Here is a 112,962-nt window from a genome sequence, read left to right on the forward strand (position 1 = left end):
ACCTAATCAGAAAGCTACTGTGATGCCCAGTTACCCCACAGGTGTTATTTACCTTTTAGAAACTTACTAACAGTTATATAAAATAACTGCAGAAAAGCTCTATCAAGGACTTGTGTGAATCACTATTGATCCTTCGCTGCAGTTGCAAAACCACTGACAAATTCAAAGCAAAGCTCATTGCACAGTCTTGGTTCACAGCACCAAACACTGGAATGGTGTTGCTATGAAGAAGTTACATCAGTAAAGGCAAAAAGAAGCAATTTAACCCTTCAGCTGAGACTACCTACTCCAGATATTCGGCCAAATTTGAAAAGTTACATTTGAAAGAGAATATAAAGGTTAATATGCAATTTCTTCACAAATACTCATCTTCTTTCCTTCAATCTTGGTAAATAATATAGTGGAAAAATAACATGAATGTTTCAGGAGTCAATATAAATGAAATGAACTGTCACCATGGAAAGTATTAATATCCTTAATCATAAAATCAGGTTGTCTCATTTGCAATTTTGACTGAAGTGATGGTTAAAAAAAAATATATTTAAAAATCTCCTCAGCATTTCACAAGAGAACTATCAGCAGCTCCAGGCTGGTTGCTTTCCAAGCAGCAGTGTGTGCACATAGCCTGAAGTTCAGCATTTATGTCATGGGCACTCTTAGAGAACAGCCCTTGCACACTAAACAGAAGTGTCTACTTACCACAGCTCTCATGTTTTCTTTTGCTTATTTTCTTTGCCAGAGAGCAGATGCTGGGGCTGCAAACTGGCCCTATACTGTCACCAGCCCTCTGGATGGCACAATTTGGAGTCCTGACCTTGAGGCTCTTTGGCCACCAGCCTGCACTTCCCCAGTGTATTGGCACCTCAGAAAGCAAATGAATATATGACAATGGGAACAATGGTGAAATATTCTGAGATTTTGCCAACTGCTCCTTTCTTCAGTACTATACTCTACTTCAGAAAATACCTCAGAACAAATTAACATACATGTATTTTTAAATCAGTCATATTGTTGTGGGGAAAAAAAAAGTGCTAAGAAACAAGTCAGATTCATAAATGAAAATGTATTTCACCTTTATACATGCTATACAGGTCATGCAAATACAGAAATCTACAGGTTATACAATGACACCATAATAAAATATAATATGACATTTGTCAAACACAGTGTATTACAGCAAAACAAACTGTTTCTGTTTGTTTATTATTTAGGAAATAGATGAAGGACTAATTTGGAAGACACAGTACCATGCTACAGCTTACTGCACAGTCAAAAGAAAGTATTTCTTGAAGTACACTAACATAAATAGAGCTGGGTTGTTGTAGGTATGATTTTTTTAGGAATTGCACATCATGTCACTGGTTACTTTCCCATTGCTGACTTTTAAGAGCACAAGAATGGTGCTACAACTGAGGTCAATCTATGCTGTGAACTCTTACATGTGGAAAAAAAAAAGGAAAAAAAAGCCAAACACCCCCTCCTCACCCCAAGTTTTCACATTTTTGGTGTTAGTGTCCAAAGAGAGTTGTATTTATAATTTATTCTTATAAGGGACTGGACAAAATATCCTCAAAGCAGCACCTAATCTAGCATAAAGGTTCACCAAGAGAAATAAAGTTGACACTGTGCAGCACATGACGTCCTGACCTTGCACATCGTGGTGTGGACTGTTCCACACAGATGTTTACAGAACGTCAAGGGCGCCCAGTGTTCCCAGCGCGCATTTTGCCCTTTGTGTTTCTGACACTCACATATTGTTTTGCTGCTGACCAAATCCCATTTTGTTGAGCCTACAGGAAGACAAAATACTTCTCTGTGTGATAGAAAGCCTGCTGGTATCAATCAAGTGTCTGCATATTCAAAGGTTAATGTGTCACCCTCCTGATCACTCACTTGGATCTACTACAGCTATACTACACACATATTCAGGGGTTATACTTGGCATTTGGCATACTTTGCTTACAAGTGCTACACAAATATGATTTCAAACACAGTTGATAGTTGCTCCCAGACTAATTAATATTAACTGGTAAGTGCCACTAGTGACTAAAAGTGTCAACATAATCATAAAGGGATAGCTCCCATACTCCACAGTCAATAAGAAGGCTCTTTTGATTCCAGCAGCTATATGTTTTTCAAGCCTCTTCAGCTACAGTTTTGAATTACACACCTCATAAAAGTTGCCATTAACTCCTTTTAAAGACAAAAAAAGATAGGCACAAAACTAAAGTACAGTATATTTTGTTTCAATGCACTGTGGGCAAACCCCATCATTATTTACAAGAAAAAGATGTCTAAATGGAAATAGATGAAGGACATGATCAAGCTTAGGAAAGAATTATTTAAAAATAAAATGCACAGGTAAAAATCACAGTGAAGTGTTGAGATGAATTTTAAATTAAAGAAGATATAAGTGCTTTATTAGCAGCTAAAGCTCAAATTCTAATGCACACTGTCTTCCCTGAAACATCAAGGCTCTAGATCATTGGTTTCTACCAAAAGCAGCCAGTTATTCAACATACTCCCTGGGAAGACAAGTTATATTCAGCTCTGATTATTTGAAATCCAGTGTTCAAGGACTGCAGAAGCTTTTTCAAGTGACAAGCTCATATTTTACTGCCAGTAGCATCACAGGGATATATATCCTCCAGAAATTGTTATCTCTGTCAATCAAAAAGAGAGAGAAGACTATCAAGTCAGCTACACAAGTTAGATGACCTCAGTTTTGCTATTTAGAGAATATACTCTTCCAAAAAAGCTAACTATAGTTTTGTACTTTGAAACTGTCACTGAAGCCTACTATGGATTTTTACTACGCTGGCTTTTCAGGGTGTGTGATTCTACACTGCAAGTTTTACAGCAGCAAAGAGAAAGCAGCAGCAATAACTACTATGACTAGACTGGCCCCACTTTTAACTGTTTTCTTCATGCAAATAGGCTCCAATGATATGCAGGAAAGGTATGGTATTAATGAAGAAATTCTGGATGCCTAAAGGAAATGTTTCCATTTACCAGATACTTGTGGTTGCTATGATACAGTCAGTTTGCATATGATGCCAATTTACAGGCAGCTGCAAATCTCAAAGATTATGTTGAATTTTAATACCTAGGAGAACAGCTTTCATTCTTTCTTTCTTTCTTTCCCCACACTGCCATGTGTGGAGAGAGATATTCTGGGAAACTAGGAAGTAATCACAGCAATTTATCATAAGATGTTTATCACAATACTGTACCTGTATCAGTTCTGCTGAAAAGCAAGGCTGTCAACAGATAGAATTAAGTGTATTTTCTTGTCCTGGGCTGTTAAATCCCTCAATCAAGTTTTTGTTACAGTCATCTAGGCTAAGGGTATCACTGGACATCTTGGAGTAGGTAGCTTGGCCTGTGAAATCCAAGAGGTCTTCAAGAGCCTTGGCATTACTTGTCCCATTTTGGTCCAAAGAAACACCTGGCATGAGTTCATTCATGGGTGAATATTCAGGGATAGAGATAAGTTCTTCTTTTGAAACCGGGCTATGCAAAAGATAAAGGAAGAAAGACACAGAATAAGAGGTCTATAACTTTTCATTAAGCAAAAATCAAGTTAAACCTCTGACTGTTCAGAAACTACCATGCATCTTAGGGCAGCTGCATCAAGATTTTACCTAGAGAATGTCCTAATTCAAAAAAAAAAAAAAAATTTGACCTGTTCAGGACAGAAGGTCAAGCCTAACCTATTCCTTAATGATGAAGGTTTGTGGTAGCTGTGTGACATGAGCACTCATCTCCTAAACCCACGTCTGACAGTTTACTGAGTTTACTGATCATTATTTCAGTCCCTCCACCATTCCTTTACCTAAATGTTTGTTGCATCTTTCACATTACTGTCCTGATCCTGCAAACACTTACTTAAAGCACATACATTTCAAAACTTAAATAAAAAGTTATTTCTTAAAACCTAATTATATACTTCAGACATAGAAATCCCATAATTAAACTTAAGAAATGCTGCAACCAGCTGCTTTACTGAGACTAGCAAGGCTACTGAGACTAGTGCATTTTAGCTTGGAGAAGAGAAGGCAGAGGAAGGCTTTCACAGACATTTCTTAAACTATGATGTGGTGGTGGATGAGTTAAGAGCAAAACTATCATACATGGAATCCTACAACACAAAATGTCAGGGGTGTCCAATGCCACCAGTAAGAAACTGGGTTTAAAAGGGATCAAAGAACATAATCTACCAGTGAGACTGTACTGTACAGACTGCTTCCAGGTGAGGTCCTAGACACAAAGAGCTGCTAAAAAAAAAGAATTGGATAAACTCATGGGCAACGTGTCAACCAGTGGCCACTTAAAAGGCCAAGGCAGACTTGTGCCCTCAATATCCCTAAGGCTACACTTCAGTGATCTTGGATTGCAGGAAGTGCTAGGCTCATGTGCTCTCCCTCACTAGTTTTCTTATTGATACTCTCTGAAACCAAATATTGGGCTGCACAGTCTTCTGGCTGGTCCCAGCAGGGCATTTCCTATATATTAATGCATATTTGCTGGAAATACAATTGCTGGAAATACAATTTGCTGGAGACAGTATAAGAGGTTCAACTGGCTTACTGATTAATGAAGAACAGCACTAAAATTCCATGTTTAAAATTCAGATCTAGCTTTGAATTAGCAGCCTTAAATTAACTGCCTATATGTATATGTGTGTAAATAAAAAATTAAATTAAAAATCCTTCAAATTAAAAATCCTTCATTTTTGCATGTCCTTCCATCAAAATGTGAGAGTATTTAAAATCACAAAGTTATTTACTGATTTTCATACATTTCTACTTGTTAAGTATTTAAAATTCTAAATCCATTATTTTCTTTATTCTGTTTGTATGGAGGCAGAAATGCTAATGAATCACAGCTAAGCAGCCAAATTAAAAAATAGTGACATCAGAACAGTATCTACAGTAGCTGCTTTCACAAAAGGTCTGAAAGGTTTGGGCAAACTTGCATGGAATCCATAAGTAAGGACTGTGGAAGGATTTCAGAGTTCCCTGTCCCAAATATGTGAGAGTGAGATGAGGTTTTGTGGCTCCTGTGCCAAACACCCAGGAGAATCCTGGCAGGAGCAGAACGCAGCCAGTGCACACCCAGCTGCCACCATGGGGGGATGTGAGAAGGAGGGTAGTAAAGTGTTAACAAACAAAACCCAAAATCCTGTGTCTCACATGAATCCCACAACCCTGTAGGTAGATCCAGTGTGTACCTCACATCCATGGACTGAACCTCATCTGTTGAATCTTCCATGCTGTTAGATTTCCCATCAACAGCTTCCAGCTGAATAAGTCCTGAAACTGACTTCAGTCCATTAGCAACTACATCTTGGGAAGGGATTACAGAAGCAGCACTTTCTAAGCTTTTATTTTTCAGGCAGGTTGCCAATCCATTGATCTCTGTAAAAAAAAGTTAGAATTATGACAGTAGAAACTTTGTTATTTAAATAGTTTTAAGTTACAGACTGAGTAGAAAGGAAGACTGACAATGCAGTAGACTCAGCTTAATCCATGACTCATCATACTGTACTGTCATTCCTTTATTCCACTCCAAAACTGCTCTTTATGCTACATATTTTAAATTTGAGGAAACAGGAAGAGAATGTTCTGTCTTTTATGTCATGTAGTAAAAACCTTAGCCTGGAGAAGTAAACAAAATATAGATAATGTCAGACATATTTTATTTAATAATCCTTTAAATGCATATGAGGTTTTTTTATGAAGTGAAATTAAATGTAAGATTTAGAGTCATACTATAAAAAGCTGGGTTGTGTGGAAAAATTTTCTACCTACAAAATTTGAAGGTAGGTTGCAGCAATAAAACCAAAAACCAACACTGGCAGACTAGAACTTTTCATTTACAAAAAATGCTACATCAGGTACTAAAATGGAGGAGAAACTTTATTCTGGTTTTGCTTAAGTGGCAAAGCAAAGCTGTCTCCAGTTTCTAACATTTGTCACTGATGCAAATGCAGCTGTTCTTTTTGAGATGAAAGCAAAAAACTTATGATAATACACAGTGCTCTGCCTCAGATAAAAAAAAAATCTGAAGAGATTTAACTGGGAAAATAGGTCAGAAAAACATGGCAATTTTTACCTGGCTGGTTGAGAACAAGGGCCTTTGGTTGCTTTTCCACATTCAAAGTTGATGGGATCTCCAGTTTTGGCTCTTCCTTCTGAAATGAAGTAATGACTCAGCTGTATTAGAGGGAGGACTGTAACCTTTATGAAACCAATTGGACTCAAAACTTGTGAGATTGGTCAGGGCCACAGGGTGACAAAGACCAGCAACAGCAAGACAGGACTTTTTTCCCCTTTTTAGTTAGGCATAGCATTTTTTCGAAATTAAAAAAGAAAACATTCTCTGAAAGGAACTGAACAGTTTCCTAATTAGATTATGTGGTAATCACATATCCTCTGAACAGAGAGAGACACAGCTCTCCCAGGATTTTCCTGGGAAGCTGTGAGAAAGCTCAGAGAAAGAATGAAAACAATTATCTCAATCTCTGCACCTGGCAGGCAATCTCTGTTTGTCAAAGATGTTTACAAGAAGGAGTTGTCCCTTCTTGATCAACAGATGAGAGAAGATTCCAATCAGGTCTTAGGTCCACCACTGTTTCTATAAGAACTGTGAATTTCTAATAATAAAGTGCTTTTAGATGCCCTCTGATGATGGAGTCTCTGTATCACCTTTGTCTGTCCCTGATACCACTTTGGTGATAGATTAGAAATGAAAACCCGACAGTCACTCCTTAGCTGGACACAAATGCCTTCTCTTCACTCCCACATTCCTGACAGGGGTAACAGAGAGCTCAGTAACTAAATCACTGCCTAGTACAAAGCAGGAAGACACATCAACAGCAGCAAACATTACAGCTCCAACATGCAGGAATGAGCTTCTGCCCCTTGCTAGGTAGTGAGGGGGACAATTATCCTACCTGCAAAGGCTGCATAAAAGCTGTGTCTCTGTAGCAGTGGCTGTGACACAGCAACAGTCATTCTCAGTTTGAAATGCATCTAAAATTTGGGTCTGGAGTGTACACTTAGTACACTAAGTGTACTAGACTAGATTTACTAACACTATCCTAGAATTTCATTTCCACATATGATAATAAACCAAAAAACATTTACTACTACTACACATATAATAATAAAACAAAAGACATTTACTACTATCTAGTGTACTAGACTAGATTTACTAACATGGAACTACCCTAGAATTTGATTTCCACATATGATAATAAAACAAAAAAATGTGCAACCACATACTGTTTCATACCTTTATTTCTGGGGTTTCACTCTTCCTTGTTCTCTTCATAATTTCATCTATTCTCTATAAATGAAAATAAATTTCAGGATGAGACAGCAGACAGAATATGCAACACAATACAAACAGGAAAAAACGACAAAGAACCTTTTCTTTACTGTCAGGACATCCTCTCTGCCTGTCTTGGCAAAGGGAGAACAAATAAGAAAAATACAGAAAATTAAAGGGAGAAAACATCTTGCAGCTGGCTTTAACCTATCAGATCTAACTTACCAGATCAAACATGAGTTTCTCAGCAGGTGCACTTTAGAAACAAGTATTTTAATACCAGGTGTTTGCAGCTATGAGTTATGCTCAGTTCTGGAACAAGATATTGGTTTAAAACCAACAGTGGTGATTTTAATCTAGTTGCTTTTCCAATTGTTTCCAAACAGTGACTTTAAAAATAGTTAGCCTTTTTGGAATAGAAGAGCAAAATATCTGAAGCTATTTTTGCTAGAAATGTGTAAGGCATTATCCTAAAATACTTTTGTTTTCCTTCTTTCTTCATTAAAAAGGAAACGTTATTTGAGATGTAAAATACTTTGGTTTCATATTCTAATCTGCAACTGCAATATGCCTCCAGTTCAGTGGTGAACAGTTTAAAACATATTGGAATAACATGTATGGAGAGATGACTGTTTGTAACCAGACAGGGGTTCTGCAGCTGTTCTCTTTCTGCCACACAGCTGTAAACAAAGCTAATTTATGCAGCTTCAGCCATTTCCCTGTGCAGCAGTGGCCAGACAATCCTGTTCCTCTGCATAAGGCAACCACAGACAGCCAGGTGGGGGAAAAGCTGTTTGTTAATCACAAACTTTCTCAATTAATGACACAGAGCTTTTGCTAAGCAAGTTTTAAACAAAGTCACTCATGTTTCTCAGTAGTTAGTGATGTCCTGGGTTGGACAGCAATTGAAATTTGCCTTGGCATGCCATTCCTTGTTTGTGTCAGGCATTTAACTTTCAGGTGGAGGCGGGCTCTGTGTTTGCTCAGTGCCTTGGAGAAAGTCATTTGCCTCAGACAATTCACTTTGTTACAAATGTTGATGTCCATGTTCCCCTAACAGGCAAATAACAAATACTACATTTGGCATAATCATTCACCTTTAATCTCTCCAGATTATTGTTATTAGATACTACTGGGTGCTTCCTGAGTTATGTATTTAAACAAGAAATGAAATAATTATTCTGAGATGCAAATACTCACCTTCTTCCGCTCCAGCCTTTCTTGCTCAATTTGCTGCATGATTTGTTCCCTTTCAAGACGAAGCTGTTCAGCTGCCTCACGGGCTTTGATTTCTGCTTCTTCCCTCTAATTAAAATGTGTCAAATATGTTAGGGCCATTATTTATTTCAGGCAGACTACCAAATATTAATAAGTATTTTTTTACATGTATAAAAATTTCACATTTCTGTTTGAGATGATACCTGTTTCTCAAGTTTGGCTTGGAGCTCTTTTTCTTGCTTTTCCTTTAGCATTTGTTCTTCCTCAGCTCTTCTCCTGGCTTCCTCTTCTGCCTTTTTTCTAGCTGCCTCTTCTTCACGTTTTCTTTCCTCCTCCTTCTTACGAGCTTCTTCTTCCAGACGAAGTCTTTCTTCTTCTGCCTTTCTCTTCTGCTCTTCTCTTTCAAGCCTGCAGAAAACATAACAGAAGGTTTAAAAGGCTTCATTTTGTTTAGCATGAATCCTATTGAATGTACATCAGTAACTGGTAACACATGCAACAGCACATATTTTCATGAAAGATGCCAGGATACAAGTGAAGTGAAGACATTGAGCACATACTCAGAATTCAGGTTGCTATCAAGGTTTTACTCCAATCTTACTTTAAATGCCTAAAATATTTCATAGAAGTTATAATTTCCATTGAAAAAAATATGTGTGATCAAAGAAAACATTCCTGTTCTAATTTCAATTAGAGTGTCAATAATAAGTTTCAAGAACAAAGACAACCTTTCTTTTCCTATACTTGATAACCAGAATGTTGGTATCTCTAAGCAAGCAAGTTCTTTTATCCTTTGCTTCTTCTGAAGATTAGCAGATGGGATGACTAGCAGCAAATTCCACAAAACACAGTGGAATACTGGAAGGAGTGGGTCTAAATCCCACCTGTGCTGTTCTCTGGCCCACTGAGGGACATCGTGCTCCTTAAGAATTGTTTTGTAAGTGATCATTCTTATCATTCTATCAGGGCCAAATGGCAGAAACTGGTCATTCCACTCCCACCCTGAATCAAGGGTTTAAAGAAACTGAAAGAGTTAAAAGTTTAACTAAATTTAGTTAGTGGGGATAGAAACAATTAAGAGTATAGCACAAAGAGTAGAAATAATAAGGGAGAGTTAATTATTAGCAGATAAAGTAGTTAAGGCTAGAGTGATAGACCTGCCTGTCTTTACTATGTTTAAAGAAGAAGGATGGGATGCAGATTTAATTGTGAAAAAGAAGAGGACCATAGCCTGCACCTGGGCCCCAAAACCTGAGCTATAGCCAAGAGGTTTTGGGTTTATAGCCAAAACTTGCCAACAAGGCAAAAGTAAAAGGTCACTTTGACCTCAGAAGACCACGACCCATTTCAGAACCCACCGACCCATTTGAGGTGAAGACTGCACAAGCATGAAGGAACCTTGGACTCAGTTATAAATACATTTTAATACCAAGGGGTGTGGGTGGGTTAGGTAATGAATATGTATTAGGCATTTTGGGAATTATATGAATACGTAAGACTTTTTAGATAAATAGAGAGCTGGAGTCTGTGATTCTTTGGGAATCTCCCACATCTCTGGGAGATGACTCCCGATGTGTCTGGCACTGTCAATAAACATACCCATTTCTAACTTTAACTAGCTGGAGAGTTCTATTCCACACTTCAACCCTGCCCACTGTGTCTGTAGTAAGAAAACCCAAAGCTGGGTTTTCTAGACAAGCAGAATTAGTGATTTACTATTAGAGGGTTGAAGGAAGTGCATGGTTTGCTGACACTTGCAACCAGCATCCCATATGGAAAACCACCAAAAAGCCTGTTCCCAGAACAGAGCCAGAACTGCACTGCTCAGACAGCAACCTTCATCCTGCCCACACTCAGCCCTCAATGCCTGCAGCAGAGTTGGGCAGGAAGAGGAGCTTCAGGTTAATAATGAATGATTCAAGCTGTGCCATTTAAAGCATATCCTGCTGCTGCAAGACCATTTCAGCAACGTGATCTAGCTCATTTAAAGCCACCTAAAATATTTTTTACAATGTAAAATACTTCAGGTATCACCATACTGCAGTGTGCAGTACACTTCAGCATGGACATGCCTGAAGTATTTGAAAAAGGAATAATTTATTCAGGGTTCTTGAAGAGGCCAAATTATTATTTTTTAACTTCACTCATATTGGAGACTGCAAAAGACACTAATGAAATGAGTCTGAAATTAAAGAAATTAACAGATAATATAAACTCCTGCTTGATTCCAAAACTACCACAGTTTCAAGCATCTTCATTGATACAGGTTAAATTATTAGGTTCTAACTTTCACAAAGCAATAGAGAGACCTTTCTCGTTCTTCTCTTTCCTGTTTCTCCCTTTCCTCTTGTTCTTTCTGCAGGCGGGCCTGTCGTCTTTTCTCAGCTAGAATTTTTGCAGCTTCTTCTGCATCACTTGTTCCTGCTGTGATCTTCCCTAGGAGAAGACAACCAAGGATGGAAGTCAGGCAGGGAAAAAAGAGAGGGCCCAGCAATTCCAGGTTCATTCACCAGGCTGAAATGGGCCTGGTGAAATGGTGGCGAGACACATTTTTTAAAAAGCATATTTTATAATTTCCAGCAGAAAGAAGATGGAATAGATAAGGGCATCCCTGGATGCCAGCACTTTCACATCTTCATTAACAATTGGTACATTTGGCTTTTGGTACATTAGTGAAAACTGTGTATTCACAGGTTCCAGTATGTATCTTTACACATTCTCATAAGCCTGTGGCTGAGCAGCCTCATGAAAAGAACAGCTCATCATCACTTAAAACTCTCAGGGACCCATCAAACCTTGCACTGACATCTTGCAGCAAGGCTCACCTTCAGTGTTCTCAGCCTTTCCAGCAGAAGGCACGTGCTTCTCAGGAGCCACGTCATCAGTGCGTGCTCCTGGGGACTTCAGGTGACTGACATTCTCTTTCTCCTTGTCTGCTTTCTTTTTAGGTGTTTCCTGGCTGCTGTTGCAAATGGCACGATGCTTCACAGGAGAAGCTGGATATTGTTTGGTGTTTTTAGGAGACTGAGGATAAGTCTTTGCAACTGTCCTAAGAGGGAAAATAAAAATCAAACAAGGCCAGATGTTACACAGCTTGGAATCAAACTCCATCTTCACATTTCTCATTCTTTCTTGTCTCTGGCTGCAGAGGAGTATCAGCTGTTTTGCACAATACTGAAAAGAACCACCTGGATGCAATCAGAACTTGAAATGCATGAAACTGACACAGAACTGCACATGATTACAGAAAATTCTCATTAAAATAAACCAGTAACACTGTCTAAGGTCTAGGTGAGAGATAGGAACTTGTGGACTGCCTAAACCAGTGGTTTTAGTAACGATCATTTCAAAAGAATTCTGTCAACTTCACTGTTTGTACAGTCCTTTTCAACATGTAAACCAAAGCTATGTCTGCTCTCTGTCTGTACAAATCATGAGCTACAGTGTGCTGCTTTCATCTGAACACCACCTTGCCAACCATAGTCTTTTTCTAATTGTATCTGATTTTCAGAAAAAACACCAAATACCAGTATATACAAAGGAATGGCTGGGTACTACTAAAAGAGACAGAACTGATCAAACCATTATATTGTCAGCAACGTTGTATGAGTTAGTGCTTTTTTCAGCACCAACACAACAGACTCCAGACTCCAAACTCAGCCCCTGCAGCTTTTCAGAAGCTGCACTTGTGGTGATGGTGAGGCACCAATACACCCCATTGCAGCAATGCACCCCATTGCTTATCTGGCTGTTGCACACTTCAGGGGAAGTGATAACACTGAAGTCAGTTCTGGGAAAGTGGAAGGGTAAAGATACCTGATATTCACTGAAAATAGGTGCACAGAGAGAGAACAGATTACCAGGAAACACAAAACTACACATGAAAGCCATTCATTATTTATGTAACACCAGTAACTAGCACTTGTAACATTAAGAAAGGCTGGGATGTGTGACTAAGTAGTATAAGAATAAAGAGATTACAATCTTAAAATAACAATTTATGTGAGTCTCATTAGAATAAATTATCTGACATTAAAGTGAACATTACACATGTATTTCTAACCTTCTTCCTGGATATGCAATTATGATATAAATGTATTATGCCTTATCACTTTTTCATCTACACTGTATAGATTCATATACCATAATATGCTTACTGGACTATACACTCATTCTGGCAGACCACAAGCATGAAAAACATGAACAGCAGCTGAAAATCATTGGACTGGAGTGGCAAGTTTTGTACAGATCTAGCTATAGTATTGTGTGGTCAGAGAGTATTATAACTAGAACAGCATTTGCATTACAATAGCAGAGCAGACAATAAAAACAAGACATCTTTCAACTCCTTCCCAAACTCATGAATTTTGTAGAAAAAAGGGTTCTTTTCTACCATATTAGACTGCTGTTGAAAGAGGTTGAGACATTAGACTACAAGGAGCTCACTCAGAGGTGCCTGGTTTGTGGGGAGGAAAACACTGCAGAATATTGCACCATCCCTACTTTCTTAGTCCCACTGAAGAGCCACCAGAGTCCAAAAGCCTTCAGGCTGCAGGAACAGTAGCACTCAACTAAATTTGAAGTTCAACTCAGGCTCCCCCCCTGCCTGCAGGCCCAGGAGCTCCCTGTCAGCTCAGTCCTTGGCTGAGCTCAGCTGAAGGTAAGCCTGTTCTTCTTGGCTTCCCAACCTGCTGATCCTGCCATGATGTCCTGGCTTGTCCTTGGACTTGCCTCAGTCAGGCCTTTGTTGGCTCTCACTGGGCTCTTGGTTGACCCTGGTCACTTCTTTTGCCTGCCATGGGACGGGGAGCTATGGGCAAGGTCCCTGTCCTTGTCTGTCCTGCTGCCACCCATGACTCCTGCTGTTCCATGACAGAAACAGGTTTGGAAGATGTAAACTGGCAAGCCTGATTCCAATTCTTGAAAAAAACAGCAATGGGAGAAGCCAATGAGTTTGGTTGTGTTGACCCAATCTGGTTTTAGCATTGTCTTTAGATTCCTCTTTAGGTTATAGATGCATTTCCAGGTCCTTCTGACAGTAAAGGCAGATTTCAAGGCCCCACCTACAAGTGTGTCTCTCACATGTGCCTCATCAGTGCAGTCATTTCTAACTGCATTTCATAAAAATATAATTTGCAAATAGAAAATATTTTCCTCATGTTTTTCTGCAGCACAGAGGCTGCTTCTTGTTAATTAGACAATTCTTCAAAGCAGAGTCCCTCATTGCTGTCTTTGGTTCACATTTCCAACTTTACCACACATTCCTTGCAATACTTTTGATTTAACTGTTGTGACAGAAGGAGCAAAACAGGCTAATAACTGAGGCTGAGTCATTCTCAGTATTAGCACAGATGTAATTGTTCTCTAATAAAGACATGACAATCAAAGAGGTTGGTAGGAAGGAGTCTAGTCATGAGAGCCACATATCTTGCACTGCATAGGCATTAGAGCAGACTGGCTGTACAACTCAGCTGGGGGATTAGAAACATGTGCTGAATCTATTATTTAGCTACTGCATCTTTGAACTTTTACACCTACAGTATTTTTTAACGGAAGTGCTACAGGCTCTTAGACCAGAACAACAAGAAAATAGTAGAGTTTCATATAAAGTAGCTAAAAGTGAGAAAAACAGAAGACTGATGACTGCAAGGATGAGAATAATGCAGTGTGTGTAGTGCAAAGCTGAGAAAGTCCATCAGGAATAAGAATCTTTTATCAGAATTTTTTTATATCACTTACTGGATGCCAGCAGAAAGTATTAAATTAACATTGTTTTCCTCCTTGTATTTAAAACATACTTGCAACTTAGCATCTTTAACATTCCTTGACACAAGCAGAATTGTTATTGGAAAAAACACTCCTTCTAAATAGCATTTGAGTTATGCTGCTTTACACCAAAAAGAGCCAAACTTGATTTGAAAAGGTAGAAAAATGGAATTATTAAGAAAAAAATTTATAATCACTTGTATAGGAGCCTGTTTAGGTTTAAACCATGGTAAGAAAGTGGGAAACACAGAATTATGCCTGATAAGGATTAGAGAATTAAGATAAGAAATCACTGAAGTCCAAGAAGTGGCAGCATGTCAGTTGTCAGACATCTCACTCATTCTCAGTAACTAGATTTTACAGGGGAATACAGAAGCACCTTCCTCTCTCCAAGAAGACATTCATTTTCTCACCTAACTGCCCTGAGGGCAGCAGCATGAAAGAAGCTGCCCCCTACATGCTCTGCTAGAACATCTATCAGGTGTGAGGATCCACTGATTGTTAATTACCATGGCTCCTATTTAATTACAAAAGAGATAGTCCATTCTGCAGAACAAAGTCTCAGGAAGAGTATATGAGGAGTTCTGAGCTTACTTTTGCTAAGCACAGAAAATAAAGGTAGCACACAAATCAGAGGTCACACCCAGCTCTGGCCATAAAGAGCAGGGCAGAGAAGAGCAAGCTCTCCTGAAAAATCAGCTCTGTGGCAAGTCACTGGTTACAGCTGTCCATGGGGCTGACTGTAAATCAGAAACCTTCAGCAATGCCAGAGCTGCATTATTTTCCTCCTTTCTCCCCATTAATTCAACAAAAACTCTGCTGAAACCACACCACAGACCTGCATGTTCTCAAGCCTGCTTTCTGACACTGCTCTGATCACAGCTATTTCTGGGTTCTGACATTTTTGCTCTATCAGTGACATTTTCTCAAAAGCAGTTTTCTTTCACTCTTAGTTTTGATCTTTTGTAACCAAAGACAGATTAATTTCTCTTTTACATTTCTTAAAAGAGAAAAAACTCAGCATAGGTCTGTAGAATAGTTTTTTGAATAGCTGCATTATTACAGATGTTTCAAAATGGTGAACTGGCCTGTTATCTAGCTAACTGCTGAAAAATCCCTCCAAATACTCCTGAACAAACATTCTACCCATTGTTTTTATCTTTCCAAGTCAACACAAAAACTAAGAGTAGCAAATGTAGCACATACAAAATAAAATCTAAAATGGGTCACTGCAGGACATAGAAGCTACTTCTGTGGGGAATTCACCACATGCAGACACCTTTCCAATAACTCATTTTTAAACATTTTACAAGTCTGAGTGCACTTTTTTGTACTATACTATGTGCACATTCCATCACTATTCTGCAATTTGAGCATGCACATTTGTGACATCAAAAGTGTTTCCCCCAGACTACAGGGAGCTGTCACCCAACAAAACCACCAGGTAAGGGGTCCAGTTAGAAACCATGAGCAAAGGAAATGATCTGGAAAGGAAACATGAACCACCACCCATCAGCAGCACCATCCATCAGTCACCTTTCTCTTCCCCATTTCTCCTTCCCTCATGAGGTTATGCTTTGGCAAAAGAGCGTGACACAGGCTTGTGAGAGCTTTGGATTTCATTCACTGGCTTACACTATGGCTCATCTGAAGACATTTAAAATTAAATCCTACTTCCTTGATTCAGTCAGGTGCCATTGGTTTATTTAGGGACTATTTACCCAAAGACATGTGAAGGACACAGGCTTTATTGCCTCCCTGATCTATAAGAAAGCACACTTACCTATTCTCTGAGGGATACTGCAGGAATAAACTGATTAATGTACAGATCTTTGAAGATAAAGCATAAAACAAAAAATGACCCAAACCCCTCATCCTGTTGTTATTGATCCTGTGAGAGATCTGAAGAAAATGAGCACTTTACACCATCAGTATCCAACCGCAATTGAAAAAAATTAAAGACAATTTCTCAATTGTTCAAACACCTAATCCATTAACTTTCATCTTATCCACATTAAGATTCAAAATAATAGTTTTGGATTTCTTTCTGTGACATTTCTTGACATATTTACTTTCCCAAATAACATAATGTTTTGAATTCCTTCCCCGCTTTTAATTGTTGCTCAGCATATTTTGATTTTTTTTTCCCTTTTCTTCTTTTTATATTTGTATCTGTTCACTTGTCTCAGATGTTATGTTTATGGGCTGACCTATTTTGCTTTCTCAGTAAAATTTGCTCATCCAAAACATTAGTATTTTATTTATGTAATTACTGCAACTCTCTTCTGCCATTTATCATGGGGCCTCTTTAGGCTGAGGTTTTATTGTCTTGTTTGATCCTGTTTCAGTTACTTTACCATGATTAAAAGAGCTTTTTATTTAATAAATAATGAAATAACATATTTAGAAGACAAGTTACTGCCACTCAGAAACCAAGATGACAACTATGAAAAACTGGTAACTAGAACAATACCAAGGAAAAAATATGTGACGTGGCGTTCAATTTAAGAAAAGAAATGTATACAGCTAATTGCCATGTAAATCATTGGCCATACTTGATGCTTTCCTCAACAGCTTTAAAGGTTAAGGTGCTATGCAGGATCACTAACTACTAATGCTGCACAATATGTGTTCTTATTTCTTCCAGAGTATTTTTTCAGTCATATAGTGTGCTAGAAGGAGAAAGATTAAACATGTAAAAGATTGTTAGGTTTGCAAGGAGAATGAGTATTTGTATACATATTTAGACTAAAATTATACTTGAATATCAGATAATGATCTTGCTGGTCAGTGGATTTAAATACAGGCAGTAAGGCTTTTGGAACCTTCCTTTAGATTGTATAATCTTATCTCCTCAATGAAAATTAACAGTGGAAATTCAATTGTATGAAAAAATACCTATTTTATCACTAATATAATCTATATATAATAATACAATATGGTCATTAGCACACTTCTAATTTTAGAATTATGAGGGGAAGTTTTGAAAGTGCTGAAGCAGAACTCTCTGCAATCAGTAATAAACATGGATTGAAACTCTATTTACTGTATCTCTCATAAGGTCAAGAAGGGTGTCCTAATTGGGCCACGTTAAGATTAAATGCTCAGTAATACATTCCTGGACATGGTCAGAATCAGATTCCCTTGAGAAACAGAAGGAGGGGGGAAAAATAAAAAGAGATCACTACTGTGGCTCACAGTCACAGAGAAACCCACCAGTAGGTTTCTTAATTCCTCCATGCAGCATCTGTTTCTTCTTCTAAAAACAGTACTCCTTATAGGCATGAAAATATTTTCCTGTACAAAGGTTATTATAATTTGCACCTCTGGGAAAAAAATTCTTCATAATTTCCTAATCTTTTATCAAAATTAGTGCTTCAAATTAAGACTGGGCATACATTTTCCATAAAGCACTAAAGAGCTGTCTCCAAATAACTTTTTCTTTTAATCACTGGACATTCTCTGATGATCTGCACTAACCTTTGCCTGCCCAACAAGCAGCACTTGACTCCAAGCGAATTCATTTCCTGCCAATCATTTTGTTTAACTAAATGTGTCTCTTGGTGGGTCTATTTTTTTTTTTCTCTTATACTTTACTGTTATACTGAACAAACTGAAAAATGCATTCTGAGCAGGGAGTATTGGTACTTGCAGAATAATATACAGTCTTACAGCTCAAACTTTTTTTTTACTTTAAATTGCAGAGTGCCACTAGACAATGATCTGCTCAAAACTGTGATAAGAAAGCTGTCATTACCATTGTATTTCATTAAATTTTCCTAAAATGGATGTAGTTCATACCACAGAATCTGATGACATTACATATATAATATTGGAAGTTTGAGAATTTGTAGCTTTATAAGAAAAACCAAGAAATGCAGTGTCCCAGTTACATGCAAGGGGATGTCTAAACCAGAAAGAATGCTGAGAGTCAGATGGTTTCCTTATGTTGTCTAACATCAGATTCATACACAAAATCATCCCCCACTAAAGGGCTGTGCCCTCAGAGCTGAAAGAGAAAAGGAACACCAGCTGGTTTTTCAGGCAGAAGAAATCTGTCAGAAAGGGGATCATCAAGTCTGGTTCAAAATATGGCCAGCTTCATATTAAAAAAGATAAAAAAGAATTTTCAAGACAGAAGTGGCACTCATAAACAAGGTCTAAGGGAAAAAGTCCAAACCCATCAACCAGCCAAATAAATTAGGCAAGTACTGTAGACCAGGACTACTTTAGCATACTCCTACATTAGAGCCAGACTTAATATTCTGTTCTAAGAAACCCATTTGCTTAGATTTGAGTTTCAAGCTGTGGTACACATAAAACAGTTTTAAGCAAAAGACAATCAAGAAAAGCAAGTCAGTTGTCAGTAAGCCCAGATATGCTATAGAACCACAGCTCTGCATTAAAAAAAAAGGAGCAAAAGGCACAACAAAACCAGAGGTCTGCAAATAAGCAAAGGTTAAAACCAATGGCTTAGATGACACACAGTTAAGTGTATTTATGGCACCAGATGGTCATGCCAACAATACGAAATGCATATATTAAATGCTGGAATTTCTAGTTAGTATTCATGATGAGTGCATTTCATCACATTAGGAAGTTTCTTCAAAATCAAACAACAAAAAAAGCATATTTTAAAAAAATGTGAAATAAAGTTTCATATGAATAATGAAATGCACTGTAATCTCAAGACTGAGGAAAGGTAGAGAGAACTGTCTCTAGTGGGTACTACCACAATATTACAGATATCAGATTTGTCATCTACACCTCTCTTCTCACCCATCTGTATATGTGTTTACGTATTAATAAAATTAACTAGATTTTATACAACACTTCAAAGGAAGTTCCTCAAGAATCTGTGCCTTATTTACAGGTAATGAGAAATTCACAGGATATTTTTCCACTAAGAAAAGCATACTTAGGTGTTGCAGGTGATGCAGATCTTCTGGAGATAGCAGCAGGAGAATCAGACCTTCTCAGAGGAGATCCCATACCAGATGAGGAACCAGGTGTTGCAGATCGCTTCTCCTTCTTTATCTTCTCAGTCTAGAAGCACAGTTCATTTTCATTTCCATAATTAGGATAAATAAATCAAAAATGCATTTGATTGTTTTATTTGCAAGCTGGCATATAAAGAGATTTGTGTGGCACACTTGTAAAAGCTTTTTAAACAGGCAGCTCACAAGTGAGGTGCTATTAATAGTTTTTTATTTTACATAGACATAGCACACACCCACCCCTGTCTTGCATGGGTAGAGCATGCAAATTTCAGATAAGTAATACACATCACAGCCTCTGCAAGAGCTTTTGGATGGGGTGGTGGCACTGGGTGGAATCTTCAAAATCATCCACATGCCTCTGCTTAGACATGATCAGCAGTGCAAACAGGCATCTCACAGAAATGTTGCTGCATGTAGCACTGTATCACACCTAAGAATGACATTACCCAAATCTTTATTGCCAGCTTTGGTTCTCTCACTTGCAGATGGCATGATTCCCCCTAACATTAAGTATTTCAAGATACAGGACCTTACATGAATATTATAGCCCTAACACAGATTTTTTTAAAGCATGCCTTCAGCTGTGTAGACTCCGTGAAGGTGAGTGACTTGTCTTTTCTTTTCTGGAAACAACAGTGGATCGATAAGGCATCTTTTAAGCAAATAGCATTAAAAATGTCCACAGAAAGAGTTAAAGCAATTGGTATAAAACAGAGGCATTATCAATACACTTGGGGAATTGCTGAAATATATGAAGCTTGCTCATTAACCAGCAAGCCTGGATAATCATACTCAGGAGGGAATTCTATTTGTCATCCCCATTCCCAGAAGTTATAAACAAGTCCAAAAACATACACTTCAGTGCCTCAGTTCTCTGAAAATAGGGGTGCTGGTGTTCCAATACCAGCACTCAGCACTGATTCCCAGCAGGAAGAAGATATTGAAATGCACCTTAACAGGAGCACAAAGACAACAGGTGTTGGCACAGCTCACTTTTCTACTGCTGTTTCCTATAGCAGGGGAAGCACTTCATTTGTATTCATGTAAAGTGAAAGATAACAAGCAGAAGCTGCATCAGTTTACCCAGCAGTGAAATCAAAACCATTACAAACTCACCTGAGTAACTTCAGCTGCAGGTGCCCCTTTCATGGCATTGGCAGTGGAGGGTGAAGTTGCCTTCTTCCTGTCGGTGCTTCGGGTGGGGGAAGGCTTGTAGGGAGATTTAAGAGGACTAGCTGGTGCTACACGAGGACAGATATGGAATACTAAAGAGTTATAGCACAATAGCAAGAGCAAAAAGGAGCACGGATAGAGGAAGTAAAGGAGGGGAGAAAACAGCATACTTTTATGTTATAATGTTCAAAGGTAGTTTTAAAGTGGTTTTTAGTGTCTTAAAATATCACATATAATGCATTCAACATGATCCCATGTTTATTAAAAATGTCTTGACTAAAACATTTTATAGGAAAAAATTATCTCTAAAATATAATACTCTTTTCCTCATACACCTTTTGAATCACCAAATGACTAATACTATGACTTTTTTCTTCTAAGAAGTCCAACCTTCTTGGCATATGATAAAAAGAGTAAGCAGATAATGCTAACTGGGTGACTTTTGAACCCATACTGCAAAACAGGAAAGGTGACAGAAGCATAGGGAGTTTTGTCTTTTTTAAACCCTAAACATGCAAAGGCTCCTAAATATGTTAATTACTTTCCAAATAAGATTTAATAAAAAAATAAAAAAGCCCCCAAACCTAAACTAAATGCTGCTGTAGGTATTTCAGTTATTGTTATTTGAGGGAGACATCAATTTGAGTGTGACACATGCATTACAGCTTATAAGGCAGCTTTTTTTATTTGCAATATGAACAGGATTTTTTAAAATGGGATATTTTACTCCTGATTTTGCTCATATTGCCTTCTAAGATGAAACTTTCACATTCATACAGAACAATCAACAGAGTACATGTTTTATCAATAAGACAGACACTAATTGCAATCAAGTGATAGAATGTTTCCAGTTTTAGTCAACTAAAGTCAGGAGGGATATTGACTTAGAAAAAGCAGCAATTATGCACTAATGTAAAGAAAGTCACGTTCCCAATTTTTTTACTGGAGACAGCCCTAATAAAATTTTTATGAAGACTTTTTGAATACTTTGAAGTTTAACCGGACCTTTGTACTCTTTGACCCACTTTCCAGCCAACTGGCATAAGGTCACTTTATATTAACAAAAACATTCAGAAACTTCAAAGCTGCCTAAGAGAAATATTTTTACTTCAACTGTTAAAAGAATTAATTATGCATCCAGTAACAATGGTGTGCCTGAATATCTTGACTTTGAGTGACATTAACAATGTGTTGCTGTAGAGTCTGAAATCGAGGCTCCTCATTTCTAAGCTTACAGAAAATTCAGTAGCAGAGCAATTTTGACCCCAGCATAATGACAGGAGGCACAGCATGAGCTCCTGGAAAGGAAGATCCCTCTTCCTTATTCAGAAGCTATTTCTATGGTGAGAATTACATGACAAATGGGAGATGTCCTTCAACTATTTTGCTGGCAATTACTGACAAAATGTCAATGGCCCCTGAGATTGTTGTTTGCAACCTGTGCTACAGCCTGATTGACTTGTGGGGAAATGACAAGAGAATGCTTTTTCAAAAAGCTGTTCCCAAAATCAGCTGCCCTGTTTCAGCTCAATGAAAAAGCAGTTTTCAGAACAAATTGTACCCTTGTCAGACATGCCAGTGTATTACTTTAAAGATCCTGTGATGAAGAGAGATAAACCTGAGAGTTTACAAACAAAATGAGTGAGGAAGGACAAAAGTCATCCTTATTGATTTCTTGGAAATCAAATACAAAACAGAAAAAAATCAACCACAGGGGGCCTCAGCAATTCAGCTCAAAATCTTAAGCAGAATGTACTGATCTAATTTTGACTTGGGTTTTGCTCACTCTTGACAGTAGCTGGTCCCTGAGCAGTAATCAAATCAGGCACTTTCTCAAGTGCTATATGAAAACATTTCTGCTTCCAGTAGGGGCTGTTTTTAATGTAGAAACATGGGAAGCAATTTTAGAGGCATTCAGTATCAATGTCCCTATGCACTGAACAGATAAGAAATGGACAAGGGAAAGTAGGTTTACTTAGCAATTCATTTCTAAACAGCTTTATATGAAAAACACAGCTACAGAACTTCAGCCTAGTTTAACCAAGAATGTGTGAAAACACTCATCATAAAGATGATCTGTCTTTATCATCTAAATAGTTTAATCTTGGAAAAGTGTCTTTATCATCTAAATAGTTTAATCTTTTGCAGACAGGCATTTGGGTGCATGCTTTGGGGGGCTTTTTTTGTTTGTTTGTTCTAATAAAAGTAAAAAGGGCTGTTAAGCTTTTGTCTTGTTTCAGCCAGTGCTATAACCAGGTATGGCTTTATAAACAGAAACTACTCAAAGTCAGGCACTTGCCCAAGTACTAGCAGGACTGGAAACATTATTTTTATAGCTGTTTGCAAAATACTGGTTTTATTAGTCTACCCTTTGCACATAGGAATGGTAACTATCATCCCTTAAAGATCAATAATTTCTGTAACTGACACCTCCCTATCAATAGTCTGGTTTTCTGTATGTGCATTTACACCTATACATACATATAGGTGTCACATACACACAGTCACACAGTTAAAGGCAAAAAGACACTTAATAGATAGAAACTGGAACCCTGGTAAAAATAATTAAGTCTCAGTGGTGCACTGGGATTTTTGTTCTACATAGTATTCAGGTATGACAGGGCTGACGTTAATAAATCAATCAAAGCCTCCGAGAGTTGTCACATCCTTGTCTAAAAACCTGTTTCTTAAATGAATATATTATTTTTTTGATAGTCTGCAGTATTAATGATTTTTTTTCTAAAATAGGTATTCAGAATAGCACAGACAAGATAATGTGCTTTTCAAAGATTTTAAATACACTGCTATATTAAACAACTTAGTTCATCATTGATTTTATAGTATCCTGTAAATTGCCAATTGTTTCATAGTATTCTGTTTCTTCCAGCAGCTACATAAATGCAGCTAAAACATACTTCAGTGGTTTCAAAGTGATGAAGTCACACTTTTACCTGGAGTATTGTACTGCTCAGAAAGCATTAATGTACTTCTGCTTCTGGCTAAAGATGACTGTGTGGGAGTCAGCAGTCGAGAAACAATAAAGTTCTCCATTGGACTAAGATGCATGCGGTGAGCTGAAGGATGGGAGCAAATAAAATAAAATTTAAAATGCAAAGAAATAAAACAATGTTACATTGAAATAACTGAAAGAAAATTATGAAATGATGAAATGAAATGACAAAATATTCTAGAACTTTTTGAGATTTAAAATACTTGAAGATAATTTTCATTCCCTCTGAAAAAATCTTCTAATTTCTCCATTGTTTAAGTTTCTCACTTATACACTACACACAGTAAGGTTAAGCTCACGTTGTATGTTGATTTTACTCAAGAGGCATGTTACGTTCTGCAAAATGGTTGCTTTCATGACTCAGCATTAAAAAAGTTTGTCTTCTTCCCCAGCAGGAAAGGTAAAACACTTGGTAAACGGCTCAGCTGCTCACTGATGTGCCACCCGTGCTGGGACTGCATTTGAAATCTGCCATCTCACCATGTTACGTAAGTCTTATTTATACAATATGCCTGCATTACTTCCTGCTCCATAAATATAAGTGTCAACTATATAAGACATATATATATAGATGTTCCTATTACATGTATATATACCCATCTGTAGCCATAATAACCTCAAAGCTTCTGATGAGCTTAAGCAATTCAAAAATTAAAGTAAATTTACCTTCTCTTTTTCATTCTAGAAACAAACCTCCATAATTTATTTCAGGAAATATATTTTTTCCCATTAGACTTTAAAAAAAAGGGGTAGAAAGAAATAAAACCTAAATAAAACACAACATAAACCTAAAAAAATCCAAAGAGTTCACAGTGAGGTAAACTCTTCAGTCCTCTTTGTAGTGTTTAGCAACCACTAATCCTACAAGATGATCATCTTGATCATCTTTTGTGGAGTCACTTGAGGATCAGTTTCGTAAGAAATTAAGGGGCTCTACAACTCTGGTCACCAGATTGAAGTCTCCCAGGTGGCTCATCAGACATATCCCTGCATATGGAACATCCCATATCTACTGCCAGGCCACACCTTTGCTTTGCTTGTTTTTCCTTATTTTGATAGAAGGTCACAAGCAGTACAGTTAAAGGAAATTGCTGCAGTCGCAGCCTGTAGTTATAACCTGGTTTGCTGGAGTACCAAAATTTGGAAAAGAATCAGTAAAAGCCCATGGCATTTGTGCTGGACTATGATCTCCAGCAGGCAGCACAGCCTTGGGACAGGCTGCAGAACCATTTCTCAGAATGTTTGAATACAGAATGTCTCAGATGTTTGAATAACAGACATAAGCAAAGCCCAAAGCTCTATGGAGCAGAAGTGCTCTAAGCAGGAGGAGAGTTGATGCTGGCAGCAGACCAGCAGGTTCACTTGCCTCTGTCAGGGGAGTGCGTTATGGCCGCTGTGGAGGACGAGAGGCGTTTACTGATCGGCGACTCCATGTGCTTTGGCAGATTCATTGTAGAAGCTGAAAGTTTGTCACATGCTGCAGAGAAACGCATTGAAGATATTTGTATTCACACCACAGCGTTGATAAACTCCAAAAATTAACCTTGCATCTGTACTTGTGGCCTTGCACTGATCATAGCGCTGAACTGCCACGAGATTGTGGCCACAGCTCCCTTCACAGAGAGCAGCGGGCACGTGAGATGAGCTCTTTGTGACCACTGAGGACCAGCACCCTATGACACAAGCTTTGGCATGCAGCTTTTCTGCTTGTGAATTTCACATTCCAGTTTCACAAAAGCCTATTTTTTATACTGACACTGATAAATAATTATATATCAGCACAAGCATAAAGTTACCCAAAGAAAACAAACTGCATACATGGCAACTCTGAACTCATCTTCATTCCCCCTCCCCTCTACCTTCAGTCTGGAAGAGCTGAGGTTCACATCAGACCTTACTCTAATAAGAAAATGACATAACCAACATTTGTGCATCTATATGAGACCTCACTGTTTTAATGACTGAGCAGGCATCAGCCATTTGGCTTTATCTTTCTGTGCTTGAGAAGAACTAAAAAAACAAAAATACCAAAGGTTTTTTGGTATTTTTCTTCTGAAATACTATTTGATAAAGTCTGCTTGAGCATAATATAAATTTCCTACCTTGGGATTTATTCAAGTGAATGAAAGAGAAATCTTACTCAAGTGCTAGCAGAGTACTAGTACATGATCACTGTATGATACACAGAAGCTAAAAGCACAGACGCTTTGTCCCCTACATTTGAATTTTATTTCTTTCAAAATCAAAACTATTTTCAGCTAGAGACATGTATGTGACCCTAATTCTGCATCTTCTAGGTTACTGCATTTCTATTATGTCCATCAAATCATTGCCTTAGTGGGGTTTCCAAAATTTGGCTGCATCTGCTACAGTAAACAATGCAATTCACTACATTTCCTTTTTTAAAAAAGCAGATATAATGCTGGTATGCTGCAAAACATCAGTTGCACAGGCAAATACCTTTGCACATGAACAACAATCAGTAAAAAAATTGATTATGTTTGCACAGAAATATTAATTCTGTGAGATCATAGGCAGAACAGTATTTACTGTGAATTCTGCAGGAGTAATAGCCAAACAAGTCCTCCTTTGGGGGAGAGAACAAACCTACTTCTCAAAAGCACAGGCTGTGTTTTCCTTTCAAACTACCAAGTACATTTGCAATCATGAAGTCACATTTTCAATTTGAAATCCAACATGCAATCCATTTGTTAGTTTGGAGAACTCATACTTCAGAGTATTATTATTCCCTTTTATGGGAATAATAATAATAAAAAAACCACAAATAAAACACCACTATAAAAAAACAAACCACAAAAGCAAAAAACAAAAACAAACTAAACCTGAATAATAGAAAACATGATTGCTTAAACAAAGTCAACCACTTGAGTTGGTTATAATTTGTTCTAGGAAGCTGAAAACATAACATGGCTGTTTGTACCAAATTTGCTTGTTTTCAAAATATTGCAGAAGGCCCTTGAGATAGAAAAAGAGGGCTGTTTTCATGAAACGTGGTCTTCATAACACATTTTCTTACTGTGCAACTGAAATTTTTCTCAACAGCACCTGTACACATCCATTAGAACTGTCAAATATACATGTAATTACAGACACACACAGCACCCACAGAATTAAAAAAAATTAAAATCTGAGCATTAGAAGTGTACAGTTACTGAGAAGACCATGAAATGCCTCTATTGTGCTGGAATGTGATGCATGCACTGCTCCACCACGGCAAAATTAAAAGGAAATTAAAAGACACTGGTCTACATCACTAAGGGTAATGCTGTAGAGTAGCAGACTGAAATGATAAGAAAACAGTGGTTAAGAAGAACAAGAATCAGTGGATGGATTACAGTGATTAGAACAGTTATAAACAAGACACAATGGTACTGTGATTCTCTGAAATACCATTGAAGGAATCAGCAGGAGCAGTAGAGGTCACAGGGTCTGGAGGAAGGGTGTTGGCAGCTAAACCTAGAACAGGGGGTGGGGTATTTTCTGATTCACCTACACAGCAGAGAAATCAGAGCAAAAAGAGGTGAAAGAAATTACTGAATAAGTTGGGGGAGCTGGAATTAAGCACAAACTGTATCACAAAGAAAACTGGTTTCTTTCTCAAAGTATAAGAGACTTTTTTAATTATTATAATTTCCTGGCTTTTTTAATGACATATCATGAAAACTATGATATGAAACAGTTTGCCTTTTTAAAGTTAAGTACACTTACACACTGTTTAAAAGAGAGTAATTGTTATATTTCATCAACACCCAAACATGGATGTTTTTCTCTATCACATCAGTTTATACAAATGGATAAATTCAAATAAATTTTATGTTTTAAAAGAGAAAACATGCACCTTTCTGAAATATAAAAGCAGCACATGACTCATTATGTAATAAAAAGAATTTCCTCCGAAGTCAAAGCCAAAATAGCAGTAACAGAATGTACGTGGGGAAAAAACACAAACTATTTTAAACTGCACATGCTGCATAGTCATCTAGAAATTCCCATCAGGTTTTTAGAAGTACTAAACAAAAACAGAACATCTTTTGCAAGCCTTAGACAGCACTCAGTCCTTTGGTGAATATTAAATTTGCTAACTGTGTGCAGGAGAAGACAATGTGGAAGAAGCTATTAAGGGAGACAGTGCACCAATTTTAATTTTAGCATTTAGCATCCTCCAAACTGATTCTGCTTACTCTATTAAAATGATCTGCATTCCTAAAGTTAGAGGAACCTGTCTCCACAGAAGGTATTAAGGAGAGGAAGCCCGGCAAGCAATTACAAAGCACTTATTCACGCCCCAAGGCAGCGGTACCACCCTGACTCTAAACCCATCATACTTACTATCTCCACAATCTCATGCATTTTGTACTCGAAGATCTGCAATGCAGGCAGCCTGTTTCACTCACCATCTCTGCCTCCTGAGCCTGCAGCCAGTGCTCCTCCCCACGACCATCGCTTCTGCTTCTGTTCCAGCTGCTGGCTGCGTTCGAGGGACCGGCGCATCATGGCTTCTAAACGTTCCTGGGAATTTGGTACAAACCCCAGTCAGACACAAATCCCAGCCAGTTCTCTGGGGGCTTCCTTCCCCTGCCTGCTGAAACCACGCTAAAAATACACAGTCCCCCTGTTGCTCCACACAAGATGCTTACAGGAGCTTGCTCACAAGAAAAGAAAAAGAACTGAATAAAGAAGGGATCAGCATGCTACCTACCTCCAGATATGAGTATCCTTTGTCTGCAAGCCACTGAGGTCACTACAGAGGCCTAAGTAAATAACACAGGTTGCATCACTGCCTAGCATCTGCTCCTGCTGGTGAGGCTGCTGCTGTGCTCTGGACTTAATTTGTATAAGAATAATGCTCACCAAGCATTAACTCCTTCTTGTCTATGCAGACATCAGAATTTTTTCCCATCCCTTTCTCAGCACAGTTAAATTGCTGCAATGCCAGTGGCTCCACCTAGTCACTCAGATAAATGATCACTTCAAACTCAAAGTAGGTTACTTTGCAGGATGCCCTACTTATTTATTTATTTTTACAAAAACTCCCTCCTTTCTTCTTTTATGTTTCTTAAGTATAGGCATTTAAGACCTTCTGATTTTTTTTCTTCTCTGTGCATTTATTTTAGTGCGTGCCTACCTCATACTAATCCCACGATTTCCTTTTTTTCCCCCTGCCACTCCCATGTTCTTCTCCATGAGTTAGGATTTTCACAGGGGGAAGAACAGAATTAATTTTTTCTCTCCCCAAATCTTGCTCTACCTTTAACTTACAGCTAATTATGGTCGCTTTATTCCCTCTTCATCACCTCTTGACTCTCAAAAACCTCCACTGAGTTTCATTCCCACCTCCTCCCCCTGCTAGTTTCTCTGTGAATTATTGTTGTGGCAATGATCCCTGCACTTTTTCTTTTCCTCCTTTCAAGCAGATAAAATGTGGTTCTTCCCCACCCACAATTCCATCATCTAACAGCCTCTTCCCTTCCTCCTCCCAGCACCTCATTCGCATCTGGCAACCTCCTCACCCTCACATTTCAGTAGCCCAACCCCTACTGTGAAAGATAAGTCTACTCTTGCTGCCTCCAGCTCCTGCCCCAGCTAGTTTTAGCCCTTTGATCCTATTAGTATTTTTGGTGCTATTCCTTATTACCTTTGCTATGTCCCTTTGGTCTAGTTAAAACTCCCACTCTTATCCACTTCAAGCTGGATCCTGCAGGCTCCTGTGATTACATCATACCCATTTTGATTTTTATCTCCAATATCTTTTGGCAGCTCAGATAAATTGTGTGGAAAACCCTTCATACATCTCTTGGCCAGATTACTTTCTCTCACTGATTAATGCCTTTGGTCTGGCTTTCCTGAGCTATTTTACCAAAAAATTTCAGTCTTTGTTTAAGTGTGTTTCCTTCAGGCTCTGCACTGGTGCTGAGCCAGTTGTCTCTGATGGAGCTCCTTCAGCACATCAGACCCTAACATCAGGGACCTCCAGTAACCTCCATACTTTATACACGTACCTGTAAACTTTGTCTTACCCTCCTGGGCTTCTGACCCTGGTCACTGACTTTCTACATTGCCTGATGTCCCCTCATCTACTTCTGGTTATCTAAAATATATTTCTGCCTCTTCCACATCTTTGAAGACTCTTTTCTACTACCATGACTTGCAGGAATTTATTTCTGAGCTTATTTTTTCCACCTCACCCAACCCTGCTACCAGTTATCCATCAGTATCACTGAAAGCAAGCCACTACCTTTTAATCTTTAAGCTCTCTTCTAATTTTATTACAAATCACTTGCGCCATAAAATATTCTATTACCTTCTATACAAAGAGTGAAAAAAGGAAATTCTTGCACCCTCTATCATTCCCAGCTCTCCTGTCCCTGTTACCTTTTGGCCAGGTGACCCACCCTGCTGTTTCTGCTGCTGTGCCCAGGAAGAGGAGCTTTCAGTGGTGTTGTGAGCTCACGGTCTATCAGGTAACATCATTCAAAGGCCACTGAGAGCAGGCAGCTGCTCCCCTGCCCCCTCCCCCCCTTCATCCCCCTCCTCTGTCTACTCAGTGCCATCAGTGTCCAGGCAGGCATGAAAATGAGAGCTCTGCCTCTTTCCTTGTCCCTACAGAGCAAATGAAGGAAGCACCACAAGGCTCAAGCGCAGCCTCTTCTCCGAGAGCACAGAAACCCCCACAGCCTGAACACCCCATTCCCTTCTTACACACACCCTGCCTGTGAAAAGGAAACAACCTTTTTCCATTCTCTGGAATCTGAAGTCAGTCCTCTCTGCTTTAGTTTGTTACAGAATTTCTTTCTTCTCTTACTACTTGATGATACAAGTTTCACATTTAAATCCTGTGTGCGCAGCCTTTGCTTACACGTTTGTGCTTTTTCACCTTTAGCTCTCCACCCCTCTAACTTAATTCTGTTTGAGCCCCTTTTGTTAGTCTTTCCAAGCCTCACATATTTCATCACCAGCTCCTCTCTGCAGTGTGCCTCTTTTCACCACTTTCTTCTACTATGCAGCTTGCCCCAGTCTATCCTTCTACCCACCTTTTTTACCAAGGAAAATCACCCTCCCATTTCTTTCTCATTGAAGTATACTCTTACCCAGAACCTTTTTTTTCCAATTCTAATGAATATTGTTACTCATTAATCAAAAAAGATAAGACTAAAACAGCCATGTTTCAATTATTTGTGTTTGCTGTCTTGTTTGGGGGTTTTAAACAATGCTTGGAATAAACAATATTCTATAGTTTGCAAACCACGGAATACACTTATACCACCTACTATGAAAATATTGTTTCAAGAATAAAATTCATGCTGACATAGATTAAAGACATTAAATTACATTTCATACACATTTGAAAGCCCATGCTACCTACAATCTGAGGTTGAAATCTTCAGTTACATTATTTGGAAAGGATCATTCATTTTCATTTGCAAAGAACCTTTCATTAGACTACTATAGAATACAATTATTAAAACTCACAAAACCTCTGCAGATATAGGTTAGATAAAGAACAATATGAAGGCTGCTTTTCACAAAGAAAGGATAGTTATTAAAAGCATTTTAAGTTGGCACAGAACTAAAAAGCCAAAGAAAATAATAAGACATAAGCAAGCATAGCATAAACAACTCATACATTAATAATTTGTTCCATGATGAAAACTAAACCACAAGACAAAGCTTTCCTTCGTCAGCAAACAATGCGGAAAACCCTTCCAGTCTGTGTTATAGGTGAAGCACCTTCTTGAAATCATATCAGACTATGCATGTGATCTCATTTGGGAACTCTAACAGCTACAAATAGAGGAAACAATGTCTGCTCTCAAGATATACTGGATTTTCACAACAAACCTTATAATGCACAAGCACTGCATGTAGGTTAAACTAAGAACGAATAAAATCACAAGACAGAGCCATATACTGCTAAAATCTAAAATACACATTACTTTAGAAAATTCAGTTAGTCATGCAAGTTTTCCTCAGCCTGAGCAATAGAATAAGCACTTGCAGTGTCTGAACTAAAAACAAACAAAAACCCACCCCTCAAAACCTAGCCAAATGACTTGTTTTCTCACAAATAAGTTCTTTCCTTTTTTCTGTGTAAAATATAACACAGATGTGACAAGGAATAAAAAAGTTTCAAGTATTATGACTTAAAATAATTTGTGCAAATAATTCTAAACCAATCTCCTTATATCTACAAGACAAACATCTGAAAGAGCCCCAAACCATCTCTTCCTCCTCACTTTATTTACAGCACTGTATGTAAGTAGCTCACTGTTTCCTGAGATTATCAGTTGGCTTCATCTTTGGAGTGGAGTAAAGGAAGTAATTGAAGCTATAACATCTTGAGAGTGTTTCACTCTTTTGTGTCTAAGCTCATACTTTTTACAAATGTAACAAATAGTGCACATGCACCAAACAATCTCTTCTCAATAACTTGTGTACAGCTAGACATCTATTTACAAGGTATTTCCAAGTTACATGAAAGTTCAAGACAGGAAAGGGGAAAGAATTACTTTAACTGAAAAAGGACTAGCTTTATTTTTGTCTAGTTCCCTGTTAAAAGAAACTTTTAAATCACTTCTGTAGAACAACACACTGCTTTCCTCAAGGCTACTTTTACTAAAAGAAATGTGCAGCTTTAAAAGTAATATGAAGGGAAGGACAGTGAAACTGAAGACCTCTGTAGATAAGAAAGATGCAGTCAATATAGACAGAATAATTTCTAAACATTATTTATTCAGTTCCTTCTGAAGAATCGGACACTTTTACTGTGCTCTGCAACAGCCTCCAGCAGCCCCAAAAAACTCTGACAGAATACCTTGATTTCTACCAAGACAGACTTTAAAACCATCATCCTTTATCTGGCATTGCAGAGGGGGAAAACTAAGCAAAATAAATCAAATTTTAGCCACCACTTTAAGAAGTCCTTTGCAAGCAAAACAGTCGAGCACAGGATGCTCTGATATAGGAGCCAACAAGTCCCCATCAGTTTGTTAAGATCTATTCCTCTCAGATTCTTTCAGATGCAACAACAATATTTTGTACAGAGAGATTTATATCACCTCTTCCTATCATGAATGTGCACTACTTTCTGCTCTGTTTAAAAGACAAGGAAAAATAATTCAGGGAAACTATAAAGGACAACCAGTAAGACAGAGAGCAAGGAAGAAAATCTCTCTACTTGTCATTTCAGACACCTGATGAGCAAGTAAAATGGGTATTCAGTACCCAGCCAGTGTTAACTGGTCTTAAAAGGAGAAGCACTCAGAAGATGGTGCAGCACACACTGGCTCTCTGGCAGGGCACACCCCAGGTGGGGGAAATACATGTTCAAAGCTCTTCCAGTAAAGACAGTCTTAAATGGCCAAAATTACTCACAAGCAGTGAGTAACTCAAATGTCCAGGGAGCTGCAAGTTCATCACCATCCTTACTCAGACCTCCACTGTTATTATGCACGAGAGTTTGAGGGCTCCATCACAATAACAAGAGTTGGGGAAGGTGGGACTAAACTGGCAGATCCTTTAGCAGAACTCAAACAGAATTTGAAAAATGAAGGACAAGAAACTGTGAAGGGAAGCTAGGAGGGATGCCTTCTATTCCCATTTTCCTTCTTCTCTCACTCTCCCCTGTTCTATGGATTATTCCCCTGTGCATCCTCTTCTGAGGCTCCTGAACTTTCCTCCCACAGGTTTAATCCATCCCCAAACAAACAAGCATCCTCTCCTGTCCTCCTGCCCACATAGCCTTCTCTCAGACTCCTCAGCCTGGGGGAGTAGAGGAGTGGGAAGGAACGGGAAAGAATCCAGACCCAGGCCTGCTTTAGCTTCCAAAAAAGACTTTGGACACTTTAAGCATAAGGGACCAGCCTGCTGAGCAGAGCTAGGAGTGGTACTCACACCATGACTGAACACTGGGAATCAGCCTCTCCCTCACCATTACAGAAGCCTGCCCTCACACGTGCAGGGTCTTGCGGAGCTGGATCAGGCTCACTGGTGCTTGGGAAAAGCATCACAGAGTGATCAGGCTCTTATTCCATCTCTGGGGAAGTACAGGAGGCCACTACAGGAGATGGGGTCAGCCCCCACTGAACAGACGCCTTGGGTCTGACCTGTCACTGCCTCTCACATCCAACAACTCTGCTCTCATTTCTTCAGCAAAGGCAAACCATGAATGCAGGGAAAACTGGTGGATACTTGCTCTTCCTACACCTCTCTGCCTTTCTGACCTGCTCTGCTGAATATTTTGAAGAGAGGATTTTGGACGTTTTTCTGCCCCTTCCCCTTACAACCCTCACAAAGGGAATTGATTTTGCTTAGCTGCAGAAGGTTATTACAGCAGGAAATGCTCGGGAAGGAGCACATGACTTCAATGCTGTTACCACAAGAGAGAGACCTCCTACCCTTTGTTTCAGTTTTTTCTCATTTTTCTTAAAAGAATTTGAAACAAAACACATAACAAAATATTTTTAAATCAATTCTCTGCCATTACATAGAAGCCACAATGAGTATGTTAAAATTGAACAACAAATGACAGGATGCAATCTTCTCTTCAAGTAAAGTGAAAAATCAAACAAAAAATTCAATGAATAGCTGTATGTTATTGTGAAATCATGCACAAGAAGTGTTTTACCTGTTTTGCAAAGTTATTTTGATGAAAGGATAAGGGGGCAGAAAAACGAAGTTTAAGAACTGTGGATTTCTAAAGCTTTTTTTTATCCAGGAATTGAGAAAATATTTTCTTTGGGCTTTTTTTTTTTTTAAACCACTGCCCCCTTTTCCAAAAATCATTCATTCTTTATCAGTTGTGGGTAGCAGTGCTAGTGTTCTCCACATAATGTCATGCAGAGATATATACACACACCCTGCATTCAGAGAGCTGCACCAGAAATTGGACTCACTAGAGCAAAAAAAGAACCTTAAATGATCTTAGCAGGGAGCCTAGAAGAGAGGAAGGGCATGAAGATGCTTAAAAATACGTGATTCTGTTTTATGTTAGAATTTGAAAACAGCCTAGATTCTTCACTGCTTTAAGTACAAATTTCTGACTTTCTGTCACCGAGGAAAAATGGAACAACACATTATTTCTTTTTCATGGACAGTAAACAGAACAGTAAGAAGAATCTTTCCCTTTTTGGAAACACTCATCTTTAAAGACTTCCTTCCAGAAAGGTGGTGTTTTATATTTGACAATCAGAGTCCCAGATATGTTAGCAACGGTAGATGACTATTCCAGGAGATCATAAAAAATTTTAAAAATTGTTTTGGAAAGTGTTTTTGATGTACAGTGGTAGACTCCTTACAGCTGTGGTGATGTGCTTTGCAGCTCCTGCAGTAATTGCTCCCATGTCTCCAGTCCTGCTCCCACCCCCCATGGTTTAATGCATGTCAATATTCAGCCCTGTTCAGTGCTGCCATACATCTCCCAGGGGACCTCACCTCCTCCTCTTTAAGCTTTTGTCTCCGCTTTTCTTCAACAGCTGCTCTCTTCTGCTCTTCTCTCTGTCTCTGCTCCTCCAGCCTTCTCCATCGCTCCTCCATTTGCTTCTCATACTGAAGTTTTGCTCTTCTCTCCTTCTCCAGTATCTGCTGCTCCCTAGCAGCTTGTGCAGAGAAAAAGGTGCATTTCACATCAGGCAAATTCTCTTCTCTTTTAAAATTATTTGGTAACATGAAACAATAGTGAAAAACAACAAATGCAAGTACACAGGGTTTTAGTTGACTGAGATTGAAAATATAGTGCACAGAAGTGTTGAAATGATTAGTAAATCTAAGCAATTTGTTCAATACATAAAGAGGGAAGCCCTTGTACACAAGGTGCCAGTTTGTACCCCTTATCTATGTAAAAAACAGTGTACAGAACAAACTAGCAATGTTTTTATGTTTCAAGTCCCTCTGAAGCTTAAAGCCAAATTATTTTTTCAGACATACTGCTCCTAGTAATCTTTGAAGGAAATCAGCTGTATATGTTGACGCAAAAGCCCTTGGGACTTCTTTAAAACTGTGCTTATATTACAGAGCTGCCTTTGAAATAGACACATGCAAACAACATATGCTGTTTTCTATGAAGTTTTGAAAATACATCTTTCAGCTCATGATTTGGTGCTACGTCTTTACCCACTTCTGCCTTTTAATATAAAAAAAAAATTATTCTGTTACTGAGGTTTTTCCCAGCTGTTTATTCCAACTGGAGCAATAATCTTCATGGGACATTACCCTGATGTTTCAGAAACTCAGACTGCAACAACAGATACTGGACTGCTGCTTCAGGTGTACATAAAACAAGTAGCAGGAGTTAAGGTGGCAAATTGAGAGGAAAAATCCATTTCCCATGCAAGTGTATTCCATAAAAAGGCAGGAAAGAGGAGGTCTGTAAGCATGCCTATACACACACAAGCCTGTAGTGTCACATACCAACACACATACAGCCAATATCAAAGAGGGAATATTGCTAGGCTAAGAACTTGAAAGTCAGGGAAAGCCAGAATTAACAGTGTTTATAAAAAAGCTAGTCCTTCTTCCTGCTCACTTATGCCTGTGTTTCTTCCGTTCCTGTTTCCTTTTACAGCACATCATCACCCTTCCAACTCTCCCACTGTTCCTAGGCTCTTGTCCAGCCATTCCAGATCAGCCTTTTCCCCTCAGTTCCTGCCCCCAGGCTTTAACCACAGCTGTGACTTTTTGTCCCTCTTAGCCCCACTCCATCCTCTCTCCCTTGGGTGAAAGCCAGAGTCTTCCCAACATCCAGATTCTTTTCCAACATTCCATTTCTTTCCCTTGAATACAGAATCCTTCTACAATACTTCTTCCTCAAATCCAGCCTGCTTTCCAGAATACCTTCTAGCTTATTCTTGTCAGAAATACAGTTGGTGTTGTCTTTCCCTTCTGTCCAATGAAAATCCACTCATCCTCCCCACTCAAGACAGGGCAGTATGAGGGGAGTGTCAGTGATGCAGTGAACCTTGAAGGATTGAATGCATGAAGTTCAGACTTGTCAACAGAAAAAGTTACCTCAGAGACAGTGGATAACAAGTGACCAGGCATGAATTGCTCCAACTGCTAGCCACATCAGGTAGAGCAGGTGACAAAGCATGCTGGAGTCCATAAAAACCAAAAATAAAGTGAGGTGTCCAAAGATTGTGCTAAGATTACCTTCTGAGTAAGTAGGTGAAACCTGGGACTGATTCTGGACAAAGAAGTAAACAATTCTGTCATCATGGACACATGTACAATTCTTGTTGCTTAATTTAGGGATGCTAAACCACTGATGAATGAGTTTTGGCTCAGGTGAAAAAGTTACTTCATATTGCTATACAGTACCTGCTGACTGCTCAAAGAGCTGACCCTTGGGGGAAACATGCTGCTTTTTTCTGAACTTCTAAAAGAAAATTCTCACAATCAAACTGTGACCAAAACTCAAAGCTTCCCACTACAGAAATGGTCTTAAGAATATGCTTCCAGGAGGCATGATGTCTGGGAGAAAATTGCAGACACCACCTTCCAAATCCCCTGGGCCAACCACTCCCAAAATCTCCAGGCTTCAGTTTCCTTTTCATCTTTTCTACTCTGAGTCCTTTCCAATCTAATCACCATATCACTTTCTTGGGAACCAGAAAAGAAGGGATAATCAGAAGGAAAAAAGAGAATAGCCTACACTGAGCATACCTGGAAGAGAAGTAAATCCCAGATAGACAGAAGCTTGGGCAAGATTAAGTACTAAAGAGCAGCAGATTTTTACCAAATTACCAAAGGAATCATAGGAATCGTGCGGACCAAGCCCATGGTAATGAAAAAATGTCAAGTCACTGGTCTCAAGCCCCAGACTTTGCAAAGAAATAGTCAACAGTTTGTTTATTTCTTGCAAGAAAAACAGTATTTTCCTATGATTATTTTGACAGGTGCCCTTACTTGTTTAGTTGACATTTCCTCAAAATATATGTTTACCTTAAATTTTGCAAAAATCATAAAACACTGACAATTCCTTCTGCTAGGTATTGTCAGGTTATCTCTAGGAACAGTGCTACTGATCTTTCTTGTCATTACCATGAGGAAAAGTGAAGTTAACTGCTTAACACCTTTTTATATACACAGAGAGATATAGGAAGTCCAAATCAATGTTGAACAGAAAATTTAAATTTACGTGTGTATATATATATATATATGTATACACACAGACATATATGTATATTTTAATTGTGTATACACCCACTCCCCTTAAAGATATATTTATACATTTTACATATCTATTTTAAAATTCTCTCCACATTTCCCTAGTCATATTAATAGATTAAAAATAAGTGATTGTTTTAAACAAAATCTGAAATCATTGATAAAAAACATTCTTCAGTTCCTGAATAACATAAGCATTCTCCTGAAAGATTAACCATTTTACAACTTCCAGAAAAGTACACACTTTCATGCTGCACTTAAAAACTCTATTATATATTTCAATATGGCAAAAACCAAAGAGATTAAAATTGAAGTTGCTTAATCAAATCATCCTACATATTTTTCTGAGTATTATTCAAGGCTTATTTGGGATTTTCACAAACCACAATCATAACAGCAATATCTTGAACATAAACCTATATTCAAAGGCACACAAATCAAAGAAGAAAGTAAACTTGTAAATATAAAATACGAAATATTTGACTGGAAATGCAAGAATATAATCTTTTATAATTTAAGTTAAAAGAAGTGGTAAAGACCAGGAACAGACTGAACAACAAGATTTAGAAATCAGAACACAAAAAATGCTATGTTAGTTAGTTAAGCCTATTAAAACATGTATATAAATAATAGATACACCTCCTGCCAACTTACCCAGGTATTTCTCCCTTTCCTCTCTTCTTTCCTTTGCCAGTCTTTGTCTTTCATCAGTTTTTAGAAATCCATCAATAGCTGAAGACAGAAGGAGAGAAATAAAAAAGTCTTAAGAAGCTGTTAAGCAAAACTAAAGAAGGATCCAAAAGAAATTAAAGGAATCCATCAAAAAGAAATCATAACTACTACATTTAACAACTCCAATAACAAAACCAATTTTGCTCTTGTATGTGGGCAGGTTAATGAGCTGGGATTTGGGCACCTCTTGAGCACAGTCTCCCACTCACTGCTGAACTCCAAGCACGGCTCCTCACTGCAAATGCCTGACTCCTCTTCTCAGAGCAAACAAGCACGCTGTTAGTGTTTGTTTCAGAACCTGAAACTTCCTTGGGAAAAAGGGTAAGGATGCAATAAACATGCATTTATCTTTGTTAACAAGCTCATTTTAAATGTTTTGGCTAGGTATGAAAAGGTAGCTCAGAAAAGCAGTGAGCAGCTATGGAGTCCCAGCCTTTATATTTATGGCTGACTACAGCCCCCCAGTTTCCTTGCTTGCTCAGCATTTCAACAACCGGCAATTACTGCTGGATGAGGCTACAGAAGCAGCAGCCCTGCTGCCCTCTTTCCCAGGCAGGAAACACTTTGTTTCCTCCTGGAGTTGGTATCTAAAAGTAAGATACTTGTCTAGGTTGCCTAAGGATGTTTTGTAAGGATGTGTCTGGGATTCAGACACCCCAGCTCTTTGCACAGCATGAGCAGCTGAAAAGCCCAATTTAAGGAGGCAGGAAGGCAGAGTGTGACACACCAGGTGCCTCAGGGTCACCTGCCTTCACGCCCTGGAACAAGCATCACAGGGACCTAAGATGGACCTTCTGCAACAGCAGGAAAAAGGTCACCAGTGAGTACCTTGACAGACCATCCAGGGGATGGCATTCTCTTAAAACACCTCCAGTGCCCTCCCTTCCCTCTCTGCTCAGGATCTCCTGAGGTGTAAGCAGTGCAAACAGGCATGGTGTCTCACAGCACAGTTTACATCATTTGCAGTCATTATCTGGGCTCCCTACTGAGTAACTGAATTCTAATTAGGTCCCCTTCCTTTTGCTCTGAGAACTGCATCTGTTAATTTTTTTCAGATAAATATGAATGGAAAATTTACATAGACTGTAACCCCAACTACCTTCCTGAAACATCACACTTGCAGGTTCCTTTCCAAAGATATCCTGTCTGTGGGAGCAAGGATTTTGCATAGGAAGTACCTTTCTCTAAAATGCACAGTTGTGTAGGAAAGCTGAAAGCCAGCCTCAGTGGCCTCAGTGACAAAGGCAGGTCTCAGCTGTCCCCCATTACAATAACAGCTTGCTTTTTCCCCAAGCAGCACCTTCAAAGACCATCTCTAATCTTCCTCAGCACACACAGACTGCAATTACCTGAAGGCAGCCAGGTCCCTGGAAAAATGTGATTATAGCTCCCAGCTGGTTAATTACAACTCAATTTGCGGGTCAAATACATATATATTTATTTATTTCCAAAGACTCATCCTACTTCTATACTAGTCCACTTGCTTGCTCACTTGGCTGACATTTATTTTCAGATTTGACAAGGAGGAAGGAGACAAGAGGTGGCAGCTCAGTAAGGCAGCTATGGCAAAGGTTTGTTACTGCTTTGAAAGGACCTGCAGTAAATAGGCAAGAAGGTGAATCAGCATAGGTATTTTACAGCTCCAATGGAAAGCTTTTCAGTGGCCTTAAAGTCAAACAAACATAAAACCTACAACTCGTTCTAGAAGCAGCAGAGGGATGTGAAATTCTGGTGGATCAAAAGCCCAAAGACAGAAGACTGAGCTTGGTAACAAGGAGGCAGGAGAAGGAAAGAAACAAACCGAGGCATGAGTTATGGTCTTCTGTGGCAAAGGATGTAACTCAGATGGAGAGGTGGAACCTAAAGTACAGAAAATAGAATGGGGATAAATGGAGGGATGGAAAGGAAGCAAGAGAGTTCATGTCCATGAACTATGTTCACAAACTCCTGCACTGATTCTCATCACTCTCCTGGCTTACAGTAACTATCTCAGAAATCCACCAGCAAAAATGCATCCCATTATGCCTATCAATAAAATCACAGCTAACTCATCTCTACTTTGATTGCTTCACAAACACAAAAGTGAAAAGTGTAAAAGTGGGTCTAAAAGCCTTGGTCACAACCCCATTGCTATCCAAAGCTGATGCACAATTTTTCAGGTTGGCATTCTCAAGCATTTGAATATCTCAACCCAATTCAGAAAATACTATAAGATGATCAAAGTTGTGATGTCAAATATTAAAGGAACGAGAATGTATCCAAATTGAAACAGTCTGTACAATTTTTATTTTGCCTGTTCTTACATATATATTACACTTTTTCCTTTTAGGTCCCTTTGCTTATTCATTCACAGCATAAGAGTTGAACCAAGTTCAAAGTTATTAGTGCTTCTTGCACTCTCTTTCTGAAACTGAAAAGTAGACAAAACTATACTTAAAGGCTTTCTGGAGAACAGCATTCCACACTTGGCTATGTCACAGGTGAAACTACAAATACATGGAATTATGATCATTACATATGCAATACACCAACATGAAAAAAACCCCAACCCACCACTAAAACAGTGGAGGAAAACTGCATTCTAATACATACAGGCATCAAACACAAGATGGCAAGAGTAGCATTAAAATAGCACAGGCATCCTCAATGCTGGCATTTCTGAACACAAGTACTTGACTTGGCAAATCAGCATGCCTGCCAAAAAACAGAAACTTTACTTCAGAAAGTAAATAGAGTTTTGAAGGACAGAATAACTGAACCCTGGGTGATCGCTTGTACATTGAGATGATTTTCAAAGACTAAAATGATTGTACTTTATGCATCTTCATATAACATTCAGATAGCATTATAAATGCAGTGGGCACAGCAGTTACCTGTGGTAAGGAATTTCATTAAAGACAGGAATTCAAATCCCTTTGGCAAAGCAGACTGCAAGCAGCAAGCTGGCACAGGTAACTATCCCGGGAATAGTGTAAGGGCATCCCTGTGCCCTAGCAGGGAACTGCCAGCAGAGGGCAGGAGAAGGTCTCAATGAACAACAAAACCCCACGGCAAAGGCGCTCTCACTGAGCTGTGACCTCGGGTTAAGTCTGTATACGCAGCTTTATCCTGAGCCTTCCTCATATTTACAGCTAAGCCTCTGATCCCTCACTTAGAGAGGCACGTTAACAACATGTTTAAGAGTCAGGATATAAACGCAGGCTGGCTGTTCTTCTGCCAACCAGAGGAATGAATACAAAGGGATACTGGCAGAAAATTCCCTAATAAATGTTTATTCCCAGACTTGCAGAGGAATAAGGAAACTGCTCAAATAATAAGATCCAAGATTTTACTCTCAGGAAATGCACACGTACAAATTGCTTCTGCTTATTACTCTATCTCCCAGCCCTCCCCAAAAGTCCTTTGCACAGTCCCCACTCTCTAAGGCATGTTCTTAGGCACTGGGCTAATTCCTTGAGATTGTGCCTCATTTTTTGATTGAGGAGGGCTAGCTGTTCATCTGGGACTTTGTTACAATGAGCATTTCTAAAGAAAAAGACCATAACATAAAACCAGTTCGAATGTCAGCAGCAGACCTGCAGCAATAATGTAACAGCTGATGCTGCAGGACTCCTTCAAATACTTCCATGTTCCCTGAAAATAAATATTCACAGAACTAAAACCCAACATGTTAATCACTGCTTCAAGTCTTTTTTATGGGCAAGGTAAACCTATTCAGACTGATGAAACAGTGCCAGAACATGTCCACACACACTGCTCTGCTCCACATCCTGCTTGTGAAGCCTCTTGGTGGTTGCTCAAGACAGAGGAAGGCTGTCCTCTCCTGATGAGACATAGCAAGCTCTGTCTTTTAAAATCCATATCCTGTTTTTGGTGAGAAAACAAGTACCCAAGTAGGACAATTAGGTTAGTGGAAGCTGAGGCTACATTTCAAAAGGACCAACAGGCTGCTTGGGCAGCTCCTCTCCTGAAATTCACACCTGAGTAATTGTCAGCAGGTAAGGTTTCTATTAATTTTTTTTCCATTTTGTTATTGAACCCACACCCCCATCTATCCTCTCTAATACCCCATGGTATTTGGTTTCACAAAATATTTATACACAGCAGATATTGAAATCCTTGTTGGGCACCATGACAGAAGAAATGTCAGCTGGGCATCTGAGACCAGCTCTACACAGCAGTGTTCCACACACCGAGACCTTTGGCCATCCCGCATGACCACATTCAGGACATTTACACCTTTGTCCATTCTACCTGACATTGTCCAGCACTTTCAGACCTTTGCCACAATATGCAGTGATGCTGCTGAATCTGTGAAATTTCCCAGTTTGGATGCAGTTCTGCCAATGGTTAGCCTTGCTTGGGTCACCACTGCACTTACACCCACTGCACTGCTGGCAAACTCTTGTTTCAAACAATCTTCATCTATAAAATTGACATTTTGCTCCCTGAAATCTGCTTTGTCTCTCTTGGGACTGTTCTTTGAGACAATAATGAACAGACATTTTCCACCTGTCATTGTTTCCCTCTGGGTATTCCTGATTGAAGAAATGTTCAGGTTTTCAGCTATTAACTGTACTTGGAGGGGGAAAAGAATTACAAAGCTGTGTGTGACTGTACATAGATGGCAATTTCTATTGGCAAAAGGCACTTATTGTAGATTTTAATTTTAAAGCTGAGAGGTTTTCAGGTAGAGGCAACATGCAAACACCACAAGAGCTTTGCAGGTAGGTTCAGTAAGATTTAGTGAATTGTCCTTTTTGACAATTATCTTTTTCACATTTTCTTTAAAAAGCTTTTTATTCTATGGCATTCAAAAATCTTATTACAAAGAATCAGAATTCCCCCAGTTTCAGATACTTAATTTTATTTTTAGATTTGCCAGGCTGGATTTCAAATATAACCAGAAAAGAAAAAGGAGCATTGTCCATTTTGTCTAATTAAAATACCAGGATGGTTATTTGTTGTTATAAAGATGTTAAGTGGATGAAGTCATTAAAGACAAACAGTTGCCAAACACAGTGACATTTCAGAACCCCAGGCTAACTGTCTGAGGTGGCCTGGCAGATAGAACAGAGAAGCTGTTGGGGACTTCATGCTCTGGTTAAACAACAAGGACACCTGCCTTATGCTCCTGCTCCCCACCCTGCATTTTAAAATTATCCATTTGAATGAAGAACTTCAGCTGTAAAACATACTTACACAAAGACTGCAGTAGCAAAATATACCCTACTGGTATGTTTATTTAAGTTTTGGGTGAAATTGTTCCAAAATGCTGGCCAAATAACCTTAAAACAATACACAGAATATAAATACATCATTTTGTCATCACATATATTAACATAAATATCTTAATTACTACATGGGGAGGAAAAAATTGCTAAAATATTAATGTTCTCAGTTTTGCACGAGCCCACAGACACCTAATTAGCTCCATGGGATTGTGTACAGATGTGTGTGCAGCCCTAAGAGTGCCCCAAGGAGACTCCAGTATGAGGCAGACACAGCAGATGCACCTCAAGAGACTCAGAGAATGGTGACATACATTGGCAGAATGCTTTTACTTATGAAAACACTATATAATTAATCTAGTGTTATTATTTATTTAGTTTACTGAACAGGTCCCTGCTATACAGCCCCCCACAGCCCATACCAAGCAGTACCACTGTTTCCTACACTGATGTTTTATTCATGTGCTTCCACAACCTCTCGGGCAGAAAGGAGTCCAGAGGCTTAACCAGTTCTTGACAATGTCTTTCTCACAGATTTAACACACATGAACATTTACAGCTCTGTTTTTCAAACAGCCCTAGACCCCAGACCCATGTGGCATCTACAGGCAGGATCTTCCTTTCTGCAGCCTGCCCAGCAACTTTCTAGAAGGAAACACTGTGCATTCTGAAAAGGATAAAAACAAACAAACACACACACACAAACCCAAACAAACAACAACAAACCAACAAAAAACCTCACCAAAAATACTGTTTCTGATCCACAATTAACATTCTGAAACTTCTAGGGTTTGCCAAGGTGGCACTAGCTTGAAATTTTACACTAAAACAACAAGCAAACCTATGAACCCCAAAGCTATAAACATTTCAAATTGAAAATTTTTTCCCATGGCTGAAATACTTTTCTTCTTTCATTCACTTACTGCCTATCTCCTGAATCAGCAATAGTCCCAACTTGTATTTGCAGTTTATGCATTGGTAAACTTGCACAGACTAGTTTCACTGACTTCAGCAGAATGACTTGTGTTAAAACAGAAGATATCGAAATACCTTGTTAGGATCAGGAAGCCCATGCTTACCCCACCCAAATCTGAAAAAAGGTCCTATCACTCATGTACTATCATACTGAATGGAAAATTCATTTTTTGGAAGGAGAGTAGCTATAAGTACTGTAGACATCACTTGCCTGGTTCACTGTACTTTGACTTTTGCAAGAAAAAGCCTCAGTGGAAGACAGCAGACCTCAGGTCACAGTTATTTTGTCCAAATTATCTAAGGGAAACTTTATAGGATCAGATAGAATTGTTTCTCCATCACACTAAATTCAATCTGAACAGCCTCATTTTAGGAACATATACATCAAAATGAAAGAAATTCCATTTATTTGTAACAATTTTAGTTACCAAAAGGAAAAAAGCTTTGGATCTATAGTGCATAGGTGTAGTCAGCAGCACTCTGTCCAATGTGCATTCTACACTGATGTTTTATTTATGCGCTTCTGTAATCTCTCAGGCAGAAAGGAGTCAGAAGGTTTAACCAGTGCTTTACAGTGTCTTTCTCTCAAATTTAACACACATGAACATGTATAGCTGTATTTATGTGTATAGTGTAGTCTAGCACAATTCAATTTCTAATTAAAAGTTTCTGGACTGACAATACACATCTATGTATCAACATCTGCTGATGTTATATATTGACTATTAGGTATTAGATAACCAGAGCTTAGTGAAACAGTAGCATCTCACTGAGAAATTCAGCTATTTTTAGCACAAGCAGAGCAGATGGGGACTGTAAGTACCCATTTCTCCCACCTCCACTGGCTTGTAATCCCCAAATGCACATTAAACCCCACTTCCTGCTCAAGTTAATTGGCTTTGCTGGTGTGTGGCACTGAATAGTGATCTCATGCTTTGGTGGTTTTTCAAATGTCACTGCTGTGTTGCACTCTCCAGTGACAGCCGAAGGCAGGCAGCCCTGAGCTGCTCCCCTGTGCCCAGGCAGGCAGAGCTGGGGGAGCCTTGGGCAGCCTCTGGTGGGTGAGGAGCTGAGCTGGGCTGCCCTGAGGGGCTGCACTGGGGGCACCAGAGCTCACTGTCCTGCTGAACACCTGACCCAACCCTCCCAGCAGCACCTCACTCTGCACATCTAAACACATTTAAAGCCAAGGGGTGCAGGAGCCAGTACTTGTCAATATTGTCTGCAGAACACAGAGAGCTCCCAGATGTGAGCACCCAGGTAACCTGGAGCACGCTGGGCTCAGCTCCTGTCCTCAGGCTCTGTGGCCAAGCAGCCCCAGCAACCCTCCTCTCTGCAGGGGGGGCTGTCCTGCCTCCACCCGCAGGCCAGGCACCCCACAGCAGCACCCAGCCTTCCAATTTAGCTTCACAGACAAGAAGGAAGCTGGAATGATTTCCCCACTGTGGCAGCTACCTGGAACATGTCAAGCTGCCCAGCTCAAGGCACTGAAGTGCACTGCTGAAGGCCATTCCTGTGCTGCCAAAGCTCCTGCTCACAGCACCAGTCCATAGCAGCTGCAAATCTCTAATTTCAGCTGACTCAAGGGTCACAGGACAGCATTTTGGAGGAAACCCCAGCAGTCCCTGTACATCCTGCCTTCCACTGTAGCCTCTTTGCAGGCCATGGATCTCTGCAGCAAAATGACTGTCTGCAGATGGGGCAGCCAATAAAGCTTTTTAAAAAATCCTGTAATCAAACTGGTAATTAACATCTATGTCTATGACTAGGTACCCAAACTAAAGCATGACAAAAATTTTCACCTTGCTTCTAAATCAACTTCACCCAGAAAGTTTTCTTTTGGAGCCTGAAGTGAAAATTATAAGGATTTGTCAGTATGCTCTCAGAAACTGTCCTTAAAAATATTTAAGACAATCCCAGAAGAAATGATAAAACAAAAGAAAAATCTACAAATCAAAGGCTCACACTTGGGCGACAGAGGCTTGGTGCATGACCACTTCAGAGGTGGCAATTTTTACAGAGCAACAGAGACCACCAACCTTCCAACTGCACATGTATGTACAGGGATTGTTCTGCAGATTCTTTTTACTAGGTCTGTTTGACATTTCAAGTCTTATTTAATAGAAACTGCAAAAGAGACACTGGTGCTTTGGGATTTGCTCTGAGCTGCAGCAAAGATACAGTTAGAGAACCAAGAAAACACTCTTGACTCCTAACAATGCTTACGGAGGCGTGAGGTGTTGCCAGCACGATGAAATTTTTTTCCCTAGATAGTAAAATTAAATTGTTAACATTACCTTAATCTACCACTATACTCTGTCCTCCATGAGTGAAGATTTGGAGAAAGTTTCAGGATGCTTTAGTTCTGCTCTTTATGGTCCGCAAAGTGAATACAAAGCATTTAACAAAAGAAGAATCCATTTGCAATTTTCCATTTATACATATATATATATATATATCAAAAGAAAGTGTTGATGACTTACCAACACTACATGCAGCTATCAAGGACTGACCTACATAACCTCCACTTTGCTCTACCCACACCTCAAGCATTGCTGAAACAATGTATTATTCCAAATAGAAGCAGCTTCCAGCATCAGACGTAGAAAGCACATTTTCCCTGTGATTTGGCAAAAGCTTCCAAAATAAAAAGCAGCAAAGCTGATTAATCCACAGCACACATGATCAAGTGAACTTCATCCTCTGTGGACTTGGCTAAGCTCAGGAGCAACAGTTAAAATGTTGCTTTTGCTGTGCTTCACACTAATTATATTTCCCAGTCATTTATTTCAGGGAGAACACCCATTGACTATCAAAATCAAAACAATTTATTCTAGGAAAATGCACAGTAAATCCTCATATGGAAGAAAAGCTTTAACAATTAAATGTTTGCTTCAAAGTTTTTTCTTGTGTTTTAGTAAATGAACTACACCAACAGAGTTGAAGTTTATAACGTTATGTACGGACATACAGTCATACAGTTTCATCAAAGTGTATTCCACACAGCTCCTGGTTTTGTATTCCCCAGTCTTGGCCCCTACACATAATTCTTAATAATGCACATAATTTAGTAGTGGGCTCCAAATACCCTTTTAAATCCAGAACATGATTTTTTTTCCCTCTGGCATTTATGCAGTCAGTCTCCTCTGAGAAACTAATCATTCTAGGTCTTTCATCAAGAGCTAATGTCCTTGTTGGGATTTCTGCTTACTTTTCTACTTGTGCTTTAGCTGTGAGCTTCTGACATTCAAGGAATTCCAAGCACAAAGCTTTCAGTGCCTGCAGGTCCACCTGTAAAACACTGCTGAGATCTGACCATGTGCTGGCAACCTCTCTGCCCCAGAGAACAAAATGTTACATTTACATACATCCTTTTGTACATATGTATGCATTGCTGAACAATTATCTATTATGATTGTTCTTGGTCCAACAATTTAATATTGGCCACTATGCACACAAACTGTTAATTGCCTCTGTTAGAAACCAATCAAGCCTCCTGAAGGGCAGAGCTCCAAAAGCAAGAACCTCATTCCACTCTTACCCTTGAAAGGGATCTGAAAAGAAAGGATCTGAATTACTTGGAGCTTCTAGAAGTTTAGGAAATATGCCAAAGTAAAAACTGCCTTAACACTGACCCAGGCAAGCCCATCTGCGCACAGGGCTGGTGTTGAAGGAGTCCAGGTCAGTGAGGGAACAGTGACAACTGAGCCATGTTGGGACCCATCCCCCTTGCCTAAATCCTGCTCCATTCTGACAATGTTTGCATTTTATGGAAACAGAAGACCTTAGATCTATTAGGTTAGTACTTGGAAGATTATTTTTCAAGGGCAAGAGACAGCAAGGAGATGGACAGACACACAAATAAGGCTGAACATTTCTGCATCCCTTGAACGAGTCATGTGAACCGATGTTCTTTAGTGGAATTTATTTGGAGAGTCAATATCTTACCAAATGTAAAAAAGATTACGTCTGCCTTTTTAGCACCCTAAAACCTACATCTGTGTTTAATCCCTAATTTCTCAGAGGATTATTCAGAGTTCCAGTATAATTTATATTAGCTGTTTATGCAAACTCAGAACACAAATCACGTTATTCATGGAGCTCTTAACCTACAGAATTATAAAGATAATTTACCAAACTCAAACTTTCCACAAAAGAGAGGTGAGTGGATTATGCATCCACTGATTTTTCAAATCTCAGAAAGAAGGCTTTTTCCGGGTAAGAATCTGGAGCATTTACAAAAATTTACAAAAATCTATAAAATTATAGGATAAATCAGAAAATAAAATGACTAAACTGTACACAAAGTGCTTAAATGATAAGCTAAGATGAAAGCATACACTGATACAGGCCTGACAGCACACTGAAGCCAACCCAAAGAGGCCAATTAAAACATAGTGGGTCACCAAGCTCTGCAGTAAGGAGCATTAGCACAGAGATCAGATCCTGTATTCAGCATTTTCTGTCAAAGTTCATCTGAACTTTCACAGTGATGTGTGGCAACACTGGATGAAGGGAAACTTCATTTTGCACTGGTGTCTCCTACCTTCTTCTGTGACCTTTGTGGCCCACAGAGGAACAAGATGAGAGAAGAGTTCATATTCCAGTCAACAACTGCAGCTTTCAGGGCTGTGACAAGTCTGCCCTGCCCTGGCTCAGGGAACCCCTGTGCAGGAGCAGGGGAGAACCATGGTGTTCCCATGGCACAGGCATCTTAGAGCCTTTAGACACAAACAGGCCCTTGCACATCCATGTACACTCTATAAGCACAGTGTTTTCTTTCCACTGTTACCAGAATTCATTTCAAAGATGAGACACACTGGCCCAGCACTTAATTTTTAAAGAAAATACAGATACTTATAGAACAACATTTCTTGGAGTATTTCTGTTGATGCTTCAGCCAGCTGGAGAAGACTGACTTGATTCAGGACAAAGTCCAAAGCTGGCATCTAAGTGCTAGAGTCAGTAATTCAACATCCGTGTCCAGATGCTTTCTGGGCACAAAACAAGCAGAACATGACTTTAAATATCTAAGGAAAAAAAAAAAAAAGTAGCTTATATTTGTCCAAAATGACAGATGTCTCTTAAGAGGCTCATATGGGTCTTCCACCACAGTATAAGAAAAGCTATCTGGTTCAAAGACTAAAATTTTTTTTATTACTTTAATCCTTCTGCCTCTGTATACTCTCACACATGATTTTGTAGCACTTTGCAAAGCAAATTTTTGTTCTCATTCATAAATAAGGGCAGAGCTGGAAATCTGGCCCACAGATTTTTATTTTTCTGGTAATTTAAATTCTGCAAACACGTTACTTCAGACAAGCCTCTACAGGGCACTGAAAAGCCTCCTTTCTTACAGGGCTGTGCCTTGACACCAGCTTCTCTACTGAGGTGTTCTCAGAGGTCAGGGTCATTCATAAACAATTCTCTCCTGAAAGTGGTGAATTTTAGGCCATGTGATATAGGGATGAGCTTTCCTGCATTCTGTGGCATCATCTGGTTTGATCATCTTTGTGGGAACATAGCATCCTTTAGACTGTCATTTATGACAAATTTGTTTGACATCGACTAATGGCTTCAACAGCTAATTATTGGTGGGAAGAAAGGATGGACAGACAAACAGATGTGATCCTCTACATTTAAGTTTTTTTTCAAGAAATACAGACAACTGAGTTCTTGAAATTGTAGCAAGACACTTAAAACCTGCATCAAAATCCTTATTCATTTGCATTTCTCCAGAAATACAGCATATTAAGTACACAATGCCCTATCAATAAAGGCTTTCTATCTTCAAGGTCTCAGCTACTCACAACATGATGGCTTTGAGTAAAAAGAAAACCCACAAGAACTCAAAAAAATCTATTAACACTCATGGAAGTTTCTACAAAGAACAAATACAGAAATCTCCATATTATGTTTTTTTATAACCTAATAGTTCAGAGAAAAATCTCTAGCTTCTCCTGAATTTTCTGAATAACTCACCTAGAATAAAGCTAACAATAAAAATGAGAGGACATAGATTAGCCAAAAAACAAATTTAAACACACAGTTTAAATATTTCAGGAAAAAGACATATGATGTTATGTTATACTGATATTTATCTAATTAACTGCCTGACATTTAAACTGACAGCTTAAAGAAAGGCAGAGACAAGATATAAGATGGGAACCATAAAAAAAGCTTAATCCAGTGTCACAATGTTAAACTGCCAAGATAAACTGACCAACAATAATGGCAGAATAATTTTCAGTGATAATGTCTTTTGGGTTATTTATAAAAAGCAAAACGAGAAACTGAGTGCTTGCAGTTCATCAAAACATCACTGTTTGGCTAAAAAAGTGGAGGCTGACAGATGAGTTTGAAAAAAATACTTGCAGGAAACATACCAAGCTCTAAAAGGAAACAAAGATAATTATTTGCACAAGTGAACAGCAGCACAAATGTATGAAGGTTGATGGTGGCTGAATTTTCACTCAGCCTTCTCCTGTGTGGGATGCCACACTGAATCCACCAAATCTAATCACAGAGCCTGGCTCTTTTGGCACACAGATTTATTTAATGCTATGACATAGTCCAGTAGCACGTGGTGTGGATGAGTTTGTGGGGATAAAAGCAAGCTCTTCAATAGAGATAAATGCATGATGAATGCGAGGAATTGAAGGTCACACAGCCTTGGCAGACAATACTTTGTTCTAATTCATTTAGAAAACACTTGAATGATGATTTAGCAATTAAATTATCTACTTGCAATACAACATAATTACACATTTTGGAAGATAGAGTCTAGTTGGCTTAATTCCTTCTAATGTGTGTTCAGACTTTGTAAGTCTACAATTAGCTTATATATGGATTAGCTGGTATTTTCTGTTTAAAATTTACCTTTTAATTTTCTCTTATTCTTTGTTCTTCCCTCTCCCCCTTTTCTGATGTATTGCAGTTGTGGTTTTAATAAAACAATTGCTGGCAGAAAATTTAACCTGACTGATCCTGCAAATAAAACAAACACAGCTTTTTTGGCAGCAAAATGTAGGAATTTACAGTCAAAAGCTTAAAACTTTGCACCCCAAAATAGTAAAACAATTGGTTTAATTCTTGTAACAACCTGTCTCATCACCTTTCCCTGCCCAAATATCAACACTAAATCTCAAACTATGTTATTTCCTACCTGATTGTTTTTCTTTTTATGTCACAAAATCTGTAAGAAAGTTCTAGTTTTATATAATGCTTCAGGACATTTGCACCATTAAATCTTGCATGTTCAGTAATTCAGTGTATGAGTATCTATTTAAAATTATTCTTTATCTTTCCCCTTCACTGTGGTTTCCAGTGAGACTGTTCACCTCTCAGGCTGCCAGAGCTGACATTACAGCTACAGAGTAGAGACACATACAAAACTTTCCTCATATCAAGAACATAATCAATTATTTAAAACTATTCCTATTCTGGATCCTACAAAACTGAAGAAGTTTTATTTAAAAAATCTTCTCAGCTATACCTCAGGGATAAACTGGTGCAAATCTGCAACACAATTATGGAAATAACATATAATTATCAACTGACTAAATTCCTTATCTTCCAGCAATCTACCAGGTTTATTCAAGTTAGACTGTCTTTTCATCACTTTTTTTGCTGTTTGCAATATAGTTATTTAGAATTTACTACATATAAACATGTCCTTTTGCTATGTTATACCTCAAAAATAAATGGGTCGTAGCAACTAAGTTTCATATTATTGACTGAATAATTTCCCATAAATTATGCAATGCAAACTAAATTACAAGTGATAAATAGCTGCTAAAGGTATTAAAGTTACTTGGAAACCCCTCAATTTCAAATTTGTACTGTTTACAAACTGCACAGACAATGAACAACAGAAGGGGTCAATCCAAAGGAATTTGCCAGCAAAACAAAACCCAAAACACACCAGGACCTCAGGATCCCCACAAAAGCCACAGTCCAAGCTCCCTGACCACCCACGCAGTATCAGATCTACTGGACTGCACCAGAGTTTGGGGTAAACACTGACACTACCTTGCACCCATCTCCCTCCACACTAACTCTTTCATTAAGAGGGTTTTTACACAGGCCACCACTCCCTTGAAGACACCTCTGGCACGGAGAAGGGGCCGGTGCCCCATGGATGGACTCAAAGTTGCAGACTGGCTGTTCCTCTGGGCTCAGTCACTGGTACCCCATCTCCAGCCCATTCCAGCTGGTCCCTGGTTCAGAGACCACCCTACTGGCCTGGCACTGCCATGCCCACTCTGCAGTGCTGGGGACAGAGCACAGAAACTGTGCTGCACTATTGCCAATGCACAAAACTCTGAATTGCTCCTTTGTTTCACATGAGAGAACTGCCAAAGTGCTCAGCTCCACATCTCTGTTCCTCACAGCCCAGGACCTCCCTCCTTGAACATGGAGAGCCCAGGCTGCACAGCATCACTGAACAGCCCTGTGAAACCACAGGATCAACAAACACTGACTTTCCCCCAGGCTCCTTTTGAGTTCTCATCCCTTTTACTGCCACAGAAACCTGCATGCTCTTTTCCACTTCTGGCTTCCAAGAATCACTGACTGACATAAAATAGGGTGATTTTTCACGACATAAAACAACAGCAATTAAACCACAACAAAACAAAAAAAAGCTAATAGGGTGACTAGTCAGCCCACTAGATAGATAACAACTGAGTAAAACAATAGCTATGTCAATAGCAAGTAGTGTACCAGGTTTCAGGTACTTTTAAACACAAATGTCTCATCAAGTCCAACTGTTATGTGAATTGGTTTAAAACAAAACAAGGTTTGCATAGTGATATTTACTTCTCTCTCTTGTTTTTTTTTTAACAGAGGATTATAAAGTGTGAAGTACTTTTGACAGAAAATTAAACTGTTTAGTACTGGCATTATTACATTCTTCTATTTCTATCTTAGTAAGTAACACATGCCCACTACCCATGCCTATGATCATGCTGGGTACTTTATACATAAAAGAGGTTCATAAATAAACAATTCTAACATGCAGAGATGGCTGCTGGTGCACAAGTACCCAGAAGCCAGGAAACCATCCATTTGCTCACTGCACAGAGGCCCCCAGCTGCTAACAGAAGGGAAGGAAAAGTTCTGCTCAGCAATGCACATCCCAAGAAACCAGCAGCCACTCCAGCTTAATAAGTGAGAAGTGATCAGATAAAAACAATTTCAGGGAAAAGAAAATGTTAAACCTACACAACTATGTTTTGGGTTCCCCCACCTCACTTTGTATTTATCCCTCACCTTCTTCCTAAGTTTTTGGACATACTTCTCATCAACACTTCCCCAAACTAAAGGCTGGAATGTCCACAAGAATCATCAGGTATTTTTATTTTGCCACCTTAAAAAGCAAGACTTAGGATGAAGGGTGTTTTGAACACACATCTGCTGAAGGGCAGATTCCTACCCTATGTAATCCAGTTCAGCTAAAATGGCAGTTCAGCTAAAAGATCAGGGCTACTTGCCTAATAAAATCTGCAGGTCTAAAAGTCCAAGGTGATAGTCTATCAAAACCCAGTTAAAGAGCCACATATTAATGAAAACAAAACAAAACAGGACAACCCCATACAAACACAGCAAGTTCTGAAATTGATAAAGGTAGAACCAGGAGGAAATATGAAAGGTTTCAGTTTGAAAATGGGAAGCACTCCAGGTGAAAATGAAATCAGCCTGCTTTGCAAAATCTCCTTATTAATATCATAAAGATCTAGCCAGATGGGAGACAATACCCTGCACAGTGCAGCTGAGACAACAGCAGGGAAACAAAATCATTCTTCTTTTCAACTGCAACACCACAGCCAGCACTAAGAGTTGTTTTCAGAAAACACTCTGCAGGGCTTATTTTGAATAAAAAGTAAAGTACAGCCTCTCCTGAGCCTTGTCTGTAACCGCCCCTGCTGCAAACAAGTCACAATGGTTTCTTCTCTCTGTTGAAGAGGAGCTCTCAAGGATGTTTCTGACAACCACTTAAGCAAACAGCATGATAATCTCAAAGACAACATTCCTAAACACTATTTGAAGAGATCATATATGTCTCCCTCCTCTCATGAATATAAAAAATGTGTGACTAGAGGCTATTCAGTTGCATTCAAAATTACTTTGAACAAATACATCTGCAGCTAATGATGTTGGTAGCTGAGCTTCCTTCCTCTCACTGGAAGTGGATGCAGGTTTTGTCTAAGCACTTTCCACACTTTGTGAAAAATTAATAGGCTGATTGCTGTGATTTATACAAAGCTAACTTCTACAGAAGAATCAGTAAGCAGCACTCTGTAAATACTGTCTTTCTAGGCAAAAATATATATACCTTATATAGCGAGCACATAATTAACTTAAGATTACTTTTCTTCATGGCAGAGACCTGTCAGAAGTGTTGACTGCTACATGAAGAGCCAAAGACTGGATTAGCTCTTACTCAGCCATTTTAAAATGATTTACAGCATGAAGAGTAAATAGTGAGATTCAGAAAAAGATTTATGTGTGACTAGATAAATAAGATTCCTCCCACATACATATATATGGTTGAAGGGGGAGGACAGAAATCGAAAAACAAAACCCATGAAAACTGGAACAGTTTCCTATAAGCAGAGTTATAAATAGTAGTGCTGTGTGAACATCTATCTTTTCAAACTTGTGCTTGTTTATTTATTGGAGATCTTATGGCAGGCTTATTCAACCTTGAAAATTGGTGAGCACCTTGGCTTGGAAATAGTCTTAAGGACAGGAAAGTTCTCTCAAGTATCAATGAAAAAATTATTGTCACAACCTCCTCGTGCAAGGCAGACTGGGAATTGGCCAAATGGGCAGCACTGAACATGTTATAGCCAGGTTCTGAATTTTGATGTGTAAAGAACAATACACACATTAAGCTTCAGTGGTGGTGAGTGTTACCCTATGCTTATTTTTAGACTTTATTTAGCAAGGAAAACAAGGTGCATTTACATACACCTGAGAAATTCAAATATGTATACAATGCTTCTGAGAAGACACTTGAATGCTTCTAGGATCATTACCTGTATTGTATTCCAATAATTACTTGTTTCCACCTTCATGGAGTTTGGCTGTAGAGAGTACCAGTATGCTGAGTTCTGCAATTTCTCCTCATTCTAAGCAGTTTTCCTCTCTTAAAATTAGAGAGAAGAAGAAATAGATAAGGATGTCCTCTCCCTACCTTTCCCCTTCTTTTTCTGAAATAATTCAAATTACATCAAAAGCAGCTCTCTGCCTTCAGGCTCTGCCTATGCACACCCCTTTTCTGGCATGCCTTGCACCTTCCCACTCCTCAGCACAAATCTGCATGAGCTCCTGCCTTCCCTCAAAACCCTACTCCTCAAAGAGAATGCCATCTGCACATCCAGCCCACTGCTCCTGCAGCTTTCAGCACAACTGTCCTGCACCCCCCATGACATTCCCTCCCCTGACTCACCAAGTGCCCCAGGAAGCTCCTGAGGCATTGCTGGGGATGATGTGCCATCCTTGGCAGGCCAAGTGCCAGCAGCACTCTGCTGTCAGGGCTGGCTGGCACGCTCCAGCACACCAGCTGCAAGCAGACCATGCACCCCACACGTGCCTGCTGTTTTGGGAAGCTTGAGAAGCCCACAGCCAGAAAACAGACATTTTTCAGGACCAGGAAGTCTCTCCCCCACACCCAGCCACTCCATTCACAAGGGAGGTGGTCTGGACAGGTCCATGGGCTTTGGCACAACCTCTGCCAGCCATGAGGCACTCCTGGCCCAGGGCAGCTCTAGGCCTCACAGAGAAACCATACACGGGCTTTCCTTACAAAAATCACATCAACCCTTTTGCAGTAAGCAAAACTTCAGTATGGGTACTGCAAATATGCAGTTGGCTTGTTGCTTTCTAGAGTTTGTGCTCTGAAGGGTTGTGGGTTCATACAACCACAGCACTGCCCAGGGAAGAAAGAACCTCAAAAAACCATCTGGTCAAATATTCCATGAGAGAAGGAGCCCAGATAAGATTAGCTAACATCCTGGCCAGCCCCATCTTGAAAATATCCAGTGATAGGGCCTCCACCATTTCCCTCAGGAGCTTGTTATAGTGATTATTGTTGGCACTGTAAAAAAATTTATTTCTTTTATCAAGGTAAAGCCTCTCCTGGTACCATTCCTTTCTGCTTTCTCCAGGTAGCTACTTGAGAAGACAAAGCTTCCATTCTCTTTGGAGACACCCTTTAAGTACTGGAATATGGTGATGAGCTCCTGAGCCTTCTCTTCTCCAGGTTAAATGCCTGGTCTCTGACAGGAAAAACAGAAAAATGAAAGCAGGTGCCTGCTGATACCCAGGGGGTGCAGAAGAAAGATGTGAGCAGCAGCCCAGGCTGCAACACAGATGAAAGGGCAGAAACAGGAGGTGGATGTTCTTCTACTAAAACTCTATGAACAGACCTGCAGCACAGTCCTGGAGTATTGCAAGCAGGACAGCAGCCTAGTCAGGAGCATCAAAATAATCAGAGCCAATTGTGCTAATTACAAATCAAAGAATTCTCATATTTTTGCATGTTTGGAACACAACAGAAACACACACTGCTGTTTCTTTCATCAGTGTGCATGAAGACAGGACAGACTTAAAATGACAGTAGAAAAGAACACTTGTTTCCTTACAGTAGCTGACTAGATTAGATATCACTGTCAATTTAAGAGAGGCGCAAGCATAATTTTCTCCACTATACCTAACACTAAGAGTCCCTTTGTTTTCCAACAGAAGACAACAGAGAATCAATGCAAACAAATGAATTGTACAGTATTAAAATATAAATATTTCAAAGCTCACGTTTTATAGAACTTTATCTAGGTGCTCCCTGACAAGAATGAGAAAAATGTTTTATACTTAACTGACTGGGAAAACAGGTTTATTTTTCTTTTTGAACCAAGTTAGTCCAGAAATATTTGATGAAAACATGTCAGTTATTAATCAGTATCCAGATGTCAATATAGAGCTTTCAGTACTACTTTAATAATAAAATATTCAAGAAAAATAGCCTAAATTTAGAGATGGGATATAAATCCTCTAGTGAAAAACTGTTCTTACTCTATGTTTAAGAATTCTTCTTATGATCCCTCAATCACTCAAACTTTACTGAGGGATTATTATTCAGCTACAAAATTAAAATCCAAACTGACCCTAAATCATATACGGCTTTTAGAAACCATCTGTTGAATTTTATGCCTCAAAATTCTAGAGTACATGATTTCCTATATAAAAAGTGCACATCAATATTTCAACATCACACTTCCATAAAATCAAGTTTTATTGGATCTTAAAATACATATATGCCTATTTTTAAACTTCCAAGTAATATCTTAACCAAAATGTACATAGGAAGATACTTGAAACAACATTAATTTGTTATACCCAGTTAAACACTCTTCAATAAATAGTTCTCTTGTAACTGTAATAGTTAAAGCTATTAAAAGGATATACTAACACCATCTCTTTAAGATGAATTGAAATGGTTTGGCTGAAGGAGATGTGGCAATCAGAAGAAAAAGCAAAATTTAACTTGAAGTGTTTTCTGCAAGCCTTGCCTTACACTTCAGATGTATATAAGTATTGATATTTGACTGCCTAAGGAACAAGAAAATGGTAAAAATGAAGTTTAAACAATTTGAAAGCAATGTCAGTAAACCAGAACTACCTTAAAGCAAAGACTGAATTAGTTTTTACAAAGTACTTCTGATTATTTCTTAAAACTTAACACACACCCCAACATGACATCGAAGTAATCTGCAAGTACTTGACATATCTGAATATCCTTGCAATGACCTGACCCAAACTAGAACAACATCAGTATGTTTTTATCTATAGGGATTCAAGGATACATAGATGATGTACTGGGCATCACTTTTATTATATATTATGACTAAAGTTGGCTTATCTTGTGGCACTACTCAGAATTCTAACTCTATCTACTTTTATGTTTTCCTTGAGAGGTAGAAAGGTGTAGGAACTATAACCTTAAATTAAAATGGATCTTCTCAAATTGGACAGAAGAATTCTCACTTGTTTCTACTTATACAATCAGCAAGCCCAATTTGTATTTCTTTCTAAAGTGTTCACTGTATTTCATAAAATAGAAAAATCACTGATAACAATTCTGAGATTATAAATGGAAACTATTACATCATCCAGAAATAACACATCACTAAGTTTATAACTATGATATGCTGGAAAATCATCTTACTCATCCTTGGCTAAAGCTCTTTTGACTTGACAGTTTGTGAACTCCTTTTAAGGAATATTTCTTCCTTTTTCCACTCCACCTATACTCACCTGCAAAAACATTTCTGTGAAATTACCATTTCTGAGTCCCAAATCTCTCTACTTTCAAGCTTTAAAGCCTTATTTGCCACCTTCTAAACAACATCTTCTCATGCCACACAGACTAAACAATGATAATTTTTACTTCATACACCACTTTTCAAAATAAGTCTTTGGACACCAAAGCCACTTCAATGCAATGCTCAGAAACTGAGGGTGACAGGCTTGCTTGAGTAGAAGAGCTTTGTGAAGATGTGAAGGAACTTTCTCCTGATACGTGGGATCAGGAGAGGGGAATGGCTCGGGGTCCTTGCGGGCAGGCTGCGGGCTCCTCTGTCAGCCGGGAGCTGAGTGAGCAGAACGATTTAGGGAGCTCATTGCTGCTCCAGTGAGCAAGAGGAGCTAACACATCCCAATTTACAGCCAATTAAAAGCTGCGCATTCCTGCACTACATCATTGAATGCAAGGTGAAGGAACACAGTCAATTTTCCAGATCTGCTCCTTCGTTATAAATAACATCAGAATAAAAAATTAAAAAGAACAAGCAACAAAAAAACCACACAAAAAAAACTCACACACAACAAAGGAGTTCTTTCAGTCACTAGTTCTGCAGTCATCATTTCAATACAAAAGGATGCCCTTGAGCATCCATACACGAAACATACACTGTTTTTACTTGGTGAATATTGTGATTACCTTAATGCAGGTAATTTGAAATGAGCCTGCACATAGTCCTTGAAAAAGAAAATTGCCTCTTTGCTAAAGGAATGTTTTCATAGCACTTTACAGTCAATTTCAGAACAAATTCCCCTTTGCAGTGAGTAGTATTAGGCTCTCATCTACTATACATAATTATAGCAGAGAAGATCATTTGGATGGTATTGCTTCTATGCTACAGCAGCTTCAAATTCAGTAACAAAAATAACCAACATACTGGGACATTATTTTCCTAGGGCAATCAAAAGCAGGCACATTTAAGTAGTGATAATCAGCATAGCCATATATCTGATCGGAACCACAGCAGTGTGAGAAGGAACTGTATTACTTCCATTTCAAGATCCAAGCCACAGGAGAGGAACTGGGCCAGCTTACAGCAGCCGAGCAAATGGTATTTTTGATAACTGCCTTCTGGTGCTCAGAATCTAATTTCCATACAAAAATACCCAATTTCTTGCAAGTGGAATGGATCTTCATAATTTTATATATATGCCCTAGTACACTGGCTTGAGGAAGTGTGGATCACACCTATTTGTTTCACAACATGTGGGATACTGATTTGAGCAACAGGACCTTGTATCTGACTTCATAATTATTAAAATCTATTAGGTTTATCAAATTATGCAATTAAAAAAACAAAAAACCCACCATGATGTGTCCTCCAGCTCTTCCATTATTCATTATATCAGAAATAAGCAGCTCAACATAAGGCATTCAAGCTGTTATGAAATTCACTTATTTGTAAATGACAAATGAAGCTCATTCTCAGTATAACAGCTTTTCCTGGGGAGTCAATTTATTTAAAATAAATTAAGACATTACCATGCCAGGACATAATTATGGGATTGTATAACAGATCTGCTTTAAAACCTCTACAGCAAAAAAGGACTTATTATCCACTACACTGTAGACCTGACATATCAGATGTGCTCCAGGAGTGAGGGAGGTCTATAGGATCACATAACCATGTGCCTTTATCCTGCAATGGATCTGTATAGTTGGATTCCCCAGCCCCAATCAGGAAGGCTCTGAAGGAAGGCAGAAATCCATTAGTGGCCACATGCAAGGCAGTGTCTCCAAGAGGACTGGCTTGCTGCCTGTGACAGCTGGAAATGCCTCCACACTGCTGCAGCCAGGCTCCTGTTCAGGCTGCCCCTCTGAAATCTATTTGGAAGAATTACCTACTCAATATAGTGTCCCAGCAGTGTGCAGGTACACTGCAGGGCTGCTGGCACCCGAGAGCCATCAGAGTCCCTACAGAGTCTATGAATCTACAGCATGCATGATTTAGTATTCCAGGACCAAGGTGATGATATTCTATGGAAAAAGCACGTAGATTACTCTCCCAGCAAGTCTGTCACACACTCAAGTGTGGTATTTGAAAATACTAGCTTGTTTTCTGACTACTTTTTAAGGCTTAGTAAGAAAATTTTCATCCTACTCACTGTACCAAAATAGCTTCAAGTAGAAATATTTGGCCTTGGGAGCAGAATTACTAAATAGTGTGTGTGTGTAGGTACACACAATCCTGAGTGTGCCTAACCAAAATAGCTCAAGCCTGCAAGCAGCAGATCCTATTTGGGGATTTCTATTTTACATTTGCCCAGCAGATCCCTCACCTTCTTGCCTGCCCTGGCAAGGCAGAGAGGGGTGGCAGGGTTACCCTGTGCACTGCTGGTAAGCAAGGGACATCCCGAGCAGCACACCCAACACCTCTGCCTTGAGTGGCTCGGCAGGTGACAGCTGGAGCAGTCTGACACAAGGGAGGGAGGTGACATCACAGCTCTTTAAAGCTGGGAGGTAAGTGTTGACCTACCTAAATTAGGGAAGTTTATACCTAAGCCACACAACCTGATGTGCTTCGTTTAGGATTTTATTAAGGCTTGAATTTATTTAATCATGCACTTAAGTACAATGCTACACTTGAGTATGACAACTAGTTTCTTTCAAACTATTTAATCTGTTTCAGTATTTTAACTTTATCCATCCAAATGTATGTCCTTTTCATGGAATCATAAAATTGTTCAGGTTGGAAAAGACTCCAAGATCACTGAGTCCAATCTCTGACTGAACACCAGTCATTTCCCTGTTAAATAAAGCAGTCTTTTCTTGAACACATCCAGGGGTGATGACTCCAGTATTTCAGGAGGGAGCCCATTCCAATGCTTGAGAACCCTTTCAGTGAAGAAATTCTTCCTAATATCTAACCTGAACCTCCTCTGACACAGCTTGAAGTCATTTCCTCTACTGCTGTCACTGGTTGCCTGCCAGAAGAGTCCAACCCCCACCTGGCTATGACCTCCTTTCAGGCAGTTTTAGAGAGTGATAAGGTCTCTCCTGAGCCCCCTTTCCTCCAGGCTAAACAGACCCAGCTGCTCCTCACTAACTTATTCTCTAAACCCTTCCCCAGCTCTGTTGCCCTTCTCTGGACATGCTCCAGCCTCCCAACCTCTTTCTTATAGTGATGGATCTGGAAATGGACATAGGACTTGAGGTGCAGCCTCACCAATGCCAGCTACAGGGGGACAATCACTGTCCTGATCTTTGCTTAAGAACATCATTGTGTGAATCAAAATCAAGGGCACAGAAGCCTCTACAGGGCAAGGAGGAAGGGCTTTTACTTGGAGCAACTGAGACCATTTAATTTTCCTTATTTATCTTATTTCTTTGAGACCACCGAGGAGCATGTAATAACGCAGAGGCATCCTCCATCATCTGCACACAAAAAAATCCAAACCAAGCTAACTGTTTTGGTATATGGAAACTAGGGAAGAAAGAGCATAATTTTGAAAGCCTCCAGAGGCAAAAAAAGCTTTTAAAAAGAAAAACAAACAAATAGTGTATGTAGGAAGATGAAGTTAGGGTATTACGAAGATTAAACTACATGCTCTTGTAGTCTGTATTCTCTACAGTCACTCAAGCCCTCGTTCAGAATACTTTACAAAGCCAGTCAATCTTTTAGAGTAATCCACTGAAAATTCCCTTAATGTGCACATCCCAGAGGCCTAGAGGGGTTCAGAGAACTGTGCCCCTTTTTAAGGGTCAAAACTTCAGTTCTTTGATATCAATGTACTTTTGCATGTTGTTAACAGTAATTCTTCTGTGGGTCAAAAGAGAAAAGCACAAGAAATAGTCTGCATCATCCTGAAATCAGCCAAACTTAGAGCAGACTGTACAGCCCTAAGCTAAGGTTAGTCAGAACAGGCATAACAGCCAAGCTCAAGGAAGCAGGGCTAGGCAGAAGGCTGTGCCAGGGCAGCACAGGGAGATAAATGGGATACACCACCAGGACAGGGCAAAGTGCTGCTGCCTGGGATGTGGCAAAGCAGGGAAGGGAGCTCCCTTTCTCCTTGTCTTGACTGAACAGGCATTCACACAAAACAACAGAAATGCAATGAGGGATGCCAGCATTTTAGACAGTGTTCCAATCCTGTCCAACTGATGCAAGAATTAGAAGCTAACTTCTGTATCCTACAGCTGTTTGAAGGGAAAACAAGCTGTCCACCTAACAGACACATGAGATTTCAGTAAGATACTCCATCAAACACAGTTCAGAATTTAAAGAGAGCACACAGATTTGCAGCCAAGCAATGCTCTTGGTTTGATCTTGAAATCAACAAAGCCAAGCATGGAAGTGACATGCATGGATTGCTTTCCTTTGCAAAGACCAGTTCTGGACAACCAGGACATACACAACAGTACAGAGAGGAGATAAAGAGGTGGACATTTTGACAAGGATGAAAACAAGCAAATACAATACCGTGGTTGCATTCCTGAAGGTGAGAGACAGAGGGAGAAAAAGCATATTAGGGCAGGCAGGCAAATTTACATGCAGGGAACTGATGGGGAGGGAGGGTGGAAGTCAAGAATGGAAAATGAAAATCTCGGACCATGTGAAGTCTTCAATACACAACCTCCACTCACCTTGGAACTTCATTAAGAACTGGCTCATTTACAAGTAAAAGCCATAATATTTGAACTCTATCAGTAACACCATTTGCCTTATTTAAAATGTCAACACAGTAAGAATAAATAGCCTTCTAAAACAGGAGCCAAGAACTCTGACTTGACTTTATACCACTACACAATTACAAGATCAACTGATTACCTACAGGACAAACAATGTGCTCTTCTGCTCAGTGGCACCAGACAATCTGTGTTCTAGAAACAGCATTACTGCAGATGTTTTGAGACAAACTACTCATAATACCATCACCATCATCTTCAAAGAACAAAACAATTTCTGGGGAAAAAAAAAAAGTTATTAAAAAGTTATTCAATCTTGATTAAAATCACCCTAGGATTTTTAAGGGCAACTTTAAAAGTCCCTTTGAACATAAACAAATAAGAAATAAATGTAATCCTCCATACCAAAATGAATTCTATCTGATTAAAACGGAAAACACTGAATAAGAAAAAAAGGCAATACTCTCTATATAATTAAATTTTCATTCTCAAAATTACTCCTAGCTTTAAGAGATAATTGAAAATCTCTGCAAGCCTACATTATAGCTACATATTTACGAAATGGGATGCTTAATCTGTACAAGAAAAGGAGCAAAAAACATGGAGTAGACCTGTAGATTTTACAAGAGGCAGGCTTGACAAAGCTTTCCTTGTTGCATATATTCAGCAGAAAGTTACTTTTCAAATAGATTTGAGACCTCATAGTGCAAAGAATGGCTAAAGGCATTTATTTATAACAGGCAATCTTTTCACGTACACCAAATTCTGTAGCGATCAAATAATTTTTAAAATTATTTAAAATTAACATCAATAGTTCTAACATTATAGTTTCTCTCTACAAAGAAAATCATACATCATATTTAGGAAATACTTCTATCACAAACCCTTAATTACTGGTTTTAAAAAAAGTTTCACTCACATGTATTGCATAGAAAATATTGCATAGAAAACCAGCTTCTATGATCATTAATACTACTCAGATCAAAAGATTTTTCACAGCTACAGGCAGCTTCACTAACTGTGAGGACACAGTTGAGAAGATCCCAGCCAAACCCATCCTCCCAAGGTCAGGAACTTTCTGCAGAGAAGGCTCTCACCCCCCCAGACTGGCCTTCCTCCAAGGCTGCCCTCCCCAATGTTACTGGGTAATTCAAAATAACTCCTTGTGTATAAATTGTCTGCCACAGGCATTACTCCTGACATCTCTCTGTACCAATGCACACTGAAATTTATCTGCCATTTACTGCTCAGTCACTTGGTGCTCATTTTTCTACCAAACTTTAATAAGTACTCTTCACATGACCATTCTTAAAGCCTATTCAAAAAATCCTCATCACAGTATTCACACTTTTTTCACATCAATCATCAAATCACCAGACAGTAAAGAGCTTTCAAGCTGTTTAGTGTCTTTGATGATGGTTTCTGCAAACATCTTTTAGAAAAGCCAAGCATATTCCTTCTTCTGGACCGCTCCACCTTGCCTGTTTGCTGACCTCTTGTGAGAAGCCCAATTGTACAAAATACATTCCCTAACAGAGAGCTCATAGGCTCTTCCCAATGTATCATATTTCACCCACTCCATTTAATGCTTGAAAACTTTCATTTTTCATTCTTCACTTCTCTAGAGTTTTTAAATCTTTGTATTAAGCCTAATTTCCTGTAGCATCAAATACAATTTAAGCAACAAATCAAGGTATTTTCCATTTTAAGAAAGACTTGGACAAGAAACACCCCGAAGCTCCTCCACACACAACACTAAAGCAAGTAATGAAGCTTCAGTGATCCAGCCTTATGTCTCTTGTGTTCCTTTCACACAGGGACCATTTAGCAACCTACCACAAAGTCTGGCAGGGTCTGTATCAAGGGTGACATGTTCACTGGTCTTTTTATTCTTTGCTAGTTTGCTCCTCAAAAATATTTGCCTTGCAATTTTAAAATTTTAAAAATTTTCCAGACATTATGCTTCCATGGTCTTGTATATATTTCCCCCTTGTTCCTTTATTTTCAATGTATTCCTTTACTCTGCTGTTTAACTATGCTTTGAGGATTCAAACAAAATACTATTTTGATAGACTTTGTTTTTTCTTTGGGAGAAAAAAATACACTTTTCTATTGTAGGAAAAAATTGCACAAAGCCTTTAATATTTGGCTCAGAGTTGCACTGTGCATCAGAAGCACAAGATAAAGGCAGTCCCTGTCCCCCAGTGATTATAGTCATAATTGTAATAAGGCATTAAAAATTACATAAGGCAGCTCTGGCAGGAGAACTGGTCAAAGATAAAATACTACCTGTATTTAGCAAATGATGCAGAAAAAGAGGTTTCATTTATTCAGAGTTTTGGTGCATCAGTAATGGCTTCATCTCCAAAGCAGGGGGCTACACAGCCTGCTAATTCTGTGGCCTTCTAGTTGTATCTGGAAAATAATCTTACATTCACCAGGAAGCCCATAATAAGCAAAATATGTACCCAATATCAAGGCCCAATAAACAGAATTAATACAGTATGTTAAGTCTTATTCTTATGACTACCCTCAATTTAGCAATAAAAATACCCTACATGGATAAACAATTTGTATAATCAAAACAAAACTCAAAAAACCTGAAGCTTTATGATTTTTGGGGTTTTTAAAAATATTTTTAAACCTCATCCCAAATGCTTTGCTGGATGACAGACTTTACAGGAATCCATGTATATATGGGTTTACCTTACAGAGACCTTTCTAAAACAGAGACTGGCAATTATCATAACCTCTATCCCACATTTGTATTTAATTACTATATTGCAATAATCTAAAACATCACAAACAGTGTTTGCTTAAGTGGCACATGTAACCTCAGTGGTCAAAAGTTACAGTGATATACAATATATTTGGAACAGTAATCCTTTTGATGATTAGAATAAGCTTTCAGAGCCAGAGAAACAAGAGCATGACAAATATCTTCATGACACATCAACACATCCATAACTGAAAGCAAACATCCCATGAAATCTGCCTGTCTTCTTAAAAAGAAGAGATTTAAATGAAGTGCTAAGTGGTTTGAATGATTACCAACAACCAATCAGTGGTACCAAACCAGCAGCCTGCTGGCCACATCCTGCCCATCACACAGGGCACAGGCAGATTTCCTTTGCCTGGATGGGGCATTTCAAGTCACACACCAGGCAAAGCTATAGGGCTACTGAGGAAGACAGCAGCTGGGGACAAACTGCTGCCACTGGAAAAGTCCCACTGACTACATCTTTGTGAGCCAACAAAAGGCCTCTGAGAAAGGCTGAGCTGTGGCTCCATGAAATGCCAACCAGCAGCAACACACTGCTACAGAGGGGAAAACATCAGAGCAGACTGGCACTTAACCTTTGCAACAAAAATGGTAAACCTGACTTGTAAACAGCACCCATCTTCTGCCCCTGGGCTCACAGGCAGCAGCTTCAGCAGTGCACAGAGGGGCCACAACCAGCCCTCCTGTGCCTCTTGAGCATCCCCAAAGCCTGAGCAGGGCAGAGTAAAGCACTGCTACAGCTGTCAGCATATCATGAACTGGACAGCAGCCCCAAATTGTCTCCTCATTTGCAGAGCTGTACATTAGGACAGGTACAGCACCTGCAGTGTACCAGGAAGGGTGAGATTCAGCCTAACTTCAGCTGCCCAAGTAAGCAGATACCTCCGAGAGCCAGCAGCTCTCAGCTTCCCTCTCACTCACTTTACAAGAGCTGGGGCACTTCTCAGACCTGTCACCTCCTCCTGAGGGAGGAATTTAGAAGTGCCTGTTCCACTCCACTCAAAGGGAGCCCAAGAGAACCAGGGCAGACAGATGTCAGATGAATTCCTGCAGAGAACCTAATTGTGCACAGTAATGCAATTTGTGCACTCTCCCACCAGTGAGGCATTAGGGCACATACAGGAAATGGCAGGATTTTCTACAGCTATATTCAAAATACCAACTGTCTTCATTTGCCTGCTTATTAACAGCTGAAAAATTACACTGCACATGTAATAGCAAGGAGGAAGTTTTTATTTAAACTTTTCTTTTTTGGGGGTCAGAATCTCAAAACTCTACATTTTTATTGATGACAAATTAAGAACATTAAGCAGTTGAACATATATCCCTTCAGGGAAGGGACATTTAATGATGAGTTTTCAGCTAAGGATCAAAGGCTTCTAAAAGAGCTCTAAAATCAGGCTTTCTAACAATTTGACTATCTAAAGCTCATATTTTTCTATTCCATTACATATTACACTACACAGCACCATCAGCCTTTGGGTTTCTAAATGAAGGCAGCACTTCTACACTGTCAGAGGAACAGACCTCGAGGAAATTAAAGGACAGAACAGCAGGACTGAGAAGAATGAAAGAAACCAGCTAAAGCATCTTAGCAAAGGAACTGAAATACTACATATTTAATTTGGTAATTATCTCCTTGGACTGCTAAAGAGATAAAACAACCTCAAAACTGATTCCATGAGAACTGAAACATTTAAGCAGAATCTCTAAAATAGATGAAATGAACCCAATTTGTGATGTAACGCTGATAAATCTGCACTTGACAATATCTTTGTCAATTGTGACAAACCTCTATAAATGTTCATTAGCAGGTACTGCTTAGCACAGTTTCAACAAATTAACCCACTAATAGTAGCAGCTTTCCAATATTCACTTCCAGGCTCAGCACTTGCTTAAGATATGAATGCTCAGAGCAGCATGAAACAGACAGTGCTCATGCCCTGTTAACCTCAGAGATGGGAAACAAACCCGAGGAGAGTTCAGAGTTTTTGTAGTTTAATGAAAGCCCAGCAAGAGCGATGCTGCAAAAGGTCACGAGGAAACAACAGCAGCGCAGTAATGCCAACATAAAACCCTCAACCTTTATTTAATCTTAATCCCATTATTCTTTTCCCCATCATGACAATAAATCCCACTGAACCAAAGAGATGCACATAATTTTCTTTCCTGTGACTGTGTGTAGAAGAATTCCAAATACAAATAAAAACAGGACACTTCAGAAGAACTCTTCTGTGTACATATATAGATGTGCACATAAAAACTGCAGAAGTTAAACCTGTTACCAGAAGATGAAAAACAACAAACTGTAAGAAAAAAATAGTCTTACTGAACATCATTTTTCCTTCTGTTTACATGCAGAATTAAAGATTACTAAGTCAATGCAGTAGATGTTTCAGTATGCAACTTCATACATTGATTTTCTTTTCCAGGAACATCTAACAGAAGCAGGATGCTCTTTTTAAAAGATCCTGTTACAAGCAGATGTTTGACTAAAGGAAAGAAAAAAATCAATACACAAAACCCTTACGTTTTTACATTTATAAATAAATATACAACAGGACTACAATGAAAATCAATGTAATACTCTCTAATAATGACATTTCTTCACTGAATAAGAATGTATATGGACCCTGTTTATTGTTTAATTAATGTATGTTATTCTCTATTAAGCATGGGTTTGCTCACTTTTAGTTTGTCTTATTTATTCTCCATAGTTTTTCAGAGCTTCAACACTAAAATTATGAGCTTCATTCTTGCTTTTAAGTCAGCATCTCTAAAACCAAAAGAACATACCCACCCACTTTCCAATGTCTTGTCTCCTCTCCAACGTATTTTTTGTCTTTTTAAAATTGAAGTGATTAAAGAGCTCTGTGCCCTTCTAGAAGATCAAGTCTCAGTCACTGATTAGCAAATGTGTCTTCCTTGCAAAACTCAATCCCCAATAAGTAAGCTAAGTAGAAAAGGAAACATCAAAACAAATGTCATGAGTTAGTGACCTCAACTAATAAAGATTTTTTTTACAGTACATACTCAATATTGGAGGAAAAAAAAAAAAATCAATGCATCCTAAGAAGGATTAAGGAAAGCAATACCAATTGCTCATTATTGATAACATATACAGAACCACAGCCATGTCTTGGTAGCATGAGCTACCAAAGCAACATACTGTATGTAAATAGCACCAAATAATACCCTTTTCTATTGTTCCCACAGAAGACATCAGTGTGAGCTTCCTACCATTTTCCCCTCATTGACAATGTTCTTCAGAAACAGGCAGCTGCACAGAAAAAGCACTGAATAACTTGCCAGAACTTACCCAAGTATAGCTGAAGCAGAGATCTTATTTGGTTTCAGAAGAACCTAGAAGCTTCTACAGAAAGAAAAAACTGGATTCTTTCCTTATTATTGACATCAGAGCTGTCAATCCTGGGCATGCTACCTCAATTATGGTTCATGTCAGTCATGCTTTAAGAGTTAAGCTACAGTGGCGTTAATAAAGGCATAAAAATCAGATTACTAACATTTTTATGATATAGTTCAAATGTAGGTTTCTGAAACTGAAAGCTTTCCATCATTGCAGTAAGTTGAGGTTAACCCCATGCTGCTTATACACCAACACAAGGTCCATTCACAAGACACGTGGGTGTTCAGTGTCTCAGCTTTGAACCACAGAGACCTCACACCTCCTCCCTTTGCTGAAATCAGGTACAAGATTCACCTTTGTTGAGCCTACAGCTTCTTCACTTATCACCTTCTCTAAGCATTCAGCTACCTTCAGCTTTATGTTCCTTGTCCAAAAAATGTAGTTTCATACCTATTCCTTCCAACTCTTCCTAAAATAAAGTGGGCTGTTCCTACTATCCCTGCCAACACATACTGCTCTGTAGTCCACCCCCTGCTTCCACACACACGTCTAAGGACACAGTTTAAAAACCCCTCTGCCAAAACACATTTGACTACTACTCTCATTCTGTCAGTCAAATGAAACTACACCACCTTCCATCTCGCTGTATTTTAAAAGAGAAGACATGAAAATAGTAAAGGAAATCTCCACCTTTCTCCACAGTTTTCTGTTCCAAAGTTTAACTTTCCATCTCCTCTACGTCTGTGCTGTACACAAAAACCCCTCACTCCTCCTGTCTGCAATTTGTTCTGCCAGCCCTTTTAAAAAGCAAACACCCTCATGCTACAAGCAAAGTGTTAAGAGCTGATAGTTCTCTATATTTAGCAGGCAATCTGTATTCTATACAGATATATTATACCCTATAAATAGGATATAATATATCCTATTTTCAAAGGCAAAAAAAATTTAATGATATTTTACATAACACACAAAATATGACCTTATTCCCCTCTCTTATTTATATGGCACTGAACTTTTTGTCAAGTCAAATAAAACAAAGCTAAATAACAAGAACATTTTTATAATTACTTTGAAAGCTCTTAAATCTGAAACTAAGCAGTTGTACTTGGCCTCATAAATTCCCTTCCCCTCAAATTTGCTGAAAAAAATCTGCCCTTGGGCATGTAAGGCTCTGACAGTGGGTTCCAGTTATGGCTCCCAGTGAGAACCACAGCTCAGCTAAGTAAGAGAAAAGGTGCTTTTCCAGATAACTACTGCATATCCCTAAGTATCTTAGGAACTGAAATCCTGAAACACTGAAGGACAGCACGTATGTGCTCGGAACAGATCTGGTATTTGCTGATGCTGTAGGTGGCAGCAGGATCTCTTCCTCTCCAGAAAAATCTTAGAGAGAAACAGCAAAGCTGCCACTGCTTTGATGATACAATACACTTGACACTGTTAAATTCCTTTCCACTGAAGAAATGGCAGAAGCCTGTAACAGCAGAGTCCCTGCAAACAGAGTCACAGCAAAGTGACTGCTCATTTAGCTCCACATGTGCCCACAGCCTGGTGCCATAAATCCCACCATACCAAGAACAAAAAATCCACGCTTGCCAAGTGTTATGGCTGACATTTTTACTTCTTCCAGCAAGCTTTCATCTGACATTTTTCCTTGACAAAGGAAGGTCTCAAGCAAGGAAAGTGGAGACTGCATCCTGTTTCTCCATGCAAACTAACCAGTAGGGCCATTTATCTTTACTATACAGTGCAAACCTAGGTGAAAAACCTAGGAACAAATTAACAGCAGTACAGGAGAAAAGAGTCTTGCCTGCCTACTTAAATGAACTCAGAAATTTATTAATACTCAGCAATTATTGCAAGATTGCATTCAAAAGATTGCTATCTCCAGCATTTACAAGGAATCTGAAAACTGCATACAATGATTTTACACGTCAGCAATTCTCTTGGTTTATTCTTTTAAAAATCATGACGTATACATCCAAAACATACTGACATGAAAGATACGTCAGAAGGGGATTTTTGTTTGGGTTGGGGTTTTTTTATTTCTTTTTTACACCAGTTTTTTTTTTTTTCCCTTGCTAATCTGGAATTCCATCATTTCAACTACAGTTAATAAAATGACTCACCAGGATTGCTTCATTAGGTGAAAGTTATTTTGTATATAAGCACAGAAAAACCAAAACCCATCAATGGGTTGTACACTTTGTTCTAAACCCCAAGAGATGTGTCTTAACTTCACCTAGTCAGTTCTTGAAACCATATGGCAAATATTCACCCTGCAAAGCCAGTAACCCCACTAGAATACTTTTCAAAGCACATTAGACATCTGAATTTTTATTCCCACCCTCTTGCCTAGGGCTTCTCTAGAACCTGAAATGAGTTGACCAGTGGTTGCCACCTTGGAGCACAGTAAAAGATCAAAGGGGCTGTGTCCCAGTATAAAATGTTGGGCGCCACATCCTGTGTGTCTGTAAGAGCAGGAAGCAGCTGCTGCCATAAGAACCTCAGTGCTCATGCACTCACTTGTCCTATTCTCCTCTCCACTTCCACATACCATGAACCAAGCTGCTCCTTCTCCAGATTGATGGGCAATGAACTTTGCTTGTTTGCACTGTAATTGGTTGGTCTCACAACAAGAGGTTATCTGTGCACAAACCTCGCCTCACTGCAAAGACATTCATTGTATGATTCTCAGAAAAGGCAGCTGACTGTGGAGCTCCTTGCCAGGGTGATTAGACACAGACTAATTGTGGTCAGAGCAAAGTTCAGGACACACCTGTACAAGGAAAGGCTTTTGTTTGACTGTGGCAACAGAGCAGCTCTGCTGAATGTGGAGCCCCATGTCACAAACACTCAGGCTGAAAGCCAGCACTTACATGGGAATCCTACACTCTTCCAGAATTTTCTTTCACATGTAGATACAAATCAAAAGCTACAGAGTCAGGGGTTGAAAAACCTGCCTACCCATAGCAAGGGAAAAGAGGAGAGAGATGAGTAGGTTGAGTTGGCTGAAGAAATAGAAAGCAGTAAATATTTTGGAAGAGGCCAGGAAGGGTTGGGGATGCAGCAAAAGCCACATGCTGTCCTGCACATGTAAAGAAGTCAGGAAGAAGGGAAATGTAGGGCTACACACACACAAGAAGGCTGCTCTCTAAGCCTCAGCTGACAGTAGAAGAAAGAATGGGCTAATGGGCAAAGGGACAAAGAGCCTCTATGCCCATCTTCTCTAACCACCTTCTCTACCCACCATCACTAACAGCCAACTATACCCACCTCCTCTACCTTAATGAGGATTAATGCTATAAACAAAAAACAAAACTAACACTTCTTTTTTTCCAGTAGATCAGCCTCAGAACTTCTTACCTGAGAATACAAATGAGATCTGAAATTAACTTGTCCCAAACAAGCAAGCAAACATTTTGGTATTGCTCCTGTGCATAGGCAAGAGGATTATCTAACAGGCAAGAAAGAAATATTTTTGTCTTTGCTTTTAGTATTTTTTTATTGATGCACCAAATATTTCTGAATCAAAAGGAGACAGTTGACTAGTAGCAGAAGATTAAGAGATTCTTGTTCCTGATTAAACATTTGAAGACTTAGGGGCAGATTACTTCAGTGTAACATGCTTCATTAAGTCCAGAACCTGAAGACAAATCCTGTACCACCTTCTCAAAGCAGAGCTAGATGATGCACACTGAAAATCTTTTCCTCTACAAAACTGACACCATCAGTTCTTACCAGTCTGTGTAAACTTTGACACAGGAAATTCCCAAAGACCCCAAACTGTATACTCAAAGAATGTCACTCTAGCTCTACCTACAAATAAATATGTGTATTTATTTATTTCACTATTCCCCACTTGCCACACCTTCAGCACTTGGCATCTGTCAGACAACAGTGAAACTACATTTTTTTACCAAACAACACCCAAGAAGAACAAATTTGGTTTATTCTGGCAAGGTACAATGTAATGGGCTAGATTACACAGCTGGAAACAGACAGGGATGGCTGAATACTTTCAAATCTAAAATGCTGGAATTATAGCTAGCTTTTAGTTGCTGAGCAGTTTTCCACATTCCCTTAAGAATCTTATTTCTTGGGGTTTTTCAGTTGTACAAATTTATGAAGGAGTGTATAATATAACCAGCTTGAAACATTGCTCCTCAGATCCAACAGTTCTCAGCCATTGGGTCAGAATAGGAAAATTACATCTTCCAAATACTACTTAATACCATGGAGATTTTGACCAGAATTTCTCAAGATGCATGCATCACCAGGAGATACCTGGATTCATTTCAGTGCAAAATAGTCATTAACAAACCATCTTGAGGACTTCCGCCCCTCTACTTCTCCAAGTCTATAACTTAAGTAAGTATATCACACTTGCAGCACATTAACCAAGAGCTGTTCTGAAGACTAGGAAAACACTCCTCACCCTATTTGTTTTTGTTACCTTTGATTTTCAAAGAGCTCTTTGATATGGTGATTCTCTATTTCTGAACAGGAACGCCTGAAGCAGAGGTTAAATAGCATGGAATGCGTTTTCTTTTCCTTTCCACCTTTTTCCTATTCATGGTCTCTTTGCCTGCCCTGCAGCTGCCACAAGAAAAACTTCAGAGCTGCTTCAGCCCTCTGGGGTCTATTGTAGGAGGCAGGGGGGCTGGTGAGAGGTAAATTCCTGCTAGAACCCATCTGATGGGCTCAGTCTCCTCCATCAGGCTCTTCTCTTCCTCCCCTCCCTAGGCTGGATGGAATGGAGTGAGCTCTGCTGGGGCAGCAAGAGCAAGAATTACTGTATTGAGTGTAATTATGAAATTGGGGCAAGAAGCAAACTAGAGCATGGGAATATGTACACACAGAAGATATAGTCAAGATGTATTTTCTGGATACATCTCTAAGTCCTCTAACCATAATTTGAGGGACTCTAGGAAGCACACTGGATACTTGCTGTGATCTTACACCCCTCCATTAATGCCTGTTTCTAGGCATCAGGGAGGACAGCAGTGAGACAGTTTCCCTCACAAGGTGGCCACCCTTATGACCTTGTAGGCAGGACTGAGTGGATGTGAATAGGGAAGGAAGAAAACACCATTAGAGAGAAAAATAAAAAGCCAACTTCTAAAATCTTAAGAGATATCCTAGTAGGGTCTCATTTTATCAAAAGCACAGATGCACCATTATCAGCAAGTAGGCACCAGAAGGTCTATGTAGTGCAGGGGTTCTCATCAACAGAGATTTTAGGGATCTTCCAGGAGCATCACTGTGCTATTTTAAAAACCTTTTCACTTGCTACATGGCCTGTAAGCTTGTCACTATGCTTTAGGGAGCACTCACTACAAGGAGGTTGCATGAAGACTTTCCTTATAGTATTCAGTTCACCTTCAGCACTTCAAACAGACCATGACAAAAATTGGATCTGAAAGTGGATGTGCTTGTACTGTGTAACATAGTTTTCAGTGCCACTCACACATAATTTGGACAACTTCATCACAGATTAAATATATTAAAATTCAAGGATAGGCTACTTTTTTATTACATCCTTTGGCTATATGAGACTTAAAGGAAGACTGGATAATGGCAGTGACTCTGTTATAAGAACAGAGATTGCAAAAACCTCAGAGGCAAAAAAACCCCAACCCAAAACAGGGAAAACATACTGCAAGGCATGAAAGAGACACAAAACTGCTCATAGAATATAAAAATTATTACAGAAACCAAGTTATTTACATTATCTGTAAATGCCTCAATCTGTTCAGTTATTTCTGTTTCAAGTTTTCTTTCAGTTCTGTAACTTGATAATGCCAAAAAAAAGCAACCTTTCTCCATAATACATTCTCTAAACCATTTCTTCCCTATGCAGGGCTCAAACATTTTCATTCAGTGCCATAACCTGGCCTCAACGAGCCATGAAACACATCCCAGCTCACAACCCTGCAACGCAGCACTCACATCCAGAACCTCATCAAAAACTCATTTGTGCCAACAAGAGGGGAAGGTCACCCTCTTGTTTCACTGCATCATTAAAACCACTTCCTCTGACTATTGAAAAGTGCCATGTTTATTTGTAACCACAGCACTTAGAGCCACTAAACCCAGGAAACATAATGGAAATACTCACATCTATTAATAGACCATTAAGCATATGGGAAAAATATGTCCTGGGGCTGATGCATGGTATCAAAAGTCAAGACACATGAAAGTAAAGCCCTACTGGCTTCAGGAGAGGGAAAGGAGAACGAAAACTCATCCACCATTTATTTTGGAAGCCATAATTTGCTCACTGTTTATCAACATTTTAAGAGGTCCAACAGCACACTGCAGTTCCCTCCTTGAGGTTTCTTTCCCCTGACACCGAGTGGGTCTGCACACACACACAGATGCCACACTCAACACAAACAAGGGAATGAAAACTGGCAAGATGCAGGCAAGTCACCAGCAAAAGGCAAACTCTTCCCATTTGTTGATACCACCCTCCCATGGGAAGGGAAACCAAATCCCCTAACTTAAAATATGTAAAAATCACAGTAATGATGTGTGGACAAACACTGCAGTATGTCCTGTTTTCCCTTCCGAGACAAAAGGAAAGGGCCTTTCTTGGGTGATTTGTCATGCAGCAAACTTAGGAGCATAAAAAATATTTTTGTTTCACATGGCTGGAGTGTTTTCAAAATTAAGTTTAATTTACTCCCAGTATAATTGGATATTGAAAGTTTATTCCAACTCAACAATCAAGGCTAGTTTGTTCAAACTGGTCTATCGCTGAAGTGAGAAGGCAGCAGAGCCCTGCCTGGACCCCCTCAGCACTCCTGCTGTGGTTACAGCCCCAGGCACGCACAGCACATTTGGAAAGTTTGTATCTTTCTCTTTTGATTGCAGCCACATGAAGAATTTCAGTATTCCACACCCACGAGCAAAATTAATTTCAAACTACAAATATTTGAATGAGCATTCTTCTGAATTAAAGCAGAGCCTTGATGGCTTCTGCTTGGCACGAAACAAGTAATTTGATAATTCATATGGATTGAACTGGGCAAGGCATAGTTGCAGATCTTCCTAAGTGAAACAAAACCTCAACACATCCTCCAGCATCTGGCACCAAAACAGACAAATTTGTACTAACTGTAGTAGTGTTACCACTGTTTTCTTGAAGACTTATTTATATGTTTTTACAGTGGCATCCACAAATTGATATATGGTATCGTGCACTTTTATCTGACACACCCATTCCCATCCTATCAAAATCTCAGGCAGAAGTGATAAATTCTCACTCATGTTATTTATTGAAATCTCTACTAGGAAAAAGAAGTATCTAAGAGAAACTATTCAACAAAGAAAACCAGATTTATGAAGCTTCATGTAATTTCTTCCAAACTGGTTGAATGCACAACACACCTGTGATGGTGTTAAGGTTATGGGGCATAAAATCCATTTTCATTTTTGTGCAAGCAGATGTATTAACATGCACAAAGCCAACAAGGCACCTGGCTCTGGCATGAAGTAACAAAGCAGAAGACACTCCAGATTAAAATGCTCATCATTTCACACCAAGTTAATACATATTCCATAGACTGGTCCTCTTGGAAGGCAAATGCAAGCACACAGGAGCATATAAACAACACACGTAATTACTACTGAAGGGGTTGACTTTGAAAGCTTCGACAATTTCATCTATTTCTGTACTCAAAATACAGAAAATAAGAGTTTACAGATTTTTCACAAACCAGAAAAAAAGATTTGAATGTCCAGAGCTCAAAAAGTTAAGCATTACATGATGAACAGGAAGAAATCACTTCTGTTAAATCATTAGAAGAAATTGAGTTCAATGTTGTTTTTCCAACTGGTCCAATCAAAAAGCACATACCTGTAACACTGGAACACAAAAAAGTTGCATTTTACACATTGTAAAGGAATGCATATAACAAAACTGAAACATTAATATGAGAAGGTTGCTACTGGCATCTTTATGCCAAGAAAAGTAACATGAAAACACAGTGAAAAAAACAAACTTTGGCACACAGAGAAAAACAGTTTAAAGCAAGCTCATGCCTAAGCAAACAGCTACCACAGCACAACTGTGCAAACCCTGCACAACATCAGGAATACCTCTCCTATTCATCACTGCTTTGGAGCCCCTCACTGAAAAGCTGCTAAAACAACAAACACCTGCTGTGTAACTGAAGCTGATGCAAAGATCACAGCAATGCTTTATCAATCTCAGCAAAGCAGGCATTTGTCTGCAGCACCTCAATACTACAGGAATAATCAGCTCCCCCTCGATCAAAGCAAAGCACACACAAGCACATGAAAGAAGCAGCAAAAGCCTTCAGATATTCCAGTGCAAAAGCAAAATTGATGTCCCAGAATTTAGGGCAAAACAGTTTGATCTGACATTTGGCAAACAAAGATGACACACACAAATAATACATTAAATGAAAAGAAGCACAATACTTCACAAAACTTCAGATCACAGAGGGCATAGATATTAAATAATTATGGGAAAGTGTAACTACTGAGAATAATGCATTTAAGAGCTACAAGAAGAAAATTACAAAAACTAAGAATATGACCAACAAGCATTTGAATATATCAGTTCATTACAACTGCAAAAAGCCTGAAATGTACATGCATTATATATGTGCATACACAGAGGACAACTCAAAGCCAGAAGTAATTGCACATGAAAGATTTGGATTACTATTTAACTACAACAAGAAGTACTTTACTAAGATTCTTGCAACATTCAGATCCACAGAGAGTGCTAGGGTTTTAGGATCTTGACACAAATGAAGAAAAACAATAGTGTACTCTTTGAATGACAAAGTCTGTCAGATGCATTAGTCTTTTAAACAACACAACAATAATCTTGGGGGTTTTTTTAATGGTTAGATGGATTTCCACTTTGTGAGACCCACTTATCTTTGCACAGTGACACAGCATCATCATTAATCATTGTGGAGATAAGACACAGTGAAAGGTATTTCTAAATATCCTATCTAAAGCCAGCCCAGGCTAATGTGACAACCCAAGTCACTTTTTTCACTGGTTAAACTGCTTGAACACATTGGGAAAACTGATACATACCATGTTCCTACATGCACTAATTCCAGACACAGAAAATACACCAGCAATGTATCAAATTGTCATGAAAACACCAAACATGAGTCAATTATAGCAAAATAACTCAGAAATTATGTAAAGTGACCTAAAACAGGCAGATTAAAATTAACCCAGTTACAGTACTGAACTTTGCTTTTGATTACCTCAAGAATCTTGGCTGAGCATTACTATTCCTTCCAGTATTTAAGCATATTATCCAGATTTTCCCTCTCAACCAGTAGATGTCCACAAGAAAGTTAAATCTGAGTGTGTAATAAAAGTAACTAAATGCAGTTAGCATTCCCAAAATTTGCATTAGCTTCCTGATCAGCTTCATCTTACAAATAAATGGACCTGTACAGTCCAGTTATTTACAAAAACTCCATAAAACAGTATCTTAAACAAAAAAAGCACTGTATAAATTGATGTAGACTCTAGACTGAGGATTACTGCTTCTAGGATCTGCTCAACAGCTTGAGCCAGTCACAAAGGGCTGGAAGCTGCAATGCCCTATCAGAGAGCTGGTGCAAAAACCTGATTTCACAAGGAGTGGTCAAAATAAGTAAAAGAAAAAGCCAAACAAGCTACTCAATAATCCTGACACTGGGGCCTTGCAAGGGTGAAACACACAAGAAGGAAATAAGATGTTTTTTCCAATCATCCAAGCAGTCCAGAACTGAACAGAATTTAAAGCCTTGATTTATTCTGTAGCCTTAGAAAGCATTTATAAGTAAATGCCAGACATAAGATTTTTAAGAATTTCACCGGTCAGTTTTGGTCCACATACACTGAGTGACTGATAACCAAAAAAGTTATAATTGCATTTTATTTACTCATGAGCTTTAAAAAGGTTTACTACATAAATCTTCATACAGTATCGTCACACAGGATACATAGTTTCATTAACATTAAATACATACATGCTTCTTCAATTAGCACATCTAGAAATAATTACCTAATGTTCAGTCAAACATTCCTGATGCCTTTCCACTGCTATGGATGCACCAGGCACCAAAGCAAAGGCAGCTCTGTGACACTGTACAAAGCTGTCCTATAAACACTAAAGCTTTCATATGCTTTACTTCCCTGACCTGTGCATTTCAAGTGATACACCTTCCTTTTACTGCTGCAGCCCCAGAATGCAAAGGCAAGACGTTTTTCTTCACTGCCGTTTAGTGAACGTTACTGGGAAGAGGTTTGACTTTGCTTTTTTAAGGACAAAGCCAATACTTTAAATACCAAAACAGTAACCTTGAGAGTGTATTAAACTGCCCTGAACTAAAGCCAATACTTGCAAATGGTAACATCACATGAAAAGCAGTACATGAATTAACCTTGGGGATAAACCTTGAGTGTCCACATATGAGAGACAACAGTACAGTACAAAAAGAAGAATGTAAGTACATGTTGGTTAAATAATTTTGGCCTATGAGAAATCACTTGGAAAAGCAATGAGATCAAGAAGAAAAACCCACACAGTATTTTAAAAGGAATCCACACATTAATTCCTTTCACACAAACTGGTTTTGTGATATACAGTCTAGGATGGCACATCATTTTTTCTCTTAAATTCTTTTAGGCGTGATCATGTTTTCTACAAGGAGAAAAACCCAAACAACCAACAAACACACCTTACTCTGAAAATCAAAGTGTCCAGTATTTCAACCTCCTAGCACATACTTTAAGCAAATCTCACCAGGCAATAAAAAGGAAGACAAGAGATTCAATACTGAGCCACTTGTCCTTCAAATGCTCTTTAGTCATTACCTTTACTATAGACAGCAGCAGCAATAATGCCCACATTTTGGTTACCTAACACTCTCCCTGACAACAGGATTCCTACAGTGTCTTCTCATGCTATTGTTTGCCTCATGCCTTTGATTTTTGGCAAAGGGATATAATTGAGCTCTGCAATTATTATTTTTTTGTGCCACAGAATTTTGCTCCTTGCTTGCAGAATTAGAAACAATTTAACAATATTCTCTCCTCTAGCAGTCAAGAGATGCAAAAAAAAAATAAAAATCCATTATTGCAGGCTTGTTTGTTACAGCTTGGTCTGGGCAGACAGTGTGAAGTGCCTTGCTTGCACTGCCATCCTAACAATTCCCCCAGTACTGGAGGATCCTGCAGATCAAAGCTCAGATGCTGCCAGAGAACTACAGTTTGGGAAGGGGAACAGTGGCTACAGTCACTGCCTGGTGTTGGCAGCACCCTTTTGGGAACAACACCGTGGGAAAGAGCATTTTCCTCTGGAACAGAGAGGTAAGAGTCTTCCTATCCCTAGGACCAAGGCAAGGACTCCAGGACCAAGACATACATACAAACATGAATTAAGAGAGCATCATGTCCACATCCGCATTAATGATGCACTTTAGTAGCTGTCGTGCTTGTTACAAAATTGGCAAGTCCCACAAAAAAGAGCCTCATTCTCTGCTGCAGGAGATCAAATGCCATCCATAGTGCTGTCTGTAACACACCCCACACATACACAATCTTTACACCACATCATGTATTATCTTCTAGCAGACAACTCAAATAACAAACTTGGCCAAGACCACTCTATATATACTGCCTTCCTTGGGTATTAGTGCTCAAATGCCAATGCTTGACCACAAGTAATGACATCTGTCTGTGCCTGCCCATGCCCTACAACAGATGACCCATTTGATACAATCTTTAATTAGAGTACATGCTATCTTTTCTATGGATTCCTCATCTCATCAAGGTGAAAAATGCTTTATGTACTGGTTAATATAAAGAGTGAAGGTTTTTTGCAACATTTGCCTCTGAAGTTAGAATGTATTAAAAAAAAAAAAAAAAACACAAAAAGAAAAATGTCTGGCAAGAATGCAAGTGAATATTGGGAAGAATTCCCTATGCTTTAGACAAGAGGTGTGAAGAAACCTCACAAATATGAATTCTGAGCATTAATTTCCTCCTGTCTTCCATGTGAAATACTAAGAAATGGAGACCCAAGCCCTAGGAGTGCATGACTGCTCAAACAGCAACAGCCTTACAGCAAAAGCTGTAACTACTGAGCATGTGGAGAAGGGTGAGGAGCAGCAAACACAGGTGTTCCCAGCTGCTTCCTTAGCTCCTCACACCGTGTTACCTCAGTGTAGTCAAAGTTTCAGATGCCCTCTCCATAAATTTGAAGAGTAATCCTTCTTTATCTCCCAAAGCAATTGCAAAGCTACTTTTAGTCACTACAGTGGCTTAGGACAAACGGGGAAATTAATTCCCTCTTATGCACCAGGTTTAGATGGTTTACCATCCACAAAGCATAGGCTCCATACCAGATAATTAAGGTAAAAGTGTAATGAGCACCTGCATAACACCTTAATCACCGCTCATCTCACACTGCGCCCAGGGAAGTCTGTCGTGTGAAGAAGGAGCAGCCAGACCCACCCCAACACCTACACGGGAAGCCAAGAGCCAAGGTCACGACCACCAGCCTTGGCTCCAACACCTCAGGGTGCTGGGGACTTGATCCCATGCCAGGTGCTGTTCCCACATACAGCACAGCACCCTCCACCACATCTCACACACCCTTTTCATCCTCGGAAATGAAAACTTCTGTTCGCCGAGCAGCGAGGAGAGACCTTACCCAGGAGCCGTGTCTATATAAGGGCTCTGCGTGCGGTGCTCACGCCCGATACCCGCTCAACCAGTTTGTGCCCGGGCTGGGCAGCACCGGCACAGGCAGGCCCAGGCACCGCCGAGCAGGAGCTTTACAAATCGTTGCTCTGCACTTCGGGGCACAGCCCGCCCGCCCGCCCGCCCCAGCAGCACCGCCGGCGGCCGGGGAAATCGCGGCGGCACAAAAGCCACCTCATGGCAAACACCTCCCGCCCCACAAAGGGCAAGGATGGGGACCGCCGGGAGCCGCGGGCGGGACCCGCTCCGTGTCCCCTCGGGAGCGGCCGCCCAGCGCCGGCACCGCCGCGGCTCCCGCCGACAGCGGCGGCCCCATCCCTCCGAGATGGCGGCCGGACCCGGCGGCACCTGCCGGGGAGCGACCCCCGCCTGCCCCTGGCCGGGACTCGGGCAGCGCCGGCGCCGGGCGGCGAGAGACGGGACGGGACAGCGCCGGGAGAAACCGCGGGATGCGGGCAGAGGAGCCGCCGGTCCCCCGGCACGTCGCGGGGCCGCGGCCCCATCCCTTACCTGTGGCCCGCGGGTGGCTCCGCGCAGCCCCGGCCTCCGCCATCTTCCCCGCCGGTGCCGCCACCGCGTCCCGCCGGGGCCGGCTGGGCTGGCTGCGCCCGCGGCCGCCGCACAGGCGCAGTGCCCGCCCCGGCACCTGACGGCGCGGCGGAGGGAGGGGAGCGAGGGCGGGCCGCGGCCGGGCCCTCACGGCGGGGCGGGCCCGCTGCCCAGGTGGGGCCGCGCCCCGCCCTCGGCGCTCCGGCGGCGGGGCTGCGCTCGGGCAGGGGCGGCTGAGCGGCGCTGCGGTGCCCGGGCGCGTTCACTCGGGTTATCCCCCAGAGCCGAACAACCAGCGCTCTCCGGCTTTCCGGGCCGTTTTCCCAGATTTTTCCATCCAGGTGTTTGCGCCCGCTGTTTGCAGCCTCGTGCGGCCTCGGGTGAATCGATGGCTCCGGGAAAGGCACAGCCGTGTCCTCCCCATCCGGCTGCGGTCCCGGTTCCCTTCGGGCCAGGCTGGCCCTGCAGCGGCAGGACCACTTTGTACTCGGTGTTAGAAGGGGAGAAATTAACATAATCTTTGTTTCTCCTCATCACTCACATACTAGCAATTGAACTCCTCTCCCCAAAATTTTAACACACACACCTTGTGTGCTTCTTTTGCTCCCCCATTGCTGGTTTCGTGTTTCCGGACCGTGTTGGGGCACAGCAGTGCCAGGGGAGGGCACGCGGCCACAGGGCTTGCGGCGTTGGGGCAGCTCCTGCCCAAAACGTTGCCAGAACTGTGGTTATATGCCAAACCCCTTATTGACCCATCTTCACTGCCAATTTACCAAAATTTAAATGTAAGATAAATTTAACCCTTCCACTTTTTATTCTTACTCCTTTTGTTTTCTTCTTTTTGCCAAGCAATTATGTTACCTTTTTATTCTTCACCTGAAAGTACAGACCATAGTCAATATGAGAGGAAGAAGGAGGACAGCATTTACTTTGGTTTTCCTGATGTGTCTCCTATTTCCTATGAGGCAATTTTTCTGTTGGGGTGGTGGGCAGCAATTCTTCCATCTAGACATTGAAGTGGTGTTGTTGTGTGTGGGTTCACACACCTCAATAAAAGTTTAGCCACAAAGATTTTGGGTTTCTGGTGTATATAGTAATAATTATTCCTAATGTTGCTTTATCAATTAAATATGTAATTTTCATTGCTTATAACTCTGCCACATTTTGAAAGTGGCAAATTACGTTTTCATTTCAGCTGTTTCTCCCACTAACGCTACATCAAGGGGCTCCACTTATTATTCTACCTGTCTAAAGATTAAATTGCACAGTTTTGATCACATTACAGAAGAAAAAACCCATCTCTCTTACTGTAGCTGTTCCTCCTAATTTCCAGGGGCTCCTTTGGCAACAAAACCAAAAGAAGGAAGAATCTCCTGTGATAGTAATTAATCTTCAGCCTGTTGGTTTCTGATGAACACATGGGAAAGAACAGCTGGTCTCAGTGCAAGATATATGGGCTTAGTGATGAGGAAAAGGAAACACAGAAGATGTATTTCCAGGACTGGGAAACAGGACAGCAGAGAATGGATGTGAGGGATGAAAAGATGGAAGATTATGGTCAGACTGGAGAAAGGGATATGAGGGAGGGAGGATATTCAGGCAGTAGCCAGTGGCTGAAAGGAGATGGGGGCACTGGAGAATCTGCCCTGAGGAACAGCAGCCCACCAGTGCTGGCTCTCAGGTGGTTGTGAAGCCCATAAGCACAGCATGTCACGTGGAGAAAGAAGTGTTCTCCTACAACTGTAATTTCCTCTGATAGTTGGTTCACACCATTCAGACCTGCAGTCATGCCATGGAAAAAATATTAAAAAGGAGATTTTAAAGAAAACTTAAGGAAACTATGCAGAAAACATGAGACCTCCAAAGACAATGCCCTCCCCTATAGTATTTTATGTTGTTTGTGATAGGAATCACTTTTCAAATTACCTTTGCAGAGTGTTTTTTTCCACAAGACTCCTGCCTCATTCAATACAAGGATGTCTTTAATTAATGTATAGTTCTTCAATGTGTCTCTTCATTTTCATCATGTAAAGTGGAATCTTTCATGTCATATTCTCTGTACATTCTTCAAACCCTGCCTTGAAGGCAGCTTAATTAATTTCCATGATGACTTTCCTGTGGTAGTCTTATAACTCCTTCAAAACATTCATAAATTTAACTTTGTAGCAGCCTTCTTAGTAGTACTATTATCATATTTTGCACACAGGGAAGAGCTAAAGGAAGGTAATGTGTCTGGAGTTGTCTGTAGTGGTTTGTTAATTCTTTTATGTTGTGGAGGCTGGCAGGTGGTTTTAAAGCAGGGAACAGTGGATTTAATACAATGTGCATCCACCAGCACCACGGAAACAAGAGCATAACTGTTCTTGCTCAGGTTTGACTTTAAACACTTTATAGATTTTTAAGCACTAGATGTAGTGGGTTACTTAGGGTAATCTACAAAGCTTTGGTATGCACTTATACCTGGAGTCAGGAGCTAATTTCAGCATGTCTTTGTATCCTTCTTTATGATAAATAGAAGAACTCTGGGACATTTTTTAATTTTCAACCTTCAAAAAGGAATTTATGAACAGTTTAATTTTGCCCATAGTTTACAGAACAAGATTATTTTCTCGACTATAGAAGCAAAAGGGACCTTCCCAGCTGTGGTGGGACTATGGCCAGCATTTGCATGCTTAGAACTGGGGATGTCACCATGCTCCTCCCTAACTCTGCACAGCCCACCTTCCTTAGATGTCCCTTCCTATCAGCAGAAGGAAAGCATCCTAGAGGCTGCACATCACCAGGAGCAATGGGAGGGTCAACTTCTGAGTGATAGGAGAAGGGTTACACAACTTTTACACAGTCCTATAGTCTTTGGTTGCTGAGGGATTGGAAAATTTCTCCTCATCTCCTGGGCCAGGAGTGTGAATTATCACAGCATTGCCTGCAAGGGCAATGAGACAGCAGGGAGAAGCTGTGTGCTTGCTGGGCATTACCAGTCTCTGATCAGCAGCTCTCTGGCAGAAATTATAAAGCAGTGCAGGAGTTTTCCCAACACAGAACTTCATGTCTGTAAGGCATGTCACATTGAGCACTCCATTTGGGAAAGTGTTTATTGCAGATACTTTGGTTATTCTACTTTCTTCATCTGAAGCCCAGTTTGTCCTGCTTTGAATGAAGCTCTGGTAACACTTGTTCTAGATTGTTGTACTTTGAAGCACTGTTCTTTCATTTAAGGTGTGTTGTGCACTACTAAAATCAACACCACTTTGGATTTCTTTTGTGGAAAAATTTTTCCTCTTTTCCCACACATTTTGAGGAGATTCTTTATTTAAAAGGGTCTGTGCAAATGAGCTACCATAGGTGATGGTCAGCCTGTGAAAACCTGTGAAAATCTCAGAGGTAAATCTGCAGAGAAGTAAATTCTTACAGTCAGCTCAGGATGCAGACAGAAAAAAAGCTGGAGAGACTGATAATTTTGCCACCTTAACAGACATTCAGATAAAAACTGTCAAAAGTGTAAACTAAATTTTAGAATCTTGGCTTCTTTTCTCAGTGTTTTTGAGACAGTGGTATCTATGCAACCAAAGCCATCCCACCCTAGGAATGCTTCTGAAGGAAAACAGAACAGTCAGTACTGAGCAAACTAGCCAAATTTACAGTGTTACAAATCTATGTTGGTCCACAGTTTTTGAATCAGTAGCCAAGAATTTGAGTGCCCAAAAAAAAGTAAGACAAGTAGAATGGCTCCCTGGGGTATTTCACTTGGAGCAATGAGCCCAGTGTCATGCAAACACTGCTTGTCAGAGATGGTAAATCCATTTATCTCAGGCACTATTTGTCTGCTTTAATTTCAAAATCATCCTTCCTTTTCTGAAACTTGGAAGTCCAGTGCCTCACAATCTCTGGATGAAATTCAGTGCTCAGACCAAAGTATTTTTACAAGCAGTGCAAAGTCATCTGAAGTGCTCCTCTTCATCAGGTGTTCTCTGAGATAAACAGAACATGAGTCAGAAGTTAGACAGTATTTCAGCACATGCATCAGAAACTGAAGAAAGCTGGTGGGTATAACTAAATAGAGTTGTTCCTGATTGTTGAAATATTAACCTAGCATCTTAAGCATTCCCCTAAAATAGATTACAAGGTCAAGGTCACATAGGGGTAAGACAAGGGGGAATGGCTTTAAACTGAAAGAGGGCAAGTTTAGATCAGATATTAGGAAGAAATTCTTTCTGGTGAGGGTGGTGAGGTACATGGACACTGCCCAGAGGAGTTGTGGATGCCCTGTCCCTGGAGATGCTCAAGGCCAAGCTGGATGGACATTTGAGCAGCCCAGTCTAGTGGAACGTGGCCCTGCTCACCACAGGAGGGTTGGACTAGGTGAGCTCTAAAAGATCTCTTCCAACTCAAACTATTCCATGGTTCTATGAAAGGACAGAAACACTCATGGAGTAATTGACTGATAAGAAATCTTCCTCATGAGAGATCAATCTTACATAAAAAAATCATGGGCACTGAGTCAATAAACTGTTGAGGACCATTGTGATAACAGAGAAAATATTTTTTTCCAGTAGCTTGAAATCTTTCTAAGGAATGTTGGTAGTAGCAGTCTTGAAGGTAGATACCAACAGCAAAATGGTGCTCTGTTTCAAAACTATAGTTTTGAAATCAGAACTCATGGTTGTATTTCTGAAGGACTTCTAACTTTTAGTCAAAAATATTTTAATAAAAAATAGTTGAATTTGCCCAGGTGAAATGGCTTCAATTTCTGTTTATCTCTCACTGTTTAAGAAGTCACAGGTACTCACAAGCATCTTCTCCTGACTGAAGAGCAGGAACAATGTGCAACTTAGTCTGGAAAAACTTGAACTACATCTGTCTGCTTTATTTTTGTGTACACATATATCAAGAACTGTCATTCAGTGAGTAATATCAGCCTAGTGTTAAAATAATTTTTAAGATTAATCATAATGGATTGCTTTTTTATTTATTTGACATGTGAAAAGTGTATTCTTTCTCCTTCATATTAAAGTAGATTTTATTAACATTGTTAAATGTTAAATTGATAAATCACATACCCCAATATTCTATGCCATATGTGCTTTTTTGTACTCTACAAATGCCTTGAACCAGGGGCATATTTTCACTTGCCTCACACTTTTCACTTTTATCCTTTGAAGTTCAGTCATAGCTATTTGATTTGGAAAAGCTTGGCACTAACAGGGTTGATCTTCACAAAAATAAGTGAAAATAGAGCAGGAGAGGAACTCTCTCATCACCTTGTCTTTTGTTATTTGCTGACAGCAGAGGCATTTCAAGTCATGTACAAACATAGCCCTGTATACACACCCTGCTTTGCTGAGCATGGTTATGGGATAAACAGTAGTGGAATGCAGTACAAACCTATTTCACATTGATTTAAACTGATTTAAACTGATTATTTTGGCATCAATATTTCATTGAAAGGGTGGTATTTATTATTTCCCCAGTTCTCCTGTAAATAAGTCCTTAAATATTTGCCACCAAATGCCTGCTATTCCCCTCCAGATTCAAAACATTGTGAACCATGAATCTTAGGAGCTGTGTTACTAATTGCTTTGCAGATTTGTGGGCAGGTATCATTGGGCAATAAGAACAAGTTAGATTTTAATGAGTTTTGGATTGCTTTTGAATCTGGGATGCAACTAAAGGTTATTTACTGCAGTATTAGGCAAAGAAAAGGCAAAAGCTCTGTCAGCTTTTCATGCTTTAAGAGGATGTGACAGTCTTACCTTTGCTGGGGGAAGCAGGAGAAGATAGGTCTTGCTTTGGAAAGGAAGAATGTCTGCCCTGCAGCCATAGAAATATTTTTCTGTTTCTCTTCACCACCTGCTGAAGTGAGTGATATTTGCCTGAAGGATTTGCAGTTATTTGTAGTACTTTTGTTTAACTGCACCAGGATACTTTGCGAGGAAGTGGAATATTCTTCCCCCAGCAGTACCTCAACTGAACATGCAGGAGAAGATTATCTTATATAGGAGAGAAGCTTGGACAGGAATGTTCCTACCTCAGACTGATAATGCACTGCTCTCGAGTTTATGGAATATCAAACCCTAAAATGTTTCTACCCTGATTGAATGCCTAAAATAGCCTTAAACTAATTAAGTTTAGCTATCATTGAATAATAATTATACTGTATCAGATGTCAGTCAGTCAGTAGAGAATTCGTTTTTTATTTTTTTGGTTAAACTAGCATCCCAAGTATGATAAATTCAGTCTCTTTGAAGAGAAAGGAAATCGTGACTACCCTGGGGATGCAAAACCTCTGCAACATATAGACCAGGTAGTCCAAGCAGTTGTAGTCTTGAGAGTACAGAACTTTATGGGCAGCACTGCAAGTGCACAGCCAGAGTGCCTCACAGTCACAGTGAGACATTTGCTTTGTGCTCACCACTCCCTAAATGCCTGCCAAGTCCAGTGCCTCAGCCAGCTCTGGGAGAGACATGATAATTCTAGGAGAGAAGTCTGTGTGCTATAGGTCTGCTTTCATAACTAATTTTCAGTGATTTATTAAATCATAAATATTCATTAATTTTTACCTTTTAGGAATCTATGACAGATGCAGATGTAATTTAAGAAAATACCCAATACCTGCCCAGCATAGGGAAGTAGAAGTCAAATTCTGTTTGCTTTTATTGAAAGAGAGAGAAAGAACATTGTAAAAAACAAGGATTTTATTTACTCTTATAATCACTTTTTCATTCTTTCTTAAATTCCACAGACAAGGGTTGTGCCATGTGACTTGGCTCACTCAGACACAGAGGCAGCAATGCTGGTCCCAGTGATTCTGTGGCTGCTTCAAAGCATGGTAAATCAGACTGTGCCTGCAGATGGTTACAGTATGAAGGCCTCCTGGTTATTAAAATGAAATCAATAATTTTTAAGCAAGCAGTATTTGAAAAATGGTTGAGCAGAATCTGAAATCAATTAGTATAAAATATTACACCAGGAATTTTAACACAAAAGGGGAGGGTCTATTGATAAAACTTGTTCATCAAGAATGAAATGGATTTTCAGACTGAGTTCCACTGCCTTCAACACAGCTACAACAAATTACTCAGTCTGTCTCTGAAGAGAAAAATCAGTTAGTGCATTTCATAATGTGTAAACATTCCATAACAAAATCCTAACTAGATAAGCTAAAAAGATAAAATGACAACTTCAAGGAATCTCATGGAGCTGCATTTAGATAGTTGTCATGTGTTTCAAACTTAACTAAACATCAGATATAAATCAAACACTAGTTTAATTTCACAGGTTAAAGGTCACTCTCATTTTCTGCCTCCCTGCCAATCCAATCATGGAACATGCTGCTTCCTCTAGATTTGAATTTTATAGGAATTACAACTCAGCAAATACAGTGTATGCTTTTGGTACATATAAACCTCTGTAGCCAACATAAGAGAGACCAAAATTAAAAAAAAAAAAAAAAAGCTAGTTATTGAATAAAAATAGGCATGAGAGATTCTGTGGAAATAGTGTTAAGGGTGGTTCCAAATGCATAATGCTGGTTTTGTAGCCATTTGGTGTATTTTCTGAATTCTAGCTTTTTAGCTTTCCCTCACCCCCCACTGAAAATCAAAATTATACCTAGCATGTGTTTTCTAAATTCTCTCTTTTATATATATTTACTGCATATAATAACGTTCTTGTTTTTAAAATAATTTGTGATATTTATGAGAGAAGTTATTTACTCTGTCTTCAAGCTCAATTTGAAGATACAGCCTGATGTAACTATCACAATTAATTGGGGAAAATTATGATGGCTAAAACCAGTGTTTCTATTCAATGAGAATTTTGATATTTCAGAATTTCTTTTTATTTCAAATTAAAGTAATGGAAATTACTTTCTTGAAGTTAAAAGTATTTAATAATTCTACACATTTCTTCTACATATAAGAAAACTATGGTGAAGTTTTCATAGCACTCTTGCATATCTTCTCACTGCAGTGTAGAGATCTGTTAGCACATTTAGGAATAGGTTTTACAATATCTCCATATTTATAGAGGAACTAAAGGTACTTATTTTCTTTTCCAATTGACATGACAGACATCTACACCCCTGTCTAATTCCAGCTCCCAGGCTCCCTTGGATACTGCAGGCTCTCTGACACTCCAGTACAGCACAGTTTGTTTTCTAACTTTTTCTTTACAATCTTTACTTTAACATGACTCCTTCTATTCACACCATCCCTTTCTTTTATCTGAAGTCATTCATGTATAATGACTGTTCTGCCATCTTTTTTTTCCTCTTCCATCTTTCCTAAATGATGCATATAATTCCATCCTATTATTCCAGCCACAATTGCTAATCCTCCACAGGTATCTGTGTTAGTTAGTTTTGCATTCTGACACAGTAGTTTTGGATCCTCTGTCTTGTTTTACCAATCCAATATCTTTATTCTGGCCACCACAAGAGGCTAAATTTTAGCCAGCAGTTTCCCACTCCATATATCAGTATTGGCACTTTCATTCCTCTGACCTTTTGATATTCCTTTCTCACTACATTATCATCATGCAGATTACATGAACCTTTCCCAGCTTTGTTCCCTACTTTAAAATTTAAGCTTTTATCAATCAAATTAGCCTTGATCCCAGTTCAGACCTCAAACTACTCTCTGTGTGCATGCATGTATGATCCTCTTCCAAGAATGTTTCCCAATGACAGACCAAACTTAAGCTTTCCTACAGGTCATCTGTTGGTTTTCACTATCAAGTTGCACTTTCCTTCTAAATCTTTAAAAAACAAAATAATTCCATTCAATTTTATTGATATTGTATTAATCACATTTAACTGGGTTATAATTTCAGACATTTTTCTATGCCTTCCTGCTAGCTGCCAATTGCTTCTGCAGTTGGAGCAATTTTCCTATGTTTATTCATAAGTCTTGACCTACTGGAACAAAAGTGTGCAAGAGTCAGAATGATCATCTCTTATATGTGTTTTAGATTAGCCAAACTAAAAAAAAGTATTTTAATGTTCTAAGTAAATCACCCCCACTTGACAGACACAAAACCACCCACAGTGGAAGGCACTTGGTGTCAAAACCAGGAAACCAGGAATGCCAAAGCCCAGCTGGAACTGAGACTGCCAAGGGGCACTGGTTGGAACAAAGCAGATTATGGAGATTGCTAATTGGAAAAGCAAGTTCAGGGAAAATGGACTTCTACTGACAGAGGCCCCTTGTGATAACAGGTATTAACAAAAAAGCTGATGAACTCAGGGCCTTTCTTCTGCCTCTGTCTTCAGAGCCAAAGCCAAAGCTCCTCAATTCCTGCCTGTACAGACATAACTGGGAGGAAATTGGGCAGCCAGCAATGCAAGAGCAAGAGGTTAGAGAAGCTCTATGCATTCAGATCCACTGGGCTGGGTGGGAATCACCCCAAGCTTACTGGGAGACCTGGTGGGCCTGACTGCGAAAACACTGTCAGTCCTCATCCTTAAAAAAAGGCAAGAAGAAAGACAGGAGTCACAGAATCACAGGATGGTTTGGGTTGGAAGGGGTTGAGGGCTGCCCTCAGCCACATCTCAGTCAATGGCAAGATCAGGGAACACATAATCAGCAGAGTCAGCCCAGGAAGACAAACCATGTTTGGCTGCTGAGTGCCTGCAGTGATGAAATGTCTGACCCCAAGGGCAAGGGCAGAGTGGTGGCTGCAACATACCTTGGTTTGAAAATGGCTTTGACAGCACCTTCCCCACCCTTCCCCTCTGGAACCAGCAGAAGTGTGGACTGGACAAACCACCTGTTTGGATGAACTGGAAGCTGCAAGGATAGCAATCACTAACTCAATATCTGATTGGTAATCAGTAAAGCAGCCTGGGATCAATACTGGCACCCATATCCAGGGCCTTCACCGACAGCTTCTGAGCAGGTAACACTGAGGTTGGGGAGAAGCTGCTGGTTCAACCCAGAAGGACCCAGAAAGGATCAGACAGAGACATCATGATTCTTTTGAGAAGTATGAAATTCTGCCCTGGAATGGAATTGCCCCATGTATGGGTACAGAGTGGGAAGTGGCAGGCAAGGGCACAATCCTGTGGGGTACAGCACAGGAACCCATGGCTCTTCTGGAAGGAGCTTCTCATGGGGTGCATTAGAGGCATGGCCAGCACATCACAGGGAATTTGCTGATTGTCTCTGCTGGGTACTGGTGAAGCCATGCCTGAAATAGTTTTGGATACCTCTGATCAGGACAGACAGGGCAAGATTAGAGAGTGTTCAGTGGAGGGCTGGTAAGAAAGTCATTGAGGAGAGGCTGAAGGCATTGGACTCAGCTGGTAGAAAGAAAGATCTGAAGTAATGTAACATCAGCCTACAAGTGTCTGAAGGATCATTAGAAAAGTGTCAGAGCTGAGCTGTTCTTATCACTGCCAGTGGGTCTAACAGAGCAATTGCCACAGTTTAAAACTTGTGAGGTTCAGATCAAGCATCAGAAAACAAAATCAATGAGTAGCTGGGCAGTAGAACAGCTTGTCCAAAGGAGTGGAGGAATCTCTGTCACTGAGGCTTTTCAAGACTCAGGTAAAGCCAAGATTGACATAGTCTAGTGCTGACCTGGTCCGAGTGAAAAACAGCCTTCAGAGGTACCTTTCAAACAACATTTCAAGGATCTTGCAGCAGGTCTCAGGTCTTCACATCTTATTAATAAAGCCTATTATTAAAATAATGTATTTATTAACTTGTTTGGTTTCAGGAGTGGTAGTAAAAGATTGTCACCCAGCCTGTTTGGAGAGGGAAGGCACAATAGATGGGAAACACCTTGGTGAGTTTCCCAACTGGGACAACACCTCTCACCAACCTACTTGGTCGAGTAGGAAATGCAGCAAGAGGCTTCCGCTAAGGAATGGCTTTCATGTCACACCTCTGCTCCACATCCCCTTGCCCTGGCATCCTTTTGCCTTTCCAACTGAGATGACTTATGCCTCTACCACATTAAAATATGAATATAAACTCAGCTGCGCCTTCCAACATGTCTGAAACAATAGTAATTAGCCTCTCTCTGGCCTTCTGTTATCAAATCAGTATCCAACTTCTTTGTTTTGTATAAAATTATTTGATATAAATAGACATATTCTGTAGTGAATTTTATTGATTTCATAACACCTCAGCCCAGTAGATTCCCTGACTGATCACACCACCAAGATAACTTGCTTTTACTTGTTTTTTGGGGAGCAGTAACCTGCTTGTTTTCTGTTTAGAACTGTGAATCTTTTACTCCCTATTCTCAGAGGGTAGTATAGATGCCATACATCTGAATCCTTTCTTGTATTGGGGATTTAATTTGGGTCTAGTATTCAAAGTTTCAGTGGAGAAATGGTAGGATGTGATGTATCTGAACAGGAGGAGCAGAGCAGCCATACTTGGAGAAATTAAAACTAGAATGTATCTGATGGAATACACCTAAACCACATGGAAGATAAAATAATGTAACTCTACAGAAGTTTCACAGGGCTGCATTTAGATATTTGTCATGCATGTCAAAACTTGAGTAAACGTATAATATTAATCAAGCATTAACTTAATTGCAAAGGTTAAAGTTTACTGTCACATATAACTAAGGATGAGGTTTTTTCCTCCCTGCAAATCCTGCAATCCATGGAATGTGCTGCTTCTTCTAGATTTGAATTATGTAATTTATAACAGCATAGAGCTGGCTGATGTCACTGTGAGGTCACCCTCACCAATCTCTGAAAGGTGCCAGTGATCATAGGAGGTTCCTAGGAACAGGGAAAAGACAAATGTCACTGCTTTCTTCAAGAAGGGCAAAAAGGAGGATCCAAGAACCTACAGGGCAGCCAGTGTCGCCTCAGAGCCTGGGGAAGTGATGCTGTGAATGATTTCCAAACACACGAAGGAGAACAAGCTGTTGGGGAGTAGTGAGGATTGATTTACAAAGTGGAGATCATGCCTCCCTATGATGAGATCATATAAGTGACCTGGTGGAGGAAGGGAGAGCAGGGGTGTTATTTATGCTGGCTTTCAATGCTGTCTCTCATAACATCCTTGTAGAGAAACTGATTAAATATGTAAAACATCAATGGACAGTGGGGTGGACTGGAAACTTACTGAACTGCTGGAGTCAAAGGGTTGTGATCAGAGGCATGATTGAGGTCAGTCACTTGTGATGTAACCCTGGAGTTAATGCTGCATAACATCTTCATTAGTGGCCTGGAGGATGAGACAGACGGCACCCTCTGCAGATGACACAAAGCTGGGAGGAGTAGGTGATGCATCTGATGAGTGTGCTCCCATTCAAAGGGACTCTGACTGGAGAAATGAGTCAACAGAATCCTAAAGTTCAAGAATGGGAAATGCCAAGTCCTACACCTGGGAATAAGAACTGAAATACCTGAGGATGGACTGAAACACTATGTCTGATCTCCTTTTTTCTTTTGTTGAAGTCCAAGCAGTAGAAATCTGCTTTTACCTGCCCTTGTCTCACACAGTACTGATCCAGTAGTTCAGTAAAAGCTGCTGCTGTTTGAACCACTGGTGACTGCTGTGGGTACCTGGCCATGAAGGGCTTTTCAACTTCTGACACTTAGAAGATTGAACTGAAGACTCTTTTGTCTTAAATACCATCCAACACATTTCCCATCCACCAAAGTCCTCCCATCAAATCCAGATAGACACAGAAAGGGAGTTTAAAACAGGGCTGGGGCAGAGTCTCAGAATAACAACAATTAAATTATTCCAGTGGCTGCACTTATTTCCTCAGAAAGCACCTCCTTAGAAGACAGGCTGCAACTAATTAAATAAAAGGATGAACAAGTGATCCTACAGAATGAACACTCAGACTGATTATAGGCTTAAGAAAAATACTTTGCTTAAACATGAACTTAAAAATAACCCCAGAACCTCAGCTCAAGCAAGTACACCTTTGAAAGTCCTCCTGGCATGAGAAATGTCCTACTCCCTATACCAGAATTTACTCTTCTGAGCTGGGATTCAGTAAATATAAACTACACCTTTGAATCTTACCTCTAAGAATTCCAAAGACTTTCAGATCTATCTATCTATCTATCTATCTATCTATCTATCTATCTATCTATCTATCAATCTATCTATGGTTATGACAGTAACCAGTACCACAGTCTGTGGTGCAGTTCTCAGTAGTTACAGGCACTTCTAATTGTGCTGAAGGTAAAAGCTAGTTTAAAAAGAAAATGATAAAAGAGAACCTCTACATTTTTATGCAATACTTCCCATTTGTATTTTTCCATTTCTGCTCAGTCAATTGCTCAGTTACCTTCTCTAACAGAGAGGTGAGTCAGGAGTTCTCCGATCCTCAGAGTCAAGTTCTAATCTTGTGATTCAGATCAAATGCTTCAACATCTCAGCAGTGTACAAAAAATCATGCACCATATGCCTGGTTCAGACTGCAGTGAAGAACACTGTTATGCTGGCACTGCATCCGAAGCACTGTGTCCATTCTGGGGCTCCCCAACATGAGAAAAATGAGCAGCAGATTCCTGAAGGAGCTGGAGAACATCACACTGGGGAGATATTCATATACCTGGGCTTGCTCAGCCCAGAGAAAAGAATGATGAGGGGAAATCTTACTCTTTTCTGCAGCTACATAATTGAGGTGGAGGGGAAGAGAGAGCCAGACTCTTCTTGGCTGCATATCATGGGTGGACAAGAGGCAATGGACACAACCCAGGGCACAAAACATTCCAATGAGATGCAAGGAAGTTATTTGTTTTCCAGCTCTGGAACAGATTTCCCAGACAGGCTGTGGAACCTCCAACCTTGAAAATACTAAAAAGACAACAGGACAAAGCCATGAGCAACCTGCTCTAACTTGACCTGCTTTGCACAGAACATTGGACTGCAGCCCCCAGGGGTCCCTTCCAACCTGAGCAATTCTGTGAGTCAAGCAGCTGCTGGAGGCCAGGATTTCCTCAAAGCCCCCAGAGGCTATAACAGCTCAGTTGGCTGTGAGCACTGAACAGTTATCTGTACTTACACTGCTCTTCTCACCTCCCAGTGCATTTTTCCCTCAGCTTGGCTGGCATTAATGCAAATGGAACAGTGAAAAAAAAATAATAAACAAGTTTTCTTAAGTAACTAAACAACTAAATGGCCCTGAGATGGTTCAGGCTGTGCTGCACAAACTGTTGCATTGTACACACTGTGGCAGAGGTTCAAAATGAGTATCGACCAGGAAAGAACCTAAAGATCATTTATCCAAAAATATTGTCTTGCCAGTGATCGTTGTTAAAATTTTTACAGTTTCAGAAATTCTCCTGTTTTGATTAATGTTAGTTTAATCTTTTTGTCTGTCATTTATACCAATGCAACATTATTCTGCCAACACAACCACAGAGAAATAGAGTAACAAAAATACCAATTTCCTAAAGTGGTCAGTACCAACTCTATTCTTATAAACATAAAACTAACTTCAGTATCATTAAAGGACTACTTTTGCAGAAGAATTACAGTGGGGAAATTTGTTGCAAAGATTCCCAGACTACTGCTAATTCAGCTTAGCCCAAGAGAAAAAAAGGTTTCTGCAGCTTCTGATTTCTTCCTATTGAATGATAAATAGTACAATATAATAAGATCTGCTGAAGAGATCATATGGGTGTAGTACTTCAGCTGTGCAAACTAGGTGCATTCATTATTGTTACAGTGAAAAATATTAACATATATGTAAACAGGCAGGAGCCCCTAATCTAAATTTGATTGATAGATCTCCACTGGATCTCATTCTTTCCTCACATACTGTGTTCTTCAGCTTGTTCTAAGGATCAGTGACAACTCCCAAATTATCTTGAAAGTTTAAATTTTTCAGAATTCTTGTTTGGGGAAAGATCATTGCTTTACAGCTTACCCTCTTTAGGCATGCACTCATCAAAACAAATCCCCAAAACCTGTTCAAGAGTAAATAGTATTTTGAAAACCATTAATAAGGAAGGCTTGGGTAATAAAGAAGGAAGCCATTAGGTGTCATGCACTCCTTCCTTTCCCCTGTTATTTTTGTAATTGATTTAGATGTCAATCTATGTGAGTAATCAGAAACATTCATGCTGTCTTCTCAATATAAAGTTATTGGCTACTTGGCACTTAAGCTATTTCCTCTAAATGCTTCTCCATGTCCTAGACCAGACACACATTGATTTTTGATTTTTTCAAAAAACACAGTGTTTTTTGATTCTCCAACACTTGCTTATGTAACTATTGATATGTTAACCTAAACTGCCTGTAAACACACACAACCAGCTATTGGCTATATTATGTTCTCTTTCTTTGTAACCATATGTTATTTTTTGTATTATCCTATACTAAATATTACAGTTAACCTAGACTTTTGTGCTCCTAAACAGTAGCTTTGCATCTGTTTAGTTTATAACCTTTTATGAAGCTTGAGATCATTCTTTCTACATTTATGGACAAAGCATGCACCTGGCAATATAGCATGAATTCAAACTGGGGAGAGACGCCCGAAATGGAAGGTGTTGAGGATTAAGGCACAATTTAATACAAAAAAGCACAAGCTTTTTCCACTTTTCAGCAACTGTTTCACTAGTGTATGCCAGGATAATGATACACCAGTAACAGTGTTTGTTCCACTTACAGGTGGCACACCCACACTTCTAATGAGACAGTCCCTAGGCTGTTGCACATTTCCAACACCTTTGTGAAATCGGTGCCCTGTTTTGGGAAGAGGTTTCTGCTCACTCACCCATACTCTGGTTACCAGCAGCAATCCAGACACATTACCAGGATGGAACTTGGATAAGCTGCTATTAAGGGGATGCAGCTGACAGCCACAGTGAGATACAGGTGCCCATCCTTGGGACCCAGTCCCTCAAGAGGAATACAGTAACACTGGACAGCACACCAATGAGTCTCAGGACATTTTTAAAGATGCTTTCAACTAACAGGGCTGCCAGAATCAGATCTGAAGTTCCATCTCTGTATATTCCATCACACAGTTACTTAGCACCGGCTACTTCTGCCATTTTCTGCAGAGCTTATGATCTAGCTGCACATTGTCACTTGTTCAAGACAAAAAGGTCTCTGTGTCAGAGCTGTTGCAAGACTCCTCTGGTCAGCCACTGCTGCAACAGCTCATTATTAACATCTCAATGTATTCCAGGGCAACCTGGCAAGGCAAGATGGGATAGTCACTCTCCAGTGGGTGAAAAGGCAGCAAGGTCTTCCACACCTTTCCAGGGTCTTGGGCTTCTTGACAAGTCTTCAAGACTACACCTTTAATCACTGTAGTTTCTCTATACGTCTTCATGAGCAGGGTGGCTCTTTCTACTGGGTCAGGCAGCAAAAGACTAAAACTGTCTTTTGTTGAGGTTTTCTCAGAAACCTCGTTAATGCTCCTTTCTCCAGCCTCCACCACTGTCTACTACACTTAGTTTCAAAATCTTGTAAGTCAGAAGCTGTTTCCTCAAGCCCTGTGCAGCACTTGGCTTTCCTCTCCAAGCACTGAGGCTAAACAGTGTCCTGTCACTGTCTTGAGGACCTGTCACAAGGCTGAATCCTCCCTGACAGCCAGCACCACTGATAGTGGAACCCATGTAACCTACCCAGTCCTGGGTTTCCCACGGGGATCCTTCAGTGTTTCTGCTGCTCTTGGCTGTGTTTATTCCAGCTGCCAACAGCAGAGTGCATCGTGTGCTGCTGCCAGTGCCAGAGGTGCACCTAAGCCCATAGTAACGTGCTTCAATCAGCTGCTTCTTTAGGAAGAAGGTGACCTACTTTGAAAACCCTAAAAAATATTTTCATTGCTGGCAATACTTACTGCAGACATGGGCACCTCAGAGTCTCTGAAAGCCAGGAATAGAAACTTCCTGCTGAGATGCTGAGGCACCCTGCTTGCTCCTGTATGCCAAGGTCTGTTTGGTTTTTTGTTTGTCTGCTCCCTCCAGAGGCCAAGCACACAAAGGCATTTAGCTGATCATCTTGCTCAACTGGGAATAAAATTTATTAATTTAACCATAATGAAGAGTAGGGCTGATTAAGGAATACAGGTGCTGGTGACCACAGAACAGACTCCTACACCACCACAGCCTAGACACACAACAATCCATCCACTTTTGCAAGAGGGAAAAATGAATGCCTATGAAACACAGTGAGAGGGCTTCAAAAGAGATTTCATTGCTAAGTAAGTGATGCAGTAAGAGGCCCCAAGTCTCTGTCAGCTTCTGCTGAAGCTTTCCTTCCTTGAGCTGGCAGCCAGGATATAAATAAAACTGCTGTGCAAGTGTCCTCTCTACAAACACAGAAAAAAAATGAAGAACAGTCTCATCTGTGCATTTTTTGAAAGTAATTTTTGTCCCACTAAACTAGTTGCAATTACAAAATAAAGGTACTCACAGTTTTCAGTTTGCCTCTTTATTTGGTTGTGATTGCATTTTATAATCACAATATTGAGCTCTGGCACTCAATCTGATGGGCAAGACAGCACAAGCTATAACCTGAATTAATCAATGGCAACTCTGACTCTTGCTTGCTGTGATTAAAAACGTAACTAAGCCAAGGCATCCTCCCTTACTTCTCTCTCCTTCTCCAAAAGGAAGGGCAATCACAGCCCAAGAAGTAAATTCTGAAGACTCGTCTTTGCAACAAAATGAGAAAGCATTGCCAACAGCAGCCTGCAGAAAATCCAGGCACGGGCCTCAAGGTTAAAGGGACAAATAAAGCTGCACTCACACTACAACAACATTATTTCAGATAATGTTTCCCTCTTCCCACACATCTTCCAAAAAGCTATACTTAATTTTAAATCGTCTTCTATGAAGCAGTCAACCTGCCTGTAGGATAGTAGTGTCCACAGATGAAAAGCTGGGTTTGAGACCTCCAGGGAACCACAGGGAAACTCAAGTCCCCTGATACTCATATCCAGTAACAGCAAATAATTCTGGATTAGATTGGAGCTTGCTCAACCACAGGAGCAGTTGACACCCCAATTCACCTGAGAGCAGGACTTACCTTATGGCCAGAGGGTCTCAGGGAGCAGCAGTCCCAGCATCATTTCACACCCAGAGATGTCTCCAGTCCTACCAGTTCATCATGAAGAACCTGTGCAGTGTGGCTGGATACCACCCAGAGCAACCTGTCAGCCTTGGTGGTCAGCTCATTGACATCACCCAGGGGACAAAGCAAGCCCTGTGCCAGCCCAACCTCTGCAGGTTCTGTGTGTACACTGATTTAGGAGTGTGTGTATAATATGGTACCATATACAGGAGATTTATGGCCCGTATCACATTACGTGCATGGCACTAGCACACAGTACCTCAGACCTGCATGCTGGCACATGCAGGGCACAGCCATGACACCACCTATCAGCAGTAACAAATAAATGGCACAGAGCTCAGCAGCCATGGTTAGCAGCTCCTCCTCTTGAGAAGGGAACAAGAGCTTTTTCTCATACTTTTTTCAGCTGCTGTGTCTGGATTGTATCTGAGGATTAGGGTGGAACAGCATTAGGGCTCTCCTAGCAAATGTACAGTTGCCCCTATTGTAAGGTGAAGAGATAAGATTTGGAACAATGGACAAAAGTAATTTTTCAAAATGTTAATCTCACAGAGAAAACCTTGAAGTGGGAAACAGAGAACACAAAGTTTGTATTTTAGCTGTGGGAGAATAATTTTTGTATCCCTGCTTTCAATTCTGCACTCTAGGGAAAAAGCCAGCTGTAATTCTCACACAAGAATAACTAAAAATTTATCTAGGAAATATTTTACAGATGGAAGGCCTTTCACAGCTTTGGAGTCAGCAACCTTGCAATGCTCTAGCTGACAGCTGCTGTTCTACCACTGTGCTCTGAACAGAGACATGGGAAAGCCAGCTTCTTGTGCAAGCTGTTTTTCCAGCCCCAAAGGGAAAAAAGGCAATAGGGATGATATCAAGCTGCCTAGATTAGACTGTGAAGGGAGCTTTAGCAGAGGACAGAAACAAGGTGACCAAGGGTCCTCACAAAGGCAATACAGCCCAGTTTATGAGTAGAAACCTAAGGGTGTTTAGCTGGTGCACTAAGAAGAATTAATAGTTAAATAAGAAATTTCCTTAAAATGTGCGGTTTAGGTAAAGCCAGACATGAATGTGGGAGCAATGAAGACTGGAAGGAACCTCAGGACAAACCAGAACCGATTCTGACAGAGTGGCTCCATCTCTGACCCAGAGCTGCAGTCTGTGTTACACTGGGAACTGCAGGCTCCCCAAAGCAGCAGTGTGTACCTGCTTCCCCTCAGCACTGACCATGCATTTACATTTCACATCCAGAATATCAGGTTGCAAAGTACAGTTCCCACAGTACCTGAATCTTCAGTACATGTTTTCTGCAGTTTAATCACTAACCTTCCTGCTAGTACAACTGAAAGCACACACCTCAAGAACTTTGAGAGCTTTTAACCATTTTCAGAGCTGCTTAGCCTGCTGAATACAATGAGGAAACCAATGAACTTAGGAGTGATTTATAAGCCTTATTATGAAACATTACACCATCTATGTTCCTTCACAATTGAACCTTACAGACATACAAAGACAGTAAATTCATACATTTAAGATCAGTTAAGTAAGAATGCTGTACTGGTAGTATCTTTCCCTCAATACTTACCAAGTTTTTACAACAAATAGTTAAAATCCATGAAATAATTACTTAATACTAAGGAAATGTTCTTCCTAGAGCAGGGTACCTGATCCATGTAAGGAAAATAGACACCATAATGAAAGAATAAGAGAAGACATTTTTACAAAAGCTCTGGATGTTTAAATCTCCTTAAAATACATATAAAGCAAAGAGGCCACTCTGTATTTAAAGCCATTTTGTTTTTATCTATTGGGGTAGTCACTTTACATCATACCAAAAAGACTGTATAAGGAATACAAGTGTCAAGAATCAGATCTTTATGGCACAAAAGGAATTTTTTCATTAACCTGTTTCAGAGTCGTTAAATACATTATTAAAGACAAAGACACTAAGGCTACCACAAAATAATATTTGCATGATGATGTTAGTCTTTATTCAGTTTCTCAACTGACTCCTCCAGTCTGAAGGTGGACAAGAATCTTTCCAGCAGTCTGTTTCATTGATTTATTCTGGATGAGAAGATTCTTTCTACTTTTGACACAAACTTATTTTCTTATTTATATTGTTACTCAAAGTTCACATAAGCTTTTATGTTGCACCTTACAATGTATGGAATTTCAGATTAAAATAAAACTCTACTCTTAACATAACCTTTTGTATAATGTAAAAATATTCTACATGTTTAACATATCAAGAATGTTAAGCATTTACTTTGGGGAAAACCTATTTTATGCATTTTTCAGTACAAACCCCACTGTGAAGGCTTTGCATTTGTGTCTCCCTGTTCAGTCGGGTGCCACCCAATGTTCATCATCTGCAGCTGCAGCTCAGCCACTGCAGCCTCCAAAAAATTGCAAATTTGAGATGCTGCTCACTGTTCATCTTTACTCCTCTCCCATCCCTCCCTCCACCATGGAAAATTGACATCTTGGAAATAATGAGTGTTTTTAATTATCAAAATCAGTATAAAAATAGCAGCATGCTACTAGACACGAAAAGCAGATTCATCATGCATTGTGAGCTTAAATGCAGATTTCTGCCTTCCTCTTATATTATCAAAATCTTTTTTAAAGTTAACATCAAGGCAAGGGTATAAGGACAGACACTGCATAGTATGATTTGATACTAATCTGAACTGGGTAATTTGCCTTTAATCAAAATCCATGATAATTACAGGGTAAACAATTTTTATTTCAAAATACAAGTTTAACTGGAATTGTAGTGATGAAAGCAGAAGAGGGAAAAATGCAGTCTTTTACAGCCCATGTCACTGTATCTCACTTACATCCAGAGATAAAAGCTCTAATTGGTGAAGAGACAAAATATTTGTGGCATGTCATTGAACCTTTGTGATAATCCAGCATTATCCATTTCTAAAGAAATATAAATACTTTAAAACAAACATTGAAAATAAATCCTTTTGATGTAACAAACTACACTCTTTACTGAGAATTTTCAGTCTTCTTAAAAGTAAGGGACATCACCCAAGAAATAATCGAAGTATCAATGTAGAACAATCCTTGGAGGAAAAAAGCTGGAATGTAAACCTCTGTTCCAAATTAGATCTGAAAAGCAAAAACACCACAGCATGTATTTCATCCAAGTGTATATTTCATCAATAACTTCTTTAAAGTTATTTTTACAGTTCAACAGGAGACTTCCTGAACTTAGCACAGTCCTATTTTGTCTCAGCTCATCCCCTGTTTTCTTCACACATGAACAATTGCTCCCTGCTTTTGTCCCCACCAGCCCCTGTGACAATGCTATGGTCATGCAGGTGAGCAATTCTGCATAACCACAGTACCTGCAATAAAATTATACATCACTGGAACAGCCATCCATTAGCCCATGATTCTCACAAATGAAAATAAAACCAAATTTGAGAGTCACTTCCCTAAGTAGTGACTTTCTAATCATCCTTCTGATACAAAACACAAAGGAAAGGATCCACCAAGTTCCTCCTGTTAACAATGACCTTGGAAACTGCACTTCATTCCAGATATATGATGGTGATCCTCACAGAGGTTACTCACATGTTTTCTTTACATCTTTTACCTTCTTAAAGCATGATATTAATATTTTATTGAAGAGCTGACAAAAGCTTAAAAACAATCATAGCTTCTCACTTAACCCCATACACAGATCCATTAGTTTGTAAATTTTTCCTACAGCTACTTATCTCTTTGATGTCTTACAATAGCCTCATTATTAAAAGCATGCAGTACTAGTTTTTCTAGCTTCAATGAGCTAAATCTTCAGTAAGCTCAATCACTGACAGGCCCAATGTGAAATTTTCAAAAGTCTGAAGAAAAATTCTTCAGCATTTTGATATTTTTATAATACTTGATCTAATTAATCATATATTGATAACCTCAAAAAAGTCAGAATAATAGAAGCATTTAAAAAGAATTAGTCATATTATCAACTCAGAGAGAGGACTAAAAAGATGAAGAATTAAAGCATAATAGTATTCTTAGAGCAGTCTATCCAATTAAGTTAACTCACTGGCTCAGTAAGTTACTACTTATCCTCTCAGCCAGCTGACCCTGCACACATTCATCTCTCAGCTGCAAATTAAAGTGCATCAACTTAGAAAACATTGAACAGCAGATACCACTTCTGCAATTTACTATAAAATTTGAATCATAACAATTTTACTACTATAATTTCAGAGTGTACATGACCAATTACTCCAGTGCAGTGGTAAGCAGTAACACAAGTGACTGTGACAGTCAAGATTATGGTTAACTTTGGAAAAACTACTAGGATGCAGCTTTTTGGAGTTTTTATGTAAAGAAAAATGGAGATTTAAAACCTTTATTTTTAAAAACCAAATTCCTTAATTATTGCTGCAGTTCTGGTGGGACAGCAAGGCTGTTAAACCTAGAGGAACTGGGGGGTGTCAAATGACTGATTCTCTTTTAGGCACCTTCAGACTGCTCCCCACGTGTGTTTTAGCAGTGTGACACCAAATGTTTAATGTGTTTAGAGGCCAGCACAGGAATGACTGTAGGACAGGAGAGAGGACAGAAAGCTGGCACATGAATGCACCACAGCAATTCCTGAGGCAGTCCCTGAGAAGCAAGGCTATCCTGAACATCCATGTACTCCCTGCTGTAGAACTAACAACAACAGCTTAATGCCAAAGATGAGAGCTTCAAGCATATGATAAAAATACACATTTACTACTTACATCATCAATATCTTCATCATCATCTCCAATATCATCAAACTGGATTTCATCATCATCTCCAGGACCAAATGTGTCTGTTTCATTGATTTTAGCTATGAAGGAATTTGGAGAAGTTAAGGAGTGCACTCACACTGTGCCAAGATAGACTGAGTATTCTTATCCAACATGAACTTCCAATGTGAAGTGAAAAGATTCTTACCATGTTCTGGAAGCTCCCCATATGCTTTCAGGCTTCTGGCTTCATCTGCATTGTATTTTAGAATAACATCAGCCTTGTTATCCTAAATAAGAATTTATAAGAATGGATTAGTCATCTATGAAGGAAAAATAAAACTATTAACCTCAGCAGACTGCATTATTTATAACAACTATATTATTTACAGTGGATTAACACCTATAATATTTACAGAAGAACATCTTTTTCTTCCTTCCCCTCCAGTTCCCTTAAATGTGAAGTAAACACATTGGAGTATTTTCATTTCTTCTGAATGATAACTTAATTATCTCCAATTATAAGTAATTTATAAATCCACTGAATGGTTTGGATTGGAAGGGACCTTAAATATCATCTACTTCCAACCCCCTGCCATGGGCAGGGACACCTTCCACTAGACCAGGGCACTCAATCTGGCATTGAACACTGCCAGGGATGGGACATCCACAACTTCCTTGGGCAACAAGACAAAAGAGAGTTTGAGACCAATGAGAAATGCTGAGTATTCAATAACTTGACAAGCTCAGTTTCATGCCTTTGAACTTAACCTTTCTTCAGACAACACACATAGTGAGGTGTTGAGGTCAATCAGGAATCACAGAATGACTGGGTTGGAAGAGACCTTTAAGAGACTCATGGAGTCCAACCCAGCCCTAACACCTCAACCAAACCATGGCACCAAGTGCCACATCCAGTTTTGTTTTAACACATCCAGGGATGGTGACTCTGCCACCTCCCTGGACAGGCCATTCCAGTACTCTATCACTCTTTCTGTAAAAACTTCTTCCTAATATTCAACTTATATTTCCCTTGGCGAAGTCAAATCCAAAAAATTCCTAGTTTTAAGTACTTTATTATATACAGTAAGTGACAGTATCTTAAATGTTTTATAAACCTAATGCACATTTCAGAAGCAGAACCTATCTTCAACAACTGCTGACAACACAAACATTCATGAAAGGCATTCACCTAATGAAAACCTGATAATTGTTTCCCACTACTGTTTATATTATGTAAAGTTACACCACTCCATTTTTGGAAATTTTATTACAAATTAATTAGTGATTAATTTCCCTCTTTAGGGAAAAGCCTAAACATCAAAATTCTGATTACCAACAATTCTAATTATCACAATAACATGTTTGGTACTTGACTCCATCTCCTTTTGCACCATAGGATGCAAGCACCAAACAGCTACATCTGGAAAAAAAACAGGTCAAGCTTGATGACAATAAGTACCTTCACTCACAAAGTCTCAGGGTGCAATTTAGAAGAACAAGTCAAACCAGAATTTGTCTACTCATTACAATCTTTCTGTAGTACAAGGAAACTAAAAATCATGATTTAGCATAACTAAATACAAATGCAAAGTTAGACAGGAATTTCCTCACAACACCTGCTGTAATTTAACAGTAAATAAAGATACTTGTAAGATACTCCTTATAGTGGCATATTATACTGGATTTTTACCTGGTAGTCTCTTAAGCCAATCAATATAATATCAGATGTATTTATCCAGACCTGAAGGAGAAAATAAGTGTTACAAAAATTCAACTTCTGCTGTATAACACAAGAACCAAACTGCACACTTAGATTTACAGAGAGACAAACAATTCACTACAGCCACTACCTTCATTTTCTAACCAGAATGCCAGAAATATCCAATTTAATGTTTTAACAGCAAATCCAAGGTCATAAATACTCATAGTCATTTTTACATGTTATGGAGCTATTACAGGGTAATCAAAGTTCTCTGAAGAGCTTCTATCCAACAGGGTGTTTCCTAAGCCTTAACATCTGAGAAAACAGAAGGAATGCATCAAGGCACCAGTCATGAACTCTGTGAACTGAGCTCCTCAATGGCACAAATTAAAGAAAAACTAGATGAAGGCGGTGATGGACAAGAACAGTGAAGAGCACAAGAAAATGTACTGAGTTATTTCTAGAAACTATGTTAACCAGAAATCTGCATAAGAGGATATTCTTTTAAATGCACAGGGTGGTTCTATGTGGGTTCACATCTGCTTGATTTTTTTTGGAGACTGAACTAATTTCAGTTGGAATTTCCTTTCTTTTAAATGTAAGGAATAGCAAAGTGGTGCTTTTTGTGCAAGAAATTAATTCTGCAGCACTTAGTGTTTATTTATGCACATTCTCCACTACCTTCAACAGTTTCTTGCAGGCAACTATAGCACTGCTTACACTGATCCCAAGACACATGCACTCAGGTCTGTCCAAAAAATGGAACAATCCAGAATGAAGACAGTGAATGTCTGCTTCCACTGGAAACAGACTGAGGGACCGCCTCCTTACCATACACCAGCAGAGGACAGGAACAGGTAACACCTAACAAGGGCCAGAGGGGACACCATCTGAAGAGGGCAAAGTTAAGAATGCAAACACTTATCCCTGAAGGTACAAATCTTTGCACACTAGCTTCCAACAGAAATATTTTGGGAACTGATGAAGTGGACAATGAAACAATGGAATTGGAGGTGTATTTTCTAAATAGTCACCAAGCTCCCCATCTGCAATTAGGGAGATTTTTAGTATTTTATATATGTATAATTTTCTAGAGTATGAAAAGCTTGTATTTCATAAGCAGCCAAAAACCTTCCCCTGAGAAATGTGCATGGAAAGGCACCCCTTCAACTGTGAGCTTCACCCAAGAGCCAGAGACTGCCTACTCTTCTGCCAGCAATGGAAGCAGGAGGACAGACCAGTTTACTATAAAAAAAAAGTAGCTTAAAATATTAAGTGCAGTAGAAATATTTGTTTTTGTAACAAGCTGCATATGCAAATTTTTACAATTACATGTGATGCATAACATCACTGTTTCCTATAGCAATGCTTCAGAATTACCTTTTTTCTTAGCTTCCCTCTAATGTGACATAACCTCTTCACACCATCAAAACATAATGCCTCCAGTCTTCCATTGCCTAACATCTTGATCACCTGGGCATATTCTGAAAGAGAGGGTAACATATAGAAACACAGAATCATTTAGGCTGGAAAAGATCTGTAGGATCAGCAAGTACAGCCATTAATCCAGCAGTTAGTCCACCAAGTCATGTCCCAAAGTGCCACAGAGCAAAACTTCTGAACAAACCCAACTTCAAGATACAACCAATAACTTTTCCACTGTAACCCAAATCTGCTGTAATATTTTATCAAACATGAACTGCCGACAGCAGCTTCAAGCACCCACACAGGCTGCTGAATGTATCACAGTTTTGTATCACTGTTGATGTTAACATTTTCAACTACTGCTCCTTCTTGGTTGCATCCACCCTTTGGTTCCCTCTCAAATGCTTGCTACAGAAAGTCTCAGAGCTACTGAGTCACACTCACTCAGAGTATGAAAGTACATGACAACATCACAGCACCTGTCTTAAGGGACAACACCTCAGTGCTGTCACCGAGGCAGAGAAAGCTGCATGCCCTGTACAGCACCCTCTGAGACTCTGAATCCCTCTTGCAGAGGCTCTGGGACACCACCCTCTGTCCTTGAAAGGAGAGAACCCTTATCAGACACTGTCTGCAAGGCAAACAGCAGACCTCAGTTGAGGTCTGTGAGGCACCTCTCTAACCCCACCCTCATCTCTTCACCTTGCATTTCATCTCCCTTACCAAGCTGCAAAAAATCACATACTGGAGAACTTCACACAAATTGGACAGTGCAATGAACCAGGAGACTGTTCATAACTGAGAATAATGTTTCATTAAATAGATTTTGCTTGGGAGATGTAAAGGATCTTAAGCTTCAGACGTACATAAAAATAAACTCCTTTTCTGCTTACAACCAACACAAAACACCAGAAATTTGTTCAGTGGCACTTCTACAGTGATTTAAATCAGTACCCTTCCCATACTTCTAACAAACACACTGATTAACTGGTTACTAGGAAAGCACTCACATTATGTAAGCAACCACCAGAGTGTGACACACAAGGCAGGGCGAGCTGAAAGGGAGGTGAGCTCACTGTCACCAAAGGCAGGGCAGATGGGAATCCAGTCATCCCCCATGAACTCTCCTGTGCCTCACTTCACCACACAGCATCCCACTTGCTGCTCCTGCTTTAAAAACTGCCAGACTTCAGCCCAGGAGCCAAGTGAAGCAGACCATCAGGGGACAGAACAGTGAGATGAGCTGCTCTGCCATCGGTTTGGGGAGCTCAGTGAAGGGTCCAAGAGATGTTAGAGTCCATACAGAACAGAAAGTGGGACTGTGCATCCCAGGGACAATTACTGGCAAAACTGAACCACTTATGCTAAGCCAGCTGCTCATAGACCCTCACACAAAGCTATCAAGAGGTTTCTAGGAAATGTTTAAGTGCTGTTTTACACAGAGCATGCACTAAGGTCAAGAAGAGGAAAATGTCATTCTTAACCAGTGAAGATATTGGAAATTCCCCTCCCCCTACTGTCTTTCTCTTACATTCAATATGCCATTTGGAATTCAAATATAACCCCAATAAGAATACCTCTCTCTATTCTGTCACTTACAGTATGTGACTGAAAACAATGACATTGCCACACTACAGTTAAAAACTCACCTTGCCCATCTTCTTTGAAGACCAGTTCTCTTTTTTCTGATTCATTCTCATTCTTACCTCGTCGCCTGTTTTTACCTCCTTTGCCTAAATTAAGTGGGAGAAGAAAAAGCAGGTGTTACTGTCTCTAGATACGAGTGAAAAAAGCCAGACTTATGGAGATTTTTATGCTTGTACTCTATATGTCAATTTTAAATATCCCACCCAGATCTAGATTTTTTGCTTACTTTTAAGTCTAAATTTTTATCTGGGTGGTAACAAAGTAATTAAACATTAGACCCTCCACTGTTTAAGCTGTCCTGGTTGCTCTAGAGTGACAGCAGCCTTCAAAATGATTTTCACAAGATGGCCATTTTCAGTTTCTGTGATCCCTGCTACCAAATACCTCAGAAATAGCGGTGGGATAGCCTGATGCACGTAATCTTCAAGAGCAGATGGATAACTTCAGTTACTGTGCTGCTGAAATCCCTGAAATACTCAAGAGGAAGCTTACCCTCCGAGTGAAGCAACCCCTTTTAAAAGGCACACACGTGGCAACAGGATTAGATGCTCTTCACGAAGAGCATAAGAGCAGCCCATACTCGCCCCGCTGTTAAAATCTGCTGCTCCCTTTCATCACGGTTTCTGCGTTTCTTTCCGGAGTACGAAAGAAGGGAAGCGGCAGCAGCTGCCCAGCGAGGGCACGGAGGGGCCCGGCCGCCTTCCCGGCAGGGCCGCTCTTGACAAGCGAGCCGCGGGCAGGGCCTCCCGCTCCCGGCCGGGCCTCAGCGGCCTCCGGAGCGCGCCCGGCAGGCGGGACCGGCCCGGGACCCGCCGGGCTGCCGCGAGGGCCCCTCCGACCGCGGGCTCCGGGCTCCGGCGGCGCCCACGTGAGGGGCGCCCGGGCCTGCCCTGCCAGACCGCGCCCGGCCCCGGCCGCGCCGCCGCGGGCCCGGCGGAGGAAAAGGGCGACTCACCTTTATTCTTGGGCATGGCGCCGAACGCTCCGCCGCGGAGGGGCTGCGGGAGGGGCGGCGGGAGGGGCTCCGGGCGGGGGCGGCGGTTCGGGCTCGGCGGCGGCTCCGGGCGGGACCAGCGGCGGGGCCGGGGCTGCGCGGGCTCGTGCGCTGCGCTCCGGCCGCTGCGCCGAGCCGACCACAGCGCCCCCCCGCGGCACGGCGGACTCTGGCGGCGCAGGACGCGCCCAGGGCCCGCTCCCCGTGCCGGCCCCGCGAGCGGCCCCGGGAAGGGCCCCGCGAACGGCCCCGCCTGGGCACTGCCGGGCGTGCTGGGGTGCAGTGCAAGGAAAAGGAGCAGGAGGAGCTGGCAGTGCGCACCCAGGCAGCCCCGGACACCGCACAGCGCTCGGGGGCAGCGGTGTCAGGATAACTCCTTCCAGTACCCGCAGTACCTGCCAGGAAAGATGGGGCAAGACTATTTACAGGCGTTCGTAGTGACGGAACAAGGAGGAGTGGGTTCAAATTGAGACAGTAGGTTTAGATGAGACATTCCGAAGAAATTCTTTACTGTGCGGGTGCTGAGGCATTGCACAGGCTGCCCAGAGAAGCTGTGGGTGCCCCATCTCCGGAGGGGCTCAGGGCAAGGCTGGATGCGGCCCCGAGCTTCTGCTCTGCTGGGAGATGTCCCTGCCACGGCAGGAGATGGGAATCAGATGATTTTCAAGCTCCACTCCAAGCCAAATTATTCTATGATTCTGTAAATCAGAGGGTACGAAGGTGAGGAAGGCTGACAGCAGGAGCTGTGGTATACCAGCCCCCCTTTCTGCCTTTGCAGTTTCTGGAGGTTTACAAATGACCCAGTCTACTTGTAAATAAATTAAAAAATGTTTTTTAGGCAGGCAGCATAAAGCCTTGTGTGAACAAAGGGCCACAACTATGGAGACTTCTGATCCCAGGTATGAATTTCACCACGGAAATCACAAGTACCCTTGCCCCATATCCATGCCAAACCTCTCCATGTTACCTGATGCCTTTCTTCTGGTACACTTAGCAAAACCTCTGGCAACATTCTTCACAATTCCTCTATCACAATTACTGTAATGTTTTGTACACTATGCAACCTTTGAAAATCTCTCATCTTTTCCAGGTTGCAAAGTTAAAAAGAATCACAGCTGTAAGCTTCCAAGTTGTATGAGCTGCCAAAACATAGGCTTGTTGTTTATGGAGTGCTTCTGCATATACCATTATGTTTCAAATGTTTACAAAGTGAATTAATTATCCAACACGCCCATATTTTCAGTGTCCAGAGCAATGCAGGCACTGCAAATGTTATTTAGCAGCCTCCCATTAAGTGGTACTTTAGAGTTGACTGGAACCTGACAGGATCTTTAAATACAATATCCTTGCACTGTGGTCTTGTTGT

The 112,962-nt window shown here is 40.0% G+C and overlaps 2 protein-coding genes across 2 annotated transcripts; both read right to left on the reverse strand.

Moving 5' to 3' along the window:
* Positions 1-1,043: 1,043 nt before the first annotated feature.
* Positions 1,044-83,218, reverse strand: MAP7D2 (MAP7 domain containing 2). The gene is made up of 18 exons (XM_059466273.1): positions 83,028-83,218; positions 38,338-38,415; positions 34,954-35,117; positions 27,918-28,032; positions 26,914-27,012; positions 24,869-24,979; positions 23,444-23,566; positions 20,436-20,584; positions 19,238-19,365; positions 11,379-11,602; positions 10,863-10,989; positions 8,757-8,961; positions 8,536-8,640; positions 7,300-7,353; positions 6,118-6,196; positions 5,234-5,420; positions 3,234-3,513; positions 1,044-2,663 (listed from the first exon to the last, which is right to left on the reverse strand). The coding sequence occupies exons 1-17, from the start codon at positions 83,068-83,070 to the stop codon at positions 3,264-3,266; spliced, it is 2,241 nt and encodes a 746-aa protein (XP_059322256.1). The 5' UTR covers positions 83,071-83,218; the 3' UTR covers positions 1,044-2,663; positions 3,234-3,263.
* A 19,647-nt stretch (positions 83,219-102,865) lies between these two features.
* EIF1AX (eukaryotic translation initiation factor 1A X-linked) lies at positions 102,866-111,728 on the reverse strand. Its single transcript, XM_059465830.1, has 7 exons — positions 111,558-111,728; positions 110,605-110,688; positions 108,911-109,014; positions 107,519-107,569; positions 106,034-106,115; positions 105,835-105,926; positions 102,866-104,206 (listed from the first exon to the last, which is right to left on the reverse strand). Exons 1-7 carry the CDS (start codon positions 111,571-111,573, stop codon positions 104,201-104,203), a joined length of 435 nt encoding a protein of 144 aa, XP_059321813.1. The 5' UTR covers positions 111,574-111,728; the 3' UTR covers positions 102,866-104,200.
* Between the last annotated feature and the right edge of the window lie 1,234 nt (positions 111,729-112,962).

This window comes from Ammospiza nelsoni, chromosome 2 (assembly GCF_027579445.1).
Source record: "Ammospiza nelsoni isolate bAmmNel1 chromosome 2, bAmmNel1.pri, whole genome shotgun sequence".
NCBI classification, from domain to species: Eukaryota; Metazoa; Chordata; class Aves; order Passeriformes; family Passerellidae; genus Ammospiza; species Ammospiza nelsoni.

Coding starts and splice junctions, on each gene's coding strand:
- EIF1AX (XM_059465830.1), bottom strand. Junction 107,570..108,910: donor GAGGGAAGCTAAGAAAAAAG/GTAATTCTGAAG, acceptor TTTCTCCTTCAG/GTCTGGATAAATACATCTGA. Junction 105,927..106,033: donor TGGGGAGCTTCCAGAACATG/GTAAGAATCTTT, acceptor ATTCCTTCATAG/CTAAAATCAATGAAACAGAC.
- MAP7D2 (XM_059466273.1), bottom strand. CDS start 83,070: ATGGCGGAGGCCGGGGCTGCGCGGAGCCACCCGCGGGCCACAG. Junction 27,013..27,917: donor AGGCTCAGGAGGCAGAGATG/GTGAGTGAAACA, acceptor TCTGCTGTGTAG/GTGAATCAGAAAATACCCCA. Junction 8,641..8,756: donor AAGCCAAACTTGAGAAACAG/GTATCATCTCAA, acceptor CATTTTAATTAG/AGGGAAGAAGCAGAAATCAA.